The 124,658-nt window shown below is 48.9% G+C and overlaps 4 protein-coding genes and 1 pseudogene across 18 annotated transcripts; 4 read left to right on the forward strand and 1 right to left on the reverse strand.

Moving 5' to 3' along the window:
- Positions 1-8,898: 8,898 nt before the first annotated feature.
- ASIC1 (acid sensing ion channel subunit 1) lies at positions 8,899-34,091 on the forward strand. Of its 4 annotated transcripts, XM_054445565.2 has the most exons (13): positions 8,899-9,540; positions 10,379-10,756; positions 11,382-11,577; positions 28,645-28,737; positions 28,890-29,040; positions 29,675-29,802; positions 30,096-30,252; positions 30,599-30,655; positions 31,574-31,727; positions 32,168-32,259; positions 32,772-32,851; positions 32,930-33,034; positions 33,216-34,091. In XM_054445565.2, the coding sequence occupies exons 2-13, from the start codon at positions 10,395-10,397 to the stop codon at positions 33,318-33,320; spliced, it is 1,680 nt and encodes a 559-aa protein (XP_054301540.1). In that variant the 5' UTR covers positions 8,899-9,540; positions 10,379-10,394; the 3' UTR covers positions 33,321-34,091. The 4 variants fall into 4 exon arrangements, with proteins under 4 accessions (XP_054301540.1, XP_063528809.1, XP_054301539.1 ...); XM_063672739.1 differs by lacking the exon at positions 28,645-28,737 and having other exon boundaries at positions 8,900-9,540; positions 30,093-30,252; XM_054445564.2 differs by lacking the exon at positions 28,645-28,737 and having other exon boundaries at positions 8,902-9,540.
- Positions 33,351-34,089, forward strand: LOC129010705 (uncharacterized; annotated as a pseudogene).
- Positions 34,092-36,420: 2,329 nt separating the features above from the next.
- On the forward strand, positions 36,421-52,282 carry SMARCD1 (SWI/SNF related, matrix associated, actin dependent regulator of chromatin, subfamily d, member 1). 4 transcript variants are annotated; one of them, XM_054445567.2, is made up of 13 exons: positions 36,421-37,212; positions 37,832-38,019; positions 38,280-38,322; positions 38,415-38,537; positions 39,022-39,144; positions 40,192-40,308; positions 41,577-41,678; positions 41,936-42,097; positions 42,188-42,285; positions 46,096-46,231; positions 48,503-48,625; positions 50,359-50,460; positions 50,592-52,282. In XM_054445567.2, exons 1-13 carry the CDS (start codon positions 36,649-36,651, stop codon positions 50,643-50,645), a joined length of 1,935 nt encoding a protein of 644 aa, XP_054301542.2. In that variant the 5' UTR covers positions 36,421-36,648; the 3' UTR covers positions 50,646-52,282. The 4 variants fall into 4 exon arrangements, with proteins under 4 accessions (XP_054301542.2, XP_054301544.2, XP_054301543.2 ...); XM_054445569.2 differs by lacking the exon at positions 48,503-48,625; XM_054445568.2 differs by lacking the exon at positions 39,022-39,144.
- A 3,556-nt stretch (positions 52,283-55,838) lies between these two features.
- GPD1 (glycerol-3-phosphate dehydrogenase 1) lies at positions 55,839-73,199 on the forward strand. 4 transcript variants are annotated; one of them, XR_010122734.1, is made up of 10 exons: positions 55,845-55,922; positions 56,401-56,578; positions 57,375-57,515; positions 58,117-58,255; positions 58,634-58,746; positions 59,394-59,627; positions 59,851-59,957; positions 61,258-62,455; positions 63,239-64,127; positions 72,233-73,199. XR_010122734.1 is itself a non-coding variant. In XM_063646924.1 (8 exons), the coding sequence occupies exons 1-8, from the start codon at positions 55,882-55,884 to the stop codon at positions 61,352-61,354; spliced, it is 1,050 nt and encodes a 349-aa protein (XP_063502994.1). In that variant the 5' UTR covers positions 55,839-55,881; the 3' UTR covers positions 61,355-63,148. The 4 variants fall into 4 exon arrangements, 1 of the variants encoding a protein (XP_063502994.1); XR_010122733.1 differs by lacking the exon at positions 72,233-73,199 and adding an exon at positions 68,891-69,316; XR_010122735.1 differs by lacking the exons at positions 63,239-64,127; positions 72,233-73,199 and adding an exon at positions 63,146-63,223.
- A 6,377-nt stretch (positions 73,200-79,576) lies between these two features.
- CERS5 (ceramide synthase 5) lies at positions 79,577-117,024 on the reverse strand. Of its 6 annotated transcripts, none has more exons than XM_054445575.2 (11): positions 116,653-117,024; positions 93,571-93,676; positions 92,691-92,821; positions 91,661-91,718; positions 88,214-88,264; positions 87,369-87,461; positions 85,588-85,716; positions 85,379-85,485; positions 84,340-84,496; positions 82,741-82,843; positions 79,577-80,478 (listed from the first exon to the last, which is right to left on the reverse strand). In XM_054445575.2, exons 1-11 carry the CDS (start codon positions 116,847-116,849, stop codon positions 80,471-80,473), a joined length of 1,140 nt encoding a protein of 379 aa, XP_054301550.1. In that variant the 5' UTR covers positions 116,850-117,024; the 3' UTR covers positions 79,577-80,470. The 6 variants fall into 6 exon arrangements, with proteins under 6 accessions (XP_054301550.1, XP_054301555.1, XP_054301548.1 ...); XM_054445580.2 differs by lacking the exon at positions 116,653-117,024 and adding an exon at positions 94,386-94,408; XM_054445573.2 differs by lacking the exon at positions 82,741-82,843.
- Positions 117,025-124,658: the final 7,634 nt, after the last annotated feature.

Genomic DNA, 124,658 nt, shown 5'->3' on the forward strand with positions numbered 1-124,658 from the left:
TAATGGGTGGGTGGATTTTTTTGCAATAATTGTATTGTATGTTTCATCTTCCTTTAAAGGTGTTTAAAGCTTATAAGCAAAACTGAGGCAGGAGGATTGGGGCCAGGATTTCGGGCAATATAGCAAGACCTGTATTGCCTGATTGACCTATACTGACCAACCTGTTTTGGGCAATACAGCAAGATCTGGTCTCTACAAAACATACAAAAATTAGGCAGGGCGCAGTGGCTCACGCCTGTAATCCCAGCACTTTGGGAGGCCAAGGCGGGCAGATCACGAAGTCAGGAGTTCGAGACCAGCCTGACCAACATGGTGAAGGTCCATCTCTACTAAAAATACAGAAATTAGCCGGGTGTGGTGGCGCACGCCTGTAATCTCAGCTACTCAGGAGGCTGAGGCAGGAGAATCCCGTGAACCTGGGAGGCGGAGGTTGCAGTGAGCGGAGATTGCACCACTGTACTCCAGCCTGGGTGACAGAGCTAGACTCCATCTCAAAAAAACAAAAACAAAAACAAAAATTAGCCAAGAGTTGTGGCACATGTCTGTAATGCTAGCTACTTGGAAGGCTGAGGAGGGAGGATTGCTTGAGCCCAGGAGTTTGAGGCTGCAGTGAACTATTATTGTGCCACTGCACTCCAGACAGGGCAACAGAGTAAGATCCTGTCTCTGAAAAAAAAAAAAAAGAAAGAAAAGAAAAACAGATTTATGAAGAGTTTGATATTTGATTTCATTTGCAATCAATGTTTAAATATTTGAGGAAATATAACCTGCTAAATTTCTGAGTTTTGATTTATTGGTTGTATAAATAGTATGGGAGTATTTGGGGAGTATTACTTGAATAGAGATTAATAAATTGGACATCAAAGTACAAAAAATAACAAACATTTTTTTCCATACCTAAAAGCACCTGGGGTGTTAAAGAATTTATCCTAAGCTTCCTGTCTCTCATTTCTGGGTCTTCAATTGATCCCCATTCTATTGCTTGCATCTCTGTGCTCTATTTCCTCATCTATAAAATGGGATGATACTGCCTAAGAAGGTGGCTGAGAGGATTTAATAACTCCTTTTGAAGCACTTACTACAATGCCCAGCACATACTTGCTAAATAAATGTTGGCTGTCTTTATCTTATCCCAGTACTACCTTGATTATGCCACCTCCTGCTCAAAACCATTTAATTGCTCTCCAGTGACCCCAGGGCAAATCCAATTTCCTTTACACTTATGTCCTCACCTCTTCCTACTTCTCAGCCTTGGCCCTCACTATTTATTCCCTGCCACCTCCAGCCCACCAGACAGATTAAATTCCTCCCTATGCTTCACCCTGGTCCCCCATCATCATCATTTCTTTCATACTATCCCTCCACCTGAAATGCCTTGCCTCCTTCCCATGCCATTGTGACCACTGCAAACTCCTATCATCCTTCAAAACCCATCTCAAATACCACTTCTTCCAATATGCTTTCATGGTCATCTCCAACTCTCTCCTGCCTCTGAACTCTTTATTAGTACCTCTTTCTTGGCAAGCATCGCATTCTTTCTTGCATCAAAGCCAAACACCTATGTGTCTGGTCATCCCTGCTGACCTATAAGCTCCTTGAAGGCAGGACCCACTTCTAATTGATCTTGGGAAACACAGGGCTGCCCAGCCCAAGACCTGGCATGTAATAGGTGCTCAGCTAACAGACGGTGGATTCTACTAGCTCTGGGTAGTTGTGTCATCTAAGCAGAAGCAGCAGGAACCTGCAGGTTTCCCAGGCCACCCTCACTGACCTGTGTAGACCATGAGGGTACAGAAAACCAACGAAGCCAGCAGTCTGTACATGCAGGGTCCACCGAGCAGATGGCAAGAAGACGGCAGAGCCAGATTCCAGGAGCATGTGGAGCTGTGTGTGCTCAGCTCATCAACATTCTCTCAGACATTTAGCCCCTCAGTCAGTCAACATTTTTTTTCTTTTTGTCTGTTCTGTGCCAGGCACTGTGTGAGGTGCAGCGGACACCAGCCTGGTGTCAGTTCCCAAAGAGTATGCCTATGTGCCCGGAGCTCCTGTGTGTGCACATACATGTGCCCACGTGCACGCCCCACACGGCCTCGAGTTCCAGCTCCTGACAAGCTGAGCCGCCTATGAGCCGAGGCTGAGAGGGCCGCCTATTACCCTGTTTCCAAACAACTCTCCTTTCTGCGCCAGCGCCGCTGCCTCTCCCGTCTGTTTGCCCCTCGCCGCCTCCTCCCTCTGTTGGGGCTGCCGCTGATGATGAAATTTGGCTTGCAACAACCTCTTCCTCCCCTTCCTGCAGGCCTGGAAGAGGATTAAGCCGCTGGAGTCTGAAATCGGAAAGATCCCAGCTTCTGCTCCCCAGCACCTCCCCTCGCCCCCTCCCCCTCCCCGCCCATGCAAAACCAGAAAATTAATCTCCCCTTCTGCCTGTGATATGGCGGGCTGCATTACAAGCTGGGCGTCGAGATAAAGCGGGGAGCCGCGGGACGGCGGCCCAGCGCCGGGGCCCCGGGTGGGGCCGGCCAGGGAGATAAGGGCCTCCCAGCCCCATGAATTATTCACCGGCACTTCCTCCTCTGGCTGGGCGGCCGCCCTGGGCGCTGAGATTGCGTCTTCCAGAGGGGCCTGGGTAGGGTGGGAGGCGGGTCCGTGGGGAAGGGCAGCAGGCTGTAGAGGGGTCTTCCTATGGGGGATGGGGAGAGGGGAGGACTGTACTTAGCTGGGGGACAGCTCAGAGGCACAGGCGCCTTGAAAAGCCAACTGATGCAGGGGAAGAAGGTGTCCCCAGGCCCTGGGAAGCCCAGACCCAGCCAGAACCCCCGCAGGGGTGCTCCTTATTATACAACTCATTAAACGCTATTGAGAGGCTACAATTGCCAGACTCAGGCCAGGTCCCAGCACCCCAGAGCTAGAGAACCAGTCCCGCCTGAGGGCGCCCTCAATACAATGCACCTACCGAATGCGGGCTGTGTTTGGACCTGGGCGCATTCCTCTCACCGGGCCTGTCTCAGCCACATTCCTCCCCGCCTCACCTCCTCTGGTAGTCAAGACAGCCGCTGCTCGCTCTGGGGGAGCATCCCGACTTGAGGGGGTGCAAGAGGAGGAGAGAGGACAGATCTGCTCCCAAGCCAGCCAGAGCTCCCAAAACAGAGAAACCAGGGCAGGTGGTGTAGGGGGGAAGTGGGAGATAACCAGGGAAGTTTCCTGCGAGGGGAAATAACCCCAGGCACTATGTGAAACCTTTTGTTTCTCTCCTTTCTTGCTAGTTCTCAAAGACCCAGAATTTGAAAGCAGGGAAGGACCTTAACAGTCCCTTCCCTATCTCGAAGTCTCTATCTTTCCATCTTTCCCTACCTTCTCTCTTCTCTTTCCTCTCCATCTCTGTCTCCACTCCTCCCTCTCACTCCATATTGTGTGTCCGTCTGCCCTTTGAAGTTCTGCCTTGGCCCGGATTTCTCCACCTCTCTCTCTCTCTGTATAGTCTCTCTCTCTCTCTCTTCTCTTTCTCTGAGATGGAGTCTGGCTCTGTCTCCCAGGCTGGAGTGCAGTGGCGCAATCTCGGCTCACTGCAAACCCCGCTTCCCGGGTTCAAGCAGTTCTCCCTGCCTCGGCCTCCTGAGTAGCTGGGATTACAGGCGCCCACGACAATGCCCGGCTAATTTTTGTATTTTTAGTAGAGATGGGGTTTCACCATGTTGGCCAACTCCTGCCCTCAAGTGATCCACCTGCCTCGGCCTCCCAAAGTGCTTTGGATTACAGGCGTGAGCCACCATGCCCAGCCTATTGTCTCTTTAATGATCCCTCCCTTCTGAAGTCTTGACTCCCCCAAATGACATGTTGACACACAAATTGTAATGTGCCATAGAAGGAAGGTGGCCATCTGCTGTCCCCCACCCCCCTAATTGGGGAGAAAAAAGAAGGGTTCAACATGGTCCTGGATGTGCAGACAAACTGCTGAGACCCAGACAGAGGCAGCAGTTTGGGGGAGAGCCCCCCAGAGATGCACTGGTACAAGAAAGAGAGCCTGAGACACCGAGAGAGCCAGGAATGAGAGGTGCTGGGGAACGATGAGGACCAGAGGTCACTCCTTCAGGATTGCAGAGGCAGACACCTGCCTGACAGGCAGCCTGGAACCCATGGACTCCTGTAGCAGATACAGAACCCCATGTTCACGAACCAGTGGACAAGGCACATTTGTTGAGACCCATATTCAAGTTGGAGAGGGAAAGGTGATGAATAGGAGAGGGAGAAGAGATAGGGAGTGAAGAGGGGGCTAGATTAGAAGGAGGAAGTGGGGAGGAGGAAAGAGTGAGTCCTAGAAGGATGGAGAAGACAGACTTGAGTGGGAAAAGGGAGAAAAGCTGAGTGGAGGAGGAGAGAGGAGATTAGAGAGAGGAATGAGAGAAAAGAGACAGGATAGCATAAGGTGGGGGAGAAAGGGTGAGGATAGCAGGTAATTGTGGGAGTGGGGTAAGAGGAGTGTTTGGACTAGTAAAAAGAGAAAGCAGTGGAAAAGATGAGGGTTATGGGTGGGCAGGCGGGGGGGTGGGCAACATTGAGTGTGGAGGGTTGGGGAGGCTGTGTTGCTGGGTCCCATCAGCCTTAGGTCCCCAGCCCCTTCCCAATGTGTGCTAATTAACTCCTTAATTGTCTCTGCATTTGCTGAGCCGGCAGATGAAGTGGATGCAGACAGATTGGGGCGCGTGTGATTTCACGCACAGGGGAGCGGAGAAGAGCTGCCTGGAAATCCCAGAGGGCCTTGTCCCCCTCTTTACCCTCCCTCTTCACCCATCTCTGAGAGGCTGGAGGGCGCTTCTGCACCTAGAGCAGATGGGGCCATCTGCAAGGGAAGCATCCATGGGGAATTTGCCCCCATCAGCCTTTCAGGGATGTTCATAATGCTTGCCACTATTGATGGAACACCCCCTACTGTTTGTTAGACACACACTGTTTCAACAGCATGGGCATTAGCTGGGTTTTATGGTTTCTGGAGAAAAGTGAGACTCAGGCTAGGTTACTTGCCCAGGGCCACACAGCACTGGTATGACAGAGCTGAGATTTGAACCTAGGTGAGCACAAGGCCAAAGTCCTAAGTGGGTCCTGGCTAGAGGCCTCCTGCCAGCAGAGGGAGAAATATCTTCAGGCCTGTTTCCCTCTCAGTCCCTGGTGGGGATAAAGGGTACTGAGGTCTAAGGACTGCAGGGGCCAGAGAAAACGAAGCATGGAGAAGAAGCTGGGAGGATGCTGAAGGAGCCAGTATCCTCTGTCAGGACTTGGACAAGGGGTGGGTGGGCCAGAGAAGCAGAAAGAAGTAATGAGACACTAATCACAGCCCTTGGATCCCTCAAGTGTTATCTTACTAAGGCCCTGCCAACACCAACTTCCTCTTTTCCTCATCCTTGTCCCACAAACCCCTGTCAGAGTGACTGCCCCCCTGCCTCTCTCTGCTGGCAGCCCTGGCTCAGCCTTCTATTTCACTCCTGGCCCTTGCACTAGAGTCACTAGTCAACATGTTTGTCTCTCTTTCCACACTGGGATATTTTGAGGGCAAGGACTCCGCCAATCCTCACCATGTCCACAGGGCCAATCTTGGGGCTTGATCCAGGAAAACCCTCGGTGAAGGTTTGCTGCGATGTACAGGGTAGGGAGGAGGGGATGTGTGTGTGCAAGGACCCATCACTTCTCAAACGAAGAAGAAACAACAGCATGAGGGATTTAGGTTGTATACAAGAAAGAACTTCCTAAGACTGGGGCCTGTGACACTATGAAACCATAATTCAGACCCATAGGTTCTGAAGAGCAAGGTTGCTCAAGATTGGCTATATGTTAAAGGCCTCAAAAAGTTGGGCGATTGTCCGGGCGCAGTGGCTCATGCCTGTAATCCCAGCACTTTGGGAGGCCAAGGTGGGTGGATCGCCTGAGGTCGGGAGTTCAAGCCTACATGGTGAAACCCCCAGCTCTACAAAAGATACAAAACATTAGCCGGGCGTCGTGGTGTGTGCCTGTAATCCCAGCTACTCGGGAGGCTGAGGCAGAAGAACCTCTTGAACCGGGGAGGTGGAGGTTGCAGTGAGCCGAGATTGTGCCATTGCACGCCAGCCTGGGCGACAGGTTGAGACTCCATCTTAAAAAAAAAAAAAAAAAAAAAAAGTCCAGGTGCAGTGGCTCACGCCTGTAATCCCAGCACTTTGGGAGGCTGAGACGGATGGATCATGAGGTCAGGAGATTGAGACCATCTTGGCTAACACGGTGAAACCCCATCTCTACTAAAAATACAAAAAACTTTGCCAGGCATCGTGGCGGGTGCCTGTAGTCCCAGCTACTTGGGAGGCTGAGGCAGGAGAATGGCGTGAACCCAGGAGACTGAGCTTGCAGTGAGCCAAGATTGCGCCACAGCCCCAGAGATTCTGATTTAACTGGTCTAAAGTGGAGCCATGGCATTGCAGTTTTTTGTTTTTGTTTTTTTTTCTGAGACAGAGTCTCGCTCTGTTGCCCAGGGTAGAATGCAGTGGCACGATCTCCGATCACTGCAACCTCTGTCTCCCGGGTTCAAGCACTTCTCCTGCCTCAGCCTCCTGAGTAGCTGGGATTACAGGTGCGTGCCACCACGCCTGGCTAATTTTTGTATTTTCTGTGGAGACAGGGTTTCACCATGTTGGCCAGGTTGGTCTCCTTGGTCTCCTGACCTCAGGTGATCCACTCACCTTGGCCTCCCAAAGTGCTGGGATTGCAGGCGTGAGCCACCACGCCTGGCTGGCATTGCAGTTTTATCTTATTATTTTTATTTTTTGAAATGGAGTTTCGCTCTTGTCGCCCCGGCTAGAGTGCAATAGCACAATCTTGGCTCACTGCAACCTCCGCCTCCCGGGTTCAAACGATTCTCCTGCCTCAGCCTCTCGAGTAGCTGGGATTACAGGTGCCCGCCACCACGCCCAGCTACTTTTTGTATTTTTAGTAGAGATGGGGTTCACCATGTTGGCCAGGTTGGTCTCGAACTCCTGACCTCAGGTGATCCACCCTCCTCAGCCTCCCAAAGTGCTGGGATTACAGGAGTGAGCCACCGCGCCCAGCTGGCATTGCAGTTTTAAAAGCTCCCCAAGTGATTCGAATGTGCAGCCTGGGTTAAGAACAAGTGCCTTAGATTCTGCCCTGGTTTGGCTGCACTGGTGGTTTTACCACTAGATCCAAATGTTATACTAATAATAGTTATTTACTTATTGGGATTTACTAGGTACATGCCAATGTACTAAGCACTTCCCATGCATTAGGTCATGTAATCCTCAAAAAATCCTGTGAAATAAATATTATCTCTGCCTTACAGATGAGGAAACCGAGGCCCAGAGAGGTCAAGGGGCCTGCCTATGCTAATGAATGGCAGGGCCAGGTCTGGAAGCTGATTCTCCTGATTCATACCTTCTGTCTTCCCCCAGACTCCTCCTGAGGCTGCTCCTTGGCCTCAATCAGTCCTCGCCTGCCTCCACCTCACCTCATCACCTTCCCTCCACCCCCGCTGCTCCCTCAGTAACATCCCAGGTGACTGAAGCAATTTGCAGCCATTTGAAGAGGCTCCACGTGTCAGCCTGCAAGCCGCGGGGAGGTGGGGAAATTACAGATGCTCCAAGATGGTGTTCCCCTCCCCCTGAGGATATTTGGAATTCAGGAATCAGACTCTGCCTGATGTTTCCTCAGGTCTCTGGGACCCTCCCAGGTGATTTCCCACTCCCAAATGCCCCCACGAGTTGATTCTAAGTATCTGGGAGAGGGCTGCCACCCAGTGGCTGCCCGGGGGCATAGCAACCCTCCAGCACTGCCTGGTACCGCTAAACAGCTCCCCAACCCAAGACCTGAATGGAAGATCCTCCCTTCCTTTTGGCAGCTCCGTGTCCAGTCCCCTGGTAAATGGATCTCGACCTCCCTCCTCCACAGTCTTAAGTCCACTCTCCCACTAGGGATCTCCAGACCCCTTCTCTGGTTTCCTACATGTCCACTACTCTCAACTTCTCATCCAACTTCTTTCCAATGTGCCATCCCCTTCTCGTTACAGGTTTTCTTCTAACTTAAAGCCCGGCACCATGTCCTAGGAATACACCTCTCACCATCCTTCTCCCCGAGCCGCACCAGCCTGCAAGTAGAGCGAAGGAGCCACTAGAGACAGAATTCTGGTCCCCCGCACCCACCTCCTCATCATCTGACACCATCAGACCTCAACAGCCTCTGTGCTAAGAGCCCCTAATGAGCATCAGCAAATTAACAACTTCCCCTTGATTGCTCCTTCTCTGTTAATTGGATAGGGAGGGCCCCCCTCCCCAAGGCCTCTCAGAGAAGAGGAGGGAGGCAGGGAAGGAGAAAGGTGAGAGCCACAGGAGCAGCCCCCAGGCCTGGATTCTGTGCTGAGACTTCTGCTCCATCCCTGAGCATAGCTCCCCGTTCCAACCCTTTCTCACCCTGTCCCCTTCACTCCCTTTGCCCCCTTCCTTCTGTCCAAATTCCCTTGACCTCTGGCTATTTTCCCTTCCTTTTCTCTGCTCCTTCTTTGGAGATTTGGCAGTAAGGGGTTGCGACCATGCCCCCCACAAGCCCAAAGCTACAAGGATGGGATCTGAGTGGTCAAGGCTGCGTGTTGGCTCACATATGTGCACGTGTATATGTGTCACATGTAGGTGGGAGCTGGGATAAGAGCAGGTGAGTGCTTGCCATGTGGGTCAGGCCCCCGGGATACGTGGACATCTGTTGGGGGGGGTGTGGTTGTGAATGGTGCGGTGTGACTCTGGTCGGTATGTGTGTCTGTCTCCATATGGGCTAAGTGCTTGAATTAGTCAAGTGTGACTCGGAGCGTGTGTGTGTGTGTATGTGTGTGTGTACGCGCGTGTGTGCCACCAGAGGAAGCAGCAGCAAGAGGCAGGAGCATCGATCCGAAGGAGACAGCGAGGGGAGGGGGACGCTAGGGGCAGACACCCTCCCTCCTGCGCGCACACACGCGCGCGCGCATACACACCACACACACAGTCACACACACAAGCCATAGGGCCTCGCAGGCAGGGAGACGGATCCGGGACTGGAGAGAGGCAGCGCCGCCGAAAGCGACCGCGAGGAGGGGCGAGGCGGCGCGGGGAGCCCTGGGTCCCGCTCCCGGGTCCGGGGCCCCGCGCGCACACCGGCCCAGAGACAGCCTCGCAGAAGCTCGTAGGCGCGCACGCGCACCCTCTCCCCTCCCCCTCCCCTCCCCCTCCCCTCCCGCCGCCTCCCGGCCGGACGATGGATCCCTGCAGATCCCAGGGCTGAGAGCACCGCGCACCGCGCCGAGCCCGGGCAGACCGAGCCGAGGCGAGCGAGCCAGCAAGCCAGCGCGCGCGGGCGGGCGGACAGATCGGAGCCGAGCGGGGCCGGGCGGGCCGCTCCCTGCAGGGCTCTGCGCGGCGTGCCGCGGCGGCCGCGGGCTCCGGCCCCGGGCCATGAGCCCCTCCGCGACTCGGCGCTGAGCCTGCGACCGGTCCAGCGCCCCAGGACCCGCCGCCGGCTGCCGGCTTGCCGAAGCCCCCTCAGGTGGGTTTCCGATACCCCTGCCTTTGGCCGCGAGGCTCCTCGGTACCCCGAAGCCGGGACTCTCCTCCCTCTGGATTTCCCTTGCTGCTGGGGCGGCTCGGTGGCTGGGGAGGGGGGCGGGGGCCGAGCTGGGGATCTGACTGCGACGAGAAGCTGGACTGGAGGGGGGGGGGTGCGTCCGGGGCGGGGACAGCTCGCTGTCATAGGGAACCGCGCCCCCCCTCCATACATCCACCTCGGGCAGCCCGCCACCCCCCACTCCCAACATACACACAGCCTGCGCTTATATGAGAACTGGAGACCCCCGCAGGTGAGGACTCAGGCTGGGCCCCTCCCTAGAGGTAGCCACCTCCCTGGGGGTTTTCTGGCCCCAGTTTAGCCCTTAGGACCACAGCCCCGTCCTGGGAATACCCGTGACCAGGACAGGAGCTCCTTACCCCGGGGTCAGCCCATCTGGGTGAGTTTTCATCTCCAGGATGGGGTGGATATTCTTGTCCCAGAGTGACCCCACATCTGGAGGGAACTCCTGCGCCTGCCTATGGGTGCATCCGGACTTCCCCCTCAACCTCGGATGACTATATCTGGGGTCTCCCCGGGCCTGGGAAGCTTCTCTGGGGAGCATTCTCTTGGCCTGACCTGACCCCCTGTGCCTCTGTATTTGGAGGAACCCTGGATGTGTCCCTTGGTCAGCCACCTCTGGGCTTGCAAAGCACGGAAGTCTTCTGCCCGAGGAGTGGTGACCTCTGGAGATGAGGATTCTGGATGGGCACATGTGGAGGGGCCCCATGTGTACTTTCATCCCAGGACAATGATAGACTGTCCCTCCCTCCTCCCCCAGGATCCCCTCGACAAGGATGGAACTGAAGGCCGAGGAGGAGGAGGTGGGTGGCGTCCAGCCGGTGAGCATCCAGGCCTTCGCCAGCAGCTCCACGCTGCACGGCCTGGCCCACATCTTCTCCTACGAGCGGCTGTCTCTGAAGCGGGCACTGTGGGCCCTGTGCTTCCTGGGCTCGCTGGCTGTGCTGCTGTGTGTGTGCACGGAGCGTGTGCAGTACTATTTCCACTACCACCATGTCACCAAGCTCGACGAGGTGGCTGCCTCTCAGCTTACCTTCCCTGCTGTCACGCTGTGCAACCTCAACGAGTTTCGCTTTAGCCAAGTCTCCAAGAATGACCTGTATCATGCTGGGGAGCTGCTGGCCCTGCTCAACAACAGGTGGGTGGCTCCCACCCTCCCTCAGCCCTGCTCCTGGAGTTGCGTGAGTTCCAGTCAGGATGCCTGCCTCCCTGACCCACCATAGAGCCCAGCCAACCCTGCCCTTTAACCCACCCCCACCCCCAAACCTGCCACTCACAGCAGAGGAGTTAGGGTGCTGCTGAGCACCCAGTTAAGGGCACCCAGCCTCCGATCCCAGCATAGTCCAGAACAGCTCGACCCCTACCCAGCCTGAGGTATGAGACATCGTCACCCTCTCTGGAGTGAGCTTTACCCTCATTCTGGCCACTCTGTCTTGACCTTCTTGTCAGTTGGGGGATGGGGACAGAACATCTTTAAAGGGTAGAAACTATAGTATAAAAGCCACAGCCCCTGCCTTGTCTCTCTGTCCACCTTATCCATACTTCCTCTCACCCATATGCTGGGACGCCCTGCCCCTGGGCAACCACTACAGATCCTTCTGTCATTTCAGACCCATGTGGTAGAGCCTCTGCATGCCCAGCTCTCCTTCCTTGCCTACACCTGGGCCTGATCCCCAGGGCTGGAGGCTGCCCCCGTCACCCAAGTTGGGTGTGGGACACTGATGGCTGTACTGACCCGTGTGCCACTCACCCCCGGACCCCAGGTATGAGATACCAGACACACAGATGGCAGATGAAAAGCAGCTGGAGATACTGCAGGACAAAGCCAACTTCCGCAGCTTCAAACCCAAACCTTTCAACATGCGTGAGTTCTACGACCGAGCTGGGCACGACATTCGAGACATGCTGCTCTCCTGCCACTTCCGGGGGGAGGTCTGCAGTGCTGAAGACTTCAAGGTGGTGAGTCCCCTCGTGTGGGGTGTGAGTCAGCCTGGCCCACAGAGGAGGAGAAGGAAGAGACAAGGAGCAGGCTGGGCCTCTCCGGGTGCTTGCTACTCTGGGAGAGGAAGTTGTATGTCCTGGGGTTTGCTTCTAGTAGAAGGGGAGTTTGTTCAGCATAGGAGCACATTTGCACTCACTGCATGAGCATCTGAGCCTCAGCCTTGCAGCCATGATGGCAGGAAAGAGAGCCTACAGTGCACAACACACACATATATGCACACACGCGCGTGGTCTGGCATAGCCACAAACCCACCAACCTTACCTTCTAGGCCACAGGTGTCAGAGCTGAGCAGACAGGTGGGTAAGCTACAGGCTTGTTACTTGTAGTGAGGTCCAGGACCATCAACTGGGAGCTTGAAAGGAATGCAGGACTTTGCCACCCCACTTCCCAAACCTACTGAACCAGAATCTCCATCTAATAAGATCCTCAGGTGACTGGAGTATACACTGAAGTTTGAGAAGCACCGTGAAGCACAAGTAGGGGAAACCTCTTAAATAGCCAGACGGTAACTCCCTGTGTGCCATCCGCACCCCATACATAGACACATACACTGTTTGGTTAGGTTCCCTGCTTACCAACAAGAGCCACAGAGCCAGGGTCTGAGGAAAGGAAGGCCATCGGGACACCCAGTCATGGCTGCCCTGGAGGCTTCCTTTGCATCTTAAAATGCAGATGCCCCACAGATGTGGCTGCCTCAGGCCAGCACCTCAGGGAGGGCATAGGGAAACTGATTTTGGCATCTGATGTGCTGGGCAACCCTGGGCAAGTCACACAGATTCCTGAGGGTTAAGACCTGGACCTGGATGGCAAAGAGACCAGAGGCTCCGGAGCCAACAATAACACCAAATGAATGGACAATGCTTGTAACTCTTTCAAATGCTTTCTAGGCTCCCCTCAATCCCCTTGATACATAATCACATTACCTCTATTGTACAAATGCACGAAACTGAGACACAGGCAGAATGATTTACCCAAGCTCACACAGTTAGTGACAGGTGACAGGTTCAGGATTAGAACTGATGTCTTGTTAAGCTGAAAATGGCCTTTACTCTTTTAATTAATATTGTGGACCCTGGGGTTATTGTGTCCACTTCAAATTCTTGCCAGTCTTTTCCAGGACCCTTTGCTCTCAATGCCTACTCAGCTCTAGGATTCTCTCCCTTCTTCCTGCCTATTTTCTCCCCACTTGCTTGCTTCCTCCTGCAGTATGGGAACATGAACTGTATTTGTGCAGAAAGGATAGCACCATAGTCATGCTTAGTGTTTCTTGCTGTGCAAGACTTCCCAGTCTCCTAAAGCCTTGCTCTGCAGACCAGTTTCATGGGCCTTTGTCAATCCTGCTGGACAAAGTTCACATGACTGCACTCTTTGCTGAGCCAAGCTGATGGGGAGCTTAGCCGAGATGCAAGAACCACTTCCTTCCCTCTCTTACTTCTTCATAACAGGAGAGTCCTGGATTCCCCAGAGCTTGAGACCAGAGGATTCACAGTCTCACAAGTGATGCTCCCAAGAGTAATAGGACTGTAGGTGAAGGTGGAAGCAAAAGCCAGAGCCCCCTCCCTCCAACCCACCCAACACACAAGCAGGAGGGACCCCTGAGAAAGATGGAGAAAACGTATTTGTTTGAGTGGTTTGTAGTGTTGGATGATGGAGGGAAGTGCTTGGCTCAATCTGAGGAGGTGCTAAGATATAAATTTGGGCACAGTTAGTCCATAGAAAGTGTTCAGTTGAGGCTCCATCTGTCCATCATGTCCAGAAAGATTCCAAGTGGTGATGCTAAGATAACGTTTGGTTGATGGTAATGGAGACGCTGAGATGTGATTGGTCCATGCTGTCTGAGGGGACCATTCTAAGTAGTCAGATGGAGATGTGATTGGCTCACAAAGTTCTGGAGCAGTCTGAATTATTCCTCTTACTCAGGGGTAGAGACACACAGGCTAGCACCCTGCAGCCCCAGCTGCGCCCCTTCTTGCTTCTGGGTTGTCAGGAAAGACCAGGTTTTTGCTGTTTTGCAGCCCACGTCAAAGACCTGACCCTGAATTTTGCTGGACTCAAACCTCTCACTCCTCCCTCTGCTCTGTTTAGTTGATTTCATTGCCAGCCCCTCTCCATGTCAAGAGCTGTACCCATAGGGATGTTCCCACACAGATGGGCATCTGGCTGGAGTCCATGTCTGACACCTCCCCGGTGGAGAAGGGCCTGGCAGGCTCTCTCCTCCAGCTCCCGAGTCCTAAGGGCTCCCACTCTCCTTGCCTGATGCTCCATGCTCTCCCTTCTCTCCTCAGTCTCGTAATTAACATCCTTGCTGTTCTCTGCTAGGCCCAGAGGTGTGTTGGGAGTGTGTCTCTAGCCCTGGGCAGATGTAGCACCGACAGGAAACACCTGTCTATAGGGTCGATCTAAGGGAGACCATCTTGGCATCTTCTGCAGCCTTCAGAGCAGAGGTTCTTCACTGAGGAAAGAAGGTAGTCAGGGAAGAGAGGCTTTGTGGTTAGGGCTTTGGTTGCTCTTTCAGTAGCTCAGGAAGAAGCTGCTGGGGCCCATCCAACAGGATTGCTGTGGGATACCACCCCCAACTGTCCAAGACCTTGCTCAATGCATTTGCAAAGTATAGTGTGCGGGGGCACGTGTGGACTGTTTTGTAGATTTCTAAGGGCAACCCTCATCTCAGCAATAAGAACCCTGTTTCTCAAGGCTGGTTGGGGGAGGCATAAGAAGACAATTCAGAGAGGCTACTCTGGTCACTCAAAGACCCCAGCTCCCCTGATGAGGATCTGCAGTAACAGGCATTTCTCCAGATGTGCTCCTGGATCTAGCTCAACCCCAGGGAGTAGTTAGTGGTCACAAAGCATTTGGCCTGGGTCCATCCCCCAGGTGTGGCTGAGTCAGCTTGGGAGGGTGAGGGTGAATATGGGGAGCCTGAGCTGAATCTGGGAGAGACTGGTTTGGAAATCCTTCGGGACTGAAGAGGGAGAAGGGCAGGGCAGGGAGTATCCCCACAGCAACCTGGCTGGGAAGGTCTCAATAGCTGCCTCCTGAGCAACCACAGTGACCCAACCACAAGGCCCCCTCTTCTCGGCCACCTCCTTTTCTTCCTGGTAGGGTACTTTGTTGCCAAGACAACGGGGTCCGTGACTCCTCTCTCCTGCCCCACCTTGAGGCCAGCCAGGCCAAGGCAGGGCAGGGGTTCCATGGAGGGGGGCTGGGGTGCAGCTGTCTGCTGGTGTCTGGGTGGGGGCCAGAGGAGTGAGCACAGTCGCAGCTGGTGCCAGCCTCCAGCTGCACCTTATCTGTCCCTGGCAGTGGGAGCAGCTGATGTGGCCAGAATGCTGAGCAGCAGCAAGGGGAGGGGGCTGGCAGATGGTCACCCAGTCTGCCCTATGCCACCCCCTCCTCCGCTGAGACCTAGACCCTTTGCCTAGGGGAGAGAGAAGCAGGAATTCATTTCTGGGGCCTGGAAGAGAAGGAAGAGGAGGGCAGAGAGTGGAAATGCTGGGGTGGGCATGTGGTGTGACTCATAATCTCTCTCAGGAGGGTGAAACTGGGGGACAGGAATCCCTGGGAGGGGTCCACAGGAGTCCTTCTCAAGGACCCTGGATTGGAGACCAGAATCTCCCAGGGAAGAGGTGGAGTGAATGGGGATGAGCACAGAAGCCTCCCCTGCAACCCACTGCAAGGTTCTGAAGGGGCCTGGGCATCCCCTGGAGCACCTAGGGAAGTAAGATGCTGCAATGAGAGGTGTCTATGGGCGGCTGATCCTGGGACCCAAAGTGGGGAGAGAGAGGTCATCTTAAAGCAGGAGAGCCAGGGATGGCAGCGCCCGGCAAGAGCCAGGACTAGCATGGAGTTTATTCATCCCCAGGGCTCACCCCTCATCCCCACACCCCATGCTGCCCCATAGAAGCTCAGACCAGAAGTCTCTTGGGAGGGCCTGACCTTACTACTGGGGTCTGCATCCTCCAGCTAGGCAGGGAGTGGAGGGGCTGCTGAGGGGAAAGGCTGCCCAGACTGCTATGCAGAGAGGGGAAGGGGAGTCTTGGGCAGCCCCACCTAGAGGCCTGGTGGTCTTCATGCGTGGGAAGGGGGAACATGCACAGATTGCAGAGGGATAGAAGAGGCCGATCTGGAGACAGTAACTTTAGAGGAGGGGTTCATGGGGTTCATGAACTTTGGGGGAAGGGTTCCTGCCCTAGGGGTTCATGGCTACCACCTCCTGCCTTATCCTTCTCATCTGTCCCTCTCTCCCAGGAAGTGCCTAAACTGAACACAGGCGGGTGGAGAGAGGAGACAGGAGCAGAGCCCATTGCAGTTGCAGGAATCCAGTGGGTGGTCCTTGGGTTGGGGTCTCAGATGGCTCCTTTTCCCTCTCTCTCAGACACAGATACACACAAACATCCTTCAGGTAGCCCAGTTTCCTCTCTCACCTCTTCCCCTTCTCCCCAGACCCCAGCCATTTCTGACTCCACCCCTGTCTCAGACGGCTATCAGCTAAGAACTACTCTAAGCTAATTGACCTCTGGGCTGTTGGCTAAAGTAATAGGGAATTCAGTAACTAAGTGCCTCTGGGGGCCAAGCCTGGAAGTGGAGGGCTGGGGAGGAGGGCCTCTAAGTCTTGGGACTTTGTCACTGCCCAGCTGGTGGAGAACTCCTGGGTATGGCCACTGCATGCCCAGTGTGTCCTGGAGGCAGAGGGGTAGGCCCACAGAGAGGCTTGGAATGTTCTGCTGTGGGTGGAGGTTGCTTCTGAGTGTGTTTCAGTTTTGTGGAAAGTAATTTCAATTCTCTGGGGATAGCGAGGGAGACGGAATATTCAGAATGAGAAGCTGGGATTAGGGGAGCGTTAAGCTCCACTGGATTCATTCCCATAGCAGACAGCACCACTTCTATGTGCCAGGTCCTGCGCTGGGGCAGTTAAGTGCAGCACGGGAGGTTCAGGGCTGACAGCCACGGGTGGTACTAAAGGGGGCCGGGTGGGGTGGGCTTCAGAACAAGGGGGACCATGCTGGGGATGAGCAGACTCTCAACGTCCAGGGGGAGTCTTCCCAATCTCCCCAGCCAAACTCAGCCTCTCAGAAAATGCCAGGTTCATAGAATGTGTTGGTGTCTCCCCAGCTAACTAAATCAACCGGCCAATTCTCTCTGGCCATTCGTCCGCCTCGGCCAACCCCTGCCCACGCCCACCCGCAAGCTTTCCCTCACTTGTATGTTTGGGGTGGCCAGTGCAGAAGCCTCTACCTTCTGACGTATAACGTCCCAGTCAGGACCCTTGGGTGTGCATTCTGGGAGGCAAAGCTGGAAGGAGACAGCGAGAATGAGAAGGGGTACCTAGCTGGGTGGAGGATGGGACTGGGCATTAGGGCTCCTGGTCTCTATTTTGGGCAAAGTTCCACCTGGCCCCACTTCTTAGCTTCTAAGCCCAATCTCCTGTAAGGAGGTTGTAAAATTATTCTTTATTGAGGGGCAGCCCTTCCTCTGGGACCCTTTGGCCAAGCCCACGCTGCCCCATGTGTAATGGATGCACAGCGCCAACCTACCTGGACACAAGAATTGGACATCTTCCTCATAGAATATTTAAAAATGAGCATGAAGCTGCTGTGTATTCACCTTAAAGGGAAGTTCCCTTAAGGAACTGTAAGGACAGACACTGCCACCCCAGGCTCTCCAAGGCCACTCTCCAGGGAGAGGGAGGGCCAGTTGTGATCTTTCTGAGATCCCATGAGTTCTTGGATAGAAAATGCTTTCCCGCCCTTCTGCGTGCCCTCTGTGTGGCTGACAGTCCTGGGGGCCCAGGAGGTTGGGCTGTGCAGCTTAGTGCCATGTGTCTCTAGTTGGTGTCACACCAGCATGCCAGGCTGAGAACATCCCTGGGGGTGAGACTGCGGCAGTGGCCTTGGCCATGGACAGCAGCCATCTCAGACTTCCTCACAACACCCTCATCACATGTGCGCCCCGAGCATGCAAGCACACATGTGCACCTCTGTGTGTGTCTGCGGGGGAGTGTGGATGTAGAGTGTGAAGTGGAAGCATGTGGAGGTGTATGGGGGCCCATGCAGCTTGGCGTGTGTGGCTGTGGGAGAAAGCTTTTGTGTAGGCAAACCTCTGGTTGCATGCAGAGCACATACTAGCAAAATTAATAATCTCTTTCAGTTGTGCTTTGCAATTTAAAAATTCCCTTTACTTTAGCTCACGTGATCTTCATAATTCTTGTAGGAAGGAAATTGTTAACATCTTCATTGGAAAGATGAGAAAACTGAGGCTCAGAGGAGTTGTGTGACTTGCCTGAGGTCACACAGCTGGGAAATGACAGAGTGGGACCCTGACTTCAGATCTTCTAAGTCCGGGTTCTTTATGTGTGGCTGTAGGAGTGTGTATGGAGGAGGGTGCTCTGTTGAGAAGCAGTGTGGAGAGGCAGGAAGGGCAAGAAAGGGTACAGAGAAGAGACCCTAGGAATCCCATTCCCAAGTTGAATAGGCCTAGTTTTTTGATGCTTTTGTCTTTTCATTGCATCATCAGGCCAAGTGCCAATCTTCGGTGAACCCACCACTGGCTTTCCCCAGGGTCACACCAGGGCAGTCAGGACCTCCCTGAGGAAGTCACATACCAGGGCAGCTTAGTATCACATTGCGTTCATGCTCAACATCCTTAAACGGGCGTGCAGTGCTGCCTGGCAACCCCACTGTATTTTCCTGGTCAACTTGCTCTCTCTGATGACTACTTCGAACTTCTCCACTCTTCTCAGCCACCCTTCCTAGCTCCTCTCTCACCCTCAGCAGATGACCTTGCCTACCACTTACTTCACAGAGAAAATAGAAGCCTCAAACAAGATCTTGTCCTTCTTCTGGGTACCAAGCCCTAGAAGGGAACATTCATCTTATCTAGGATAAAGTCTCAACCTAGAATTTTCATCTTATTCCCTTCTGCCTTTTTAAGATCTTTCTCCTGCTAATTCTGCCTCTCCCTGCTCTACAGTTGGTCGCTCTTTCTCAAGTGAAACCCCATTGACAATGAAACATGCTGAAGATGCTCCTGTCTTAAAATACATAGCTGTAACGACAGCTAACATATATTGAGCACTTGCTATGTATTGGTCTTTGTGCTAAGATAAAAACTAAAACATATGTGTCTCTCAGTTCCACAGCACCTGCCAGCTCCTATAGTATCTCTCTGCTTCCCTTTACAAAGTTCCTAAAAGTGATGTGTTTATTTCACTCTTTCCATTTCCTCATCTCTAACTCACTTTCTGATCCACTCCAGGCTGCCTTCTTCCCCCATCATCACCATTCCTCCTAAATGGTTCTAGCTAAGGCCAGTGGTCACCTTCATGTTGCTGAATTCAGCAAATATTTTTTTTTATTATTCTTGATCTCTCAATAGCATTCAAAATAGTTGCCCACCACCTCTTCCATTTTTTTTTTTTGTTTTTTGTTTTTTGTTTTTTTGAGACGGAATTTTGCTCTTGTTGCTCAGGCTGGAGTGCAGTGGCACCATCTCAGCTCACTGCAACCTCCGCCTCCTGGGTTCAAGCAATTCTCCCGCCTCAGCCTCCTGAGTAGCTGGATTACAGATGCGTGCCACCATGCGTGGCTATTTTTTTTTTTTTTTTTTTGTATTTTTAGTAGAGACGGGTTTTCTCCATGTTGGTCAGGCTGGTCTCGAGCTCCCGACCTCAGGTGATCTGCCTGCCTCGGCCTCCCAAAGTGCTGGGATTACAGGCGTGAGCCACTGCGCCCGGCCCCCACCACCTCTTTTTTGAACTATTCCCTTTCCTGACAATCATACTCTCTTTGTTTTCCTCCTATGTCTACCCACTCCTCTGTCTCTTTGCCAGTTCATTTTCTTCTACTTGGCCATTTAGTGTCATCACTACTCAAGGCTCAGTCCCAAGCTTTAATCTTCTTTTAAATCATAAGAGTACAATGCACCAGCTTGAAAAATTTTTACACTGGTATGTCTTACAGGGTAGTATTTTGCATATCACATTGGTATAAAACATTTCCAGTACCCCAGAAAGTTCCTTCAGGCTGTTTCCTAGTCAATGCTACCCCACAAGAGTTAACCACTATTCTATCAGTATAGATCAATTTCCCTCATTCTTGAACTTCTTGGAGTATATGTATCCTCCATACAGTGTATACTCTTTTGTGTCTGTTTGTTTTATTTTGTTTTGCTTGTGATTATGTCTGTGAGATTTAGCCATGTTGTTGTGTGTGGCAGTGGTTGGTTCTTTTTTGATGCTGTATAGTATCTCATTATATGAATATGCTACAATTGATCCATTCTACTGATGCTAGACATTTGGGTTGTTACTAGTTTTTGGCTCTTATCTATAAAGCTACTATGAACATTCTTGTTCATGTTTTTTGGTTGACATATGCACTCATTTCTCCTGGGCATATGACTAGCTATGGAGCTATGGTTAAGTCATAGGGTATGATTCTGTTTAGCTTTAGTGGATACTGCCAAATCAGACCTTTTTTTCTATCTTTTTTTTAAACTTTATATTCTATTCTTGGGCAGTCTCATCTTCACTCATGACTTCAATTACCATCTACACACTGACAACTGCCAAATTTATGTCTCAGCCCAGCTCTCTCCTCTTAGCATCAGCTCCAGTCGCCAATTTTCCCACTTAACGTCTCTACTTGGATGTCCCTAAGACTCCTCAAAACCTGCATGTGCAAAACCAAAGTCATCATCTTACTTCCCAAACTAGTTCTTTACCTGTGTGCCTGATCTAGTGAGCCACCCCACTGTTCACCCCGTCATGCAAACCAGAAATCATCCCTGACACCCCATCTCCCTCACCTGCCTTGACAGGATCCGCCAATTTTGCCTCATAAACATCTCCACTCTACCCCCTGTTCCCGGCCATCCCACCACGGCATGTCTCTCTGGGCCACGGCAATGGCTCCTCGACAGGCCTTCCAGCAGCCCCTCTATATCCTTCACTCTGCAGCCAGAGTGGTATTTTCAAATCAAAGCTCTGATCACTTGAACTCCTTCCGTGGGGAGTCTTTCATTGTCCCTCAGCCAGAATCCTCACCGTGGCCTTTAAGGCCCTGAGTGACCTGGGTCCTCCTTGCCTTTACCCACCTCTCCAGCCACACTTGCCCCTTCTCATCTTTCTCCTTCTGGGCCTTTGCACACACTCTGTTCTCTCTCTGGAATATCCTCCCTCCTCCACAGGGGTAAGCGCTAGTGCACACGTGCACACACACAAATATACACACACACACACCATTACCTAATTACTCCTCTTTATTTATTTATTTTTTATTTTATTTATTTTTTTGAGACAGAATCTCATTCTATTGCCTGGGCTGGAGTGCAGCGGTGCAATCTTAGCTCACTGCAACTTCCACATCCTTGGTTCACGCAAGTCTCATGCCTCAGCCTCCCAAGTAGCTGAGATTACAGTCGTGTGTCACCATGCCTGGCTAATTTTTGTATTTTTAGTAGATAAGGGGTTTCACCATGGTGGCCAGGCTGGTCTTGAACTCCTGGCCTCAAGTGATCCACCCACCTCAGCCTCCCAAAGAGCTGGGGTTACAGGCATAAGCCACCGTGCCCAGCCTCCTCTTTATTCTTTAGACTGTAATTCAAACATCATTTCCTCAGAGAAAGCTTCCTTGATTCCCCAGTCTGGGGCAAGTCCCTCTGTCATTCACTCTGATAGAGCCATATTTTTTTTTCATAGCACTTATGGTTTGCAATTAGATATTTGTTTCTTTCAGTTTTGAATTGATGTCTGTCTTCCCTGTTCGACAGTAAGCTCCATGAGGGCAGGTCCATGATGTGTTCTCCACTGTGGCAATGAGTAAATGAAAGAATGAAGAAGCAAGGGATTTGGAGACAGATGACCTCATTCCAGCCTCCAGCCCACTTCTTGCTCTCCCTAAGACTTGAATAGGCCGGTGTGGCTCAGTTTTCTCACTTGTCAGATGGGAATGAAGTTACTCAAACATGCTTATTTCACTGGGTTGTGTAAGGATCCCATGAGATAACAATTGAAAACCATGAAGCATTACACAGACATGAGGGGTGGCTGGAATGAAGAAAGGAATATAGAAAAAGTCAGAAACCACTCAGCACACACTGCTAAAGAGAAGGTGTGGGTGGGGGTGCTGCATGCTTGGACAGAGGGTTCAGAACTGAGTGCAGCTCTGTGTGTGTGTCTGCTTGGGCACCTCTCCAGGGGCCCTCTGCGTATGCCCTTTGACACTTTCCTCATCCCCCAATTACTTGAACAAGATGAAGATGGGAAAGAATGTTAGAAGAATATGCATTTGTTTGAACAAGCATACAGGCGATGGAGGAGAGAGGACGTGCAGTTGGGAGGGTGTGTGTGTGTGTTGGGGTGTGTGTGTGTTGGGATGTGTGTGTGTGTGTGTTGGGGTGTGTGTGTCGCCCCACACCAGGGCTGCATGTCTGTGTGGTAATGTGCAAGTGTGCGGTGTGGTCTTGGTTGCTGTGGGGGAAAAGGTATTCAGTTGCACCCAACTTACTGTCCTTTGGCGCTGTCTGTGTATGCACACCCTTGTCTTTGCTGGGGCTCCCAAGCTGGAAGCTCCTGCTGCCTTATCGGCTTCCTTCTGGAAATCAATCTACTTCCCCTTCCAAAACATCTGAAGGCGGGGGACAGTGCCCTCTAGTGGGAACGCATGGGTAGCTGCAGCTTCCTCAGCCCAAGCCTCAGCCCCACTCCACCCAAGTCTGGAAGTCCTCTCTGAAGCACTTCCTTGGGAATGCAAAGGAGGAGGCCCCTGCCCTCTGAGAGCTCAAGATCTGGCAGGCAGGAAAAAGATACACACACGACAGGACATACGGGTTCATGCAGGAGAAGCCTGAGGACAGCAGCTGAAGGTGGGGGGTCTCTCCTCATCTCTGCAATGACTTATCTCCGGTTGCCCTGGGTGTTCCTGGCTTTCCTTGCTTCCTGTTCCTGCACATGGTCTCTTGGTCCTGCTCTTTTATTCTCGGTCATTACTCATAGCTGTAGGGCCTTGAGCAGAACTGGACCTTTTAGTCTATTCCCTGGGTGGGCAACTAACAGCGCCCTGTGGAGTCAGGGGAGGATTCTTGGAGGAGGTAACATGTGAGTAGGGTCTTGAAAAATGAGTAGGAATTCTCCAGATGGAGTCCAGGGAAGGCACAGGACTGTGGATGAGCCTTGTGTGTCTGGGGACTGGTGGTGGTAGCTGGATGCTGGCCTGAGGTAGAGGGTACATTGCTTTCAGCTTTTTTTTTTTTTTTTTTTTTGAGACAGAGTCTCACTCTGTCCCCCAGGCTGGAGTGCAGTGGCTCAGTCTCGACTCACTGCAAGCTCCGCCTCCCGGGTTCACACCATTCTCCTGCCTTAGCCTCCCGAGTAGCTGGGACCACAGGAGCCCACCACCACGCCTGACTAATTTTTTTTTTTTTTTTTTTTTTTTTTTTTGTATTTTTAGTAGAGACAGGGTTTCACTGTGTTAGCCAGGATGGTCTCGATCTCCTGACCTCTTGATCTGCCCGCCTCGACCTCCCAAAGTGCTGGGATTATAGGCGTGAGCCACTGCGCCCAGCTGCTTTCAGCTTTGTGGGGCTACAAGAGAGGACTAAATTTTGCCAGGAGGCAGTGGGGAGTGAGAGAAGGTCTTTACTTTTTTGAGATGGAGCCTTGTTCTGTCGCCCAGGCTGGAGTGCAGTGGTGCAATCTCGGCTCACTGCAACCTCCGCCTCCCGGGTTCAAGCGATTCTTCTGCCTCAAGCTCCCGAGCAGCTGGAACTACAGGCGCATGCCACCATGCCTGGCTAGAGAAGGTCTTTAAGCAGAAGAATGGTCACAGTCACACAACTCGAACTAAAGGTGGGGAGAAACTGCAGGGAGGCAGGGAGACCAGTTGAGAGGCTGTTGTTTAGGCAAAAGAGGAGGGCAGTGGCAGAAAGAGGAGGACAGTGGCTGTTGTTTAGGCCAGTCTGAGGGCAGTGGCAGAAGGATGGAGAGGGGCGAGAGCTCAAGACTCCGCTTCTGGGGCCTCTTTGTCCCTGGCAGCAAAGCTGAGGCCAAAGGTTCCACATCACTCAGTTCTGCTAGAACCTGGCACCCTGCCTCACATCCCCAATACACTCTAGGGTATCTGCAAATGGAGAAGGGAAGATGGTGGGAGCAGGGAGGGAGAAGAGAGGAGGAGGAAGGGGAACATGGCCTGGGGCTAGGGGATGCTTAAGGAATGGGGAGGCCCAAGCAGACCCACCTAGCCCTGGTCTAGCCCCACTGCTCCTCCTCTGGCCCTGCAGAGAAAGTGTTAATCTGCTATACCTCCCTTCCCCCCTTCCCCTCCTCCCCTCGGGTCACCTTCTTGGCCCTGGAGACTTGGCTGGTGGCTCAAGTTCCTCAACCAGTGGCCCTGAGTAATCAGAGCACACAGAGGGGCCAGGGGCCTGGGGGCAGGGAATGGTAAATTAGCAGTAGGGGAGCCTCAGAGACTAAGGCCGGGAGTCTGCAAGGCTGAGGGTTTTGGTGGGTTTTGGTGGGAACCCCAAGTTGGTTCCCAATACTCTCTACCTGCCCCAGGTCCCCCTGCCCCACCCCCAGCACTGATCTCAATTTCTTCCACCCACCAGAGAATTCCTCGAACAAACTAAACTGTTGGGGGGGCAGGGGGCAAGCCAAAAGGGATAGTGGTGATCTGCCAGGAAGCTTTCCCACTGCAGGAGGCAGGGTCCCTCCCCCTAGTGCCGGGAACTGGTCAGAAATGAGTCTGTGGTCAGTGAGAGGCTGCTGCTAATGGAACCTGGGCTGGCCCACAAGCCGCAGGAGGAGTAGGGGAGAGGAAAGGAACCAAAATACATCTCAGCATAGCGGGACAGGATGAGGGCTGGTAATGCTGTCCTGAAGTAGAGCTGGGGCCAGGGAGGGAGGGGAAGAGAAACAGGGTCGGGGACTGGGATTGGAGGTCTGAGAGAGTACCTGGTGGTGGGGCATGGAGGGGCTCAGTTATCCCAGAGGAATAACTGGACGAGGGGAGAATAAGGGAGAGGACCCAGAATTGGGATGGGGACACTGAGGGACATGCTGAGGAACAGATCGGAGGATGACAGAGAGCATGAGTGTGTGTTGTGTGTGTCCTGGGGGGGTGGGGACTGTGATCGCTGCGATCATCATGGCAGTTGGCGCAAAGGATGGTGCCGGGTCCCTTCTCACCTGGGAGGGGTGGGTTCCAGGAGTCCCAGCTCTAGGCTTTTCCAGGGTTTCCACTCTGTCCTAAACCCTCTCTGTGCAGCTGGAGCTGGTGACAGGAAAGGGGCTCCAGCCCCCTGCTTTCCATTAGCCTCCCTTTCCCACTTCCATCAATTATTCATCAGCCCAGACACCCGCCCTCCCTGGCAGGGCAGGCTGGTCCTCCTCCCATGCCCCGCCCCAGCCACACTGCCACAGAGGCCCTGGTGAGGAAGGACGGCCAGCCGGGCTGAGATACCTGGCTGACGGGCTGGTGACTGGCTCTGCCGGACTCTGCCTGGGGTAACATCGCCTTCCCCTCTGGCACCTTCTCCCTTCCTCCTGCAAATCCCTGGCACCAGGAAGCCCCTGGAGAAAATGCCCATCCAGATCTTCTGCTCCGTGTCATTCTCCTCTGGAGAGGAGGCCCCAGGGCCCTTGGGAGATATTTGGGGTCCCCACCACCATCAGCAGCAGCAGGACATCTCAGAATCGGAAGAGGAGGAAGAAGAGAAGGAAAAGGAGGCAGTGAGGAAGGAGACCAGTGAGGGGCATTCACCCATGGACTTGGTGGCCTTTGCCAACAGCTGTACCCTCCACGGCACCAACCACATTTTTGTGGAGGGGGGTCCAGGGCCAAGGCAGGTGCTGTGGGCGGTGGCCTTTGTCCTGGCACTGGGTGCCTTCCTGTGCCAGGTAGGGGACCGCGTTGCTTATTACCTCAGCTACCCACACGTGACCCTTCTAAACGAAGTGGCCACCACGGAGCTGGCCTTCCCGGCAGTCACCCTCTGCAACACTAATGCCGTGCGGCTGTCCCAGCTCAGCTACCCTGACTTGCTTTATCTGGCCCCCATGCTGGGACTGGATGAAAGTGATGACCCCGGGGTGCCCCTTGCTCCACCGGGCCCTGAGGCCTTCTCTGGGGAGCCCTTTAACCTGCACCGCTTCTACAATCGCTCCTGCCACCGGCTGGAGGACATGCTGCTCTATTGCTCCTACCAAGGGGGACCCTGCGGCCCTCACAACTTCTCAGTGGTGAGTGGGGCCCCATGCCTGCCACAGTACCCCAAGAGTGTCTGCCATGGCTGTCCCTGACTGTCACCTCCTGGGGTTGGGGCTGGGGCTGGGGCTGATGACTGTGCTGCCCCCTACCTCACCTGGCTGACCCAGGCCAGAGCTCACCCAGGAGTCCAGGGCCTGGAGCTGGGCTGATATTCCCAGGTCCACACCAGTACTGCTTTTCCTGTTAGAATTTTGAAACACGTCTGTCTTAGTTGGTATTTTGCTGCTGCCTCCCCACATGTCCTCCAGCCTCACCTGCCCTTCCCAAGACCTCCTCATGGTCCAGCAGGGCCGGGGACCTTGCTCCATCTGTGAGGTCAACCTTTGATCTGTTGGTGGACGCCAGTGCCTGGCCAGTTGTTCACTATTTTGACTAGCACCCGTGGACTGAAGCTGGGGTGGGTGCTGCCTGGTCCCTGGTGGTACAAGAGAAGGGAGTGAAAGGGGGACAGTAGAGGGCTGGGGATATCCCCCAACCCCACCCCACCATGCCCCTTGTCAGCAGCTCCCGCAGCAGGGACTTCAGTGCATCTTCATTTGGTCTTCCTGTGTCCTCCTATGGATGCCCCACCCCCACCAGGTGTGTGTGTGTGTGTGTGTGTGTGTGTGTGTGTGTGTGTGTGTGTGTGTGTGTGTGTGTGTGTGTGTGTGTGTGTGTGTGTGTGTGTGTCTGAGGGTAAATAACAGTTCTCTAAATCATATCCCTCTCCCCAGCTTTAAGTGGCCAGGGACCCTCTTCCTAGGGGAAGCTCTCACTGAGAACTGTCCTCCTGCTTGGCCCCCCACCCAGGGGTCTAGGGCTTTCCCTGCTGGGGGGCCACCTGGCACCCCACTGTCTCTCCTAAGTTCATCTTCCAGGTCTGTCTGGACTGACTGCTCTCCTGCCCCACCAGCTCCCAGATGCCAGGCCTTCCCTGCCCCACACACCCATCCCTCAGTCCTCCACCCCCTCCCTAGTGTAGGGGCAGGGGGTGTCATCATACCCGTGCATCATGGGATGACTGCAGGCATACAGGGGCCTTGGGGTTTGGGCCACTGGGCCTCAGAGAAGCCGGGAGCCATAGGAATGTGTCTACCTCTGGGCCTGAGAATAGAGCAGACACTTCTCACCCAGGCCCACCAGGTGGCAGCAGCAATCCACTGTACAGCAGCCCAGTCCTCTGAACCCGCGCAAGACAGGGCTGCTAGCCGGCCTCAGAAACCTCTAATCCCATACAGCTCCGGATGGAGTGTAGGCATGGGCATATGTCCAGCCTGGAGCCTGTGGCTGGGTGCCGCAAGACCTGGTCATGGGGCTGGGGACTAGAAGCCCTTGGAGTTCTCTCTTTGCCTCATCTCTGGACCTCACCCACAAAGTGGGGAGAGCAGTATGTCTCCTTTTCTGGAGGGCAATGGAGGAGGCTGTTCTAGGAAGGGGGAAGGGGGCAAAGACCCTATTCCCTAGTAACCTACTGCCATTGCTGCTCCAGTCTGGCCTGAAACTCTTTTGTCTCTCCCCTGCTCTGGGCTGTATTGACTCACCTTATGACCTGTTTTATGGACTTTGTCACCATCCAGCAGTAGTAAAAGCACAGCCACCCCAACTTGGGGACATTCAAGGAGGCTGTGGGGAAAAGGCCAAGAATAACTGGTTTACTTTTCTCTTTGCAGCTTTTTAATCAGCACTGTGACCAGGGCTGCACTGGGGCATAGAGTGGGGAGAAGACTGGGGAGACAGCCCCCGGGGCTGAGATATCTTCTGAGGCCCTCCTAGTTTTGCAAAAGCATTAACGCACACACCATGCCCTGGGGGCTCAGTCCCAAGTGCTGGGAGAAGAGGTGCTGGTGTTTGGTTGAGCATGGCCCTTGGCATGGCAACTGGGTCTACTTTCAGGTTCTGCTGATAATGGAATAATGATGGACCCAAGGGGCTAGGGGCTGAATGAAGCTAAAAAACTGAGTTTGGCTGGGCACGGTGGCTCACGCCTGTAATCCCAACACTTTGGGAGGCCGAGGCAGGTGGATCACCTGAGGTCAGGAGTTTGACACCAGCCTGGCCAACAGGGTGAAACCCCATCGCTACTAAAAATACAAAAATTAGCCGGGTATGATGTTGTGCACTTGTAATCCCAGCTACTCGGGAGGCTGAGGCAAGAGAATCACTTGAACCCAGGAGGCGCAAGTTGCAGTGAGCTGAGATCGCACCACTGCAATCCAGCCTGGGCAACAGAGCAAGACTCCATCTCAAAAAAAACAAACAGAAAAAAACAAAAAACAAAAAACTGAGTTTGGGTCTTGGGGAAAGCAGAATTTCAGATTCCCAGAGTGAAATCTAGGAGAAGAGAAGATATGTCTTGGAGGGCCTCAGGAGCTTGGGCCTGAGGCAAGTGTCCCAAGGAGGGGCCAGGGATCTGGCCATGTTAGGATCCTGGTGATGAAAATGTATATGTCAGGTCCTGGCAGGAAAAAGACAGCTACTTGACAATTTAATTGAAGACTTTAATAAAGGGACTGCTGACAGAGCTGGGGGCAGGGTTAAGGAAACCAATAAGGGGGACTGAGGCAGCGAGCAGTACTAGCAAATCGTTATCACTTCTAGGCTGAAGAAGCACAAAAGAAGACAGTGCTGTGTAGGGAGCCCTGGCAGGATTTGTAATCATGGAGGGCCTAAGCCACTACTAGAGCTACAGAGGGGTGAGGGCTGGGGAAGGATTCATACCCCAATCTTTCCTCCTGCCTTCTGAGCCATTACCGATACCTCCCAACTGTCAACCCCAACTAGAAGCCCATGCAGGTGGCAAAGGAGCTCAGGCGATGCACCCTACCAGGAACAGTTTTCCAGGGCACACAGAGGGCAAGAAAGGGTGAGAAACAGGTGGGAGAGGGGAGCAAATGGAGAACGGGCTGCACGGGAGGAACCATTCCCAAAGGGTGTTGAGATTCCAACAGCTGGGGTGGCTAGGAACAGCCCTTGGTGAGTAGAGGGTGCTGGCAGGACTCTTAGGCTCTCCACTCTGCCCTCGCCAGGTCTTCACACGCTATGGAAAGTGCTACACGTTCAACTCGGGCCGAGATGGGCGGCCGCGGCTGAAGACCATGAAGGGTGGGACGGGCAATGGGCTGGAAATCATGCTGGACATCCAGCAGGACGAGTACCTGCCTGTGTGGGGGGAGACTGGTACGTCACCTGCTTCAGGGGCCCCTCCGCATGGCTCTAGGCCCCAGCCTCTGCCAGGGGATTCCCGGGCTTCACTGTGAGACCTGGGCAGGGCCCGGGCTTTCCCCTCTCCCCCCAGCATCTCACTATCTCCATCACTGACTCTACCTGACTTCTACACTCACATCTCTCTGGCTCCCACTTCCTGGCTCAGTTACTCTCCAAGGTAACCAGCCATCCTTTTCCATCAGCGCCGCCACCACTCTATAAATAACTCCCTCTTCTCAGGCTGCCTGCCTGTCTGGTCTCGGGGGGCCTTGGGGCAGAGAGAGATGGGGCAAAAGGGAGAAAAGGAGGGGGAGAAATGGAGAGCATCTGAAACAGTGACACTCTGGGAGAAAGTATTTGAAACACCAAGATGCAGAGCAGAAGCCAGGTAAGAAAAGAAGTGTGTAGGATGCAGGGGTCATCGGAGCAGCTCAGAGCTGGTAAACCCAGAAGGAGGCTAGGGGGTGGGCTAGGACCCTAGAGACTTCCCCCACCCCAGCCCCAGTGTACCCTGTGCTTATTTCCAGGAGAGGTAGGATGCCCCCAGGTCTGAGGGGTGTTAGGGAGTCAGGAGCCCTCCCAACCCACACACTCCTCATTCCCCTAGACGAGACGTCCTTCGAAGCAGGCATCAAAGTGCAGATCCATAGTCAGGATGAACCTCCTTTCATCGACCAGCTGGGCTTTGGCGTGGCCCCAGGCTTCCAGACCTTTGTGGCCTGCCAGGAGCAGCGGGTGAGAGAGCCATGGGAAGCTGGTCCTGGGGTGGGGTATTGAGGGGTCCAGATGGAGTGGTGGGCAATCAGTAATGGGAAGGACAGGTGAGCAAGGACCTGGATGGTAATCTGGCTAGTCAGAAGCATGAGTGATCGAATGAACAAGAATGCTCTGTAAACTCTGAGACCTTTGGAGGCTGCAGAGGGAGAGGGGGGCAGAACTCCAGAGATTTGCATCTTGTCGGAGGAGTCCATCAAGCTGATTTGGGGAGAAGTCCCCGCACTCCCCCAGCTCCCCGGCTCTCCCAGCAGCTCATCTACCTGCCCCCGCCCTGGGGCACCTGCAAAGCTGTTACCATGGACTCGGATTTGGATTTCTTCGACTCCTACAGCATCACTGCCTGCCGCATCGACTGTGAGACGCGCTACCTGGTGGAGAACTGCAACTGCCGCATGGTGCACATGCCAGGTCAGGCCTGGGGCTCCGAGCATACTCTTGGGGTCCCTGGGCCTTTGTTGCCCTTCACTAGCTCCCCATCCATATCAATCTCCCAACCCCAGTTCCAGCCCACCCCATCCCACACCCACCTGGCTCATGTCTCTCTGACCTCAGTTCCTGCCTGCACCCCCAGGGATGGGTGGGAAGGGTCTAGAAGGTGTGGACCAGGAGCGGGTCACTTCTGGGGCAGCATGCGGGCCCGCCAGTCCTCCCCTCCCATCCTCTCCCAGCTTACACCTTCTAGGCCTTTGGTACTACCACCATCACCAAATCCCTTGAATCCCCATCCTGCATCATTGTCTTTTCTCCTCTGTAGGGGATGCCCCATACTGTACACCAGAGCAGTACAAGGAGTGTGCAGATCCTGCTCTGGGTGAGCGCTCCTGGCCTGGGGCAGGCTGGGGGAGGGAAAAGGTGCTGCCAGCCACATGCGCAGGAGTTTCAGGTCACGCTCCCAGAAGCCTCACGTAACTCCTGGACTGGGCTGCCCCCTCTCTTGTGTCTGACATTAAAGCTGAGAATGGTCAGTCACGGTGGCTTACACCTGTAATCCCAGCACTTTGGGAGGCTGAGGTGGGCAAATTGCTTGAGCCCAGGAGTTCGAGACCAGCCTGGTTTCATGATGAAACCCTGACTCTATGAAAAATTAAACAAAAATTATGTGGGCATGGTGGTATGTGCCTCTAGTCCCAGCTACTCTGGAGGCTGAGGTGGGAGAATTCCTTGAACCTGGGAGGTGAGGTTGCAGTGAGCCGAGATTGCACCACTGCACTCCAGCCTGGGCGACAGAGCAAGACCCTGTCTGAAAATAATAATAATCAATAAGGTTGAGAATAGCACCTTCAGAGGCCCCTGTGAAAAATGAACAGAGGTCACCTGGGAATGGCCTTCATCTTCTTTCATCAGCCCCTCAGCTGGTTGACCCTGGAGGGTCCTGAGGAAGTGAGATATAAGAGTAAGAAATATCCATGGGGAGGCTTGGTGAGAATTAGCACACGGTGGACACAGCTGTGAGGGGGCAGCTGGGGTTCTCCTCACTCTCCTAGTTCTTTCCATCTACATCGTTGGTTCAGTGGCCTGCAGGGTTCAGCAGGTAAAGTCCTCAAACATGCCTCAGGCTGGATGGTGAGGTAGGATGTTGGCAGAGTTTAGCATCCAGACAGGGTGAAGGGCAGTTCACGGAAAGAGAAAGGGGCCCAGAGTTTCTCTGGGCAGAGCTAGGATGTGCATGTGGGAAGGTGCTGGCAGAAGGGCACCACTCAACTGGGACCTCTCACCTGGCTGAGTGCAGACTTCCTGGTGGAGAAGGACCAGGAGTACTGCGTGTGTGAAATGCCTTGCAACCTGACCCGCTATGGCAAGGAGCTGTCCATGGTCAAGATCCCCAGCAAAGCCTCAGCCAAGTACCTGGCCAAGAAGTTCAACAAATCTGAGCAATACATAGGGTAAGGGCTCTGGCTGGGTAGAGCAAGGCCCTTGGGTTGGGACTGTGGAATGGATGAGTGGGGTTTGATGGGGGCGGGGGCTGGCAGGCAGGGGGAAGTTGAGATAACACGGGGAAGGTCCAAAAGGCAAGCAAAGAGTCTAGGGTGAGTATGCAGGGAAGATCAAGCCAGAATAAGCAGGGAAGCACCCCTTTCTCCTCCCTCTTCATCCTCATTGTTGTAACCGGAGTCACCTTATACTTGATGCATACTGCATATGCATCAGAACATTTTTTCATATATGCCATCTCATTTAATCCTAAAAGGCAGGTATCTCCGTCAGCAACTCATTTTATGGATATGGAAACAGATTCAGAGAGGCTGACTTGCCAAGGTCACCTGGTTAGTAAGAGGTAGAGATATGACTTGAACTTAGGTCTCCTCCCCCAATCCCTGTGCAGGGAGAACATCCTGGTGCTGGACATTTTCTTTGAAGTCCTCAACTATGAGACCATTGAACAGAAGAAGGCCTATGAGATTGCAGGGCTCCTGGGTGAGCTGCTGATGACACCTGTCCCCTTCCCATGCCATGGGCATGGCGTGGCTCCCTATCATCCAAAAGCAGGGTGCTCACTTCTGTCCCATGAGGGTCCTCCACCCCAGAGGCCCTTCCCCAAACCCTGTTGTCTTGGTAAGTGGTGAGGGAAGGGAACTGAGCCTTCTCTTAGGGCAAAGTGGAAAAGAGAAAAGACAGGCCTGTGGGCATGAGGGAGGGGCAGGCGTGGAAGTGGGGACTATTTCATATGCCCCTAAACTAAGAGGGTTGTGGTATTTTGTAAACGATTATTTTTCTTGAAAAACACCTGCTCGTTTTAGAAAGGTAGAAAAACGCAGAAAAGCATAGAGAAGAAAACAAAAATTCCACCCAAATCTGGCTTTGCGATCCTTCTGTGCGAAGGCTGCCAATCCCTTTGAGAATACAACTTGCCTGCCCCAGTCCCAGTAAACCCTGCTGCCCCTACGATGTCCTGACCCCACTGACCCCCCTGGCCCCTGCCCCCGCAGGTGACATCGGGGGCCAGATGGGGCTGTTCATCGGGGCCAGCATCCTCACGGTGCTGGAGCTCTTTGACTACGCCTACGAGGTAAGCGGGGGCGAGGCCCGGCGCGGGGCCACGTGGGGGCGGGGTCCAGCCCGCCCACCTGCCCCGTCCCCGTCCTAGGTCATTAAGCACAAGCTGTGCCGACGAGGAAAATGCCAGAAGGAGGCCAAAAGGAGCAGTGCGGACAAGGGCGTGGCCCTCAGCCTGGACGACGTCAAAAGACACGTGAGGGAGCGAGCGAGGGCGCCCTCCAGCCCACCTGTGCCTCCACGGCCCCAGGAACCCCTGTCCACCCCCGCCCACCCGCCTCTGCCACCACCTTCTCTCCTTTGCCTCCCGTACGCCCCAGCACTACCTGAAGTCCTTCCGAGGGATAACCCATCCCTGTCCTGTGCCCTTCCCCCAGAACCCGTGCGAGAGCCTCCGGGGCCACCCTGCCGGGATGACATACGCTGCCAACATCCTACCTCACCATCCGGCCCGAGGCACGTTCGAGGACTTTACCTGCTGAGCCCCGCAGGCCGCTGAACCAAAGGCCTAGATGGGGAGGACTAGGAGAGCGAGGAGGCCCCCAGCTGCCTCCTCACATCTGCCCTGGGGACTCCCCACACTCCGGGGCAGGTCTTTTCTCTTGTCTGTGGTAAGGAAGGAGTCTTGACCATAGAGTCCTCTCCCGGCCTCTATCCCATTCTTTTTACGTTTAACAAAACTAATCTAAAAAAGAACTAAAAAGGGAGAACGGGGCAAGGGATCTCAGGCTGCCCCTCTCTCCTCCATGCTGCCTCCCCTAGCTTCCAGCCTGAATTCTGTCTATCTAGCTGTCTGCCATCTGAGTGTCCATCTACATTCTGCTGCCACCAGTCACCAAAGGCCCTTCCCAGTGAGGGGTGGAAGGGATCTCTGGGGTCTGGAATCTGGCCCCAAACCAGAGAATGTACCTTAAGGAGGAGGGCTAGTGTGGGGGAGGAAGGCTTCCCCAGCCTTAAGAGACCCTGTCAGCCCAGTGACTGTCCCCAAACCCAAGTCTCCTGGCAGGACTAAAACCTCAACCCCACTCTCTCACACCATGTGGAATCTCGTGGGGGTCGGGGATCCCCTTAAGAAGTGGTAATGGGGACAAGATGTGGCCCTGGTGCTGTAGGCTACATCCTGATACCTATAAGTTCACCCCCCACCCACAGCTGCTGGAGAGAAATCCCAAGAGGCAGCCCTTCCTCACCATCCCATAAAAGACCTGGCTGGTTAGCGTCCAGCTCAGGGAGAAGGGTGCTGGTGCCTAACCTCACTGGTCCCTCTCCCGGAGGCCCTTGTAGAGGGCCACGTCCATAAATTTTCTTATGGAACTCTCCCACATCCTCTTCCCCAACTTCATTTGCTTCTCTCAACAACCTCATCTGCATTTTCTATTTCTATATGATACAGACTCTATATTGCTATATCTCTGTATATACTTTCCCAGCCCTGTCTGTCTCCACCCCATCCCCTCTTGTCTCTGAGAACCATTCTCCCACCCCAAGTTCCACCTATGTTTCTGCTCCCTCCCTGGTCTCTGAATGCCTTCGCCTGTATAAAGAGTTGGACTCTCTCCCCTGGTGTCTGTACTGTGTACACACATCCCTCTGAGAAGCACAAGGAGACGACACGCGCATTGTAACCTTTGCACTGTCTCAGTGGCGACAAAGGAAGCTGTGAATCACAAGCTCTGCCTCTTTCTGGCCTCACCCTCTCCCCCAACCCGGGCACCCTGGGCCCTCCCTGCAGCCTTAACATTCTCTTCCCCTGCTCCTCCTATCCCATTGCCCTTTGCCCAGCTGACAGTGGCATCCCCAGGGAAGGGGTTGCTAGAGATAGCCCCAACCCAGAGGATGGAGGTCTACCCTGGACACTAAGCCAAGTGTGTCAGAGACAGAAGGGAGCTGGGGATTGGCGACTCCTGAAGTTGGGGCAGTGGGATGCTGACAGGCAGAAGCTGAGGTCCTCAGTCAGTGGCCTTTCCTCCTTCTGGGTGCCCAGCCCTCTTTCCTCACCTGATACCCAAGCCCACCACTTTTATTTTCTGGTGAGGTGGGTTTGGGAGGAAAGAGAGGCCTAGAGGAGGAGTTGAAAGCTCTGCTGTTGTCCCACCCTATCTTAATGAGAGACAAGTGAGGTGGAGGGCCTGCCCCCTCCCTCCACCAGAGACTCCTTCCAGGCCTGAGCCCCAACCCCTCTCCAGGCCTTCCTTCCCTAGCTGTGTCTTGGTCTTCAATCCCAGAACAGGACCTGTGAGCAGGTCACCTGTGCATTGGCCTGGAGCTGGAGAGTAAGGATATAGGATCTTTGGAATCTCTTGGTTCCTAAGAGTTTCCTCAGAGATCATACCTCCCCAGAGGGAAGCAGGAATGAGGCCAAAAAGTGTGCATTGCATAGGGGAACAGCAGGCAGGGCTCTGGGTGACGCATGCCTCTGGTCTAATAAACTGGGTTTCAACCATCTCCTCTTCAGTGTTGTTCTCTTATTTGAAAAAGTATTTAGATATTCTCACTAAGTGCCTAAAGCTGAGCTTGGCTTGGGGCCAATTAGGGGATGAGTAAGGAGAAGGTTTGAGTAGGGAGACTGTGGTCCCCCTGGGATGGGACAGGCTGACCATCATATCAGGAATAGTTTGAACCACTGGGCAGGGAAAGAGGAAGGAGTCAAAGGCAACAAAGGTCCAAAACAGAATCCCCAATACAAAGGATGCTTTAGAGAGAGAGCAGAGTCAAAATTCAAGATAAACCGGAACTTATAAAATCTGGAAGCAGGCTGGCACGGTGGCTCATGCCTGTAATCCCAACACTTTGGGAGGCTGAGACGGGTGGATCACTTGAGGCCAGGAGTTCGAGACCAGCCTATGCAACACAGTGAAACCCCCATCCCTATTTTTTTTTTTTTTTTTTGAGATGGAGTTTCGCTCTGTCGCCCAGGCTGGAGTGCAGTGGCGTGATTTCGGCTCACTGCAAGCTCCGCCTCCCAGGTTCACACCATTCTCCTGCCTCAGCCTCCCGAGTAGCTGGGACTACAGGCGCCCGCCACCACGCCCGGCTAATTTTTTTGTACTTTTAGTAGAGACGGGGTTTCACCATGTTAGCCAGGATGGTCTCGATCTCCTGACCTGATGATCCACCTGCCTGGGCCTCCCAAAGTGCTGGGATTACAGGCATGAGCCACCGCACCCAGCCCCCCATCCCTATTTTTTAATATTAAAAAAAAAAAAAACTGAGGCCAGGCACAATGGCTCACACCTGTAATCCCAGCATTTTGGGAGGCTGAGGAGCACAGATAACTTGAGCTCAGGAGTTCGAGACCAACCTGGGCAACATGGCGAAACCCCGTCCCTACCAAAAATACAGAACAGCCTGGCATGGTGGTGCATGCCTGTGGTCCCAGCTACTCGGGAGGCTGAGGTGGGAGGATTACTTGAGCCTGGGAGGCGGAGGTTGCAGTGAGCTGAGATGGTGCCACTGCACTCCAGCTTGGGCGAGAGAGAGAGAAATCTCATCTCAAAAAAAATAAAAAATAAAAAATAATAATCCGGAAGCAGGTTAGGTCAGAGACAAAGTTAGGATGAAGTTCCCACGTGAGATACTTATTGAGGCACTTTATCTGTGGAATGAGTCCCGGGCTATGAGCAAGGGTATCTGGAATCTTGGCTTCGGCTTTATGGCTAACCTGCTAGTTGACCTTTGCCAAGTCATTCATCTGTGAGTTCAGCTTTCTCATTTGTAAAATGGAATAAACTGTGTTTCCCTCCTGAGCCCCTGATAGTTATAGCAGTAAGAAAATGAAACGAAAAGCAGTCAAAGCGTTTTGGAAAGTTAATGCCATGCGCCAAGATGAAGGTATTACTCCAAGCCCCTCTTCATCAGAGGTCTCGAGTCGGGGTTGAGACTGGGGCTGAGGCTGTGGTCCGTCCCCCTTTCCAGGTCCTTGTCTTCCTCCCGTCGGCCTGGGGGCGCCCGCTCACGGGGCCTCTCTATCGCAGAGCTCTTCTCTATGGTTTTCCCTCCCGGACCGTGAAGGCGGGAAGGCGTGGCCAGCACGCCTTTTCCGCTAGTCGCCCCGCTCTAGCCCATAGTCTCGCTGCCCTGAGCCTCCCGTGCCGGCCGGCCGGCCGGGGAAACAGGCGGGCGCTCGGGGGGCGCTCGGGGGGCGGGGGGAGTTCCGGTTCCGGTTCTTTGTGCAGCTGCATCGGCGGCTCCGGGAAGATGGCGGCCCGGGCGGGTTTCCAGTCTGTGGCTCCGAGCGGCGGCGCCGGAGCCTCAGGAGGGGCGGGCGCGGCTGCTGCCTTGGGCCCGGGCGGAACTCCGGGGCCTCCTGTGCGAATGGGCCCGGCTCCGGGTCAAGGGCTGTACCGCTCCCCGATGCCCGGAGCGGCCTATCCGGTGAGTGGGGCAGGAGGAGGGGCGCGCGGGCCGGGGGCGGGGCCGAGCGGGGACATGAGAGTGACAGGGGTTGGGGGAGAAGTAGGAGGGACTCCCTTGGGAGGGGTTCGGGCTCTGGGTGGAGGTTGGGGGAGGCAGTGCGCAGAAAGAGAGGGGGAGGCAGTTAGCGTCCACACCTGCTCCTAGGGGCATTGTTTCCGTGGGGAGTTGGTAGAGAACCTGGGTGGGTGAAGTGGGTCCAGGGATACCTATACGAGGGCCAGAGTGCAAAGGGGCTTGAGTAGCTCCAGTGATCAGAGGAACACAGAACGTGCAGCTGACAAATTGAGGTCAGCTTCTAAAGAGATAGTAGCTAGCAGAGTAATTGTGGAACTGGCGATGGCCGATGTGTCCGATCCAAAATAGACTGAGAATTTGAGTATAATCTGGCTCTCGCTTAGCTTTTGGACTCTATTTTTCTATGGAGTCACTACTGGAGCAAAGGGTTTTTCTCTCATTGTCCTCCATTCCTTCCCTAAACCTTACTTCATTCAAAGATCTCAGGCTTTCCCTGCTTTTCTTTCTTGGTGGGGTTTAGCAGGTGAAACCATGACATCTCTGGGTCCTCTCCCCTCTGTAGAGACCAGGTATGTTGCCAGGCAGCCGAATGACACCTCAGGGACCTTCCATGGGACCCCCTGGCTATGGGGGGAACCCTTCAGTCCGACCTGGCCTGGCCCAGTCAGGGATGGATCAGTCCCGCAAGAGACCTGCCCCTCAGCAGATCCAGCAGGTCCAGCAGCAGGCGGTCCAAAATCGAAACCACAAGTAAGATGATCCTGGGGCAGAGGGAGGGAGGGAGGGAGCCTGGGAGGACACAGGTGGTGGGAGTACCTGAACCAAGAAGTGGTGGTGCTGTGTCAGCAGATGGTGCTACAGAACTCATCCTTGAGAATGCTTGGTGGTGGTAGTTCTTTGAGAGAAGCTTTGCAATCCCTTCACATTACTATAAATGGACGTGCTGACAGCTTATTTTCACGTTCTGACTGGTTCTGTCCCAACCTGATAATAGTATTTATTCCCAACAGTGCAAAGAAAAAGAAGATGGCTGACAAAATTCTACCTCAAAGGGTGAGTCCAGGCTATATGTCTTCTGGAAAGTGTGGTGAGTTTGAGTATAGAGATGATCATCCTAGATTTCAATTAATTTTTCTGTTTCTAAGATTCGTGAACTGGTACCAGAATCCCAGGCCTATATGGATCTCTTGGCTTTTGAAAGGAAACTGGACCAGACTATCATGAGGAAACGGCTAGATATCCAAGAGGCCTTGAAACGTCCCATCAAGGTAACACAGGAAAGTACTAGGCAGAGAGCCAAAGGAGAGGACCCAGGAACCTTCAGCAGAATTAGGATGAGAAATCAAAGGCACAGCACAACTCTCCTTGGCATTTAAATTGCATCTCTCCCTTCCGCCTACAAACTGAGAATTACATTAGGAGGATAAGAACAGAATGGCAAAGGGGGAGGGGCTTTTGATGTCTCTTGCACTACAAATATACCCTTGTCCATGTTTTCGCTGTAACTGCTCTGCTACCTTGGGAACCTGGCACCTTGCATGACTTTGTCCACCTGGCATCCCACTGTATGCACTTGTACTTAGGCTGATGGCCAGTACTCCTCTTCTAAATGGAATCTTCATCCACCCACCCAAGGGACTGGGTAGACAGTAAGCTAGTCTGTTAGGAGTAATTTTGGGGTTTGGGGAGACTGTTGTCTTCAACCTCAGACCACTGAAGCCCCACGATCAATCCTGTTTCTGCCTTCCTCAGCAAAAACGGAAGCTGCGAATTTTCATTTCTAACACTTTCAATCCGGCTAAGTCAGATGCCGAGGATGGGGAAGGGACGGTGGCTTCCTGGGAGCTTCGGGTAGAAGGACGGCTCCTGGAGGATGTGAGTTCAAGGTCCACAATGGTTGGCATCTAGGGTGGGAGCTGCTGGGAATGAACAGTGTTGTCTGGTCAGCAGGAAGCCTAACTGGTGCTCACAGCTCCTTTTGGGAGCAGTAAGGAGAGGGACACTGTTCCCTGCACTGAAAGACAGTGGTCCTTTGTGTTTGCCCCCACACCTTTGGCCCTCACTGGTATCATATGGAGAACCTTATTGTCCTGGGATCTGATTTGTGGTTTACCTTCCTCTTGGTGCTGCTGGCCATTGGATTTAGCCATATCTGTAGATTATTTAGGGTTTTTTTTGTTTGTTTGTTTTTGTTTTTAATCGAGTTTGCACTTAATTTGAGGCTGTATTTCCTCTCTGAGTCCTTGTGGTATCTCCATCTTCTCAACTTTCATTGGAGGCACCCCACAGTTTAAGTAGGATAGATTTCTCTTGACAGGCGCTTTGTTGCTTCCTGGGGAGCATCAGCTGACAGGTGATAGTCCCCAAACTTCCCACCCCAAAAGATCCTCGGGGAAGCTCCCGTTTCTCATTCCCTTACATTCTCTGGCTCTTATTTTTAGCTGCTCGCAGGCTAGCTAATTGGAATGCACTTTCGCAGGAGAACCAGGGCTCAGTGTCAGAGCCTCCTTCTCTATATAGGTCCGGTCCATCTGCTGGTGGTGTCATTCTGTCCAAATAAAGCTGTTTTTGTTCTGGCTGCTTATTGCCTGTGATTCATTTCCCCTCTAGAGTCAGACTTTTCTCTGCTCAAACTCGCTTAGTTGTATGCAGTGGTTTGCTTAACTTGCCTCATTTCCCTTGGGCAAATGAGATGGGTAAAACAGTGACCCTCTATGTGTTCTAGGCTGCTTCTTCAGGGTTCTGTTGCTACCATGATTGGTTTAATACCTGCAGATGCCTACTTTGCCTATCCTAAGAGATATTCAGAAGATATTTTTTGAGTTTTTTCCCATTGTTGTTGGGGTTCCTTTTTCATAGGATTTTCTCTTGGGAAGTTTCTTCTGGCCTTTCCTAACATGATTTTTATTTTCTCTCCTCTAGTCAGCCTTGTCCAAATATGATGCCACTAAACAAAAGAGGAAGTTCTCTTCCTTTTTTAAGTCCTTGGTGATTGAACTGGACAAAGACCTGTATGGGCCAGACAACCATCTGGTAGAAGTGAGTAGTTCTGCCTTCTAGGCTTTGACTCTGATTGGAGGATGATGGATTTGGGAGCCGTATTTTAATGTCTAAGGAGAGGGGGAGGTATAAAGTAGTCACTCTAGGTGTACACAGTACCACTCCAGGTGTACAGTTTGCACATTGACCTCTAGGTGGCACTAGCATGTTTAGTTAGGACCAAGGGCTCTTGTAACCTAACTTGTCCCATCTTTTTAATGTTACTATCCTGGTCACTGCCGCCTCTTTCAAGGGAAAGTCTACTGGTGGCCTCTTGTATGTGCCAGGCCATCTCTGCATCTTGCTTGTTAATAATGGTGAGATGTAGTTATCCATGCACCAATCATACTTTTTCCTGGTAGCAGCTGCTGTAATTAGAGTGATCGACTGATAGGGTACTAGTACTTGCCAAGGTTACCATTATAGATCTGGGACTTCCTCTTGGTCTGTGCTCTGTTTACATTTACATTCCAATTCACCAAAAATCCTTTATTATGATGCCTGATTGAACAACGTTTTGAAGCCCATGTTAGCAGCAGTATTCTTTGGGAAACAGGCAAAACCAGAATGACAGTCCAGCCAGCACTCCAAGTGAACTTAACCTGCTCCTTTCTTTGCCAGTGTAGCTGCAGCCCCTTAACCTCAACCACTAAGAGACATGGGAAGGTCTTTACCATCTAATAAGGGAAGTGAGTCATAGAATCAATAAAAACTTGTAAATATATTTAATTTAATTTTATAGCGGTAGAGTATAGTGGCTAAGAATGTGGACTGTAGAATCAGGCACATCAGAGCTCAAATGGTGGCTCCGCCACTTATTGGCTGTTTGACCTAGGCAAGTTACTTTATTCTGCTGAGCATTAGTTTTCTCATCTGTAAAATAAGTATAATTGTGCCTATCTTGTATAGATGTTTGGGAAGTGAGATAATCCAGGTAAATGTCCTAGAATACTCTCACACACAGTAAGTACTCAGTAAATGATAGCTATGTTACTGTTCACATGTGTATTATCCATTTTGTGGAGAAAATTATCACTGGACATTCAGGCTTATTTAAATGCAACCACAAACAGAATTAAAAGGTTAATCTACTTATACACAGACAGTAATCCCAAAGTCATATGCAGTTTTTTAAAATGCCTCATGCTATTACTCTTCTCCAGTAGCCTCAGTAATCAAAGTTGAATATTCAGTCATTACAGAAGCTCTTCCCTCCCACCCCAGCTCTTCCTCTGGGAGAGCACCCCCTGACATCTTCCTCTCTGTAGTGGCACAGGACCGCCACTACCCAGGAGACCGATGGCTTTCAGGTGAAGCGGCCGGGAGACGTGAATGTACGGTGTACTGTCCTACTGATGCTGGATTACCAGGTATTCTGTGGTGGTGTGAGGGGGTCCAGCTTTCACAGCCACATCCCGTCAGCAGTCTCACTTTAAAGAGTTTATGTCTAGTTGTGAATAATTTGCCACTTTGGCACAGAGATAGAGTCTTAGTCATCTCTGAATTCTTCCTAGAATTTTTCTGTCCCAGAAAAAGCACTACATTATTTGTTGAATAGCTTGAATGTATTGCTGCATATAGACGCAGCTAACTAGCTTCATCCACTATACCCTTTGGTTCCCTGCAGCCTCCCCAGTTTAAATTAGACCCCCGCCTAGCTCGACTCCTGGGCATCCATACCCAGACTCGTCCAGTGATCATCCAAGCACTGTGGCAATATATTAAGACACATAAGCTCCAGGACCCTCATGAGCGGGAGTTTGTCATCTGTGACAAGTACCTGCAGCAGGTAAGAAATGGACCCATTCTTTTGCTAGAATCCATGAGAACACTAGTTATGCTCAAGCTGCTAACCTCATGCTTCTCCCCTTTGCTACAGATCTTTGAGTCTCAACGTATGAAGTTTTCAGAGATCCCTCAGCGGCTCCATGCCTTGCTTATGCCACCAGAACCTATCATCATTAATCATGTCATCAGGTAGGTCTGTGTGTGGGAGGCAGTGCTGTGCTGGAGCTGCCTTGTACCGATTTGCAGAAGCCAGTTGTCAAATTTTCAGGAATTTTGCAAACAGGTTGTTAAACACAACTGTTGCTTACAATTAAATTACATAAACTTATAATTAAATATATTAGACTAAAAGTGGGTAACATATACTCAAAATGTATAACTTCCTAATTATTACATTTTATTGTATTTGTGCTTTTTTTTTTTTTTTTTTTGAAACGGAGTCTCGCTCTGTCGCCCAGGCTGGAGTCCAGTGGCGCGATCTTGGCTCACTGCAAGCTCCGCCTCCCGGGTTCATACCATTCTCCTGCCTCAGCCTCCCGAGTAGCTGGGACTACAGGCGCCCGTCACCACACCTGGCTAATTTTTTGTATTTTTAGTAGAGACGGGGTTTCACCATGTTAGCCAGGACGGTCTCAATCTGACCTCGTGGTCTGCCCGCCTCGGCCTCCCAAAGTGCTTGGATTACAGGCATGAGCCACCGCGCCCAGCCTGTATTTGTGCTCTTGAGGTTATTTTTGCCTGTTGTATCCATCTGGTGGAAATATGATATAATGATGTTCTTATGGGTTATTGTGCATCTCTTCCCATGAACAGTAATGTAATGTTGGTAGCTTGAAATCAGAATTTTTTTTTTGAGATGGAGTTTCACTCTTGTTACCCAGGCTGGAGTGCAATGGCACAATCTTGGCTCACCGCAACCTCTGCCTACTGGGTTCAAGTGATTCTCCTGCCGTAGCCTCCCACGTAGCTGGGATTACAGGCATGTGCCACCATGCCTGGCTAATTTTGTATTTTTAGTAGAGACGAGGTTTCTCCATGTTGGTCAGGCTGGTCTTGAACTCCCGACCTCAGGTGATCCGCCCACCTTGGCCTCCCAAAGTGCTGGGACTACAGGCGTGAGCCACCACGCCCTGCCTTTTGTTTTGTTTTGTTTTGTTTTGAGATGGACTTTCGCGCCTGTTGCCCAGGCTGGTGTGCAATGGCATGATCTCAGCTCACTGAAACCTCCGCCTCCTGAGTTCAAGCAATTCTCCTTCCCTAGCCTCCCACGTCACTGGGATTAAGGCACCTGCTACCATGCCCAGCTAATTTTTTTATATTTTTAGTAGAGACGGGGCTTCACCATGTTTGCCAGGCTGGTCTCAAACTCCTGACCTCAGGTGATTCGCCCGCCTCACCTCCCGAAGTGCTGGGATGACAGGTGTGAGCCACCGCGCCTGGCTGAAATCAGAATATTTAAAGCCCAAAAATCAGCAAATGCCACACATCTGGGCACTTCCTCCTGCTCTCCTTTGGAAGATCAGTTGTTAAACATCTACCAGCTCTTCACTCATGGAAGGGCTCAGCAGCCATCTTTTCTCTGGATGGTACAGCATTCTAGTCCGAGCCTCCCAATTCCATTACCTCTGTTCACTTTTTTGTTTAGAAGATGGAGAACAAGGCATCTCTAGATAGGGAGTGAAGAAAATTTCCTTCTCAAAGCAGCGTGTCTCTGTAGTTGGATATAGTCTCTTTGCCTTCCTTCCTTTATTCCATATTAATTCCGGTAAGGGCTTTCTTTTCTTTTCTTTTTTTTTTTTTTTTGAGACAGACAGAATCTCACTCTGTTGCCAGGCTGGAGTGCAGTGGCACAATCTCGGCTCACTGCAACCTCTGCCTCCTGGGTTCAAGTGATTCTCCTGCCTCAGCCTCGCGAGTAGCTGGGATTACAGGCCCCGCCACCACACCCAGCTAATTTTTTGTATTTTAGTAGAGACAGGGTTTTACCATGTTGGCCAGGATGGTCTCTATCTCTTGATCCCGTGATCCACCCGCCTCGGCCTCCCAAAGTGCTGGGATTACAGGCGTGAGCCACCATGCCCGGTGGGCTTTTTTTTTTTCTTTTGACCCTGAACCTACAAGATGACAGAGAGGGAGGGAAAAAAAAGAAAAAAGATAAGACCCTGAACCATCACTTACGCAGTAGTGACTCCTCAACCTATAAATTAGGTCAGTAGAAGTTGGTCTGTCCTATATTCCTATGCTTAAAGTTAGACCACTTTTAATTTTGTGTTTGACTTTATTTTTGGGGTCAATTTTAGTTTAAAAGGGAGAAAGGCACGGTGGCACATTCCTGTAGACCCAGCTACTCCAGAGGCTGAAGTGGGTAGATCACTTGAGTCCTGGAGTTCGAGTCCAGCCTGGGCAACATAGTAAAATCCTGTCTCTGAAACAATAAAAAAAGGTTTGTTTGGCTGGGTGCAGTGGCTCACGTCTGTAATCCCAGCACTTTGAGAGGCCAAGGTGGGTGGATCACAAGGTCAGGAGTTCAAGACCAGTCTGGCTAATATGGTGAAACCCCATCTCTACTAAAAATACAAAAATTAGCTGAGCACGGTGTTGGGCGCCTGTAGTCCCAGCTACTTGGGAGGCTGAGACAGGAGAATCGCTTGAACCTGGGAGGCAGAGGTTGCAGCGAGCCAAGATTGCGCCACTGCACTCCAGCCTAGACAACAGAGCAAGACTCCATCTAAAAAAAAAAAAAAAAAAAAAAAAGGCTTTGTTTGTTTAGACATATAGAGTCTCGCTCTGTCACCCAGGCTGGAGTGCAGTGGCATGATCTTCGCTCACTGCAACTGCTGCCTCCCAGGTTCAAGCAGTTCTCGTGCCTCAGCCTCCCAAGTAGTTGCAATTACAGGCGTGCGCCACTTTTTGTATTGGGGTTTCGCCATGTTGGCCACACTAGTGTTGAATTCCTGGCCTTGAGTGATCTGCCGGTGTTGGCTTCCCAGAGTGCTGGGATTACAGGTGTGAGCCACCGCACCTGGCCATAAAAGGTTTAAAAATTATTACTATTATTTCTTTTTTGAGACAGAGTCTCTCTCTGTTGCCCAGGCTGGAGTGCAGTGGTGTAATCATGGCTCACTGCATCCTCCACCTCCTGGGCTCAAGTGATCCTCCCACCTCGCCTCCTGAGCAGCTGGGACCACAGATGTGTGCCACCACGCCCAGGAATTGTTTTGAAATTTTTTGTAGAAACGGGTCTGTGTGGTGTAGGCTGGTCTCAAACTTGTGGGCTCAAGCAGTCCTCTTACCTGAGCCTCCCAAAGTGTTAGGATTACAGGCATGAGCCACCATGGCTCGCCAAATTTATTTTATTTTTAGAGACCGTCTCACTCTGTCACCCAGGCTGAAGTATAGTGGCATGAACTTGGCTCACTATAACCTCTGCCTCCCAGGTTCAAGAGATTCTCCTGCCTCAGCTTCCCCAGTAGCTAGGATTACAGGCGTGAGCTACCACGTCTGGCTAATTTTTAGTAGAAATGGGGTTTCACCATGTTCCTGACCTCAGGTGATCGCCCACCTTGGCCTCCCAAAGTGCTGGGATTACAGGCATGAGCCACCACGCCTGGCTGCCAAATATTTTTTTTAAAGGGAGAAAGATATATAGGAGACTGTAGCAGTGATTTCCTCTGGAGAGGAAGGAACTACTTTTCACAGGATACCTTTTGTACTGCTTGAATTTTTACCATTGACTTTTTAAATAAATCAACTTTATTGAAGTATAATTTATATATAACAAATTATACCAATTGAAAGTGTAGTTTGAAGATTTTTGCCAGATCTGTACACCATGTAGCTGCCACAATAAAGTGTAGAACATTTCTGTCACACCCAAAAGTTCTTGGGCCCTTTTACAGTTAGCCCCTTTTCTTTTCATCCTGGGTCATCTTTTTGACCCTGTGTAATTAGGTCTTAGGGGACAAGCTCTTTACCAGGCCCCTTTGGTTTCCTGTCCAGTGTTGACCCGAATGATCAGAAAAAGACAGCTTGTTATGACATTGATGTTGAAGTGGATGACACCTTGAAGACCCAGATGAATTCTTTTCTGCTGTCCACTGCCAGCCAACAGGAGATTGCTACTCTAGACAACAAGGTAGGGGTCTGTGCCCTGGATAGTTGGGTACCACCAGCCCCTATCACAGCCTCAAGGCCTCCTTTTGATTCTTAGTATTCATTCAAAATATAGTGACACCCAGTATATGTCAGGTACTGTGCTTGGTGCTGGTTTGAGCCAGACTCAGATGAATTCTGATTGTGGGGATACTCTCAACAGCACTGAGCCTCAGTTTCTGATTTGTGGAATAGAGACCATAGTACCTTTTTTTTCTTTTTTCTTTTCAGGAGTCTCGCTCTCTTGCCCAGGCTGGAGTGCAGTGGTGTAATCCCGCCTCACAGCAACCTCCACTTCCTGGGTTCAAGCGATTCTCCTGCCTCAGCCTCCCAAGTAGCTGGTATTACAGGCACCCACCATCACACCCGGCTGATTTTTGTATTTTTAGTAGAGATGGGGTTTCACCATGTTGGCCAGGCTGGTCTCCAACTCCTGGCCTCAAGTGATGTGCCCGCCTCAGCCTCCCAAAGTACTGGGATTACAGGCGTGAGCCACCACGCCCAGCCCATAGTACCTATTTTAATCAGGTTGCTATGACGATTAAATGAGGGAGTGTGTGTAAAGACTTGAGACTGTATCTGGCACATAAAAACAACAAATGATAACTTCTGTTACTATTATTGTTATCTGGGTTGTTATTATTAGACACAGTCCTTGCAAATAAAGCCAAAAGTGCTTTGGGAACATGAAGGAGAAAGGGAGGCTTTGCTGGAAGAGTTGATGCCCCAGCTAAATCTTTTCTTTTTTTTTTTTTTTTGAGATGGAGTCTTGCTCTGTTGCTCAGGCTGGAGTGCAGTGGCATGATCTTGGCTCACTGCAACCTCCGCCTCCTGGGTTCAAGCAATTCTCTTGTCTCAGCTTCCTGAGTAGCTGGGACTACAGGCGCCTGCCACCACGCCCGGCTAATTTTTGTATTTTTAGTAGAGACGGGGTTTCACCATATTGGTCAGGCTGGTCTTGAACTCCTGACCTCAGGTGATCCACCCACTTCGGCCTCCCAAAGTGCTGGGATCACAGGCGTGAGCCACCGCGCCCGGCCCCAACTAAATCTTGAAGAACAAAGTGGGTGTTAATGGAAGGGCAAAAAAGATAGTAGTGCTGGGGGTATGGGAGGCTGAAGACGTTCCAGAAAGAGGAAATAGGGCATGTAAAGGTCCAGAGAAGAGAGAGCCTGGTGTCTTAAAGAAGTACGAGCCATTTAGTATGCTAGATGCAGCATAGAGTGCCGAGGATGGGATGTTTTGGGAAGGAAAGCTAGATGGGGAGCCAGATGCCTAATCATGAAGAACCTTTGATTCAGGGAAAACTGGTTTATATTTCATCCTGAAGACTGTGTAAGACAGCTGTTGAGAGATCATTACCAGTGGAGCGACTGATGCTATTTGTATGTAGAATGATCACTTGCAGGAAGGTGGATGGAGAATAATTTGTCAAGAGGGCAGGGCTGGAGGCAGGAAGCCCAGTTACGAGGCTGGTGCAGTAATTCATGTGAGACGTGTTGAGGCCCTAAATTTACAGTCCCGACAGTGAGGGTGGAGATAAGTAGATAGATTTGAGAGGTGTCAAGGTGGAATTGAAGGAATTTGGCCACTGTTTGGATTAGAGTGAGGGATGAATGAGGAGGAAATGTTATGATGCCTCCCAGGTCTCTAGCTTGGGTGGACAGTAGTATTTACTATGACTGGGAAGACAGGAGGAGGAGGAGGAGGTATTGGAGAAAGGGTAGTGAATTTAATGTCGAGTTTAAGCAGTTGGATTGGTTGGAGTATAGAAAATAGACTCTGGGCTGCAGACTGGGGACTCATTACCCTGTCAGTGGTAATGGAAGACATACAAGTCAAAGAAATTGCCGGGAGGAGTATGTAGAATGAGAAGAGAGTTGAGAACAAAACCCAGAGATGAGAGCTTATGAGACGCCCCATATGCCAGTCCTTTTCTTCCTGAGAACACTTTTGGACCCATTTGTGCTGTGGAGTAAGTATTCATCATGTAGTTTTGCCCATAGTGGGCACTGGGGAGACCAAAAGGAAAGCTTTCCTCACATGGGGTATACAGAGAGACAGAAACAAGGGCAAATTACCTGCTGAAAGAATGCCAAGGGTCGGAGCAGTTGGAGCTCTATATGATGGTGCCAGCTGTGGGCAGCACGGTGACTAGGTTGGGAGTGGCATGTGGAGTTGTCAGGCACCACCTGCCATTTAACTTCTCATTTTTCTAGTTTGAAAATGGTATGAGCTTCGTTCTTCCTTTCAGATCCATGAGACAATAGAAACCATCAACCAGCTGAAGACTCAGCGGGAGTTCATGTTGAGCTTTGCCAGAGACCCTCAGGGTTTCATCAATGACTGGCTTCAGTCCCAGTGCAGGGACCTCAAGGTAAAGAACCTAGGAGAGGTCTGAAGGGACTTAGGTCAGTGAGGCACACAGCTGCTTTATTCATGTAGCAGCTGGTAGGTGACCCAGAGGAAGGAGTGAGGGGCCAGATTTTTCTTCAGCATGTTCCAGGGTCCATTTTGCAATTAAGCAGGGAAATGGGGGCAGAGCCGTCAAGTGTTGATTTAGTGCTTACTTTGTCTGTCGCTGTGCTTCATCTTGTCAGGGATACAGAGTGGAAGACCTGATCTCTGCTTTCAAAGCAGCCTACATTTTGTCTGAAGAAACTAGGCTAGTATAGCCGGGCACGGTGGCTCACACCTGTAATCCCAGCACTTTGGGAGGCCGAGGCCGACAGATTGCTTGAGGTCAGGAGTTTGAGACCAGCCTGGCCAACATGGTGAAACCCCGTCTCCACTAAAAATACAAATACTTAGCCGGGCGTGGTGGTGTGTGCCTGTAATCCCAGCTACTTGGGAGGCTAAGGCAGGAGAATTGCTTGAACCCAGGAAGCAGAGGTTGCAGTGAGCCAAGATTGTGCCACTGCACTCCAGCCTGGGTGACAGAGCGAAACTCTGTCTCAAAAAAAAGAAACTAGGCTAGTATGATACAAAGTAGTAAACCATATAAGACATCATCAGGCCAGGTGCAGTGGCTCACGCCTGTAATCCCAGCATTTTGGGAGGCTGAGGAGGGCAGATCACCTGAGGTCAGTAGTTTGAGACTAGCCTGGCCAACATGGTGAAACCCCATCTCTACTAAAATACAAAAATCAGCCAGGCGTGGTGGCGGGTGCCTGTAATCCCAGCTACCCGGGAGGCTGAGGCAGGAGAATCGCTTGAACCTAGGAGGTAGAGGCTGCAGTGAGCCAAGATCGTGCCACTGCACTCCAGCCTGGCTGACAGAGTGAGACTCCATCTCAAAAAAAAAAAAAAAAAAAGACATCATCAGACTGACCAGGACCAATAAGATAATTCAGATAAGGGAGATCAGTGAGACTAGAATCTCTGGGGAAGGCTTCCTGGAAAATTTGGGATTTGAAGACATTCCCAGAAAGAGGAGCCCAGTAAGCTCAGGCAAGAAGATAGGAATGGGCACAGAGTATGAAACTCATCAGTTCTCACCCCTCCTGTGCTGACTGTGACGAGTTAGAGAGGCTGAGCAGAGGAGCAAGGGAAAAGGGATGCCAGGAAAGATCCCCGAACAAGGCAACGACTTGTTGATTGCAGAGGTGACTGGGTGTCGTATCAGTTTGCTGAGGCTGCTGTAGCAAACTACCACAAACTGGGCAGTTTTAAACAACAGGCTTGTCTCACAGTTGTGGAGGCTGGAAGTCCAAAATCAGTGTGGGCAGCGCTGCTTCCTTCCGCCAGCTGGGAGGGAGACTGTTCTGTGCATCTCTCAGCTTCTGGTACCTCAGGCATTCCTTGGCTTGTAGGTAGTGGTCTCTGTGTGACTTCACGTTGTCTTCCTTCTGTATGTGTCTGTCTCCATGTCTAAATTTCCCCTCTTTATAAGGGAACCGACCAGTCATATTAGGGGGTACTCTAATGATCTCATCTTAACTTGAGCATCTGCAGAGACCCTATTTCCAAATAAGGTCACATTCACAGGTACTAGGGGTTAGACTTCAACATTTTGGGGAAGGATACAATTTACCCAATAATGGGTGTGAAGGAAGGAAACAAGCCTTTTCTCCTCTCTCTTCCTCCACCCTGCATCTCCATTTCCCTCAGACAATGACTGATGTGGTGGGTAACCCAGAGGAGGAGCGCCGAGCTGAGTTCTACTTCCAGCCCTGGGCTCAGGAGGCTGTGTGCCGATACTTCTACTCCAAAGTAAGTACATGGGGTGCACGGGGGAAATTGACAAAAGGCACGGGGTTTTCACCCCTGATGGGGATCAGTGGTGTTAGATACCAACTTCTGGCTTGTCTCATCTTCCACTCCCTTCACTGTTTTCTCCTTAGGTGCAGCAGAGACGACAAGAATTAGAGCAAGCCCTGGGAATCCGGAATACATAGGGCCTCTCCCACAGCTCTGATTCGACTGCACCAATTCTTGATTTGGGCCCTGTGCTGCCTGCCTCATAGTACCTGCCTTGGTCTTGCTTGGGGCGTTCCAGGGGATGCTGTTGGTTCAAGGACAACACCAGAATGAAGAGGGTCTCACAAGACACCTGTTATCCTCTTCTTTCACTCTATCCCTTCCCACCCCCAGCTTCCCTTTGCCCCACAAAGTTCCCATGTGCCTGTACCCTCCCCTGGTCTACATAGGACCTCTAGATAGTGTTAGAGAGAGAACATGTAGTGGTAATGAGTGCTTGGAATGGATTGGGCCTAAGGCCAGCTGGTCTTCAAGGGGACCAGCTACATTGATCCTGCCCTTCAGAGACCCAGGAGTTGGGAGCTTTAGCTCCTTCTCCAAGACTCAGGCCTGTGGGCACTCTATAAGCTAGTTGATCTTGGCTCTCCTGATAACAGAATCCAATTTCCTTCCTTCCCTCCACAGGTTTGGAACAAACTCTCCCTTCACTTGTTGCCCTGTAGCACTAAAGAAACCCTGGTTCTTGGGCTCCACTGAGCCCCAGGTCAGTCCCCAGCCCTCTGGGTTGGCCTGCTCTCAGTGCTTCTCTCACTCCTTAGTTGGGGTCCACATCAGTATTGGAGTTTGTTCTTTATTGCTCCCTCCCAGACACTCCCTGTGGCTGCCCTTTGTGATTCCCTCAGATCTGCCCTAGTCCTGGGCATTTGGGTGGGGGAATCTTGCCTTTCCCTTTCAGACCCCCAGGGATCTCATCTGGGGAACTGTCGTTGCCAGCAGAGGCTGTTCTTCCTGCTGTTTGGAGATGTGACTCATTCATTCACTCACTCCACCCTGCCTCCCCATCCCTTAATGGAGAAACAGGCCTAAAACCAAACGGGTAAAAAGCCCTGGGCCATCCCTGTCTTCCTGTCCCTTGTCTGCCCAGTTGACACCTACTGGTGACTTCTAGGGCACTGAGGAGTGAAAGCGCCTAGGGCTGGAGAATAGCGCTGAGTTGGGTTTGTGACTCCTCCCTCTCCCTGCCTCACAGGATTGTGACTCCCCAGCCCCTGCCCTCAAAGCTTCAGACCCCTCAGGTAGCAGCAGGACCTTGTGATCTTGGCCCCTTGGAACTGAGATGGTTTTTGCATCTTTCCAGGAGAGCCTCACCTTCCAGGTTGTATCACCCCCGAGTTAGCATATCCCAGGCTCGCAGACTCAACACAGCAAGGGTGGGAGACAGCTGGGCACAAAGGGGGAATTCCGTTCAGCATGGGCTCTAAACCCACAGAACTGACAAAAGCCCCTGCTTCCCCACCCCCTCCTCAGGCTCCTGCGAGCACACCCCTACCCCCAAATCCCTGCCTGTTCTACACTGGGGACAGCAGAATTTTCTCCCCATCTTCCCCTTCCTGCCATTTTCCCTCCCTTGAAAGGTTGACACTGGACAACCTTGGGGCAGCTGAGCCCTGGCCGCCTCCTGGCTGGAACCATGAGAAGAAAGCTCAGTACTTCCACAGTGTCCCTGTTGATAACTGTTTTTATTAACTGAATTATGTTTTTTTCATGGACCAAAATTTTTTTTGTACTGTCCCCTTATTGATGTTACCCAGTTTTAATAAAAGAATCTTCTGAAGGATGGGTCCTCCTACCTACTGTGAGAGAGCTCTTCCCTGAGCTCTTCTTCCTTCAATACCATTAGCCACGCTTGTAGTGTTTGTTCATTTTATTTGACAAGTATTTATTGAGCACCTGCTATGTGCTAGTTGTGATGCTAGACACGGGAGATAGAAGTGGAAAATGAGATTTCTACTTTTGTGGACATCAGGGTCTTACCTTAAGAGATTGCTGTCTGCCCCAGTGGTCCAAGCAGCCTAGTTGCTGGTTGGGATTATTGGGCTTCACCACTGGATCTTAAGAGCCCTTTCCCGACTTGTTAGGCAGGTACTAACAGGTTGGTGGCAGTCATTTTCCCCCTTGTCCATCTGAGCTCCCCAGAGCACTTGTTGGCTGGAGTGAGCTGTAGATGCCTGTGATCCCTTAGGTTTGACGAACCTGAGCCTTCTTTGGAGGAGTTTCACTTCTTCCCCAGGGCTTCTGTCTAGATGTGGGCAGGATCTGGACGACCAAAAACATTTTTGCTTTTTGTGCCTGCTACTCTTTTTTTTTTTTTTTTTTGAGACGGAGTCTCACTCTGTTGCCCAGTCGGGAGTGCAGTAGCGCGATCCTGGCTCACTGCAAGCTCCGCCTCCCGGGTTCACGCCATTCTCCTGCCTCAGCCTCCCGAGTAGCTGGGACTACAGGCGCCCGCCACCACGCCCGGCTAATTTTTTGTATTTTTTAGTAGAGACAGGGTTTCACCGTGTTAGCCAGGATGGTCTCGATCTTCTGATCTCGTGATCCACCCACCTCAGTCTCCCAAAATGCTGGGATTACAGGCGTGAGCCACCACGCCCGGCCTGTGCCTGCTACTCTAAGGTTCCACTTTCATGGTTCAAGTAAGAGTTCAGTTTTTGTTTGCTTGTTTTGAGATGGAGTTGTGTTCTTGTTGCCCAGGCTGGAGTGCAATGGCGCGTTCTCGCTCACTGCAACCTCCGCCTCCCAGGTTCAGGTGATTTTCCTGCCTCAGCCTCCCGAGTAGCTGGGATTACAGGCATGTACCACCATGCCCGACTAATTTTGTATTTTTAGTAGAGGTGGGGTTTCTCCATGTTGATCAGGCTAGTCTCAAAACTCCCAACCTCAGGTGATCCGCCCACCTCAGCCTCCCAAAGTGCTGGGATTACAGGCGTGAGCCACCGTGTCCGGCTAAGAGTTCAGTTCTTAAGAGCACCATGGAAGTTCTGTGTTGTCACCCTCATACTGTAGACAACTAGCCCCTCCTTGGCAGAGTTTGGAAGACAGCTCAGGAGGGATTCCCATTAGCAGTCACTTGAAACTCGCCTGCAGTTCTGCCTGCTTCCCACTTGGGGGCTCATGACTTTTTTCCTTTGTCATTATGCAAGAATGGGGTTTGGAATATAGGATCAGAGTACAACCACTTTCCAAAGTTGTAGTTTAAAAATTATCCTTTGCCTGTTTGGATGGGAACATTCTAGTATTGCCTGTTCAATATATGTAATCAAACCCACCAAAAAATCCAACCACTGTTCCTACTCCGGAACTTGGGGTTTATCAGACTTGAGAAGGGAAAGCAGAGAGGAGTGGTTGGGCCGATAACTAGGAGTGGAGAAAATTGATGTCAAGGACATTGAAATGGCATCTGTTTTTACCCAGGCTAATTACATGTGTAATGAATGGCTGATGAACCATTATTAATTTCAAGCAAATAATCTACAGTTTGCTCTTGGGAAAAGAGCGCTAGTAATACAGATAACTTCCTGTGATGAGCCAATTCTGAATCTCTGCACCCTCTTTATTCCCATGTAAATGAGCACATTCTTAGTCTCCACGCTACCTAAAATGATTGTAGGGGCAAAATGAGAGAGGGAAGCATTTAGGCAAAAACAAGGGGGTTATTTTATGCATAAACATCCATTCTTTGGGGCTCCCATCATTTGTGCCAGGGACAGAAGCATCCTTTCTCTTCCATCACCCATAATCAGTGCTCCCAGCTGGCAGCCTGGCACTGGAGCCTTCATCTCAGTGCCAGTGCAATAAAGGAGTGGTCTGTGGGAGGCTATCTCTGTATTAGGTATAACATTGTGCTAAGAAAAACAGCCAACTACTGATTTCATGTCCGTTTCCCTATGGGAACTCACTGGCTGTGGAAGGAGAATATGGTTGGTTTTTGCTGGGCAGTCCCTGGAACTTAGAAAGCCATTTCTCCCCAGTCTTGACCTCCTGCCTGCTTACTCCTACCCACGGGTTGCACACAGACTCCCCTGTAGCCCAGTGCTTGTTACCAGTTGCTGGCCAGCAACAACCCAGGGGGATGGCAACACCCACCTAGCTGTCTGCCAAGCCAGGAGGTCAGCACATGAGCACACGGTGGTGTCTACCCTCTAGGCCAAGGTGCACAGTGTTAGGAGCCTCTTGCTTCACTCTCCAGATCAGCCTGGAAACCAGAGCGTCCCTCATCTTAGACAAACAGATGGCCGTGGGCAGTGCAGAGCCCTGAACTGCTGAGTGTGCTCCTTCCATTCTTGCCCTTCCCCAAAAAAACATACACCAAACTTACCCCCAATCACGGCATCTGAGACCACAAAGCCCCACAGACACAGCTGCCCCAGGTACTGCCTGCCTTTCCCTTTTCTGGCCTCTGCAAACTAGCCATTCACCTGATGAAGCCCCTGGGGCAGTACCTTGGAAACCCCTGAGAGGAGGAGTTGAAGGAGACTCAAAGCCTTTCAAGGACAGTGTGCACTCTGTCTGCCTCCTATTTTCTCCTGTCCTCTTAAGCCCAGAGTCTACAACAAAATTGTGAACCGCAATTCTCAGAGCCCTCTAACTTTGACCTTTCCCACCTTCCCTAGAACACATTTTTGGGTAGGGATCATCTGAGGTGAGAGGCCCATGGATGAGTCCCCAAGATGACCTCTGTGGGTGACCAAGACAATCTTGTCTTTTGAGGCTCCTGGGGTCTCTTATCCTTTTTTGAGCTGGGCTGTCCTCAATGCAGGCCCTTACCTCTCATGTGGCCTCATCTTTAGAGGCGGGAAGTGGGCCCACATCCCCCACCCCAGCCCTGCAGTGGAGCTAGCGTGGGCCTGCTACAGGACAGAACTGTGGAACAGGGTCCTGCGAGGGTATGTGGCAGGGTGGGGGATAGGGGGTCATGGAGGAGCCTACCTCTGAAAAGCATTCCCTTAGCTGCTACTGAAGCTAAATACAATTTATTTCATGCTGGGGGACAGAAAGGAGCGAGGGAGAGCAGTCACCTGCTCCTTATCTGGGCTATTTTCTTGGCAGACCTCAAAATGAGACCATGGTGGGGAGGGGGTGGGAAGCTGGGCTGGGGCCAAGGGAAGAAGCTCGCCAGCACTGTCAGCCGACGAGCCCAGGAAGAAAAGCCGGGCCTAGTCTCTGCCCCATTCCTGTTCCCCACCTGTCGTACCCCTGTCTCTCCTTTCCCTGACTCTGCCAGACTCTCTATCTCCCTGGGCGCCAGTCTCCCCACCCACCCCTGGAGGGCGGGGCTTGGCTGCACCCACGTGTGGTGGAGTTAAATGCTCCTAGCCGGCAGAGGAGCTAGGGAGTGTGGCACTGAGCCGGCTCAGGCAGAGACGCGGCACCATGGCTAGCAAGAAAGTCTGCATTGTAGGCTCCGGGAACTGGTAAGCAGCTCTGTCAAGTGATATGGGGGAAGGGTAGGCCCCCCAAGACAGAGGTGGGTAGGAGGCAGAATGGGTGGGAAAGGCCCTCAGGTTCCTGTTCAGCCCCTGCTGCTATCTTCTATCATAGCAGCACAGGACAGATGGTGCCTGGCCCTCTCCTGGCCCCCACCCGCCTGGGCAGCTGCACCTGTTCACCATAGGAAGGCGTCTCCAGAGTTCTCTATGTGAAGAGCCGCTTGAGTTTGGGGGTGGGAAGATGAGAAGGGGGGCTCCCTTCTCTAGTAGCAAAGGGTGAGGAGACTGAGTCTCCTTTCTACTGCCAGGTTACTGGGGACTATTTGTCATGGGAGTGGAGGTGATAAGGAAGGTAGGAGTGAACAGCCTGGGGGGCTGCTGTGAGATCCTGAGGTGGGGCGCTGCCCCAACTCCTGCCACTGTTCCCTCCTCCTGTACTTTCCTGTGCTCCCCCTCCCACCAGGGGCTCAGCCATCGCCAAGATCGTGGGTGGCAATGCAGCCCAGCTGGCACAGTTTGACCCACGGGTGACCATGTGGGTATTTGAGGAAGACATTGGAGGCAAAAAGCTGACTGAGATCATCAACACGCAGCATGAGAATGTCAAATACCTGCCAGGGCACAAGTTGCCCCCAAATGTGGTGAGCCCCAACACCCTGCAAGGAACGGGGAGAGGAAGGGAGGGCCAGGAGTCGGAGCCGACCTTACTCAACAGGTGCCTCCTGCTGAGAGGGCCGCTTCAGGTGCAGCAGGACTTGGGAAGGTCTCAGGAGGGCTGCTCTGGGCCCTTTCCTGAGGACTGAGGAGAACCTATGCTTTCCCCTCACAGGCTCCCAGGCGGGTGGGTGGGGAAAGGATGGGAGAACAAGTTGGTCTCCATGGCAGCCAAAGACTGGGCTCCCAGACTTGGGGTCCGGTTGTGCCTGCCTCCGGCACTAATCCTGTTACTCATTCACTGAGTGATTAGCCGACTTGGAGGCTGCTCCTTGGACTTACGGTCTTTGGTCAAATCCACGTGGCTCTCCCCACCTGGAAAGGGGAAGCAGGGAAGAGAGCAGAAAGGCTGGGGCTCCCCCTTCCCAGCTGGGGTCCCTGAGGAGCTGGGTGATGAAATCTTATTTGAACTCTTTCTTTTGCCAAACCCAGGCTGCTTTTGGCCTCCCGCACTGTCCCACAGCCAAGGGATAGGAAAGTGCTGGGATGAGGTTTCCAGGAGTCCTCAAGAGCCCAGGACAGCTGGAGGGAGACAGAGTGGTGGCTGGGGGGAGGGAGTAGAGTGTCTTATTCCTCCAAGTTCAGTCCTTCTAGATTCAGTCCCAAACAAGCCTTCCTGCTCCCCTACCAGCCTCACTCTTTGGCTCCCAGATCTCCTGAATAGGGTTCCACAGGGGCTAGGGGAGGTCTGCCAGGCCCGTGAGCACTTGGTCACCTCCACAGGTGGCTGTCCCAGATGTGGTCCAGGCTGCAGCGGATGCTGACATCCTGATCTTTGTGGTGCCCCATCAGTTCATCGGCAAGATCTGTGACCAGCTCAAGGGCCATCTGAAGGCAAACGCCACTGGCATATCTCTTATTAAGGTGCCAGGGACACCTTCATGTGGATGGGGGAGGGTGCGGCTCACTGTTGTGGGGTTCAGGGTGGGTGAAGCAAGGAGAACAGAAAATGGCAGACACAGGCCAAGAGTTTGCTGGAGAAAAGAGAGGAAGTTGGCTCTGGAGAGGCTTAGGAAAGCAGTGAGGTGCTGGGGGGTCACTGGAAGGGAGGCTGAAGGGAGGAGACAAGAGATTGGTTTGGAGGTCTTCTTGGGGAGTTTGGGAGGTGTAAAGGAATGCCTGGGAGATATGAGAAGCATGCTGGTTTGAGAAGTGTGAAGAGTAGCTGGTTTGGAGCAGTGACTGGTCACTGAATGGCAGTTTGTTGGGGCAGTCAGGCGGGGTTGCCTAGGGATGTGGAGGGGACCCGTTGCCTTGGAGAGGTAGACTGGTTGAGGGTATGTGGCAGGACAGTTGGTCACATGCTGTCTGGCCTCCTCACAGCAAACTTGAGCTGGGTTGGAATGGGGCAGGACCTGTCGGGGGGACACAAATGAGCAATGGATTTGGAAGGGACAGAATTTCTGGGCGGAAGCCCGCAGGTGGGCACAAAGGGCACCTGGCCTGAGCTCCATCCTGTGCTCAGGGGGTAGACGAGGGCCCCAATGGGCTGAAGCTCATCTCGGAAGTGATTGGGGAGCACCTCTGCATTCCCATGAGTGTGCTGATGGGGGCCAACATTGCCAGCGAGGTGGCTGATGAGAAGTTCTGTGAGACAACCATTGGTGAGAGCCCCCTGCCACCCGCATACACAGTGCATCTAGTTGCATCCCCTCCCCAAACTGCCCCAACCCCACTTAGCCATCTCCTTCCCATAAGGCACAGAAAGGAAAATACAAGCATCAGAGGTGAAGGAGGCTGGGACACCCCCAGGGAAGGGGCTGCAGGGCCTGCTTAGGGAAGCACAGTGATGAGCCCTCCCTCAGAGTTGGTGCAGTGGCACACCTGTGGTCCCAGCTACTTAAGAGGCGGAGGCGGGAGGATCACTTAAGCCTAGGAGTTTGAGTCCAGCCTGGGCAACAGAGAGAGATTCCCATCTCTATAAAATAAATATTTTTTAAAAAGAGTCCTTCCCTCAAAGCCTTGCCCCCTCCTCACTTTAGGCTGCAAGGACCTGGCCCAGGGACAACTTCTGAAAGAGCTGATGCAGACACCCAACTTCCGCATCACGGTGGTGCAAGAGGTGGACACAGTAGAGATCTGTGGAGCCTTAAAGGTGAGAGGGGCACAGAGGCAGCTATGGGGTGAGGAGAAGGCCCCAAAGGAGGTCTGGCTGAGCTCTGCAAGGCTGCAGGTACTCCAGGCTCTCACTATTGAGCAGTGGTTCCCCTTTCCTACCACGTCCCATGCATATAGGAGGAGCTGCAGAAGCAAAGCCAGGGCCATTCAGGCCAGCTGATTATTCATCATCAGACCGTGGACCCCCTTGCTTCTTTCCCACTTTAGCCCTGTGTGGGACTCCCTACCCTCTGGCTCCAGGAGGTGGTCTAGGGGGACAAGGAGATGCCCAGGCTAATGGGAGACAAGACATCCACGACACCCAGACAGACTAATGGCCAGAACTGTGGATCCTGGATAGCTGTTGACTTGAGGGCTGTACGATGGAACGGTCATAGATGGGAAGGTCAACTAGAGAGGAGTGGTTTTCAGAAAATGTCCTCGAGGAGGGAGTATGGGTTAGGGCTTAAGAAAGGGGGTGCAGCAAGGGGGGAAACCAAGAGGCGGAAGTAGGCTTCTAAAAGGCCACACACTATACCTCTCTTCTGCAGTGGGTGTCACGGCTGATGAAAGGCGTATGAGGGGGCTCCACATGGGGCCTATAGGAGGGGGTCTTTTCTCACCTATGACCTCCACTCCTTCAAGAATGTAGTGGCCGTGGGGGCTGGCTTCTGTGATGGCCTGGGCTTTGGCGACAACACCAAGGCGGCAGTGATCCGGCTGGGACTCATGGAGATGATAGCCTTCGCCAAGCTCTTCTGCAGTGGCCCTGTGTCCTCTGCCACCTTCTTGGAGAGCTGTGGTGTTGCTGACCTGATCACTACCTGCTATGGAGGGCGGAACCGGAAAGTGGCTGAGGCCTTTGCGCGTACAGGAAAGGTGGGCCCCGGGAGAAGGGAGAACAGAGGGGGGGCTCTGTAGGCATCCAGGTAGAGGTGCTTGGCGGGAGGCATCTCTGGAGCACAAACATTAAGACTGTTGTGCACATCCCCATCCCTCTTTTCCTCCCAAGACCCCACTCCCATCTGAGCTCCAGTCTCTCCACCGCCTACTGACAACCCTTCTCTCCCATTTCCATCCACTCATCCTGTTTTCTGCACAGTCCATTGAGCAGCTGGAGAAAGAGTTGCTGAATGGGCAGAAACTGCAGGGGCCTGAGACAGCCCGGGAGCTACACAGCATCCTCCAGCACAAGGGCCTGGTGGACAAGTAAGTATTGGCCACAGCCCCACTGATTAAGGGAGCCACGGCCAGAAGTGCTTGCCCTGTTCATCTTCCTAAACCTGCCACAAATCTGTGAAGCGGACAGAAAGGGGAATATTACCTTACATTTCAGACAGAGTCCAGAGCTTGCAGAGTCTGGCATGCCCATTGTCCCCCAACTAGTTCATGGTCTTTGAACTCCTTCCAGTCTAGTGCTCTTCACACTACATTACCTGGATCCCTTTGTGCCCCTCCTTCCTTGTCCTCTGCTCTGGGGTTGGAGCTCTGGGGCAGCAGGAATAAGCTCATCCCACTTCTGTCCATCACCCCTAGTTTGAGTCTCTCCCCCAAGGCCAACCCATCTGTTCCCTGAATCCTGTTCTGGGTGCTGAGGTGTAAGGAGAAGGATGGGCTCTGCTTCAAGGTGCTCCTTTTCAGAAAGACAGCGGGGGTGATTGGGCTGATCAGAGCAGAGCTGTGCTGGTCTGAGAAAGACTTCTAGAAGAAGAGAGTATGAAACAGGTTCAGAAGATCCACTCATGACTGGTCAGGGTAAAGCCTGGAAAAGGGAGCAGCTGGGCAAAAGGACTGGAAGAAGGAAATGAGTATTTATTAAGCACTTTCACATCATACCTAATTACATCTTCACATACACAATCATATCTTCACTCCTTTGTTATATTGGCCCCATTTTACAGTTGGTGACACTGAGGCTCAGAGGTTAAGTGGGTTGCTCAAGGCTGGGCATGGTGTCTCACGCCTGTAATCCCACCACTTTGGGAGGCCAGGGCGGGTGGATCACTAGGTCAGGAGTTCGAGCTCAGCCTGACCAACATGGTGAAACCCCATCTCTACTAAAAATACAAAAATTAGTCAGGCATGGTGGTGCATGCCTGTAATCCCAGCTACTCAGGAGGCTGAGGCAGGAGAATCGCTTGAACCTGGGAGGCGGAGGTTGCAGTGAACCGAGATTGCACCACTGCACTCCAGCCTGGGCGACAGAGCGAGACTCTGTCTCAAAAAAAAAAAAAAAAAAAAAAAAGTGGGTTGCCCAGTTGGCACAGAAAATCCAAGCCAGAGAATCATGCAGGCCAGTTCAACATGGTAAGGAGCAGGGCAATTAGCAATCTGACCTTAAACCCAGGGCTAGGGAGTTCACATTCTCAGCAGGTAGAAATTCACAGCCATCCTTCCTGAGCTCCAAGGTGGGAGGGCAGGGGACACCAGGGTTAGGAAGTGAGTGGGGGTGGGGGTAGAGTGGACCAGGAGTGGGAGGCTAAGCTGAGCCTTTCCCTCTCCAATCTAGGTTTCCCTTGTTCATGGCTGTGTACAAGGTGTGCTACGAGGGCCAGCCAGTGGGTGAATTCATCCGCTGCCTGCAGAATCATCCAGAACATATGTGAGTGGGGCCAGGGCCCAGGCCAGGCCGCTTCTTTACCCCAGTGGAGACCAGCAGAAGCCTGGGGTACCTAGTCACCAGGATCTCCAGGACTCCCAGGGAGCAGAGTGTTTTCATCTTTTCGCTGGAGGACAGGAGGCTATGGGGGCCAGCTATGCACCTGGAGATCCTGAACTGTCAAGCCACTGGCAGCCTCTTGCCACCACATTTGCCAGAAATGCAGTTGCCCTGTCCCTCTCCAGATGTGGGGCTTTCTCCGTGTCCTCTGGGAGGGGTGGAATCAAGCCCCAGTGCTGCCTGCTTGGTGGCAGGGGTGATGTATGTGGGGAAGGGTTGGGGGAGAGGCCAGTAGGGCAGGGGCTGCCAGTGGCTGTCTCACATACACCAGGAATCCTGTTAAAGGGCTGAAGAAGTATCTTAGCCACAGGAGGGATGAGGCAAGGATTGTCAGGGAGGGGTCTGGGCTTCTGAGCTGATGCAGGCCCCAAGGACCCCTTTGCTGACCTCTGCCAGGACCCACACAGCTTGGATGGATCTCAGTGTTTGTTAACAAAATACAATGATCTCAAACAAACCCCTTTTAGCTTCTCCTAGCAACATCTGTGTCCTCAGAAACCTCTGGTTCTCCCCCTTCCCCCTCCCACAGGCTGCCCTGGCACCCAAATTGCTGCCATGCTGGCATCTGTAGCTCGCTGGCTTGACATTCTCCCCAGGGACTTCCCGGTTCCTAGTTCTTTGCCAGCTCCTCCCCACTCTGTGTGACCTTTTCAAGCCTTCCCTCACCCTCCCCACCAGCACCCTCTTTGGGGAGCAGGAACTTAATCTGCTGACAGAGCTACACCTTTCACAGCAGGCTCAGATCACTCAGCTCCCTGTGACCTTTGTATTCACCCAGCCTTCCTTCTCAGTAGCTCTAGCTGGGGGAGGTGTCAGCTGGGCCCCTCCTGTGCTATCTCCCCAGATGACATCCCTGACTCCACCCCTTTCTCCCTCCCAAACTCTGCACCTCTTCCTCGGCTGCTCCAGACCGGCCAGGGTAACCAGCTAACCATGCCTGGCATCTGGAAGCCAGCAGGCCAGAGGGTGGCCCAAAGGCTGATGAACGGTAGGGAAGGGTGAGCAGATTCCTATGTTGGTGGGCACCGATATTCCAAGGGCAGCTCTCTTTGCTGAATGAGGGCCTTCTCGTGAGGTACTGACCACACCAGCAACTCGGGAGCTGGGAAACTCAAGGAGGAGGAAGAAAATCAAAACCACCCTACTTCCTGGGGTGAGGAAAGAACAGGAGGGGAGGAGGAGGAGTGTGCTCTGCACTGGCCTTGCTCCAGGATGGGGTGGCAGGAGGGGAATGTCACAGGTCAGCAGCCTAGGCCTCCAGCTATAAATAGTCCGGAGGGCCCGAGAGGCTCCCGCCCGTCCAGCAGGGCTGTCAGCTTCCTGTGTGGCAGCACCTGGCACACTGGCTCTGGCCAGCATTATGCTAAAACCCTGTTTCTCTCCAACGAACCAGGGAGGCGGGCTCCTCTCTGCGCCTAGCCCTTGAGAATTCTGTCTTACCAGTGAAGGGTGGAGCTGCCCAGATCAGGCAGCAGGAGTGAGGGGCACAGTCACCCCAGGCCTCGCTGAGCCCAGGTCTGGGCACTGAGTGTCCAGAGCTGCCTCCCCAGGAGGTTAAGGTGGGGGCAAAGGGGAAGCTTCAAGCACTTTGCCTACTTTTGTTCACTCCCCAGTGCACTGTGACTCAGGCCTTCCCATCAGGCCTATTTGTCTACCCAATAAAGTGTGTTTTTTCCAGAAACAAGAAGAGTTGGGAGAGGTAGCTTCAGTGCATGTGGCAGTGCGTGTGCTGGTGTGTATCATTGTACGTATGTTTTCCCTCTTACCGTAGGAAAAATGAAAAAAGAAATCCCTCCTCCATAATCGCAGCTACTCCAGGGGTCAGCGGCGGTGCCCACTCAGTCTCCATCCCTCTCTCTCCCCTCTGCCGCCAGCGCCCCCTCCCGCCCTCGCCGCAAGCTGGCCCCGGCCCTGCCGGCCCTTCTTAGGGGCTTTATCATGCCTCCTGCAAGAATAGAGGTCACACACGGGACGGAAACGTTAGACAGTCATCCCTTGTGCCCATTCCTTGGTCACGGGCCAAGCTGCCGCATCCTTGGCGGTCCAGGCATCGCGGTGCCCCTCGGGTCCCTACCTGGACTAGGCCCACAGCCTGGCTCTAGGGGGCGCGCGATCCACCTCCAGAAGGCCGGCTGCGAAAATCTACCCAGCTACTGGAGACGTCACCGCGCCGTAGGCTGACTCTGATTTAGCATCCTAAAACTTCCGGTTCCAGAGCTTGGCTCGCCAAAGACCCTCCCTCGAGAGAGCGAAACCACAGCCCCCAGAATTCAGCGTGCCTCTCCGAGAGCACGGCGCGTCTGAGGATGCGTAGTAAGGATAACGGGCCCGGAAGCCGGAAGTTCAAAGCAGGCCTCCAGCCAGAGTGACGGCCTGCGCGGACTCCCGCCTTAGTGGGCGGAGTTGTGCCGCGTCTGATGCGCAGTTCCCTTTCTAGAGTGGCAAGCCGAATCCTAGAGGCTAACCCGGCAGGTGGGAGGGAGGAAGTCGCTTTATGCACTAATAGCTGAGGCGTTCAAGGTTGTCCAGGGACGCTACCCTCACGTGTCTGGTTCCGAGTGCTGCGTTCGGCTGTGCTGGGAAGTTGCGTATATAGTGGCCTCGAGACCCTGCCTGCCTGAGGAGGCTTCGGTTGGACGCGAAGGAGCTGCAGCATCCAGGTACGCTGCCGGCTAGGGCCGCTGCCGGCTAGGGCCGAGCAGGGGCTGCCAGTCCCGCTGCCTGCGCGCCCACCTGGGTCAGCCTCCGCTTGCCGCGTCCTCCCATCCCCCAGTCTTCAGGCCTGGTGCCCTTGAATTCACCCGCGTCTGTTGCGTTGCGGACCGCGAGCCGCACTGCTTCCTGCCCAAGCCCAAGCTCCTAGCAGCAGTAGGTCCGCCTTCCTAGAGCTCAGCGCTAATCCTGTCAAACTTCGACTCCTGCCTGGCGTCTCGATCCTCCACGCTCCAACTCTAAATGCCTGTTCCTTGCTTTATAGACCTCTGCGTCCTGATAAGTGGCTCTCCGGGGCACCCTTCGTGCATATTGGCTGTCCAGCTCCACCTCTTGACCGCTTTCACTTCCTGGAATGCTCTCACTGCTGTTCTTCTCCAGCCCACCCTTCTAAAAAGACAGTTCCACTCCCACCCCGATTCCCACCCCAACACCTTTCTGCTAAGTTTTCTTAAGCCGCCACCCTGTCTTTGAGCTCTTGTCTCTGAACTCTCACAGTGCCTCTCCATGAGACCATAAGCTCCTGTGTGACAGAAGCCATGTTCTTTTAAGCGGCCTCCGTAGCATGATGTACTTTATTTTATTTTATTTTATTTTATTTTATTTTATTTTATTTTATTTTATTTTGAGACAGGGTCTTGCTTTGTCGCTCAGGCTGCAGGTGTGCGCCACCACGCCCGGGTAATTTTTTAAAAAAGGTGTTTGTTTGTTTGTTTTTTTAAATAGAGAAAAGGTCTCGCTATGTTGCCCAACCTGGTCTCCAACTCCTGACCTCAAGCCATCCTCCCGCCTCGGCCTCCCAAAGTGTTGGGATTACCGGCGTGAGCCACCGTACCCGGCCGATGTACTACTACTCTCTAAGTGCCAAATAAAAAATAGATAAATGATGATGGTTACCTTAAAAGCCCTGAGTTGACCACTATGCAGTGTATGCATATAACAAAATCGCACTTCTACCCATACGTTTACGCAATTTTTTTTTTTTTTTTTTTGAGACGGAGTCTTGCTCTGTCGCCCAGGCTGGAGTCCCGTGGCGCGATCTCGGCTCACTACAAGCTCCGCCTCCCGGGTTCATGCCATTCTCCTGCCTCAGCCTCCAGAGTAGCTGGGACTACAGGTGCCCGCCACAACGCCCGGCTAATTTTTTGTATTTTTAGTAGAGATGGGGTTTCACTGTGTTAGCCAGGATGGTCTCGATCTTCTGACCTCGTGATCCGCCCGCCTCGGCCTCCCAAAGTGCTGGGATTACAGGCGTGAGCCACCGTACCCGGCCTTTATTTTATTTATTTATTTATTTTATTTATTTTTTTGAGACGGAGTCTCGCCCTGTCACCCAGGCTGGGGTGCAGTGGCGCGATCTCGGCTCACTGCAACCTCCGCCTCCTGGGTTCAAATGATTCTCCTGTCTCAGCCTCCTGAGTAGCTGGGATTACAGGCATGTGACACCATGCCTGGCTAATTTTTGTATTTTTAGTCAAGACGGGATTTTATCATATTGGCCAGGCTGGTCTCGAACTCCTGACCTCAGGTTATCTGCCCACTTCTGCCTCCCAAAGTACTGAGATTACAGGTGGCTCATGCCCAGCCTTTTTTTTTTTCTTTATTAGCATTATCATTATTATTTTTAGAGACACAGTCTTGCTCTGCAAGTGCAGGGCCGTGATCACAGCTCACTGCAGCCCCAAACTCGTCCGCTCAGGCAAGCCTCCCACCCAAACCTCCCTAGTAGCTGGGACTGCAGGTGCATGTCACCACACCCAGCTGTGGTTCTCAATTTTTATTCTAGCCTAACACACTGGAAAGATACAGTATACCTCCATCAGTGGCAGTGACTTGATACAGCAGTGGTTTTCAACCAGGAAGGGGGATGTAGTTAAATGGAAAAAAAAAAACAGGTGTTTCTGGAATTTTTTTTTTTTTTTTTTTTTTTTGAGGGGTGGAGTTTCACTCGTTGCCGAGGCTGGAGTGCAGTGGCGCGATCTCAGTTCACCACAACCTCTGCCTCCTGGGTTCAAGCGATTCTCCTGCCTCAGCCTCCTGAGTAGCTGGGATTACAGGCATGTGCTACCCCACGCCCAGCTAATTTTTGTATTTTTAGTAGAGATGGGGTTTTTCTGTGTTGGTCAGGCTGGTCTCAAACTCCCAACCTCAGGTGATCCGCCTGCCTCGCTCGGCCTCCCAAAGTGCTGGGACTACAGGAGTGAGCCACTGCACCTGGCCTTGGAATTTCCTATCTGCCTTTTCTCCTTAATTGTTGCCTTCTTTGAACGGTTGGTCCCTTGGCCTCTCTCTTTCTGGTCTTATCCTCTCCTTTGGTTTTGCTTATTACCTCCATATGTATCTGAAACATAGCTTCCCTTCTAAGCTGTATCTATCTAAATTTGTATTTCCATCTGCCTGATAGACATCATCACATGAATGTTGTGTTGAGCATCTTAATTTTTTTTTTTTTTTGAGATGGAGTCTCGCTCTGTCGCCAGGCTAGAGTACAGTGGCTGCAACTTCCACCTCCTGGGTTCAAGCAATTCTCCTGCCTCAGCCTCCCGAGTAGCTCGGACTACCGGTGCATGCCACCATGCCCAGCTAATTTTTGTAGTTTTAGTAGAGATGGGGTTTCACCATGTTGGCCAGGATGGTCTCAATCTCTTGACCTCGTGATCTGCCCACCTTGACTTCCCAAAGTGCTGGGATTACAGGCGTGAGCCACCATACCTAGTCCCCCCCGCTTTTTTTTTTTGAGATGGAGTCTCACTCCGTCATCCAGGCTGGAATGCACTGGCGCAATCTCACCTTGCTGCAACCTCCGCCTCCCAGGTTCAAGCAGTTCTCCTGCCTTAGCCTCCCGAGTAGCTGGGATTACAGGCATGTGCCACCACTCCCAGCTACTTTTTGTATTTTTAGTAGAGACAGGGTTTCACCATGTTTGCCAGGCTGGTCTCGAACTCCTGACCTCAGGTGATCCACCCTCCTTGGCCTTCCAAAGTGCTGAGATTACAGGCGTGAGCCACCGTGCCCGGTCCCACCTTGGCATTCTGAACACAGTCTTGCCTTTCACTGCAATTTCTGTCAGTCTTCGTGCAGCTTGCACATACCCTTACCCCGTCCTTGAGGGACATCATGCTCTGGTTGTTGTTTCTTTAAAAATATGTATGTATTTTTGGCCAGGCGTGGTGGCTCATGCCGTAATCCCAGCACTTTGGGAGGCCAAGGCGGGTGGATCACAAGGTGAGGAGATCAAAACCATCCTGGCTAACACGGTGAAACCCCATCTCTAACTAAAAATACAAAAAATTAGCTGGGTGTGGTGGCGGGCGCCTGTAGTCCCAGCTACTTGGGAGGCTGAGGCAGGAGAATGGCATGAACCTGGGAGGTGGAGGTTGCAGTGAGCCGAGATTGCACCACTGCACTCCAGCCTGGGGGACAGAGTGAGACTCCGTCTCAAAAAATATATCTATATATCTATATATATGTATTTTTATTTTTTATTTTATTGAGGTAGTCTTCCTGACTTTTAAGAAACCTATCTCACTAATTTCAGTCAGTCTTTTAATTTCAATTCCCTCAACAGAGTAGCACCTAGGAACGCATTCATAGTCCCAAATTGAGGAACATTTTGTTCCAGATGAGGGATTCTCTACTAAACTTTCTCTTGTTTCCTAGCTTGGAATATCCAGGAACAGTTAAATTAGAAGTAATTTATCTCATGCAAATATGAGTTAACAATTTGCTGGGGACCCAGTAAGTTTCTTTTTAGCTGGTGGGATAGGTTCTTAGTGTTGGGTTTAGAACGTAGAATTAATACTGTAGAAGGTCAAGTATAATTGAAATAATATAAAAGTACTTTTGACACTATTTCAGTTATATTATGGCTTAAACAAGCTTTAGTGTTGACTTGGAAACCTAACCACCATGCATAAGATCGTTTCTATGGGGAAACAAATTGGGTATTGCCTGAAAGGTTCCCATTTGATCTTCCTAGAGAGAATAATTCACTGCAAATGTTTCATTTCTGCTACCTCCATTAGTTCCCTCCTAGCTAGAAAAACTGATGCTTGCTTAATGTTACCAGTTAGAGCAGCCCTGGCTGGTGCAGTGGCTCATGCCTGTACACAATCCCAGCACTTTGGGAGGCCAAGGTGGGAGGATCACTTGAGCCCAGGAGTTCAAGAGCAGCCCTGGCAACATACATAGCAAGACCCTGTCTCTACAAAAATAGAAAAACTGGGCAGTGTGGTGGTACGCACCTGTAGCTTCAGCTACTTGGGAGGCTGAGGTGGGAGGGTGGGCTTCAGCCCAGGAGGTCGAAGCTGCAGTGAGTCATACTCACACCACTGCACTCCAGCCTGGGCAACAGAGTGAGAACCTGTCTCAAAACAAAACAAACCCCAGCAATCCAGGCCGGTCCATGCCAGTCACTTCTGTCCACAGGCATGGAAGGCCAAGTGTTGGCTTTGATGACATTCAGAGACACCTGGTTCCAGGATTGTTTCTGTATCTTGTATGCAGATTTTATTTGCCCTTTTGAATCATAGAGTTCCTAAATGATATCTTCCAGTATCCTTATGAGACTTTACCTATATATAGGGGCCATTCAGTATAGAGTGCAGACAGACCAAGCAGGATGCAGAAGTTATGGAATGGCCTTAAACAGGGAGATGGGCCGGGCAGATGAGGCCTTATCCTCAGGTCTAAATTCAGTCTGTCTTTGTAGGGTACAAGATGCCAACTGGCAAGCAGCTAGCTGACATTGGCTATAAGACCTTCTCTACCTCCATGATGCTCCTCACTGTGTACGGGGGGTACCTCTGCAGTGTCCGAGTCTACCACTATTTCCAGTGGCGCAGGGCCCAGCGCCAGGCCGCAGAAGAACAGAAGACCTCAGGAATCATGTAGAACTGGGGGGCTTTTTCTCCTGAGCAGAGAGGCCCAAGGCATGCTGTGGAGAGACTTCACCTGCCACCATTTCCAGGTCAACAGGACTAGAGCATTGATGGTTTTCAAACCCTGTTGGAAGAAAGTGCCCATGGTTTCTCTGGTTCTGCCAGTCTGTGCCAGTTTGACAGTTTATGGAGGCTTTTGAATCATAATAGCAATGTGAGGGTGAGGTACACCTACAGACATTAAATAATTTGCCGTGTCTGTGTCTTGGTGTTTTTTGTTTACCCAAATAGCATATGGACCACAAAAGGGGAGCCTTGACTACCAGTTTTCTGGGTATAGACTGGATTACCATATCTTGAGCTCTTAGCACCCATGAAGTGGGTGATATACAGCTCCAGGAGTAGTATCTGCCCTCATGATCTCAGAGGAAAGATTGTCCCAGGATTTATATAAATCCCCTGAAAGAATTCTGTAAGGAGCTTTTCTCTGGGTAGTGCTCATTCCTGGGCTGATTACTGGATCTAGGTATGTGGTTACTCTGGCCAGCATGGCCACATGTGCACCTCTGCATCAAGGAGGGTAGAGGCCCTTGTTGGACAGCCATAATCAAACTGCACGCAGCAGAGGAGGATAGTTCCCAAGAGGAAGGGCTGTTGGGCAGCATGTGGTAAAGCAGTTCACCTCCTTAAGCTCAGTGGGTGTAGTAGAGCATAAGGATAGATTCACTGTGCTACTGCACAGGAAACCTACTTGGAGATTTTATTGCAGAGATGTGAAGAGGATTTGAAAGAAAACAAAGTGCTTTCAAGACCTCATTAGGAAGTGAGAGATCCTTGCCACCATTCCATTTTGAGCTTTGAGGCTCAGCTGATTCACCTCATTCTTGGTGATTGCCCAGAATATCAGCCCCTCTAGACACCTATCCTCTCCCATACACTCATGTGCAGACTGCGCTGACTTTTGCCCCTGCTCATAAACCTCTTCCATGATTTTAAAACACCAACTTTCGGCTGGGCACAGTGGCTCACACCTATAATCCCAGCACTTTGGGAGGCTCAAGCAGGAGGATCCCATGAGCCCAGGAGTTTGAGAGCAGCCTGGGCAACATGGTTGAAACCCTGTCTCTACAAAAAAATTTGAAAAATCAGCCAGGCATGGTGGTGCATACCTGTAGTCCGGCCGGAGGATCCCTTGAGACCAGGAGGCTGAGGCTGCAGTGAGCTCTGATTGTGCCACTGCAGTCTAGCCTGGGTGGCAGAGACCCTGCCAACCAAAATCCATCCATCCATATATACATACCAACTTTCCTATATCCTCAACCCCTGTACTCCCATCTTTGTGTCACCCTGGGCTCTCCTGCCTGCTCTGCTTTCCCACAGTAGGGTCATAAATCTCCCAGATCCTCAGTGCCACTTTCGAGTATTGCTTTCCCTACCCAAGCACCAAATTAGTCCTTTTTGACGAACTTTCTTGTATTCTCATTTCTAGCATTCTAGACCTTGGAGACTTCAAGTCTCTTGATTCCATTTTTCCCCAGTCTGTCAGCCCCCTTTGCCTGCACTGCTTCCTTGTCCAGCATATGCCCATAGATGATCCCCTGAACAACTCACCAGCACCTGCAGTCTCTGCCTTCATCTGTCTTGTTACCAAGCCTGGACCTTGCTCCTTTAATTACCTTTTCTAACTCACCCTTTTCTTTTGAGTATGTAAACTTGCTTAAGGCCCTCTATCCCACACCAAAACAGCTATTCAAGGTTTGTTTTCTTTTGTTGTTGTTTTTGTTTGTTTGTTTAGATGGAGTCTTGCTCTTTCGCCTAGGTTGGAGTGCAGTGGCATGATCTCGGCTCACTGCAACCTCCACCTCGCAGGTTCAAGCAATCCTCCCACTTCAGCCTCCTGAGTAGCTGGGACTACAGGCGCATGCCACTGTGCCTGGCTAATTTTTGTATTTTTAGTAGAGACAGGGTTTCACCATGTTTTCCAGGCTGGTCTTGAACTCCTGACTTCAGGTGGTCCTCCCGCTTTGGCCTCCCAAAGTGATGGGATTACAGGCGTGAGCCACTGTACCTGGCCCCTGGGGTAGTCTTGTACAACAAATTGTCCTAAGTCCTGCACAACTATCAGATGTCCTAGATATTTGGTAGGTGAAAACAGTTTATATAATAATTAGCTGAGCATATAACCTAACTCTCTTTTACATAAAAACAAAATATTTTTTGTACAGTTCTGCAGGCATGCAACTAAATGGAGGCAAGACTGTACAGTAGTTTGTTCACCATTTCAGAAATCGTGCCGTTAGTGGCTGAGCTGGCTCCTGGTGTTTGAGTCTCTGATACAACAGAATATATATCAGTCTGCACAGGATAGTAGAGTGTTTTAAGGCCAGGCACAGTGTCTTACGCCTGTAATCCCAACACTTTGGGAGGATGAGGTGGGAGGATTGCCTGAGCCTAGGAGTTAGAGGTTACTGTGAGCCATGATTGCACGACTGCACTCCAGCCTGGCAACAGAGTGAGACCCTGTCTTTTTTTTCTTTTTTTGAGACAGTCTTCCTCTGTTACCTAGGCTGCAGTGCAGTGGTGCAATCTCGGCTCACTGCAACCTTCTTCCTCCCGGGTTCAAGCGGTTCTCCTGCCTCAGCCTCCCGAGTAGCTGGGACTATGTGTGTGCACCACCACACCTGGCTAATTTTTGTATTTTTAGTAGAGATGGGGTTTCACCATGTTGGCCAGGCTGGTTAACTCGAACTCTTGGCCTCAAGTGATTCACCCGCCTTGGCTTCCCAAAGTGCTGGGATTATGGATGTGAGCCATGGTGCCTGGCGAAGACCCTGTCTCAATTAAAAAAAAAAAAAAGGTAGGGGGTGTGTTGTAAATATAGAAAGTAGCCCAAAGGCTGGGTACCATGGCACATGCCTGTAATCCCAGCTACTTGAGAGTCTGAGACGGGATGATCACTTGATCCCACCCGGGAGTGTGAATCAGGCCTGGGCATCACAATGAGACTATTGTCTCAAAAAAAAAAAAAAAAAAAAAAAAACCCAAAAAACTCAAAAGGTATTGGGCTGTATAGATGAGAACCACTGGCTACTGGGTCAAGGTCAGTGCAGTGTCTTGGTTTGGGTGGCTAAAGCAAATTACCATAGATGGTAATAGCAATTTATTTCTCATAGTTCTAGAGGCTGGGAAGTCCAGGATCAAGATGCCAGCAGATCCAGTGCATCGTGAGGATACACCTCCTGGTTTGCAGATGGTCGTCTTGCCGTGTCCTCACATGGCAGAAAGAGGAAGCAAGCTCTCCTTGTTTGTCTTATAAGGGCACTAATCCCATCACGAGAGGTCCACCCTCAGAACCTAATGACCCCCTAAAGAGCCCACCTAATGCTGTCCCACTGGGGGTTAGGATTTTGACATTGGAATTTTGAGGAGGACACAAACATGCAGTCCATAACACATTCCCTCCCATGATATGCAAGACCTCTTTTTTTTTTGAGGTGGGGTCTCCTCTCCGTTGCCCAGGCTGGAGGGCAGTGGCATGATCATAGCTCACTGCAGCCTCAACCTCCTGGGCTCAAGTGATCCTGCCGCTTCACCCTCCTTGGTAGCTGGGCTACAGGCACATACCACCACACCTGGCTACTTTTATTATTTTTGTAGAGATGGAGTCTCACTGTTGCCCAGGCTGGTCTCAAACTCTTTGCCTCAAGCAATCCTCCCACCTTGGCCTCTTAAAATGCTGGGATTACAGGCATGAGCCACCACACCTGGCTATGATGGTTAATTTTATATGTCAACCTGACTGGGTCATAGGGTACCCACATATTTGGTCTTACTCTGGGTGTATCTATCAGGATATTTCTGGGCCTCATTCAATCCATTGAAGGCCTGTACAGAACAGGAAGGCTGATTAAGAGAGAATCTCTGTCTTTGAGGTGGAAAATCAGTCTTCTGCCTTGTGACGTGGACTCAGACTGGAACTCATACCGTCAGCTCTCTTGGTTTTCAGGCCTTTGGAATTGGCCTGGAACTATACCATTGGCTCTCCTGGGTCCTCAGCTTATCACCGGCATATCTTGGGACTTCTCAGCCTCCAGAACCATAGAAGCCAATTCCATATAATAAAGCTCTCTCTCTCATCTATATATCTTATCAGTTCTGTTTCTCTGGAGAACAGACTAATTCATCCATATTGACAGGAAAATAGTTCATTCATTGTAATTGCTGTATAATATGCCACTGAATGAGCATATCAATTTGTTCCATTACCCTAGTGAGGAGTTATTGGGTTGTTCCCACTTTTCCCCTCTTACAAATCAATAGCAATGCAGTGAGTATTTTGTATGTTTACTTGGGCCTATGTGTTAGTTTCTCCAAGGGAGGAAATATTACTGGTATTTAGCTTTACCAGTTGTTAAGTTGCTTTTCCGAAGTGGTTATGTAAATTTCACTCTCACCAGCATTTCCCTATTCTGTTGGTGTTGAGTGGTTCTATTAATTTTAATTTACATATCATTGATATCTGGTACGGTTGAGGACTTTTTTATTGATTTATTGGCCATTAGTATGTTTACCCTCTGGGATTTTCCTATTTATATCCTCCCCTCACCCCCACTTTTTTTTCGAGATGGAGTCTTGCTCTGTCGCCCATGCTGGGGTGCAGTGGTGCGATCTCGGCTCACTGCAACCTCCACCTCCCGGGTTCAAGCAGTTCTCTCTCAGCCTCCCGAGTAGCTGGGACTACAGGCACATGCCACCGTGCCAGGCTAATTTTTGTATTTTTAGTAGAGACAGGATTTTACCATGTTGGTCAGGCTGGTCTCGAACTCCTGACCTGAGGTGATCCACCCACCTCAGCCTCCTAAAGTGCTGGGATTACAGGCATGAGCCACTGTGCCCAGCCCCACTTCTCTTTCTATTGAGTTGTCTTCTTTGAAAAAACAATTTATAGGCAGTACCTTATATATTCTGGATAATAGTATTTTATTAGTTACATGGGTTGCAGGTTTGACTGAAATCATCTTTTAGAGTTTTTATAGGGTGAGGGTGGCTGTAGAGTTCCATGTTGCCTGCATCACATGTCTCTCCAGAGCAAACCTGTGGACAGTGGATCCGAGACCACTTTTTAGCACCTTCTTGGCTGGGGATTTGGTGGGGGTGGTGGTTTTCCAGACCATACAGGAAGATCACTCATTATTCACATGAGAAAGTTTCTAAAATTGACATAAGTTGCAGGCCCAGAATTCAGAATTTTCAACAATCTCCTGATCTCACAAACCTAGGTATTCAGACTTCCTTGCTTCTTCCTTTCACAACCTGGGTGGGGTTTTTTTATGGTTTCCCCTCTTTCACTAAGGCTGTTGCTCTTTCAGGGTCCCAGCTTTAACTGGGGGTTTCAGTTTCCTGCCTGGAGCCAGTCTTGTCTTTAGTTGTCAGTATTAAAACAAGTCCTTAAGGTACGTTTCCCTTATCCCCTCAGTAATTGCATCGGCTATTTTCCTGTCTGCTCTAGTTTTCAGTTCCTTTTTCTTTAGTCTTTCTTGGAAGCTCTGCTATGCATTTTTAAAAAACAGCTTAGAAAATACTTCATCTATCATTTCTAGATATTTGTCTCAATTTATTTTAGTCTGCATTAAGCTAGAACTGATACCTTTCATATACTCTCATGTCTCTTCTAAACATAATACCCTTCCCTTCCATTGCTTTTTTGCCTGGCAAAACTCCACCTCACTCTAATGGCCCAGCTTTGCTCTCAAGTTTTCCTCCACCTTGCCAAGAATAATTTAAAATAGTTCTTATCACATTGTATTTTATTTCCCCCTTACTGGAGTGTGAGCACTTTGAGGATAGAAACCAGACCTTGTTCATCTTTGTGTCTATAGCTCCTGCTATAGTGCCTATTATAAAGTAGGTACTTAATGACTGTGTTACTGAACTGAAAATGTTTTCCTGCATGAATACTGGATTTTTTTTTTTTTTTGAAATGGAGTCTCACTCTTGCTCTGTTGCCGAGGCTGGAGTGCAATGACGTGATCTCAGCTCACTGCAACCTCCGTCTCCCAGCTCCAAGCAATTCTCCTGCCTCAGCCTCCTGAGTAGCTGGGATTACAGGTGCGTACCACCACACCAGGCTAATTTTTGTATTTTTAGTAGAGACGGGGTTTCATCATATTGGTTAGGCTGGTGTCGAACTCCTGACCTCATGATCTACCCACCTCAGCCTCCCAAAGTGCTGGGATTACATGCAGGAGCCACCGCGTCCAGCTTTTTTTTTTTTTTTTTTTTTTTTTGAGACAGGGTCTCACTCCGTCACTCAGGCTGGAGTTCAGTGGTGTGATCTTGGCTCACTGCAACCTCCACCTCCCGGGTTCAAGCGATTCTCCTGCCTCAGCCTCCCTAGTAGCTGGAATTTCAGGTGGCAACCACCGCACCTGGCTAATTTTTGTATTTTTAGTAGAGACGGGGTTTTGCCATGTTGGCCAGGCTGGTCTCGAACTCTAGACCTCAGGTGATCTGCCTGCCTCTGCCTCCCAAAGTGCTGAGATTACAGATGTGAGCCACTGTGCCTGGCTATGAATACTGGATTTAAAGTCTGAAGAACTTCATTTATCATCCACCAACTAAACTTACATAATTATTTTTAGGATTAGGATGGACAATCTGGTTTTTTGTTTTTGTTTTGTTTGAGACAAACAAAACAGTGTGTCCACTCTGTCATACAGTCTGGAGTACAGTGGCGTAATCACGGCTCACTGCAGTCTTGACCTCCAGGCTCAAAAGATCCTCCTACTTCAGCCTCCTGAGTAGCTGGACCATAGGCGCATGGCACCACTTGTGGCTAATTAAAAAAATTATTTGTAGAGATGGGGTCTCCCTTTGTTGCTCAGGCTGGTCTTGAATTCCTGGCCTCAAGCAGTCCTCCTGCCTCAGCCTCCCAGAGTGCTGAGATTACAGGTGGTAAGCCACGACACCTGGCCTTTTTAAACAACTTCTGAGACTAGGATTCCTCATTGTGGCATATTGAATCTTTCATAGATGGCTCAGCAATGTCTCCCATTCCACTGGTCTTCAGTGACCTTGCCACTTCTTCATCAAGAGGTAGAGTCTATCTTACCACCCTGCCTTGCATCTGGGCAGTCCCTGTGATTACTTTGATCAGTAGCATACAGTGGAAGTGATGGGTGCCACTACTAGACAACACTGTTTTTTTGAGACAGGGTCTCATTCTGTCGCCCAGGCTGCAGTGCAGTGGTGCAGTCATTGCTCACTGTAACTTCAAACTCCTGAGCTCAAGTCATCGTCCCACCTGATTCTCCAGAGTAGCTGGGACTACAGGTGTGCACCATAACACTTGGCTAATTTTTTAATTTTTTTGTAGAGATGGGGTCTCACCCTTGTGCCCAGGCTGGTCCCGAACTCTTGGCCTCAAGCAGTCCTTCTGCCTTGGCCTCCTCAAATGTTGGGATTACAGACAGGAGCCACCATGCCCAGCCTAGATAACATTCTCAAGTGTCCTAGCAGCTTCTGCTTCCTGCCTCTTGGAACCTAGCCACCTGTGCAAAGCCCAAGATAAGGGAGAGGCATGTACAGGCACTTCAGTTGACAGCCCTGACTGAGCTCCTAGGGAAAATCCAGCATCGACTGATAGCCAGGCAAAACTAGGTAAGTAAATCATCTTGGACGTCCATTGCAGCTGCATCTTCATTCAAATAAATAACTCCATTCCCAACTGCAATCTGACTGCAACCACATGAGATACCTCCAACTGAGCTCAACCAACCACATCATGAGCAATAATAATATTCTGTTAAACCACTATGTTTTAGGGTGGTCTGTTACATATTAATAGATAATCACAACACCCATTTATGAAATGGGGATAATCCAGTTCTACAGCAGTGTTTTCTTTTTTTTTTTTTTTAAACATACTTGGCTCAGCCAGTGTTTTTTCTTTTTCCTTTCTTTTTTTTTTTTTTAACAGAAGTGTTTTAAACCTTTTAGTTATTGTTGTGTGTGAAATCACTTTTGCCAGGCGCGGTAGCTCACACCTATAATCCCAAAATTTTGGGAGGTCAGCATGGGTGGATCACTTGAGGTTAGGAGTTCAAGACCAGCCTGACCAACATGGGGAAACCCCATCTCTACTAAAAACATAAAAATTAGCCGGATATGGTGGCACGCACCTGTGGTCCCAGCTAGTCAGGAGGCTGAGGCAGGAGAATCACCTGAACATGAACCAAGATCGTGCCATTGTACTCCAGCCTGGCGACAGAGCAAGACTCTGTCTCAAAAAAAAAAAAAAAAAAAAAATCACTTTCTAAGCTGTAAAGCACTATATAAACATAAGTCGTTTTTCAATTAATAATAAAGCTACTTGGGAGGCAGGAGGATCGTTTGAGCCCAGGAGATCCAGGCTGCAGTGAGCTATGATCAAGCCACTGCATTCCAGCCTGGGTGACAGAGTGAGACCCTATCTCTAATAAAAGAATAATAATAATAAAGTTAAAACCCTTTTATAGCCAATAGAGGAGAGGTAACGCCTTATTTCTTTTAAAAATACTCCTGGTTCTCTGGTATAGATGATGTTAGTCTGTATCTAACCTACTCCACTAATTTGGGTCCCTCCAGGCCATCTACAAAACTGGTTTTATGACAGTCTTGCAGCACCAGTAAGTTATCTTCTAGCTCTGTATTCAAACTCTCTAGAACCCTACCTGTCACCCCCACCCCAACCATATGCACACAGTTCCTTCTCAGAACAAGATTCTGTTCCGATAGCCGGCCCTCATCTTAATTCATTTATCCAATGCAAACTAATATAATCAGTCTGTGCCTTTGGCTGAATGTTTCTGCAACATCTAGTCTTCCTCATGAAATCTTGGGAAGTGCTGGTAGACACTGCAGAGTGGTTAATTAAATTATGGTATAGATAGTATGGTAGTTAGGAATAGAGAGGGATAGTAAATAAGATAGGAATAGTAAAGGTTTGACTCCTTACTAGCTGCTTGACCTTAGCAAGTTAACCTCTTTTTGCCTCCTATTGTCATATGTGTTTAATACAGTGCCTAGCCTGTAATGAGTCATGTGTTAGTTATTATTTTTATTATTGTTTTATCCAGTTGCATCTTTTGTCAGATTAGCTACACCAACCAATCCAGTTTGTATTAACAAGGCAATTGTTCCAATTTCAGAAGGCAAAATACATTTCTCATCTGACTTTCAAAAGCATTTTCATTCATATTTCACAACAATTAGTCTATTCAATATAGCAAGTTGAGGAACTAAAAGTATGACCTAATTTTTTTTTTTTTTTTTTTTGACGGAGTCTCGGCCTGTCGCCCAGGCTGGAGTGCAGTAGCGCGATCTTGGCTCGCTGCAACCTCTGCCTCCCAGGTTCGAGTGATTCTTCTGCCTCAGCCTCCCAAGTAGCTGGGACTACAGGCACGTGCCACCATGCCTGGCTGATTTTTTGTATTTTTAGTAGAGATGGGGGTTTCACCATGTTAGCCAGCATGGTCTCGATCTCCTGACCTGGTGATTTACCGCCCACCTCGGCCTCCCAAAGTGCTGGGATTACAGGTGTGAGCCACTGTGCCCGGCCAAGTATGACCTCATTTTCAGTCTTCCTGATTAGCTCTGACCAAATGACTACTTAGAACTGAAGTTTTCCTATGCCCCACAGTAAGTCTTTCTAAAAATCAAGGCTGTTAGTAAGGTAAGTAAGTTTAGTAGGGTCAATATCCCTATAATGTCAATGAACATCAAGTTTGAGTATCTGATTCTTAGAACAATAACCTATTTATTTCCATTTTCATTCATCTCCCTGACACTCTCCATATGTCATAATGTACCTAAGAGCACTTGGAAATATTTTGATAATCTGAACATTCACCAAATGGAAAATTATTCTGGGAGGTGAATACTACATTTGGTAATTTTTTCAAGACCACAGAGAAAAGTCTGGATTAGGATGACTGCTTCTCCATGGGCTAAAAGAGAAAACAGAGTTGCAGCAAAAAACACCTCAGACTCATTTATCACAACCTTAAAATGTTAATTGGGCTGGATGCAGTAGCTCATGCCTGTAATCCCCACTTTGGCTTAAGGCCAGGTGTTTGAGACCAACCTGGGCAACATAGGGAGACTTCCTCTCTACCAAAAAAAAAAAAAAAAAGTTAATTGACAATCTCTGTATTGACTAAAATAGGAAATAAGGTATTTACCTAATGGTGTCTTGGCTTTTCAACCAAAGCTTTTGTTGGTTTCACTATATACATGGTTGAATCTGCCCGGTATTATTCTTGTGACCCCCCTGAACCTATTTACTTTTTCTTAGAAAACATAAAACAAACATAAAGCTCTAAAATGTAAGCACCCTGGCTGACTCTCTTCCCACCATGCACAGAAAGGAAAAATTTGGTGTCCAGGGCCTTCTGAATCAGACCTGGAAAAGCTCTTAATTAGCTTATGGATTCAGGAAACTGCAGATGGAGTCACTAAAGAGGTTGAGACAGTAGAGGTGGGTTGAAGCACTTTTAATCACAAACAATAGTATAAAAGACTGTGAACAGCTCACCCAGTGGCTGTTGCCCTCCTCCAGCCCTCAGCTCACCCTCTTCCCATGCTCCCTCCTTGGGTACCATTGAATAAAGAGCAGGGTATTGGCAGCTGTCCCTGTTGCTATCAGGTGATTGATTGATAGGAAAGGGATCTAGCTAGGGACCACGGCAATCCTGGCCGTCCATCCATGGTTCTGCTTCTATACAACTTCATCATGCGACATATTCCAGCTGTGAAAGAGGAACAGTGCAGAAATCTGGGACTGAACTTGGCTGCTCCATTCAGATGGTCCAGGGTTTTAGAGCCTCAAGAGCCAAGGGCAAAAAAGGAGGAGACAGTCCGGAGTCTCGACATAATTCAAGATGCAGCCAAATGTGGAACTAAGGTGGGTTCAATGGGGACCAGGGAAGGCCTCATGGCCCCAGTCCAGAATTGTGCGCCAACCCCAGCAATGAAACTCACGCATATGCACAAACGCACATCAACAAACACACAAAAACACACAGAGCAAATAACATTACTGAAAGAACCTAGAGGCTATTAAATACAAAACGGCAGTTTTCTTTCAAAGTGAAAATATTTGCTTCTTTGATACTCCTCAGTGCCTTGCAGTCTCCCTGTCACAGAAGAGTAGATATGGGAAGGGCCAAGAGGAGTATGTTGCCAGTGGCCCTACAAGTCCATGTGTGCTGAAGTCCCCATAGCAACCACCTTACTCTTCAGCCCAGTAGCTGCCTCCCATGTGACCATTCACCCGATTGGCACCATTGCTGGAGCTACTGTCACAGGGACTTTTTGTGCAGGTGGTCACATCTTCTTCCTCCGAGCTGCTCTCCACATCACTGCGATCATCCTTAGATACCTGGGTGGGATGAGACCAAAGACAGAAAAGTGAGGAAAGAACTTTTCTGGAGAGAACTGTAAGACACACCTAAGCTCAGAGACCCAGGTGTGGGCACTGTGTTCCCAGTCTGGTCTGCTTTCTGATGACATCTAACTCAAAGTATTATCTGGACTATGGCTACTGTTGTGACTATGCTTTGCCTGCTTTCTAGTTTTCTGCCTTGTCATCTCCAATTCTGTCCTCTGTGGAATTGAAGCTACTTTGGTAGAGGAGTGTGTCTTTCAGGACCAGCCTAAGAGAACTGACATCATTCACTGAGACCTGGTTTAGGTTTCAGACACCCTTTCTCTTCTTCCACTTCAAAGAACAGGGAAGGCCAACACGAACAATACATAAGACTGTCAGCAATGCTTCTATCTTCTGGTAGTTGTGGACAATGCATTTATTCATATTGGTTATGCTGTTTAGCTTTATCCCCAAAGCTGATCCATACCAGGCCTTTTTTAGTAGTTTCCCACTCCTGGGCTCAACTACCACTATCCTATGACACTGTTTTCCAATCTTCTTCCCTTTCCCAATAGCAAGATCACTTTTCTTATGAAACTTCTGCATCCCTGGCTGGGTGTGGTGGCTCACACCTGTAATCCCAGCACTTTGGGAGGCCGAGGCAGGCGGATCACAAGGTCAGGAGTTCGAGACCAGCCTGAGCAACATGGAGAAACCCTGTCTCTACTAAAAATATAAAAATTAGCCGGGTGTGGTGGCACGCGCCTGTAATCCCAGCTACTCAGGAGGCTGAGGCAGGAGAATCTCTTGAACCCAGGAGGCGGAGGTTGCAGTGAGCTGAGATCGCGCCAGTGCACTCCAGCCTGGGCGACAGAGTGAGACTCCGTCTCAAAAAAAAAAAAAAAAAGAAACTTCAGCATCCCCAAGATACACAGTATAGTGAAAACAAAACACAAATGGATTGGCAGTCAATGAGAAAAGAATCCCAGTTCTAATCATGCTACCATCTGTGAATGCTTATTAACCTGGGCTTTTTTGTTTTGTATTTTCAAATGAAGCATCTGGATTACGGCAGCATTTCCTAATCTAAACTATCCTGCATATCAAGCAAAGTATTTCAATTTCTCCACCATGAGCCAGGCACAGTGGCTTACACCTATAATCCTAGCACTTTGGGAGGCTGAGGGAGGAGGACAGCTTGAGCCCAAGAGTTTGAGACCAGCCTGGGCAACATGGCGAGAGCCCTGTCTCTACAAAAAATAAAAAATGACAAAATTAGTTGGGCATGGTGACATGCACCTGTAGTCCTAGCTACTTGGGAGGCTGAGGCAGGAGGATCTCTTGAGCCCAGGAGGTTGAGGCTGCAGTGAGCCATGATTGCGCCACTGTACTCCAGCCTGGGCAATGGAGCAAAACCTTGTCTCTAAAAAAAAAGGGCCGGGCATGGTGGCTCACGCCTGTAATCCCAGCACTTTGGGATGCTGAGGTGGGCGGATCACCTGAGGTCGGGAGTTCGAGATCAGCCAGACCAACATGGAGAAACCCTGTCTCTACTAAAAATACAAAAAAATTAGCCAGGCATGGTGGCTCATGCCTGTAATCCCAGCTACTCAGGAGGCTGAGGCAGGAGACTTGCTTGAACCGGGCAGGTGGAGGTTGTGGTGAGCCAAGATCGCGCCATTGCACTCCAGCCTGGGCAACAAGAGCTAAACTCTGTCTCAAAAATAAATAAATAAATAAAAATTAAAAATCACCCTGGACTCTAATAGTAAAGAACAGAAACCCAGTGAGACCTGTGTCGGACTTCTGACCTCCAGAACTGAAGGATAATAAATGTGGTTTAAGTAAAGGAGAGAAGGAAGTGAAAAGGAACACAGCTGTAACAACTGTTGCCAAGGAGGTGAGCATTTGCTTTGGATCAGCTCCTTGAATTTGTGTTGGACGGGTCTTCTACAGTTGATGATAGCTGTTGACCTCTGAACTCAGATGACTGATTAGCTGACCTTTAGGAAATTTCCACTAGAGGGCAGAGTGTCTCTAGATTCGAGGTAAACAGAGACTCAAGAAAAACAAAAAAAAAGTAGACTCAATTCTTGCCTCAGTTTAGGAAAAAAATCTGGCAACTGCAGCTGTAGTCAATAATGGCCCCGAAAAGTCAGGAGAGAGAGCATGCTCTGAGACAAACACAAGGGAACAGAAAGGAGAGCAGGAGGAAAGAGAACCACATTCAGATGGACACGCCTCACTGAATACTAGAAGCACAGATACACTTACATGCAAGAGATGAAACTGTCCAGCTCCCACCAGGCACAGAAAAAAGGAAGGAGGTGAGGGAAGAGTGGAGAGTACAGGGTCTAATCCTTCCTGGACAGGTCACCTAGTCAGGAAAGAAAAGCAGGAGAGAACAGAGATGTCCAGTAGCTACAGCAAGATGCACAGGCACACTGAGCAAGTTCTGAGCCAATGGCAGCTATAAGGAATAATGATACAGGAGATCATCAATATCTAGGCCACATACCATCACCTGGTCCTAGTATCAGTACCTGCTCAAGCAGAGCCCCTCCCACTTGGGATTCTGTATTTCTTTAGGCTGAAATCCCTAGCCCTTTGACTAACTACAGTCTGACTGCTTCAAAACTTGCAAAATTCAATTATGAGTTTATCATTAAGTGGCACCTTTCTTTGGCTCTTGGCATAAGATGGGTATTTGAAACACTACATACCCTTTCACTTAGGACACTTGCTTTTATACACTAGTGGGGTGAGGTGGGTATTTAGTTTCTTATATAAACCGTATCTTGACTATCACAGCATGGTCACCTTGTGGTGACTTGTGAACTACCACACACCACTTCTAGGCAACTTAACAATCTGCTTTTATACAGTTTATACGGCTCTGCATACGATTTCCTTTGAAAAGGGCCCCATGTCAAAAAGAAAAATATGAAATCCACTGAAACAGGTAGGTAAGGGATAGGAAATGGTTGAGGCCATCTCTTAAAAAACTCTTAACCTTATCATCCTTTAACAAAAGCCATTCCTAAGGGACAGGAAGAAGGTAGAACTTTCCTCTTGCATCTAAGTCACATCTTAAAAGGTAAAACAGGCAGGCCAGGTGCGGTGACTCACGCCTATAATCCCAGCACTTCGGGAGGCCAAGGTGGACAGATCACGAGGTCAGGAGTTAGAGACCAGCCTGGCCAACATAGTGAAACCCTGTTTCTACTAAGAATACAAAAATTAGCCAGGCATGGTGGCATGTGCACCTGTAATCCCAGCTACTAGGGAGGCTGAGGCAGGAGAATCGCTTGAACCCAGGAGGTGGAGGCTGTGGTGAGCCAAGATCGTGCCATTGCACTCCAGCCTGGGCAACAGAGCGAGATTCCATCTCAAAAAAAAAAAAAAAAAAAAAAAAAGGTAAAACAGGCTTGGTGTGGTGGCTCACACCTGTAATTCCATCGTTTTGGGAAGCCGTGGTAGGAGGACTGCTTGAGGCCAGTAGTTGGACATTGGCCTGGGTAACGTAGTGACACCCTATCTACAAAAAATAGGAAAATTAGCCAGGCATGGTGGTGCACACCTATAGTCCCAGCTACTTGGGAGGCTGCAGTGGGAGAATCCCATAAGCCCAGGTGTGAGGCTGCAGTAAGCCATGATCATGCCACTGAACTCCAGCCTGGGTGACGGAGCAAGACGTTGTCTCTAAAATAAAAGGCAAAACACTCACTGAAGAGGCGAAGACTTTGGAGCCCTAGGCTTTTTGCTTGGCCTGCTTGAGTAGATGGGGCTCACCAGGTTTGATGGAGACAGAACGTCTGTTGGGTAATCCCTATCTTCCATACCCCAAAGAAAGAAGCCATCTTTCATCCTCACCTTTCCCCTGATCAAGGCTTTCAAAGCAATCCGTGCAATTAGGTAGGACCAGATGACATGCAGAACCTGTAGGGTCAGCAGCAGGCCATTGAGGAGCCACCATGAAGCATAAGGCCCGATTATCTCCCAGCTCTCAAAGAGGGTCGTGTTCAGAATCCTAGAAGAGGGGGGCCAACAGTCAGATTCTAGAGTCAAAGCTCAGCAGACAGGGATGAAGCTGAGTCCTGGGGATGCAGAGCCCTGTGTGTTTTCCTACCAGCCCTTTTATCAGCTGAAGTTCCAGGGACCATCATCCACAGTAAGAAAATAAAGAAAGGGAGGAGCCTGTTGTGTTTTCTATCCTTAGGGACAGAGAAAGATATATAAATCTTAGGAACTGATGGATTAAGTCACATTATTAATCACTTCAAATATCCAGAGTTTCACGAAATTAGGACAGCAGTGGGACTCTAATCCTAGGAATGACTCAGCTCTTCAGGCACATATAGGATAGGACAGTAGGTAGCTGAATCCCATAAAGCAGTGAATGTAGAAGTGAAAGGAGACAGGGAGAGAGAGGAGAGGGAGAGAGAGAGAGAGAGTGTGTGTGTGTGCATCAGGGTTGGGATGTGTGTGTGTGTGTGTGTGCGTGCATGCGTGTGTGTGTGTCAGGGTTGGGACCAGAGCAGGAACACAAGCAAGAAGGGCCTGAGAATTGTATCAACAGTGCAAAAGATGCAAAAGAAGTCAAAGGAATTACTTAGGCATAAAATGAGGACTGTTCCTCAAGAGATGAGTCAGTCCTGAGAAGCCAACCAAGTCGGGTACTCTGAGTCTGGATCCGACCTTGCTAGAAATACGGTGTGAGGCAGCAGAGGTCCTATGAGAGTCCATAAAAGGTCAGCACAGGCCAAGGTAAAAGCAGGGCAATAGGGTTCTTGTGTTCTATTGGCAAAAGTAGAATAGAATAGAACAGAAAAACTGAATGGGCAAAATGAGAATTGGCAAAAAGGTATCATTAGGCTCATACCTACCACAACTCTACAGCCCTACCACTTACCAGAATGGATAGATTCCTAGTCGTGTAACCATAAAAACAGCACTGAAGATCACAAAAAGGGTGTCACAGAGCCGCTGATACTTGGCATAATTGGCCAGTTTGGCTGCCTGGAGAAAGGAAGAAAGAATTGAGCTGGGGAGAAAGTCAGTCCTCACATAGGAAGAAAAGAAGAGAAGAAGAAGATGGAGAAAGAGAGATTGGGTTTTTACCTCCAGCAAGAAGTCTGAGACATCATGTAGACACATGATCAGAGTTCCCACTCGAACCATATTGTTGATGTAGGAGAAGGAGATAAGCCCAATGGTGACCAAGTGATGCACAAACATAATCAGGAAGTCCTAGGAAGGAATGGAAATAGAAGAGGGAGGTAAAAGCTGGGCCGTAGAAACATCAGCCAACCCAATGTCCTGCATTATTCTCTGAGAATCTTACCCCACCCCATATAGAATAGTTTCCATTGGCCGGGCGTGGTGGCTCACGCCTGTAATCCCAGCACTTTGGGAGGGCAAGGTGGTCGGATCACCTGAGGTCAGGAGTTCGAGACCAGCCTGGCCAACATGGGGAAGCCCTGTCTCTACTAAAAATACAAAAATAAGCCGGGTTTGGTGGCGCGTGCCTGTAATCCCAGCTACTCGGGAGGCTGAGGCAGGAGAATTGCTCAAACCTGGGAGGTAGAGGTTGCAGTGAGCTGAGATCACGCCACTGCACTCCAGCCTGGGTGACAGAGTGAGATTCTATCTCAAAAAAAAAAAAAAAGTTTCCATTCTGCTTAGACTCTCCCTTGGCTACCTAGCATTTAACTGAACCCTCCCTACATCAGTGACTGATCCATACTCTATGTTAATGCAGCTCAAAGGCCAGAAATAAAATTTCCTTTGGTAACTGCAGAATACCTATAGCATGGATGCTAAGCTGACACTTGGGGATAACATCCCAGTAAGACATACAAGCTTTAGAGTTCCCTGAGATTATGACTCTTCTGCTTTAATGAGAGAAACGTCAACCACAAGGACCTAATAGAAGGGAGAGGTTTGTGGCTCTAATTTCCTCTTGGGTTCAAATGTCAAGTTAGACCTGGGGAAGTCTCTAAATACTTGAGTTATCAGACACATCTATTAAATACTTCTCAGTTTATTATTTTTAAAACTTAAATATGTATTTCAAACTTTCTTATATGTATCACAATTAAAATAAAAATTTAATAAAGTGACCTGTGTCTTCTGACCATAGGAGAGTAAAAGGCATAAAAATTCAGTATCAAGTTTCTATGTCAGATAACACTAACAACCTGGGTGAGTTTTAATTCATTCCCATAAATGCTAACCCTGGTTTTCTTCATCAAAGATAACCCTGAGTTAGTGACAGATTAGGGTTAGAGCTGCTAGAACCACATTATTTCAGGTAGACACTAATAAAAAGGTAAATATTCTGCCTTTTCTATTGGGTTGTATAAAACTTAAGTCATTTCCAACTCTGTCCCTATCTGGGCAAGTCAGCTCACTTCTCTCAATCTTTGCTTCCTAAACAATAGCAGGAAGAGAGCAAAACCCCTTCCAATTGACTTTCTTTGAGTAAGTGGGGTAACCAGAAGGGGAGGACAGAGAGAGAAAGGGTCCCTAATGCCATATGAAAGCCATATCCAGCTATTCTGGAATCAGACCTTTTTTTCTGAATAAGACATTGCTATCCCCCAATTCTGACTAGTTTCCTGAGCTTTAGATACGTAAGAAGCTTAAAGAAAAATATGGAAAAAAGTATGCTTCTTAGCTGGTTAATTGTTCTCATCCTGGGGCTTCCCTGAATGTCTTAAGTATACTTCATCATTAATTCAGTCTCATTTCTGGGAACATTACGACAAGCTAAGAGTCCATCAAACCCAGTTTCTCCTTTTGCAGTCTCAGGGAAGATAATACATCATAATGGCAGTCATGGAAGCTGCTAGAAAGGAGGATGCAATAAGTTGGGGAATTGAGGGAGCCAACGTCCTTACCTTTCTTTTAATGTCTGTAAACTGAGAAAACATAAGGGACCAATAGAAGGCCAATTCCATGATATAATAGTAATAAAGCCCACTTGAAAGAGGCTGGAAGAGAGAAAGAAGTAGTTAGATTACCAGCTAGTCAAAGGTGCATTCCATCTCTCCAACCTTCTCTGCCTTGGAGGACTAATACTCCAAATTATTAGACATCTCTCCTCCCCATTATCTGCCAAGATATGCAATAGCTAACAGACTTTGATTGGTGTAGAGACTTAAACCTCTTCCCTTGCTCCTCTGCACACACATCTTCAGCTCTCATCTTGCAGAGATGAGATACAGTTAACACATACTGTAACACAATCAAATCAGTATGTCTAGGATTCTGGGCAATTAGTGCTTTTCACAGGATTAAATACACATAGGCCTTCTCTTCCACCCCTTTAGCAGTTCCTTGACATGTTTCCAGTATAGGTTACAACCAAGATGCTCTTACTGGGATTCCAAGTTACCCTTGATACAAAAAAGACATCTGAACCAGAAAGTACCTCATTAAATACCAGAAACCTGCTTTTCTTTTAGCCCAATTAGGGGGAATACAATGGGGAAAATCAGAACAAAAAACTCATTGGATTTCATTGCTATGGGGGCCTCAGGAATAGATACCTCATATGACTCTTAGCAGTGGGAAAAAAAAAAAAAAAAAAATAGATACCCTGAATATGACTTAAAGGGACTCAGTCCCTAATCCCTCAATCCCAAGGAAATGCACCATCTGTCCTGGGGACTGGCAAAGGACCCTCACTCACTCCACCTTATACACATTCAAGACCCCTATCCTGAAACGACTCAGATCCTACCTGAAATGGATAGTTATGCCAGCACTGTTGGATGTCCCAGAACCAAGGTGACTAAGAGAAAACAGATAATCCACGTCAGTCCTCAAGATTCTCACCTGGCTTCAAGATGTACCTCATATAATCCCCTTCTCTCTAGGCCGGGGTAAAAGTGAGACAGGAAAGCCCCCAAACAGATTTTAGGGCTCCCTAAAGGATCAATAAATAGCTAGACTGTTCTTCTACAGTAACAGAGTGTTATAAATAGAAAAACAATGCTTTGAGGTAAATAAGAACAGTGAGAGCTTTAGGTTAGTTTTAGGAAATATCACTACCTGGAATATATACACAGGAAGACAATGATTCATCTGATAACCAAGAAAGGTATCTCCATGCCACGTTCAGAAGTCAAAAGTAATCATCTCTAATGGAATAATGATTATGTCCTTTAAGGAGTTTGTCCGTATCATCTTTGCTGCTGGATTTCTTATCATTAAATTGTTCATAATATTGTCTTATTATCCTTTCAATGACTATAGGATCTGTAGTGATAACCCTTTCCATATTGATAATTCATATTTCCTTTTTTTGTTGGAGTTGGTCAATTTTAATCAAACCTTTCAAAGAATGAACTTTTGGCTTTATTAATTTTATCCATGGCCAGGCACAGTAGCTCACACCTGTTAATCCCAGCACTTTGGGAGGGTGAGGTGGGTGGATTGCTTGAGCCCAGGAGTTCAAGACCAACTTGGGCAACAGAGTGAAACCCCGTCTCTACAAAAAATACAAAAATTAGCCCGGTGTGGTTGTGCACATGCCTGTAGTCCCAAGTATCTTGGGAGGCTGAGGTGTTAGCATTGCCTGAGGCTGGGAAGTTGAGGCTGCAGTGAGCTGTGATCACGCAACTGCACTTCAGCCTGGGTGACAGAGTAAGACCCTGTCTTTAAAAAACAAAATAAAACAAAACAAAACAGGCCAGGCGTGGTGGCTCATGCCTGTAATCCCAGCACTTTGGGAGGTCGAGGTGGGAGGATCACCTGAGGTTAGGAGTTCGAGATTAGCCCGGCAACATGATGAAAATCTGTCCCTACCAAAAATACAAAAATTAGCTGGGCCTGGTGGCATACTCCTGTAATCCCAGCTACTAGGAAGGCTGAGGCAGGAGAATCACTTGAACCCAGGAGGCAGAGGTTGCAGTGAGCCAAGATTGTACCACTGCACTCCAGCCTGGGAGACAGAGCGAGACTCTGTCTCAGACAAACAAACAAAAACCCCACAAATGTATCCATTGTTTATCTAATGCCTATTTCATTAATTTCCACTTACTTTATTATCATTTTTTAGAAATGGGGTCTCACTATAGAGACTGGATAGAACTCCCGGGCTTAAGTGATCCTCCCACCTCAGCCTCCCAAAGTGAGGGGAGTACAGGGGTGAGCTACCACGCCTGGCCAATTTCTGCTTATTTTTTTATTATTTCCTTCCTTTAACCTATTTTGCTTATCTTTTTCAAGAACCTAAAGCAGAAATTTAGATCAACTTTAAACGTTTCTTTTGTAATATAAACATTTAAAGCTATAAATTTCCCTCTAAGTATGTTTTATCTGTATCCCAGAAATTTTGATATGATTCAATTAAAAATATTTTCTTATTTCTCTTGTGATTTTTTATTTGATCCACAGGTTATTGAGAAGAGTTGTTTAACTTCCAATTTTTTTTTTTTTTTTTTTTTTTTGAGACAGAGTCTCACTCTGTCACCCAGGCTGGAGTGAAGTGGTGTGATTTTGGCTCATTGCAACCTCTGCCTCCCGGGTTCAAGCGATTCTTGTGCCTCAGCCTCCCCAGCAGTTGGGATTACAGGCACGTGCCACCATGCCCGGCTAATTTTTTGTATTTTTAGTAGAGACAGAGTTTTGCCCTGCTGCCCAGGCTGGTCTTGAACTCCTGAGCTCAGGCAACCCGCCCACCTCAGCCTCCCAGAGTGCTGAGCAACCGCATGCAGGCGAATTCCAAATGTTTTCCATGTCTCTCATTACAATTGACTTCTAATTTAATTCCATTATGGTCAGAGAACACATTCTTTAAGATTTCAATATTTTGAAATTTACTGAGACTTATTTTATGGCCCAGCATTAGTTTATCTTTCTACATGCACTTGAAAATTATATGTATTCTTCAGCTGTTGGTGTAGTGTTTTATAAATGTCAATAAGGTAAAACTGGTTGATCATGTCATTCATATCTTTTACACCCTTAGTGATTTTTTTTTTTTTTTTTTTTGCCTAGGGTTTAGGTCAATTACTGAGAAAAAACTATTAAAATCTTCAAATACAACTGTATATTTGTCTATTCTCTTCCTTTAGTTCTGCCAGTTTTTTGTCTATAATATTTTGAAAACACAATGATAACATTTAGAGAGAAACAGTATGGTATGGGGAAAAAAACATGAACTCAAGAATCAAAAAGCCTGAAATTCTTCTTCCTTCTTTTTCTGAGGCAGAGTCTTGCTCTGTCACCCAGGCTGGAATGTAGTGGCTCCATCACGGCTCACTGCAGCCTTGACCTCCTGGGCCCAAGCGATTCTCCTACCTTAGCCTCTTGAGTAGCTGGGACTACAGGTGCACGCCACCACGCCAGGCTAATTTTTGTAGCTTTTTGTAGAGACGGGGTTTCACCATGTTGCCCAGGTTGGTCTCGAATTCCTGGGTTCAGATGATCTGCCCATCTTGGCCTCCCAAAGTGTTAAAATTACAGGTGTGAGCCACTGTGCCCAGCCCCCTGAAATTCTTCTTTGACTCTGACAATTAACTAAAAAGTAGGAGTAATACCTGTTTCACCCACTTTAAAGGGTTTATTCCATTTCTACTCCTTCAATTTTTGTCAAGTGCTTTGTAAACCATTAAGTATTATGCTGATTTAGTTATTACTAGTATTATTAGTATCTTCTAGGGGAGAAGCAGTAAAGTTATAAAGTTACTGAAGTCAGGCGCCAGACAGAAGACAATCTATTAGGATATAAACCTGGGCTGTGGGCATCACAGAGGAAAAGTTGGGGGAAATATAAAGATCTAAAGGTATTTAGGCCAGGCTCAGTGGTTCATGCCTGAAATCCCGGCACTTTGGGAGGCCAAGGCGGGTGGATCACCTGAGGTCAGGAGTTCAAGACCAGCCTGGCCAACACGGTGAAACCCCATCTCTACTAAAAATACAAAAATTAGCCAGGTATGATGATGTGCACCTGTAGATCCAGCTACTCGGGAGGCTGAGGCAAGAGAATCTCTTGAACCCAAGAGGCAGAGGTTGCAAGTGAGCTGAGATTCCATAACTGCACTCCAGCCTGGGTGACAGAGCAAGACTCTGTCTCAAAAAAAAAAAAAAAAAAAAAAAAAGATCTAAAGGTATTTAACTCTTACTTCTAGAGATCTAGGCATGATTAGAACCCAACAGAGGACTAGAGAAAGTTAAGACTCACCGACCAGAGAAATCTAATTCCATAGCAGAATATACATAAATAAAATGTGAATCTCCACCTGGGTGGGCAAAGAGTAGAGGTTAGACAAATGTCCACTCAAACCAAAGCCTCTGAGGCTACGGAAGTCAAGATAGCAAATTTGGGGATAAGAGAGTTACTGGTGAGAAAGAGGATCAATTCCTAGAATAGGGGCAACTACTGTCATTTAAAAAGCCAAAGACAGGGGCCAGGAGTGGTGACTCACACCTGTAATCCCAGCACTTTGGGAGGCCGAGGCGGGTGCATCGCCAGGTCAAGAGATCGAGACCATCCTGGCCAACATAGTGAAACCTTGTCTCTAAGAATACAAAAATTAGCTGGGCATGGTGGTGCGCACCTGTAGTCCCAGCTACTCAGGAGGCTGAGGCAGGAGAATCACTTGGACATGGGAGGCGGAGGTTGCAGTGAGCAGAGATTGTGCCACTACACTCCAGTCTGGCAACAGAGCGAGACTCCATCTCAAAAAAAAAAAAAAAAAAAAAAAAAAGCCAAAGCAGCGTCATCTTCCATTAGGAAAATATTAGGCTCTATCATCAGACTCCCTAGCATTTTTCTTTACATGACAATTACTAATACAGTGCTCACAGGATAATGAGAAAAAGCTCAATAAAATGAAAAATAGTATTTCCCAGAAAAGGAATGCTTCCTAAAAATTGTCAACTTATAGCAAGCAAGCTAGTACTCCCTCTATTAAGGTATACATGTATTAGTACATCTACTTACATAAGTACAGTTATAAGGATTTACTCCCAATCTATTTAGGAAAAGGGAACAAAATAGAACCACACCTAGCTTAGTGGCAACATGTCCAAGAAACTTAAGGGAATCAGTGTTCCAGTTCCCTTCTTTCCTACCTATAATAGGCTGAGTTAGTTCTCTATATCCATTAACTGTTGTCCTAACAACAGAAGTGATGTTCAAAACAGAAAACTTCAGTCCAGTTGTATCCCACCATCTTCCTTATTCCCTCCCTCCCTCCTTGCGTACTTACATGCTTTCACAGAATTTAGTAAGCGTTGGGGGCTTGTCCTGATTCCTCCGATGGCGAAACCAACATTGGATTTTTCGGACATTCCAATCCAGCTGCTTTGACAGGCCCTCCAGCCTTTTCTTCTCAGGATACTGTGAATGTATAATCAGAGTCAGAACACCCGTCTCCTCACACCCCTCCTTCAATCCCACTGACTAGCTGAGTGACAAGGTATGATAGCAGTAGTGGCTCAAGTGATGTTTATCTTTCCAAGTTTTATCCCAAAGTCATTTTTAGCAAGAAATTTTATCTTACATATCAAGGACCTGTACTGCTCACCTACACATATCCTTGTTTTGTCTCTTCCTCCAGCCCAAGCTGAGTAAAAAAGGATATTAAAAACCCAAATTGCAGGCCAGGCATGGTGGCTCATGCCTGTAATCCTGGGATTTTTGAAGGCCGAGGGCCGAAGGATGGCTTGAGCCCAGGAGTCTGAGACCAGCCTGGGCAACATGGCAAAACCTTGTCTCTCGAAAAAACAAAAAACCCAGACTGCAAAGGCTATCAGTACTGTCTCCATCTCGATTACACAACTAGGCAGTGACAGAAACTGGAACAAGGAAAAACAAAAACAAGATATGGTATGTGTTTGGGGAAAGAGGGGTAAGGGTGGCTGCTGGGCCTAAAACTCAAACATACTATGTATGTAAACTTGACATACGTAGGGCCCAAAAGTTTTCCCTGAGGGGATAAAGCTCTCCATATAGCTACATGGACTACTCAAATATGAAAGATCATCCCGTCCTATCCTTACCCTTAGAGATATGTGCTCTCTATCCTCCCCTGCCCCATGGAGCAACGCCTTATCTGAATTTTCCTCTCTGTTTCTTTGCCCACTTACCTTGGTAATAGATATGAACACCTTTTCAAGGATGGCATTGGGTTGGGCCTGATAAGGACCACTGTCCTCGATGCCAATATGGAGTGCGCAGGGTTTGGCAATAAATCTGTAATGGAGAAAACCCAAGGGCCAATTCTTTTTAAAAAAATTTTATTTATAATTGACACATAATAATTGTACATATTTATGGGGTACAATGTGATGTTTCAATGCATGTATACATAGTATAATGATGAAACTGGGGTAATTACCACATCCATCACTTTCAACATTTATCACTTCTTTATGGTGACAATGTTCACCAGCCTCAGCCTCCCAAAATGCTGGGATTACAGGCGTGGGCCACTGTGCTGGCTGGAAGCTTTTTGGAGATGCATAATGTTGAGCCCATCTCAGACTTGCAAAATCAGAATCTGCATTTTAACAAGATCCCCAGGTGATTCACACGTCCATTAAAATGTGAGAACTAATCTACTTCATAAGAATCTTGTAAGTAATTCAGTGAGATAATGTATATGAAAGACTCTGGCACAAAGGAGGTGATTAATAAATGGCAGTTTTCCTTACATCAAAAGACAAAGATCTTAATTGGAGGGAAAAGTAGAACTGAGACAAAACTCTTCCTGCATATAGATATCCTGGATCTTGGATACCTTCCTGCCTAACCAAGAGATTATGGAAATACTTAGATCTTTCAGGAGTCGAGAAGAAAGAAATCAGGAAGCTAGGAAAGGTGAGAAGGAAATCACCTATTAGCACTCTGTCGTAGTCTCAGATCTACTAATAAGGCATATAAACTTAGTAAAATCACTTACCTATTGGGTCTTGGTTTCATCATCTAAAAGAAGAGGTTATATCAAGCAGAGTCCCAAGGATTTAAATTTTTAAAAAGAATAAAAAAGCTGGGCGTGGTGGCTCACGCCTGTAATCCCAGCACTTTGGGAGGCTGAGGCAGGAGGATCACAAGGTCAGGAGTTGGAGACCGGCCTGGTCAACATAGTGAAACCCTGTCTCTACTAAAAATACAAAAAAAAATTATCTGGGCATGGTGGTGGGCGCCTGTAATCCCAGCTACTTGGGAGGCTGAGGCAGGAGAATCGCTTGAACCCTGGAGGCGGAGGTTGCAGTGAGCCGAGATCGTGCCACTGCACTCCAGCCCAGGTGACAGTGTGAGAATCCGTCTCAAAAAGAAAAAAAAAAAAGAATAAAAAATAAAAAGAGGTTATATGAGATGATTTCTAAGGTTTTTTTTCCTATATCTAAGATTCTAAGATGTTATCATTGATTGATTATAATTAATTTCTAACTTTTGAATCTTTGAAAATTGAGGAACTATTCCTTGGTTCTTCAAGAAGGATCTCACTCGCCCCCACAACCAGAGATTTTTATGAACATCAGCACTAGGAAAAGCTCTATATTGCCACTTTCAGGATAAGTCAAAACCAGTTTTAGCCCTTAGCATCTTAAGGAGTCCCATAATGAAAATACGACTGGGAGGTGTAAAATGGAGTGCCGTTGACCTATTTTCTTGAGCTGCATTTGAATCTAGAATATATTATCTCTAAAGGAGGGACTGAGAATAAGAAACTTTATCTCCCTCTATGAAAACTTTTTACCTTATCACCAAAGTTCCTGAGCCATAGGGTAATATTTATTCAGAGCATAAAATTAGCCACATCTGTAACGCATTCTCTTTTACACCGGTGGTAAAAAAAAAAAAAAATAATTCCATTCAAGGGCCAATGCCAGTGGATACCTTAATTTACATTTACTGGCATACTATTCTGTATACCAATAATATTTAAACCCCAACTCATGTTTAAACTCTTTGTAAACACAAATAGACTGCTTTTATATTACAAAGGTACTGTGCTCAGCAGTTGTTCAGTAACTGACAAGCAACATGTTTTAGTGAAACCCACTCTTGTTCTATTGGAGCTCAATTCTGACCCAAAATTAATCAGCATTCAGAAGAGTAAATGAGGCCGTCATTCTTTGTTGTTGAGTTGATGCCATATCAGAGATAAAAATCGTCTAAAAACCCTGTCTCCTCCTCTTTCTCCTATCGACATAATTGCATGAAAATCCAAAGGCAGAAAACAGCCTTTCCAATTCCTACTCTTAGGCCTAACCCAGGCTTCTTTAATCCAGAGGCAGTCAGGTGATTAAAACTCAGGATCTGCAGTTAGACAGATTTTACCAGCTGAAAGACCTTGTGACTGTTACATACCCACAGAATGGAGATAATATCTACCTCACAGGGTTATTTTAAAGATAAAATGATACAATGTATGCCTACACCAATACCTGACACTTAGCAAACATTCATTAAAGAGTAGCTATTATTATTTCACTAGAAACATTTCAGTCTGGGTACTCTCTGGTACCTCCAGCAGAAAATGAGAAGAAATCCTCTTTGATATAACAGGTCTATATTCTGCTCACCTGGGTGAAGCCAGTTTTAAAATTACTATTATCTGGATCATGGAGTGGACTTAACAATCTAGAATTGTCATTAGCTCACATCCTGCCCTCATTAGTTCAGAGTTCGGTGAAAAGCATAAAGCTACTCATATCCAGTCAGTTCCAGCTATATGGAGCCTAAGAACATTTGACAGCCAGGCGCGGTGGCTCATGCTTGTAATCCCAGCACTTTGGGAGGCCGAGGTGGGCGGATCACGAGGTCAGGAGATCGAGACCACGGTGAAACCCCGTCTCTACTAAAAATACAAAAAATTAGCCAGGCGTGGTGGCGGGTGCCTGTAATCCCAGCTACTTGGGAGGCTGAGGCAGGAGAATGGCATGAACCCGGGAGGCGGAGCTTGCAGTGAGCCGAGATCACGCCACTGCACTCCAGCCTGGGCAACAAGGTGAGACTCCGTCTCAAAAAAAAAAAAAAAAAAAAAGAACATAAGAACATTTGACAAATACTTGTTGAGCGTTTATTTTGTGCTACAGAATGAAGCTTTATTATATTTTCCAGATGTGATTGGAAAATAATCTTTTCTAATTTGTGATAAAAAAATTAAATATATAGATTTAGTTATACACAGTTAGTGAATTATCTTACTGAAGAAAGTGAAATTATTTGAAATTACAGCTTTTGAGAAAGTATTAATTCTACATCATACAAAAGGCTGGCATTTGGTATAACTTATAAAATAGGTATCTAGGCCAGGTGCAGTGGCTCATGCCTGTAATCCCAGCACTTTGAGAGGCTGAGGTGGGTGGATCACGAGGTCAGGAGTTCGAGACCAGCCTATCCAACATGGTGAAACTCCATCTCTACTAAAAATACAAAGTTAGCCGGGTGTGGTGGTGTGTGCCTGTAACCCCAGCTACTCAGGAGGCTGAAGCAGGAGAATTGCTTTTACCCAGGAGGCGGAAATTACAAATGAGCTGAGATCACGCCATTGCACTCTGGCCTGGGTAACAGAGCGAGACTCCATCTCCAAAAAAAAAAAAAAAAAAAAGATACCTAGGGTGGTCAATTTCCAGAGCCTGGCATTCATCATTTCTGCTACATCAGCACTTCTCAAAGTGTGGTTTAGAGACCCCTGGGGGATCCAGAGACTCTTTCAGTAGGTCTACAAGGTCAAAACTATCTTCATAATAATTCTATAATTTCATAAAAATCTTTTCTCTCTCATGAGAGTACAGTGGAACTTTCCACAAGTTACATGACATATAACAACAGACTGAATGCAGACACTGACATGAGACTACAGATGCCAGGTATTTTAAAAAATGTTAAAATGCTACTCTTCTCACAGTTTTTTGTTTTGGAAAATAGTTATTTTTCATAAAACGTAATGAGTTCATTGTTATTTATATTGAGACAGGGTCTCACTCTGTCACCCAGGCTGGAGTGCAGTGGTGTGATCACTGCTCACTGCAGCCTTGACTTCCTAAGCTCAAGCGATCCTCCCACCTCAGCCTCTCAAGTAGCTGGGACTACAGGTGTTGGCCATGGCCAGCTAATTAAAAAAATTTTTTTTGTAGAGACAGGGTTTCGCCATGTTTCCCAGGCCATTGCTATTTTTAAATGAATAAATATGGGCTGGGCACGGTGGCCAATGCCTGTTATCCTAGCACTTTGGGAGGCTGAGACAGGTGGATCACTTGAGCCCAGGAGTTCGAGACCAGCCTGGGAAACATGGTGAAACCCTGTCTCTCCCCAAAACACAAAAGTTAGACAGGTGTGGTAGCTCATGCCTGTGGTCCCAGCAACTTGGGAGGTTGAGGTGGGAGGATCACTTGAACCTGGGAAGACGAGGCTGCAGTGGGCTGTGATTGCGCCACTGCACTTCAGCCTGTGTGACAGAGCCAGATCCTGTCTCAAAAATAAATAGGCTGTACGCCGTGGCTCATGCCTGCAATCCCAGCACTTTGGGAGTCTGAGGTGGGCAGACTGCTAGAGCTCAGGAGTTCAAGACCAGGCTGGCCAACATGGTGAAACCCCATCTCTACCAAAAAATACAAAAATTAGCCAGGCATGGCGGCACATACCTGTGGTCCCAGCTACTCAGGAGGCTGAGGTGAGAGGATCTCTTGAACTCAGGAGGCAGAGATTGCAGTGAGCTGAGATCTCGCCACTGCACTCCAGTCTGGGCGACAAAGCAGACTCTGTCTCAATAATAAATAAATAAATAGGCCGGGAGTGGTGACTCAGACTTGTAATACTGGCACTTTGGGAGGCTGAGGCAGGCTGATCACTTGAGGTCAGGAGTTTGAAACCAGCCTGGCCAACATGGCGAAATGCCATCTTCTACTAAAAATACAACAACAAAAAATTAGCCGGGCATGGTCATGCACACCTGTATTCCCAATTACTCGGGTGGCTAAGGCAGGAAAATTGCTTGAACCCGGGAAGCGAAGGTTGCAGTGAGCCGAGATTGCGCTACTGCACTCCAGTTGGGGTGACGGAGTGAGACTCCATCTTAAAAAAAAAAAAAATATATATATATATATATGTGTGTGTGTGTGTGTAGACATTTTATACATGTATAAATACATGTAGAAAACATGTACATTTTCCCCTTTTTTTTCTAAAACAGTAGACATTGACAGGTACTATCCACATAAACAAAAACTCTTTGGGATCCTTGAAAATTTTTTAAGATTGTAAAGGAGTCCTGAGATCATAGTTTGAAAACTGCTGTGCTAGATGATACTGAGAAATTATACTTTTAGTGTGGCTTTCTGTCTTCTCCAGGATCAATCCACATTTTAAAATAATTTGTCAGACAAGATTTTTCCTTTCCTGACAGATTTTAGTAAGTAGGCATTTAGTGGTCTATAAAAAGAAGCTACTACTTTCCACCTGTAACTCCAGGAACACGAGTCTAGTGACCCATCCTGACAGTATTAGATTTGTCCTACTTTGTAGAGATCATTTCACTCTGCCCTTTTCCTGCTCTCCAGATACATGGCAGCAGTTGACCTAAGCCTGGGTTAATTAGGATGAAATTACCTACTGCTTTTGCTTTTTCCTATCAAAGACAGGATCTATACTAACAATGCTACTTTTGTGATTCATTACACCACTGATGAATATGAATTATACACAAATAAAACCAAAGCCTAGATTAAGCTTCTCAACTATTATGGCAAGTAACACAAATGGGCTATACGTATGCTGAGATATTGATCTTAGCTCTCAGGGTGATCCATGGGGCCTTCGGGTAGCCAGAAACCTTTAGTCTGTAGTCTCTGGCCTCATATACCTTACTGTATAATGCAAATGTTATTTATGTATTTATTTAGAGACAGAGTCTCGCTCTGATGCCTAGGCTGAAGTGAAGTGCGGTGGCATGATCCGGGCTCACTGCAACCTCCGCCTCCCGGGTTCAAGTGATTCTTGTGCCTCAGCCTCCCAAGTAGTAGCTGGGACTACAGGCGTGCACCACCATGCCCGGCTAATTTTTGTATTTTTAGTAGAGATGGGGTTTCACCACATTGGCCAGGCTGGTCTTGAACTCCTGACCTCAAGTGATCTGCCTGCCTCGCCTCCCAAAGTGCTGGGATTACAGGCGTGAGCCAGCACACTCAGCCACAAATGTTATTTTTTATGTGTGCAGCAATATGACCAGATTGAGAAGTACCAGCTTAGATCAATTTCTGGAAAAATATAAAGTGCCAAAGTAGACATATAAAAAGAATAGGAGTTTAAGACCAGTCTGGCCAACATGGTGAGACCCCGTCTCTACAAAAAATTTTAAAAATTAGCTGGGTGTGGTGGCATGTGCCCATGGTCCCAGCTACTGGGGAGGCTGAGGCAGGAGGACTGCTTGAGCCCAGGAGGTGGAGGCTGCAGTGAGCCCTGATTGTGCCACTACACTCCAGCCTGGGCGACAGAGTGAGACGCCTCTCCAAAACATAAAATAATGAAATTAAAAAAAGTTTGGGAGTGAAAGATGAGTTGGGTTTGTGTATGCTGAATCTGAAGTACCCATGGGACACTGAAATGGAACTGTCTAGGATGCAAATACACTTGGAAAAGGGGCTTGGGTATGATATATATAGAGAGAGAAAGAACAGAATATATGAATACAAATGAATGAGAATATAAGTGGTAGCTAAATTTGTGGGGGTGGCTGTGATTACATATGAAAGGAATATAAACTTAAAAGAGAACTGAGGTCAGAACCCTGGACAACATCAGCATAAAAGGTGAATTTAGGGGACAGGAAGGTCAGAGGTGGAGCTGTATCAAATAAGGGAAAGACCAAGACAAGGACTTCAGTATCTACTAGATTTGGCAATTTTTGGAGATCTGTAGTAACCTTCACCAAAGAAATTCCAGTAAAATAAAGACTCTAAAACACAGCAGTGAGTTAAAGCAGTTAAAGATATAGGAGGAAAGAAGTAGAAATAGCCAAACCCTCAAGCATTTAGGCTAAGAAGAAAATGGAATGTCCTCAACTTTGGCATCAGAATCACTCAATCTAAACTAATCACATCTAAAACCAATCTCCCTGTGCTTTAGACCCACTCTTTACTGATCAGAAATTTCATTCTACTTATCCCTCCTTTTTTCTATTGTCTTCAGCCTCACTCTCAACTTTTTTCTTCTCATCAGATCTTAAACATGCTCAAGTTTTTTACATCTTAAAAACAGCCCTCCCGGTCCCTAGCACCCTCTGGCCTTCCACGACCTCAAAACTAAACTCCCACTCATTCCTCAACTCTCCTTTCTCTCCCCTCTGGCTTCTGTCCCTACACTCCACTGAAGCTGTTCTTGCCAAAGATGTCAATGATCTCCTTACTGTGAAAACAAATGGATGCTTTTCAGTCCTTTATCTTACTTGACCTTTCAGCAGCATTTTATTAGGTTGGTGCAAAAGTAATTGCCATTACTTTTAATGGCAAAAACCACAATTACTTTTGCACCAACCAAATACATTAATGACTAACTTCCTTCTTGAAATGCCCTTTTCTCTTCCTTACTGCCACTCTTCCTAGTCTTCTCCCTCTACCTCTTTGATAGTGGAACTAGACTGCCTGGTAAGCACTGCTAGTTGAGTCACCTTGAACAAGTTCCTCTGTGCTTCAATTCTCTCATCTGTAAAATGAGGATAACAGTAGTGCCTACCTACCTCATAAACTTACTAAAGAGGATTCAAGCTTAGCACTTAGAACAATACCTAGGACAAAGTAAACACTTATTAAACACCCACTTTGAGATGGAGTCTCCCTCTGTCACCCGGGCTGGAGTGCAATGGCACAAGCTTGGCTCACTGCAACCTCCACCTCCCAGGTTCGATTCTGCCTCAGCCTCCCGAGTAGCTGGGATTACAAGTGCCCGCCACCACACCCGGCTAACTTTTGTATTTTTAGTAGAGACGGGTTTCACCATGCTGGCCAGCCTGGTCCCGAACTCCTGGCCTCAAGTGGATTCACCTGCCTCGGCCTCCCAAAGAGTTGGGATTACAGGCGTGAGTCGCCGTGTGCGGCCTATACCAACTATTAATATTATCAAATAACGTATGGCTGTCATTCCTCTATCTCCTTTGCGGTTTATTTTTCCTCCGCCTTTTCCTACAACATGGTGTTTCCTCAGGGTTCACTTAGAGGTTCTTTTCATACTCTACACGCTCACCCTCAGTAACCTCATTCAGTTACGGTAGAGGGTCTCAAAGTATGGACTGCAGACCCCTGAGGGTTCCTGAGGCACTCTCAGGGGCTCTACAAACTAAACTATTTTCATAACAATATTATTATTTGCCTTTTTCACTGTGTTGACATTTGCAGTGATTGTGCAAATCAATGGTAGGTAAAACATTATGGTACTTTAGACCAAATCAAGGTAGTGACACCAAACCATACTAGTAGTTACTATACTGGCAGAGCTATGTCTTCTCAATTTTTAAAACATGCCAGTTTTACTTAAGAATGTCCTTGATGAAGCACTACAAATTATTACTTTTATTAAATCTTGACCCTTGAATATATTTTTTAAAAGTATTCTGTGATTGGGCACGGTGGCTTATGCCTGTAATCCCAGCACTTTAGGAGGCTGAGGCAAGCGGATCACTTGAGGTCAGGAGTTCGAGACCACCCCGGCCAACATGGTGAAACCCAGTCTCCACTTATTCTGTGATAAAATGGATGTACCCAAAAAGCACTTCTGATGCATACCAAAGTATATGGCTCTCAAGGAAAACCATTTGTATGACTATTGCGAGCTGAATAAACTAAGTCGCTTTTTCCATAGAATACCATTTTTACCTGAAAGGACTGACAAACTAATGTTATTCAGCTCTGAGTATTTAGCAAACACTTTCTCAAAAATAAATGAGGCCGGATGCAGTGGCTCACGCCTGTAATCCCAGCACTTTGGGAGGCGGAGGCGGTCGGATCACCTGAGGTCAGGAGTTTGAGACTAGCCTGGCCAACACAGTAAAACCCTATCTCTACTAAAAATATAAATATTAGCCAGGCGTGGTGGTGGTCGCCTGTAATCCCAGCTACTCGGGAGGCTGAGGCAGGAGAACTGCTTGAACCCAGAAGGTGGAGGTTGTAGTGAGCTGAGATCCTGCCATTGCACTCCAGCCTGGGCGACAGAGCAAGACTTTGTCTCAAAATAATAATAATAATAGTAATAATTATAATAAAGGAGCCTGTCATTTCAAGAAAAGCATTGTTGCCAATGATAAAATTCAAGCTTTCAAGTGAAACTTAGAATGTTTAGAAAACTTTTACCTGCCTTTCAGCCTGACAACTTCTCAATACTTAAGACTTTTCTGGTGAGATTGGTTATAATGAGATAAACTAATATGATTTTTTTTTTTTTTTTTTTTTTTTTTTCTGAGATGGAGTCTCACTCTGTTGCCAGGCTGGAGTGCCGTGGCATGATCTTGGCTCACTGCAACCTCTGCCTCCTGGGTTCAAGCGATTCTCCTGCCTCAGCCTCCCGAGTAGCTGGGACTAGAGGCATGCACCACCGTGTCCAGCTAATTTTTGTATTTTTAGTAGAGATGGGATTTCACCATGTTGGCCGGGATGGTCTCGATCTCTTGACCTCGTGATGTGCCTACCTCGGCCTCCCAAAGTGCTGGGATTACAGGCAAGATTTTTAAATATTGTATAATGTCACATATTGACATGTGGGACATTTGTATAACTGAATGAACCAGTATTTTCCAAATGATGGATACATGATGTCCATTCAAACTGTAATATAGGCCAGGCATGGTGGCTCACGCCTATAATACCAGCACTTTGGGAGGCTGAGGCGGGCGGATCACTTGAGGTCAGGAGTTTGAGACCAGCCTGGCCAATATGGTGAAATCCCATCTCCACTAAAAATACAAAATTAACTGGGCGTGATGGTGCGTACCCGTAATCCCAGCTACTTGAGAGGCTGAGGCAGGAGAATCATTTGAACCTGGGAGGCAGAGGTTGCAGTGAGCTGTGACTGCACCATTGGATTCCAGCCTGGGCGACAAGAGCGAAACACCACCTCAAAACAACAACAACAAAACACAATTAACATAGAACAATGGATTCTAATATAATAAAATGAAAAGTTCATTAATATGGCTTCAGATTCTACCTAGCAATCAACGTTTAAGAAACTGCTACTTGTGGCTGGGCGTGGCACGCCTGTAATCCCAGCACTTTGGGAGGCCAAGGCAGGCGGATCACGAGGTCAAGAGATCTAGACCATCCCGGCCAACATGGTAAAACCCCATCTCTACTAAAAATGCAAAAATTAGCTGGGTGCGGTGGCACATGCCTGTAATCCTAGCTACTTGGGAGGCTGAGGCAGGAGAATCGCTTGAATCAGGGAGTTGAAGGTTGCAGTGAGATCGCGCCACTACACTCCAGCATGGCAACAGAGCAAGACTCCGTCTCAAAACAAAACAAAACAAAACAAAAAACTGCTACTTGTGTTTTCGTGTAGTATCAAAGATAAATATCAAATTATTTGAAAGGGCTATTAAAATACTTCCTGCTTTTCAATGACAAAGCTGTGTGAGGCCATCTTTTCTTCATATACTTCAATCAAAACAATGTATCACAAGAGATTGAATGCAGAAGCTGCTAGGATAATCCAGCTGTCTTCTATTAAGCCAAATATTAAAGAGATTTGCAAAAATGTAAAATCAACGCTGTTCTTCTATTTTTCTTTTGGAAAATAATATTTTTCAAAAAGCTTATTTATGTTAACATGTAAATCAATTTGTTATTATTTTTTGGTCTATTTTCTCCCTTTTTATGGAGAATGAGGTCTTGCTATGTTACCCACACAGGTCTTGAGCTCCTGAGCTCAAGCTATCCTCCTGTCTCTACCTCCCTAAGTGCTGGGATTACAAGTGTGAATCCCCGCACCCGGCCTGTTGTTATTTTTAATGAATTAATAAGCATTTCTTAAATTTCTTTTTGAGACAGAGTTTCGCTCTGTCACCCAGGCTGGAGGGCAGTGGCGCTATCTTGGCTTACTGCAACCTCTGCTCTCAGGTTCAAGTGATTCTCCTGCCTCAGCTGCCCAAGTAGCTGGGACTATAGGCGTGCACCACCATGCCTGGCTAATTCTTGCATTTTTAGTAGAGACGGGGTTTCACCGTGTTGGCCAGGCTGGTCTTGAACTCCTGACCTCAGGTGATCCACCCAGCTAGGCCTCCCAAAGTGCTGGGATTATAGGGGTGAGCCATCGTGCCCGGTCAGCATTTCTTAAATTTCTCAATTTTAATTTAAAATATGGCAAAGTTGAGGGTATATGTAACCCACATAAACAAAAGCTCCTTGGAGTCCTCAGTAATTTTTAAAAGTGAAAAACAATCCCTGAGAACAAAAAGTTACAATGTATTCTTCCGAGTAAATTCTTAAAAGAAGAGGATTCCCTGTATACAAGGTATTGCACTTTTCAAGATACCTGTATCACCAAACCCAACATTTCTTGCATGGTCTGTGCTCAAGTGATCTTTGCAGTTTCCTTTGAGGGCCATTAAAAAAAAAAAAATTGCCAGGCGCGGTGACTCAGGCCTGTAATCCCAGCACTTTGTGGGGCCGAGGCAGGCGGATCACAAAGTCAGGAGATGGAGACCATCCTGGCTAACACAGTGAAACCCCGTTTCTACTAAAAATACAAAAAAATTAGCCGGGCGTGGTGGCGGGCGCCTGTAGTCACAGAGTCACAGCTACTCGGGAGGCTGAGGCAGGAGAATGGCGTGAACCCCAGAGGCAGCGCTTACAGTGAGCCAAGATTGCGCCACTGTAGTCCAGCCCGGGCGACAGAGCGAGACTCCATCTCAAAAAAAAAAAAAAAAAAAAAATTGGCCCAGCCTGGGCAACATGGTGAAATCTTGTCTCTACAAAAAACATAACAATTAGTGGCCGGGCGTGGTGGCTCACCCTGTAATCCCCAGCACTTTGGGAGGCCAAGGCGGGTGGATCGCCTGTGGTCAGGAGTTTGAGGCCAGCCTGACCAATATAGTGAAACCCCGTCTCTACTAAAAGTACAAAAATTAGCTGGGTGTGGTGGCACGCCTGCAGTCCCAGCTACTCGGGAGGCTGAGGCAGGAGAACTGCTTAAACCTAGGAGGCAGAGGTTGCAGTGAGCTGAGATCACGCCACTGCACTCCAGCCTGGGCGACAGAGCGACACTCTGTCTCAAAAAAAAAAAAGGCCGGCGTGGTGGCTCACGCCTATAATCCCAGCACTTTGGGAGGCTGAGGCGGGTGGATCACAAGGTCAGGAGATCGAGACCATCCTGACTAACACGGTAAAACCCCGTCTCTACTAAAAATACAAAAAAAAATTAGCCGGGTGTGGCGGCGTGCGCCTGTAGTCCCAGCTGCTGGGGAGGCTGAGGCAGGAGAATGGTGTGAACCTGGGAGGCAGAGCTTGCAGTGAGCCAACATCATGCCACTGCACTCCAGCCTGGGTGACAGAGCAAGACTCTGTCTCAAAACAAACAAACAAAAAAACTATATATATATATATATATATATATATATATATATATAAAACAATTAGTAGCCAGGTGTGGTGGCATGCACCTCTGGTCCCAGCTACTGGGGAGGCTGAGGTGGGAGGATTGTTTGAGCCAGGAGGTGGAGGCTGTAGTTAGTCATGATCATGCCATTGCATTCCAGCCTGGCTGACAGAGTGAGGCTTAATACATACATAAAAAATTTATCAGTATTAGTTTTTAATAGACAAAATATTGATAGATATAACTCATATAAACAAAAGCTATTTGGGGTCTTCAATAATTTTTTAAAATATAAAGGAGTCCTGAGAGCAAAAGATTTGAGAACCCACTGCTGTACAGCATAGGCATCTCAGGAGTCAAGAAGGAAATTATGTAGCTCGGCCTGTAGTTCCAGCTACCATGGAGGCTGAGGCAGGTGGACTGATTGAGGCCAGGAGGTCAAGGCTATAGTGACGTCAGGCCTGTGAATGGCCACTGAATTCCAGCCTGGGTAATTGTGACGGTTAATACTGAGTATCAACTTGGATTGAAGAATGCAAAACACTCATCCTGCACATGTCTGTGAGGCTGTTGCCAAAGGAGATTAACATTTGAGTCAGTGGGGTGGGAAAGGCAGAGCCACCCTTAATCTGGGTGGGCACCATCTAATCAGCTGCCAGCATGGCAAGCAGGCAGAAAAATGTGAAAAGACTAGACTGGCCTAGCCTCCCAGCCTACATCTTTCTCTCGTGCTGGACCCTTCCTCCCCTCAAACATCGGACTCCAAGCTCTTCAGTTTTGGGACTTGGACTGGCTTTCCTTGCTCCTCAGCGTGCAGACGGCCTATTGTGGGACCTTGTGATAGTGTGAGTTGAAACTTAATAAACTCCCCTTCATATATATATCCATCCTATTCTGTCCCTCTAGAGAACCCTGACTGATACAGTAATATAGCAAGATTCCGTCTCTTAGGAAGGAAAATTAAAAAAAAAAAGGAATTACTGTACTAGAGTTGCAACATCTCAAGCAGAAGTAGGTTTCAGAGTGATTCATTCAATAAACACTGAATAGCTAATATGAATGTACAAAGCACTGCATTAGATACCTACAGTTTCATGGGGGAGACAAGCCCATAAATAGAGCCCAATCTGAAGGTCATTCCCCAAAAATAGGGCAGTTCATTCAAGATCTCTGAAATGGTTCTCTTCAAATTCCAGCTGTGACCTGACAAACGTTTCTGACATTATTCACTTTACCTAGATCCTTGACTTCATTAAAGGCATACTACGGAGAATATTAGATGAGGAAAAAAGAAATTGTCCAAAAAAAAAAGATCAAACCTGAAACAATAATTGACACTATCTAGACAGAAGCAAAAGAATCTACTGTAGGCCAGGCATGGTGATTCATGCCAGTAATCCCAGCACTTTGGAAGGCCGAGGTGGAAGCATCACTTGAGCTCAGGAGTTCAAGACCAGCCAGGGAAACATGGCAAAACCTCATCCCTACAAAAAATACAAAAATTAGCCGGGCACAGTGGCACATGCCTGTAGTCCCAGCTTCTTGGGAGGCTGAGGTGGCAAGATGGCTTGAGCCAGGGAGGTGGAGGTTGCAGTGATACCAGATTGTGTCACTGCACTCCAGCCTAGGTGACAGAGCGAGACCATGACCAAAAAAAAAAAAAAAAAAATTCTGTAATAGATGTTTTTCTCAAGGAATGCATGTAGATTGCATCTTTTTTGTAAATCCAATCATTCTAATGTACTAGAAGAATTCTACTGAGAGGACACTAAAGTGAATTCAGGCCAAAGTGGTAGGATAAACCCACTTGTTCCTTTCATTAAACATATTTAGCTTTTTTCAATGGATAATTATACAACTTAATGCATTTGCTTAAAGTAGAAACACAAAAACACATAAGGGATAACCACTGATTTTGTTCCTCTCTCCAGGGTAGAAATCATGGTTTATTCACCTTTTAATCCTTGGCACATAGTTTGATACCTTTTTATTTATTTATTTTTACATTTATCTTGTCCAACTTCTAAAACCCATCACATATAGTTTGATATGACATATCCTAAGCTTTCAATAAATAGATGTTGAAGAATGAACAGATGAACAAATGGGTGAAAACTTAATTCTCAACTAAGAGGCAAAGTGTTTCATGGACGTGTGCCACTTGTAAGGATGAAATTAAAACTCAGCCTTATCCTCCTGGGTCATCAGATAACCTACCAGCTCGGTGTTTATCAAGTGTAGGAGATCACTGATTTCTGGGGAATCAGTACATATTCAAGCTAACCGATTTCAGTCTATAACTGGAGATTGCCCTAAACACAACAATCTGATTTAGTTTGAGACACTTTATGCCTGTAATTGAGACTGCTTACTAATGCTGACAATACCCAAAAACTAAAAACTACAAGGAATATCCTTACAAGAAATCTTGTATTTTACAGAATAGATATAGTAAGAGTGTGATTTCTCTCAATGCCTTATCAGAGCTATGCAGTTCTGCATGGACATTTACCTACTTGACAAACTTTCTTACAGATCATTAACACCGAGAAGATATATGTAAAAAGGCAAAATTATAGAGCAATGCTTGGCTAGAAGCAACTGTCAGTCAAAGATTACTCAAGCGGCCGGGCGCGGTGGCTCACACCTGTAATCCCAGCACTTTGAGAGGCCGAGGCGGGCGGATCATGAGGTCAGGAGATTGAGACCATCCTGGCTAACACGGTGAAACCCCGTCTCTACTAAAAATACAAAAAATTAGCCACGTGTGGTGGCAGGTGCCTGTAGTCCCAGCTACTCGGGAGGCTGAGGCAGGAGAACGGTGTGAACCCGGGAGGCGGAGCTTGCAGTGAGCCGAGATTGCGCCACTGCACTCCAGCCTGGGTGACACACGGCGAGACTCTGTCTCAAAAAAAAAAAAAAAATTACTCAAAATAGAATATGACCAGTCATTTGAATATTTCAGGAAATAATTTACATTTAAAAATCTTATTTTTACTAAAATGTCTTAGATTCATTGTTTGAAGGAACATCTAATACCTTTGCATCATCTTTTGATACTAAAAAATATATCAAGTGTGAATTTACATTAAAATTATTTTCTCAATTATTATTAATACTGTCTGAATTACTATCATCACCATCCAACAGAAATATAATGTGAGTCACATATGTAATTTAAAATTTTCTTTTCTTTTTTGAGACAGGGTCTCACTCTGTTGCCCAGGCTGGAGTGCAATGGTGCGATCTTGGCTCGCTGCAACCTCCACCTCACAGATTCAAGCGATTCTCCTGCCTCAGCCTCCCGAGTAGCTGGGATTACAGGCGCCTACCACCACACCCAGCTAATTTTTGTATTTTTAGTGATGGGGTTTCACCATGTTGGTCAGGCTGGTCTCGAACTCCTGACCTCAGGTCATCTGCCCACCTCAGCCTCCCAAAGTGCTGGGATTACAGGCATTAGCCACCGTGCCCAGCCTGTAATTTAAAATTTTTTAATATCCACATTTTAAAAAGTGAAAAAGAAACAAGTGAAATTAATGCTGATAATGTATTTTGTTTAACTTGATATGTCAAAAGTACTGTCAATATGTAATCAATTAAAAATTGAGACCGGGTGTGGTGGCTCACACCTGTAATCCCAGCACTTTGGGAGGCCGAGGCAGGGAGATCACCTGAGGTCAGGAGTTCGAGACCAGTCTGGCCAACGTGGCAAAACCCCATCTCTACTAAAAATACAAAAATTAGCCGGGCGTGGTGGTACACACCTGTAGTCCCAGCTACTCAGGAGGCTGAGACAGGAGAATCGCTTGAACCCAGGAGGCAGAGGTTGCAGTGAGCTGAGATTGCGCCACTGCACTCCAGCCTGGGTGACAGAGCGAGACTCTGTCTCAAAAAAAAAAAAAAAAGAAAAAAGAAAAGAAAAAAGGAAATAAATGGAAACATGCTCAAGAAAATGAATCACTACTCTTGTTGTCAGTTACATGACAGGCCAGCGAATGAGTCTGTTCAATCCCCACTGAGAGAACGGCATTGAGAAGGCTCTTTACACACCCCAGTGAGGTTGCCTTGACGTAATAAGAGAGAAGAGGGGCTTGGAATAATGAATAAGCAGTGGTGAAAGCTCTCAGCTATCTCCTGTATAATTCACAAAATTACTTTCTTCTGGCAACATAAAGCTCCTATTATAATACCGTATTTAAAATAAATGAACCTATATAGATCTGATGGTATCAATATTGTCTCAAACTCCTACTTGATCCCAGGGAAAATATGCTCAAGGGACTAAATACTAAGTTTCAAACAATTTTATCTTTAAGATTCAGTTTAAGTCAGATCCAAGAGGCCTACTTGGACTTGGACCACACCTTGGACTATTCTTTCCCTAATCAGCACACAATATTCAAAGAAGCAACAAGTGGAAGACTTTCTTATCTCTCTTTTGATAGGTAGCAGTGGGTAGGCTGAGTGTGTATAAGAGGAGAGGGGAGAAAGAGAAGCTGTAGAAAAGTGTACAACATGCAAACACAGTGTGGTGAAATTTAACAACAGAAACAAAGAAATTATAATTTCGCCTCTCTTAAGCCAAATATCTATTTCAGACTGAAGAACTAGATTCTGGGTTACTCCTCAGGGCATCTGAGTGGACAAGAATAGACCCTTCTCAATCATTCTATAAATACTCATATGCTACACTGAGGCACTGTGCAAGAGTACAGTCCACTGCGATGAACCAGTCAACAGAGGCCCACAAAGGCAAGCCTCTGTGCTTTGGTGGGTAATAATCACCTTTCTGCAGTTCTTTAACAAAATAGCTAAATATGCTTAACTTATGGTCAGATGGCTTTCCAAGTCATCCCTATCAGGTGAGGCTACAGTTTTCTATAGGGAATATGGAAACTTAAAAAATATTTAATAAATGCTCAGTGTGGTTGATGAGAAGGAAAAGAAAGTAAGACCAAATTGTACCCTCTGTATTTATTCTTTGGGAGATTCCCGAAACACAAATAGAGACTATTTATCTAGGCACATAGTGTAAGACTCATTTAAATATGCAGTAATGATATGAAACAAACAAACAAAAAAGCAAAGTTGGCCAGATGCGGTGGCTCACGCCTGTAATCCTAGCACTTTGGGAGGCTGAGGCAGGTGGATCACTTGAGGCCAGGAGTTCAAGACCAGCCTGGTCAACATGGCACAACCCTGTCTCTACTAAAAATATGAAAATTAGCTGGGTGTGGTAGTGTGTGCCTGTACTCCCAGCTACTCGAGAGGCTGAGGCATGAGAACTGCTTGAACCTGGGAAGCAGAGGCTGCAGTGAGCTGAGATCAAGCCACTGCATTCCAGCCTGGGTGATAGAGTGAGACTCCGTCTCAAAAAAAGAAAAAAACGCAAAGTTCAAGTAAAAAGGATAATGTTAAATAACTAAGAACAGGATGAGTACAGATTTGTTCTTCTTTTTTTTTTTTTTTTTTTTGAGACAGAGTCTCACTCTGTTGCCCAAGCTGGAGTGCAGTGGCATGATCTCAGCTCACCGCAACCTCTGCCTCCTAGGTTCAAGCGATTCTCCTGCCTCAGCCTCCCGAGTAGCTGGGACTTCAGGCGCATGCCACCACACCCAGCTAATTTCTTGTATTTTTAGTAAAGACAGGGTTTCACCATGTTGGCCAGGCCGGTCTCGAACTCCTGACCTCAGTTAATCCACCTGCCTTGGCCTCCCAAAGTGCTGGGATTACAGGCGTGAGCCACCATGCCTGGCTGATTTGTTCTTTTTTTTTAAATGTATATGAAGTATGTAACAGGAAATAAATTTGTTCTTCAAATACTAGAATACTAGAACAAGAGGTTAAATCTTAACACTGGAAAGGGGGTTTAAGGAATAGGAAAAGATGAATGGCCCTATCAAACAGTGAAAGAGCACTGGGCTGGGGAAAAAGACCAGTTGTATGTTGCAACCTCTGAAAAGCTGAAGGATGTTTCTAAGCCTTAGTAACTGTCTGTAAAAGGAGGTCGGAGTTCTAGCTTTTAACAGTCTATGATTACTACATAAATCATTTCTACAAACTAAATAGGTAGGATTTTAGAATGAGAAAAGGTATGCAAGGATTCTGGGCTCCGAAAAAAAAGAGAAAATTTAGGAAAGATGACTAATTGTCCCAATATACCTCTTTATTTCTCTCTCTCTTTTTTTTTTTTTGTGATAGAGTCTCGCTCTATTGCCTAAGATGGAGTGCAGTGGCGTGATCTCCGCTCACTGCAACCTCCACCTCCCGGGTTCAAGAGATTCTCCTGCCTCAGCCTCCCAAGTAGCTGGGATTATAGGCACATGCCATCACGCCCAGCTAATTTTTGTATTTTTAGTAGAGACGGGGTTTCACCATGTTAGCCAAGTTGGTCTCGAACTCCTGACCTCAGGTGATCCGCCCGTCTCAGCCTCCCAAAGTGCTGGGATTACAGGCATGAGCCACTGCACCCGGCCTCTCTTTCTTTAAGAGACAGGGTCTCACTCCTTTGCCCAGGCTGGAGTGCACTGGCGCTATCATAGCTCATTGCAGCTTTGAACTCCTGGGCTCAAGCCATCTTCCTGCATCAGCCTCCTGAGTAGCTGGGACTACAGATGCATGCCACCACATCTGGCTAACATTTTTATTTTTTGTAGAATCAGGGTCTCGCTATGTTGCCCAGGCTGATCTCAAACTCCTGGTCTCAAGCAATTCTCTCACCTTGGCCTCCAAAGTGTCGGGATTACAGGTGTGAGCCACCATGCCAGGCCCCAATATTTATTTATTTTTGAGACGGAGTGTCGCTCTGTTGCCCAGGCTGGAAGTCCAGTGGCACGATCTCAGCTCACTGCAACCTCCACCTTCCAGGTTCGAGCCATTCTCCTGCCTTAGCCTCCCAAGTAGCTGGGATTACAGGCGCCCGCCACTGCGCGGGGCTATTTTTGTATTTTTAGTAGAGATGAGATTTCATGTTGTTGGCCAGGCTGGCCTCAAATTCCTGACCTCAAGTGATCTGCCTGCCTCGGCCTCCCAAAGTGCTGGGATTACAGGTGTGAGCCATCATGCAAGGCCATGCCCCGATATTTTTGATATGCCTTCTATTGTATTCTACAAGTGGCTCTAGGCCAGGGGCAGTGGCTCATGCCAGTAATCCCAAAACTTTGGGAAGCTGAGGCAGGAGGATCGCTTGAGGCCAGGAGCTCAGGCCTCTACAAAAATTTATTTTATTTATTTTTTTGAGACAAGGTCTCACTCTGTCGCCCAGGCTGAAGTACCGTGGTTTGATCACGGCTCACTGCAGTCTCAACCTCCTGGGCTCAAGCAATCCTCCTGCCTCAGCCTCCCAAGTAGCTGAGACTAGAGACTATAGGCATGCACCATCACACCCAGCTAATTTTTAAATTTTTTTGTAGAGACAAGGTTTCACCATGTTGCCAAGGCTGGTCTCAAACTCCTAGGCTCAACTGATCTGCCCTCCTCGGCCTCCCAAAGTGCTGGGATTACAGGCATGAGCCACCATGCCCAGCCTCTACAATTTTTTTTTTTTTGAGACAGAGTTTTCCTCTGTTGCCCAGGCTGGAGTGCAACAGTGTGATCTTGGCTCACTGCAACCTCTGCCTCTCCAACTCAAGCAATTCTCATGCCTCAGCCTCCTGAGTAGCTGGGATTACAGGCATGTACCACTATGCCCAGCTAATTTTTGTATTTTTAGTAGAGATGGGGTTTCACCATGTTGGCCAGGCTGGTCTCAAACTCGTGGCCTCAAGTGATCTCCCTGCCTCGGCCTCCCAAAGTGCTGGGATTACAGGTGTGAGCCACCATGCCCCGCTCCCCCCAATTTTTTTTTTTTTTTAATTAGCTGGGCATAGTGGTGCGCACCTATGGTCCCGGCTACTTGGGAGGCTGAGGTGCGAGGATTGCTTGAGCCAAAGAGGTCAAAGCTGGAGTGAGCTTCGTGCCACTGCAGTCCAGCCTGGGTGAGACTGAGACCCTGTCTCAAAAACAACAAGAGTGGAGTGGTCTATTTTCTTTATGGAAGACCAGAACGGTAAAAGAGGAATTGGCAATTCAGCAGTGAATTATATTACCGAGGTAATGCGTCTTAAAAGAAACAAAATAGCAAGAGTGCTTCTAGGGTTAAACTTTGCTAAGAGCAAACATGAGACAAACAAGGTGCCTGTCATTACTAGCCAAGAATTATCATACTAGAATGCTTTCAGCTCAGTATTCCCATCCACCTGTACTCCCCTGACACTGGAGCACCATAGAAACACTCAGGTAGAATCCCCACAGGTAAAGGATCCCTTTCAGCAGCTCTGCCAGGGGATATATGTCTTCAGCCATCTGAGGGAACACTTTGGAATCTGAAGAGATACGTAAGTTTATATAAAATGGGTGTTTATAAGCAACAAACTATTTCCTCTTACCACTAACAGGGGGACATTTCCATATTGGCACATATTTATATGAAAAGCAGATGTTTTTCTATGAAAATCACCTTTTTAAAAAAAATTTGTCCTGACTTGTGTATTTTCCTTTGTAGTCATTACATTGCCTTCCTCCTTTTTTTTGGCCCCCATATACAGAGACTACGGAAGAGAGTACCTGGATCTAGTTTATTCCAAAGACAGACAAGCAGTTTGTGCCTCCACTCCAGGATGACTAAATACAATGATTACACATAAAAAGACAAAACAAGGCCGGGCGCGGCGGTTCACACTTGTAATCCGAGCACTTTGGGAGGCTGAGGCGGGCGTATTACGAGGTCAGGAGATCGAGACCACCATCCTGGCTAACACGGTGAATCCCCGTCTCTACTAAAAATACAAAAAATTAGCCGGACATGGTGGCGGGCGCCTGTAGTTTCAGCTACTTGGGAGGCTGAGGCAGGAGAATGGCGTGAACCCGGGAGGCGGAGCTTGCAGTGAGCTGAGATGGCGCCACTGCACTCCAGCCTGGGCGACAGAGCGAGACTCCGTCTCAAAAAAAGAAAAAAAAGGAAAAAAAACCTTGCTACACCAAGTTCCTGAGGGCCAAGGAAAGCCATTTAGATCTTTGGGTTTCATTTGCTTCACTTAAGCATCTTTATTTTTGCACTTGAACGTCTGGCAGAGCATTTTGATGATGATACACAAATACTACGAATAAATGGATGAGTGACTAGCTAAATAGAACACAATATTTTGAAAGATTTGAGTCAAAAACAGCAGGCAAATCAAAGAAGCAATCCCAAACAGATGCTATCTTTCAGAAATTAACAGATTATCTCACCTGCAACATATTCCCATCCTAGAAAGGGCATTCCTGCATTACAATCATTTATGCTTGGATAAAGGCAAAACAAACAGATGTCCAAGAACCACCCTCATTACCTGAGGCCTATGGCAGAAACATGTCTCCTTTCTTGGAGTCTGAGTAGACTTGATCAAAATCACCCACAGGTATAAATTCACATTATAATATCACACACCAAAGCCTCAGTGAATATCTTTATCTTGGACAAACATATGATCCATTCACTTAAAGGTGAAATCATGTGGTTGAACAAAGTATATTGCAATTCTGCTAAACTCATTTAGAAGCTGGCTCAAGGCCGGGTGCGGTGGCTCACGCCTGTAATCCCAGCACTTTGGGAGGCAGAGGAGGGCGGATCACTTGAGGTCAGGAGTTACAGACCAGCCTGGCCAACATGGCGAAACCCCGTCTCTACTAAAAATACAAAAAGTAGCCTGGCGTGGTGGCGCTTGCCTGTAATCCCAGCTACTTGGGAGGCTGAGGCAGGAGAATCGCTTCAACAGGGGAGGCAGAGGTCGCGGTGAGCCGAGATAGTGCCATTGCACGCCAGCCTGGGCAACAAGAGCGAAACTCTGTCTCAAAAAAAAAAAAAAAGAAAAGAATCTGGCTCAATATAGCTGTCCTCTGATAAAGCCCTATGGCTCTCCTCCATCCCTTCGAACACTCCTCCTTCCATTTCAGGCCCCAAGGCCTGTTCTGCAACTAATCTGACATCTTTCCATTACTTTGGAAGCCTCGGGCTCCACCACACCCTATCCCAACCAGATTTCTACCCTCCTACCAACAAACGTGCATGAGTTGACATACCAAACCAACTCTTAGGGCCAAACTAATCCTGTTCCCCCCAATTCTCGGAAACTCAAGCGTCCTAACAAATCTTAAAGAGTCTGATGAATCCATTCCTTTCCCTTGGAACGTCTGGCCCTTGCGTTGACCCCTCGGCTTCCATGGTCACAACTAGCTCTGGTTCTCCTGGCCCCTTCCTATCCCTCTTCGGGGCCTCTGCCAGAGCTCACACTGAACCTGTTTCCTCATCTGTAGGACCCTTGGAGGTTGGGAGGAGGCCTATATGAACCCCCCCAAGCCAACTTCGGATCTAACATTGAAGGGGCCCAGCATTCCCCTAGACCCTCACTCTTTCTCTTGCCCACGCCCCAAACTCCTTCTCCATCTAGGCTACCACCTGGCCCACGCGCCTAGCATCACCCGCCGCGGCCCAAGCTCCCCCAGCCCCTGCTTCCGGGCTTTCCTTGCAGTTCTGCTTCCGGCCCTCGGCCCTTCCCACAGCGGGGCGCCCCCGGCCCGCGCCCGGCCCCCCGAGCAGCTCGCTCCCGGGCTCTCACCGCTCGAAGAGCAGCCTCACGAAGAAGATGCCCGCCGCCAGCGGGAACACCGAGAGGATGTGCCGGCCGTGGGGGTAACCGTAGCCGTCGGCCGGCCCCTCCAGATCAGCCCAGCTCACGTTCTCGGGTAGCCAGAAGCGCTCGCTCCACAGCCAGCCCCACAGCAAGCTTAGGGGTCCCTGCGCTGCTGTCGCCATCTTACGCCCACCCCGAAGCCACCGCCGCCACCAGCGTCAGCTGCCGCCACAGCCAACGGAACCCGCGGGGAGGCGGCCCCAGGGCGGGGCCCGGCCGGCGGCCACCCCCTTCCGGCCCCTTCTGGTCACTGCCACGGATCCGCCCGCCTCCCTCGCAGGGCCGGGCCTCTTCACCGCCCATCTCTCCTCCCGGCCCACTTCCCTCACTGCAACCCGGGGACCGCCTCCGGGGAACCACGCCCCTTCCCGAGCCTCTGACTCGCCCAGCCCGGCCCTGGGGCCACGCCCCGGGTGGCCCTGGGCCCGCCCTTTTTTGCTGCTGGTCTCGGCCACGCTTCTACTCCTCCCTCACTCTTCCATCCAGCCACGGCCACACCCCTTATTTCAGGCCTAGCTCCTTTACGGGGACATTCTCCTTTCTCAGCCTGTTGGAATCGAATCCGTTCCGGCTCCCACCCAGGCGGTACCTCTGTCTCCACTCCCAGAGGCCAGATCGATCTCTCAGGTCAGGGCTTCTCTTGGATGTCAGCTGGTCCTGCCCACTACTGTCCGCCACTAGAGTTCTTTTCGCTCCCAACCTTTTCTTCCCTTCGTGCCCCGTGACCTCAGCCTACTTTCACTGCTTTATCCCTTAAAAATTAGTCACTTTTCCTCGGAAAAAATGGACTTAACAGTTTACAAAAGGCCGGGCGCGGTGGCTTACGCCTGTAATCCCAGCACTTTCAGAGGCCGAGGCGGGCGGATCACCTGAGGTCAGGAGTTCGAGACCAGCCTGGCCAACATGGCAAAACCCCGTCTCTACTAAAAATACAAAAATTAGCTGGGCCTGGTGGCGCTGTGCCTGTAATCCCAGCTACTCGGAAAGCTGAGACAGGAGAATCGCTTGAACCTGGGAGGCGGAGGTTTCAGTGAGCCGAGATCGCACCATTGCACTCTAGCCTGGGAGACAGACCAAAGACTCCGTCTCAAAATAAAAATAAAAATAAAAAAAGTTTACAAAAATCCTTTTATTCTTCTCTTGGAGAAAAGGAAATGGAAGAAAAACAAAGTGAAAAGGGAAGCACTCAAAAAGTATACGTAAAGGCAGGCCGGGTGTGGTGGCTCATGCCTGTAATCCCAGCACTTTGGAAGGCCAAGGCAGAAGAATCACCTGAGGTCAGGAGTTCGAGACCAGGCTGGCCAACATGGTGAAACCCCCCCCCCCCGCCCGTCTCTACTAAAAATACAAAAATTAGCCGGGTGTGGTGGTGCATGCCTGTAATCCTAGCTACTCGGGAGGCTGAGGCAGGAGAATTGCTTGAGGCGGAGATCACAGTGAGCAGAGATCGCCATTGCCCTCCAGCCTAGGCAACAGAGCGTCTCAAAACAAAAACAAACAAAAAAAGGCCGGGCACGGTGGCTCATGCCTGTAATCCCAACACTTTGGGAGGCCGAAGCGGGCGGATCACGAGGTCAGGAGATCGAGACCATCCTGGCTAACACGGTGAAACCCAGTCTCCATTAAAATACAAAAAATTAGCCAGGCGTGGTGGCAGGCGCCTGTAGTCTCAGCTACTTGGGAGGCTCAGGCAGGAGAATGGCGTGAACCTGGGAGGCGGAGCTTGCAGTGAGCCCAGATTGCGCCACTACACTCCAGCCTGGGCGACAAAGTGAGACTCCGTCTCAAAAAAAAAAAAATAGCCAATGTTTAATGAGGTTTCCTGTGTGCCAGGCACTGCATGGAACATTTTACGCAGGTTATTTCACTCTTTCACCCTGTAAAGTTGATCTTGTTATCCCCACTGGATAAGTAAACTGAGGTCCAGTGAGGCCAAACAACTTGCCCAAAGTTATGTAGGTAAGAAGTGGTAGCTAGTGTTAAGTCAAGTTTAATCTAAAGCTGCCTCCTTACATATTTAAGTTCAGCCTAAAGGTTTTATGTACATTGTGAACTGTAACAAGTGGAGGTGTAAATCGAACGTAGACCACACCTGTGCCAATCACTGATTTTTGGCCAATCAAATGTAGCCAACTGTTCCAACCACGTTCAAATGAGACAAACGCTGATCTGTAACCAATCTGGTTGTTTCTGTACCTCACTTTCCTTTTGCTGTCCATAAATCTTCCACCATGTGAATATGCTGGGTCTCTGTGGATATGCTGGGTCTCTCTGAATCTGCTGTGATTCAGGGGCTGCCCAATTTGAGAATCATACATTGCTCAAACTCCTTTAGGCTGGGCACGGTGGCTCACGCCTGTAATCCTAACACTTTGGAAGGCCAAGGCGGGCGGATCACAGGTCAGGAGATCGAGACCATCCTGGCTAACATGGTGAAACTCTGTCTCTACTAAAAATACAAAAATTAGCTGGGCATGGTGGTGCATGTCTGTAGTCCCAGTTACTTGGGAAGCTGAGGCAAGAGAATCGCTTGAACCCAGGAGGTGGAGGTTGCAGTGAGCCGAGATAGCACCACTGCACTCTAGCCTGGGCAAGGGAGTGAGACTTCATCTTGGAAAGAAAAAACAAAACAAACAAACAAACAAAACTCCTTTAAATTTGGCTGTTTTGTTTGTTTGCATGTTTTTTTTGTGAGAAGGAGTCTCACACCCAGGCTGGAGCACAGTGGTGCCATTTTTGCTCACTGCAACCTCCACCTCTGGGTTCAAGAGATCCTCTCTTCTCAGCCTCCCGAGTAGCTGGGACTACAGACACGTGCCACCACACCCGACTAATTTTTGTATTTTTTGATAGAGCCTGGGGTTTCACCATGTTGGCCAGGCTGGTCTCGAACTCCTGACCTCAAGTGATCTGCCTGTCTCAGTATCCCTGTTGGGAATGAAGTTTTTGGTGTTGAAAAAAAAAAAAAAATGGGAACAAATGATCTCTCAGCAAGGAGAGCTTTACTTTCTGCAGAAAGGGTGCTGCTACTCAAAAGCTGTCTAGCCATGAGAGCACACCGAACAAAGGAGACAGAGTTATTTATAATATGAGGCATCTACCCTACTGCTGTGTCCATTTTCCATTGGCTGGAATAGGACCTCACATTGTATACTTTACCTGATTGGCTATTAGTTTAAAACTTTTTAAATTGGGTAAGGGGAACAAAACAAAGAAAGAAAAGGAAGTTGCCCAGGGATCGTTAAGGAAGCATCACCAAATAAGGAATGGCATGCACTGTGGGCTGGGGCTTGTCTAGTTCTGTCCAGGCACGCAGGAGCAAGCTAGGACAGCTGATTTGGAATACACACACACACACACACACACACACACACACACACACACAGACACACACACACACACACACACACACACACACTAATAGTGGATAGCAATCTTATAGTAAGAAATTGTGACTTTTTATAATCTTTGAAGAACTTTCCCATTTTTCACACTCCCAAAGTGCTGGGACTACAGGCGTGAGGCCACTCCGCCCAGCCTAAAGTTTTTTTTTGTTTTTGAAACGGAGTCTCGGTCTGTAGCCCAGGCTGGAGTGCACTGGCGGGATCTCGGCTCACTTCAGCCTCCGTCTCCTGGGTTCAAGCTATTCTCTCCCCGCAGCCTCCCGAGTAGCTAGGATTACAGGCAGGCGCCACCATGCCCTGCTAATTTTTGTATTTTTAGTAGAGATAGTGTTTCGCTATGTTGGCCATGGAACTCCTGACCCAAGTGATCCACCCGCCTCGGCCTCCCAAATGGCTGGGATTACAGGCTTGAGCCACCACACCCGGCCGAATTTTTTTTTTTTTTTTTTTTTTTTTTTTGAGACGGAGTCTAGCTCTGTCGCCCAGGCTGGAGAGCAGTGGCGCGATCTCGGCTCACTGCAAGCTCCGCCTCCCAGGTTCACGCCATTCTCCCGCCTCAGCCTCCCTAGTAGCTGGGACTACAGGCGCCCGCCACCACACCCGGCTAATTTTTTTGTATTTTTAGTAGAGACGGGGTTTCACTGTATTAGCCAGGATGGTCTCAATCTCCTGACCTCGTAATCCACCCACCTCGGCCTCCCAAAGTGCTGGGATTACAGGCGTGAGCCACTGCGCCCGGCCTAATTTTTGTATTTTTATGAGACGAGGTTTCACCATGTTGGCCAGGCTGGTCTTAAACTCCTGACCTCAGGTGATCCGTCCGCCTTGGCCTTCCAAAGTGCTGGGATTACAGGTGTGAGCCTCCGAGCCCAGCTGGTTAGCTTCATTTTAGTTCAGTGCCTCTCAAACTTTAGCATCAGCTCAGATATCAGCTTGTCCCATTTCGCACAAAGAGAGTTTCTTTAAGTTCTTGCACCCCATCCAGAGAGATTCTGCTTTCATGAGTTTGGGGGTAGGATCTATGAATTTGCATTTCCCATTTCTAACAAACTCATAGGCAATGCCACTGCTGCTGTTCTGTGAACCACTGCCTGAGGCCACTTCCATCCAAACCCAGGAATAGCTTCATGGTAACTACACTATATTAAGATACAGTTTTAAAGGGCTGGGCACGGTGGCTCACGCCTGTAATCCCAGCACTTTGGGAGGCTGAGGCAGGCGGATCACCTGAGGTCAGGAGTTCAAGACCAGCCTGGCCAACATGGCAAAAATCCACCTGTACAAAAATACAAAAATTAGCTGGGCATGGTGGCAGGTGCCTGTAGTCCCAGCTACTTGGGAGGCTAAGGCAGGAGAATCGTTTGAACCTGGGAGATGGAGGTTGCAGTGACCCAAGATTGTGCCACCGCACTCCAGCCTGGGCAACAAATGGAGACTCCATCTCAAAAAAAAAAAAAAAAAAAAAAAAAGATATATTTTAAAAGGAAGTAATAAACCCACCCCATGGGATTTTCAATCAGCATCTCAAGGAACAGAGGACATACTAACTTAGCTTACAGGAACCACCAGTACACAATGATCTTGGTCCGAGACCCTATTCATGATGGTTTTTTTTTTTTTTTGAGATGGAGTCTTGCTTTGTCGCCCAGGCTGGAGTGCAGTGGCGCCATCTCAGCTCACTGCAACCTCCGCCTCCCAGGTTCAAGCAATTCTCCTGCCTCAGCCTCCCAAGTAGCTGGGATTACAGGTGCACGCCACCACATCTGGCTAATTTTTGTATTTTTAGTAGAGACGGGGTTTCGCCATGTTGGCCAGGCTGGTCTCCAACTCCTGACCTCAGGTGATCCGCCCACCTTAGCCTCCCAAAGTGCTGGGATTACAGGCATGAGCTACTGCGCCTGGCCCCTCTTCATGATTCTATCCCCAGAAAAATGAGCATGTACCAATTCCCAGTCTCTTGGCTATTGGGAAACATTGCTAATGAAATATGTAATGCAAAGCAAATTTACTTTCACCTTGCCCAAGAGTGATCCAGCAAGTCACTGGAACCAAGCTGGCCTTGTAGCAGTCATGAGCAGAGCCTCCTTAACCATCATAAGTCCCAAGCTGGCCCTTTTTTCTGCTTTACCAACAGAAAAGCTCTCATCACCCTATAGTCACCAGTGATATACCAGGTCCAAACAAGGTAGCCTTCATTTAGAGAGCTACAAGAACAAATGATTAATGCTTTTTCTGTTTGGCTGCTTTTGTTTTCTAAGAATGTTCGGTGTTATCTGGTCATTCTTTTGGCTAGGACATCTTTTCTTTATATTGACTCTGGAACTGTTCTTTGTTCCTACTCTGTGCACCCATGATATGTCTATATCTTAGCCCTTGAAAGGCATAGAAAAGAGTTTGTTTGTTTTTTAGATGGAGTCTCACTCTGTTGCCTGGGCTGGAGTGCAGTGGTGCAATCTTGGCTCACTGCAGCCTCCACATCCTGGGTTCAAGTGATTCTCCTGCCTCAGCCTCCTGAGTAGCTGGGACTATAGGCATGTACCACCATGCCCAGCTAATTTTTGTATTTTTAGTAGAGATGCGGTTTCACCATGCTGGCCAGGCTGGTCTTGAACTCCTGAGCTTGTGATCCACCTACCTCAGCCTCCCAAAGTGCTGGGATTACAGGTGTGAGCCACCGCACCCGGTCAAAAAGAGTTCTTCTGAGGGTAATCTCAGTCCCCAAGTGGTGGCCCACTCAACTGATATCCACAGATACTTAAACTTTTTTGTATAAAGTCAATGCATAATGTGAGTACCATGTGGATGGATTAGAGTAAAACGCAAGTCACAGAAGTTCAAGCCAGGATTGGATATTTTATATCAGTAGGAGTTTTGGATTAAGTGCTCAGTGAACATGGATCTTTTTTTTTTTTTTTTTGAGATGGAGTTTTGCTCTTGTTGCCCAGGCTGGAGTGCAATGGCACGATCTTGGCTCACCGCAACCTTTGCCTCCCAGGTTCAAGCGATTCTCCTGCCTCAGCCTCCCTAGTACCTGGGATTACAGGCATGTGCCACCACGCCCGGCTAATTTTGTATTTTTAGTAGAGACGCGGTTTCACCATGTTGGTCAGGCTGGTCTGGAACTCCCGACCTCAGGTGATCCTCCCGCCTCTGCCTCCCAAAGTGCTGGAATTACAGGCATGAGCCACCGCACCCGGCTTTTTTTTTTTTTTGAGACGGAGTTTCGCTGTTGTTGCGCAGGCTGGAGTGCTATGGTGTGATGTCCGCTCACTGCAACCTCTGCCTCCCGGGTTCAAGCTATTCTCCTGCCTCACCCTCCTGAGTAGCTTGGATTACAGGCATGTGCCACCAAGCCCGGCTAATTTTGTATTTTTAGTAGAGATGGGTTTTCTCCATGTTGGCCAGGCTGGTCTCCAACTCCTGACCTCAGGTGATCCGCCCGCCTCGGCCTCCCAAAGTGCTGGGATTACAGGCATGAGCCACTGCGCCCGGTCTGAACACGGATCTTTAAATGACTCAGTGGGGGCAAGAGCAGAAAGTAGTATCCTACCAACCACTCAGAAAACCAGGCAAGACTCTAGAAAACACAGGGATCCTGGAAAATGTAACAGATGACTTAAAAAGCATGCCTTAACTCTCCAAGGAAATCCACATTTCAACCCTACCAATTAAAAAGAAAGCCTTAACAATTGGGACAGTTGCCTCTACAGGCAAGGATATCAATCAATCAAAAATGCATCTGCCCACTTGGTGTGAACATTGATTTTTTTTTTTTTTTTTTTTGAGACGGAGTCTAGCTCTGTCGCCCAGGCTGGAGTGCGGTGGCACGATCTCGGCTCACTGCAAGCTCCGCCTCCTGGGTTCACGCCATTCTCCTGCCTCAGCCTCCCAAGTAGCTGGGACTACAGGCGCCCGCCACCACGCCCGGCTAATTTTTTGTATTTTTAGTAGAGCTGGGGTTTCACCGTGTAAGCCAGGATGGTCTTGATCTCCTGACCTCGTGATCCCCCCGCCTCGGCCTCCCAAAGTGCTGGGATTACAGGCGTGAGCCACTGCGCCCGGCCAAACATTGATCTTAAAACAGCAACAACAAAAAAAAAAAAAAAAAAAGAAGAAAAAAAAGAAGCGCCAGGCAGGGTGGCTTACACCTTACGTAATCCCAGCCCTTTGGAAAGCTGAGGTGGGTGGTTCACGAGGTCAGGAGTTTGAGACCAGCCTGGGCCAACATGGTGAAACCCCGAGTCTACTGAAAATACAAAAATTGGCCGGGAGTGGTGGCAGGCGCCTGTAATCCCAGCTACTCAGGAGGTCTGAGGCAGGAGAATCACTTGAACCCGGGAGGCGGAGGTTGAAGTGAGCCGAGATGGCGCCACTGTACTGTAGCCTGGGCGACAGAGCAAGACTCGGCCTACCAAAAAAAAAAAAAGGCATCTGCCTAAAGTGAAAAACAAGTCCATTTTCAGCAGAGACATTTGGAAATCCATTCAGCATGCTAGGCATAATTGTAAGGTGAATTATTCAATGTTG

The sequence above is a fragment of the Pongo pygmaeus genome, chromosome 10, assembly GCF_028885625.2.
Source record: "Pongo pygmaeus isolate AG05252 chromosome 10, NHGRI_mPonPyg2-v2.0_pri, whole genome shotgun sequence".
NCBI lineage: Eukaryota > Metazoa > Chordata > Mammalia > Primates > Hominidae > Pongo > Pongo pygmaeus.

Coding starts and splice junctions, on each gene's coding strand:
- ASIC1 (XM_054445566.2), top strand. CDS start 25,197: ATGCCCATCCAGATCTTCTGCTCCGTGTCATTCTCCTCTGGAGAGGAG. Junction 29,041..29,674: donor GCCTGTGTGGGGGGAGACTG/GTACGTCACCTG, acceptor TCATTCCCCTAG/ACGAGACGTCCTTCGAAGCA. Junction 30,656..31,573: donor GTGTGCAGATCCTGCTCTGG/GTGAGCGCTCCT, acceptor GGCTGAGTGCAG/ACTTCCTGGTGGAGAAGGAC.
- GPD1 (XM_063646924.1), top strand. CDS start 55,882: ATGGCTAGCAAGAAAGTCTGCATTGTAGGCTCCGGGAACTG. Junction 58,747..59,393: donor AGATCTGTGGAGCCTTAAAG/GTGAGAGGGGCA, acceptor CACTCCTTCAAG/AATGTAGTGGCCGTGGGGGC. Junction 59,958..61,257: donor CACAAGGGCCTGGTGGACAA/GTAAGTATTGGC, acceptor TCTCCAATCTAG/GTTTCCCTTGTTCATGGCTG.
- CERS5 (XM_054445573.2), bottom strand. CDS start 116,849: ATGGCGACAGCAGCGCAGGGACCCCTAAGCTTGCTGTGGGGCTGGCTG. Junction 88,265..91,660: donor GAATTAGATTTCTCTGGTCG/GTGAGTCTTAAC, acceptor GTTTTCTCTTAG/TCACCTTGGTTCTGGGACAT. Junction 85,717..87,368: donor TTACAGACATTAAAAGAAAG/GTAAGGACGTTG, acceptor ATTCCTTCCTAG/GACTTCCTGATTATGTTTGT.
- SMARCD1 (XM_054445567.2), top strand. CDS start 36,649: ATGCCATGCGCCAAGATGAAGGTATTACTCCAAGCCCCTCTTCATCAG. Junction 38,538..39,021: donor CCTTGAAACGTCCCATCAAG/GTAACACAGGAA, acceptor TGCCTTCCTCAG/CAAAAACGGAAGCTGCGAAT. Junction 48,626..50,358: donor CCCAGTGCAGGGACCTCAAG/GTAAAGAACCTA, acceptor CATTTCCCTCAG/ACAATGACTGATGTGGTGGG.